This window comes from Pristiophorus japonicus, chromosome 1 (assembly GCF_044704955.1).
Source record: "Pristiophorus japonicus isolate sPriJap1 chromosome 1, sPriJap1.hap1, whole genome shotgun sequence".
NCBI classification, from domain to species: Eukaryota; Metazoa; Chordata; class Chondrichthyes; family Pristiophoridae; genus Pristiophorus; species Pristiophorus japonicus.
In genome coordinates, this window is record NC_091977.1 from 59,894,372 (window position 1) to 60,038,550 (window position 144,179).

The 144,179-nt window shown below is 45.6% G+C and overlaps 1 protein-coding gene across 3 annotated transcripts; it reads left to right on the forward strand.

The window, feature by feature from the left end:
* The first annotated feature begins 17,828 nt into the window (after nucleotides 1–17,828).
* cxxc4 (CXXC finger 4) lies at nucleotides 17,829–120,976 on the forward strand. 3 transcript variants are annotated; one of them, XM_070880136.1, is made up of 4 exons: nucleotides 17,829–17,961; nucleotides 24,290–25,276; nucleotides 92,747–92,906; nucleotides 93,053–94,025. In XM_070880136.1, exons 2-4 carry the CDS (start codon nucleotides 24,449–24,451, stop codon nucleotides 93,508–93,510), a joined length of 1,446 nt encoding a protein of 481 aa, XP_070736237.1. In that variant the 5' UTR covers nucleotides 17,829–17,961; nucleotides 24,290–24,448; the 3' UTR covers nucleotides 93,511–94,025. The 3 variants fall into 3 exon arrangements, with proteins under 3 accessions (XP_070736237.1, XP_070736244.1, XP_070736250.1); XM_070880143.1 differs by lacking the exons at nucleotides 92,747–92,906; nucleotides 93,053–94,025 and adding an exon at nucleotides 118,793–120,976; XM_070880149.1 differs by lacking the exons at nucleotides 92,747–92,906; nucleotides 93,053–94,025 and adding an exon at nucleotides 30,669–30,809.
* The last annotated feature ends 23,203 nt before the right edge of the window (nucleotides 120,977–144,179 follow it).

The window sequence follows — 144,179 nt, forward strand, 5'->3', positions numbered from 1 at the left end:
ACTTTTCCCCACAAATGGAAACACATTCTCTCTGTTTACTCTGTCAAATCCTTTCATAATTGTAAAAACATCTATTAAGTCACTTCTCAGCATTCTCTTTTCAAGAGAAAAGAGATCCAGCAAGTTCATGCTTTCCTTGCATTTCTGGTATCATCCTTGTAAATCTTTTTTGCACACTCTCCAGTGCCCCTAAATCCTTTATATAATATAGTGACCAGAACTGTACACAGTATTCGAAGTGTAGTCGAACTACAATTCGATATTAATTTAACATAACTTCTCTACTTTTCAATTCCATCCCTCTCAAAATAAACGCTAATGCTTGGTTTCCTTTAATATGGCCTTATTAAACTGTGTCTCAACCTTTAGTGATTTGTGTATTTGTACTCCCAGATCACTTTGCTCCTCTAACCCATTTAAATCTTCAGGGGGGAAAATTCAGGTCATTTGCGCCTCCCACCAGCACCCCTGGGGGTGCTAATTGGGGCACAAATGAATTTTCGCTTGGGCATGGCACTGCTATTAACCCCCGCAAAATTCTGCGGGAGTTTAGTGGTGGTGCTAACCAGTAGCACCCTGGGCTGCTGCGCCGGCGACGACATCATCACCATGCGCAGCGACCCGTTTTCACCCCAGAATGAAATTTCAGTAGCGTCCCGTGAAGCTTCCGCAGGCAATGCCCATGACAGATTCATGGGGCATGTACCGGGCTGTAGGTCACTTGTGGGGCGAAAATTAACGGGTTGGTGCGGCAGTAAAAAAATAAAAAAATGGTCGACTTATCGGTCGCGGCCTTCGTGATTGTAGATCACGGGGGCCGTGCGGTGATCTTGCAGCCCGGCACTCTGCTTGTGTACTGAGCTGCTGTCACGGCACCCTGCTCCCTGGTGGTCTACTGATGGCCCTGCTTCCCTTCCACAGAGTCGGCAGCTTGGACCTCTCCTTTGATGGAAGGGGAAGGTCCTATCTTTTCACCAGCACTTCATGTCCCACCTCATTGTGCTAGAAACTTCACGTCCCTTTAGCGCCCGGGGTTCAGCACCTGTGTCCAGCTGAGCAGAGCTTGGAGTGGTTTGCCCCCACTCACGTGGACTCTCCACAACTGTCCCTGCCGCCAGTGTCTACTCGGCGAACTTGTGAGGTGCGAATCACCAGGTGAAAGCCCAACTAACTGTCTAAGTCGACCCATCAAAGGGTATGGCTGTATGTACTGTGATGGTGCACGCTCAGAAGGAGTGAAGTTCTCTGAGGAATCGTCCTCATGGATGTCATGAGACACTTGCTGTGTACTTGAAGGCCTTGGAAGTCTAAAGAAAGGTGCACTGGGTGAGGGTGTCTATGAGACAGATGCATCACATTGCATAAGGATTGGGGTGAGTGGCAAAGGTGGATGGATAAATCATCATCATCATAGGCAGTCCCTCGAAATCGAAAAAGACTTGCTTCCACTCTAAAAGTGAGTTCTTAGGTGACTGAACAATCCAATACGGGAATTACAGACTCTGTCACAGGTGGGACAGACAGTTATTGAAGGAAGGGGTGGGTGGGATTGGTTTGCCGCACGCTCCTTCCGCTGCCTGCGCTTGGTTTCTGCATGCTCTCGGCGACGAGACTTGAGGTTCTCAGCGCCCTCCCGGATGCACTTCCTCCACCTAGGGTGGTCGTTGGCCAGGGACTCCCAGGTGTCAGTGGGGATGTTGTATTTTATCAGGGAGGCTTTGAGGGTGTCCTTGAAACGATTCCTCTGCCCACCTGGGGCTCGCTTGCCGCGCAGGAATTCTGAGTAGAGTGCTTGCTTTGGGAGTTTTGTGTCCGGCATGTGGACAATGTGGCCCGCTCAACGGAGCTGTTTGAGTGTGGTCAGTGCTTCGATGCTGGGGATGTTGGCCTGATTGAGAACACTAAAGTTGGTGCGTCTGTCCTCTCAGGGGATTTGCAGGATCTTGCGGAGACATCATTGGTGGTATTTCTCCAGCGATATGAGGTGTCTATTGTATATGGTCCATGTTTCTGAGCCATACAGGAGGGCGGGTATCACTACACGGATAAATGGGGAGGTGATGATGTGCACACAAAGTGAAGGCTAGGTGCTGAGGAAAGTTGAGTGGGTGTAAGGATGGTTGTAACAGAAAACATTTTGCAAGATAGATTAAAAGGGGATAGGCTTAAAACACAGGATGTAGTTTAATCAGCAAATGTATTCACTTTTCCTGGCCTGCTTAGGTCATTAAATCTCTTTCTATATTGCATCTATGACCAGGGCATAATGCTCCTGCTGTTCACCTCCTTCATGCCTTCTTGGTGAAAGCAGTAGGTTTCTTCCTCTCATTGCAGGTGAAAGGTATCTCCCTCATCCTCCTGACCGCACCCAGCAGTAATTCCAGTGAGGCATCATTAATTTAGGTGCTGTCTTTGGTCTATGTCCACAACCTGCATGTTCCCCTCCAAGTTGCACACCATCCTAACTTGGAAATATATTGCCGTTCCTTCATCATCGCTGGGTCAAAATCCTGGAACTCCCTCCATAACATCACTGTGGGAGTACCTTCACTACAAGGACGGCAGCAGTTCAAGAAAGCGGGTCACCACCACCTTCTCAAGGACAATTATGGATGGGCAATAAATGCTGGCTTTGTCTACAATGCCCATATCCTAGGAATGAATTTTTTAAAAATCCATCCAAACCACATTCGGCTAAAAATTCTAAAATGGGTGCAGGGAGCATGATGCGCGATCAACCCGCGCCCGTTCAAAGTAATGTGACAGCACTCTAATTTCATGCTGTCTGCTTGTTAACATGATTGTGACATTCAGCCCAGCATTGTACGCGCTGCTGAGTGGCTGAATGCTTAGAAAGGGACCGAAATTTGTTGGGTTAGAGAATGAGAGCAGCAAAAAAACAATTTTTTTGCAGATAGCCGTTATGGTAAATGCCACCAGTCGACCCAGAGGACCTGGACGTGGATTAATCTTCAAACGCAGTACCCCACCATCTCCACCATTATCCTCAAACACTGCTCGATGCACCACACCCGCATCATTCACCTAGCAACAATCTGTAACAAACACAACTCACACCTCACATTCATAACTTCACCTCATCCTCACATACTTACCACAGCTGCAAGCCGCACATTCGCATCTCACAGCTTGCACACACTGTCTGCTATTCAACCATTGCACCACACTCATTGAAACACCTCCCTTTCTCTTGCAGGACAAAGTGGCTCACAATCGGCGCCAGCGGGACCTAACTGGTGGGGCCAGGCATGCCAGTATAACCTGACCCCAATAGAGGAGACAATGCTGGCCATTATTGGAAGGGTCATGGCTGAGCCCGTGGCCAGTGGCAGGGCTGAAGGAATAGGGGATAAGAACATAAGAACATAAGAATTAGGAGCAGGAGTAGGCCATTTGCCCCCTCGAGCCTGCTCCACCATTCAGTGAGATCACGGCTGATCTTGTACCTCAACTCCACTTTCCTGCACTATCCCCATATCCCTTGATTCGCTTAATATCCAAAATTCTATTGATCTCTGTCTTGAATATAATCAAAAACTGGGCCTCCACAACCCTCTGGGGTAGAGAATTCCAAATATTCACCACCCTCTGAGTGAAGAAGTTTCTCTTCATCTCAGTCCTAAATGGCTGACCCCTTATTGTGAGACTGTGACCCCCTGAGTCTAGACTCCCCAGCCAGAGGAAACATCCTCCCTGCATCTATCCTGTCAAGTCTTGTATGAATTTTGTATGTTTCAATGAGATCACCTCTCATTCTTCTAAACTCGAGAGAACATAGGCGCAGTTTACTCAATCTCTCCTCATAGGACAATCCCCACATCCCAGGAATCAGTCTGGTGAACCTTTGTTGCACTCCCTCTATGGCAAGTATATCCTTCCTTAGGTAAGGAGACTAAGGGCTGGATTTGGGACTTTTTGCATTTTGGGGCGCTCTTCGTGGCGAGGCAAAAACGTTAGCGCCGGATAATAGTTGCCCTCATCGGGTATTTTCGGCAAAAAAGTGATCTGAAGGAGCATTGGCGTTAATCAGGCATTGCACACCTGACTTTGTGTGCCCAAGGTGAATTTATAATGGGGAACAAAGAAATGGCAGACCAATTGAACAAATACTTCGGTTCTGTCTTCACGAAGGAAGACACAAATAACTTTCCGAATGTACTAGGGGACAGTGGGTCTAGTGAGAAGGAGGAACTAAAGAATATCCTTATTAGGCGGGAAATTGTGTTAGGGAAATTGATGGGATTGAAGCCCGATAAATCCCTGGGGCCTGATTGTCTGCATCCCAGTGTATTTAAGGAAGTGGCCCTAGAAATAGTGGATGCATTGGTGATCATTTTCCAACAGTCTATCGACTCTGGATCAGTTCCTATGGATTGGAGGGTAGCTAATGTAACACCACTTTTTAAAAAAGGAGGGAGAGAGAAAACAGGTAATTATAGACTGGTTAGCCTGACATCAGTAGTGGGGAAAATGTTGGAATCAATCATTAAGGATGAAATAACAGCGCATTTGGAAAGCAGTAACAGGATCGGACCAAATTTATGAAAGGGAAATCATGCTTGATGAATCTTCTGGAATTTTTTGAGGATGTAACTAGCAGAGTGGACTAGGGGGAACCAGTGGATGTGGTGTATTTGGACTTTCAAAAGACTTTTGACAAGATCCCGCACAAGAGATTGGTGTGCAAAATCAAAGCACATGGTATTGGGGGTAATGTACTGACATGGATAGAGAACTGGTTGGCAGACAGGAAGCAGAGAGTCGGGATAAACGGGTCCTTTTCAGAATGGCAGGCAGTGACTATTGGAGTGCCGTAGGGCTCAGTGCTGGGACCCCAGCTCTTTACAATATACATTAAAGATTTAGATGAAGGAATTAAGTGTAATGTCTCCAAGTTTGCGGATAACACTAAACTGGGTGGCGGTGTGAGCTGTGAGGATGACGTTAAGAGGCTGCAGGATGACTTGGACAGGGTAGGTGAGTGGGCAAATGCATGGTAGATGCAGTATAATGTGGATAAATGTGAGGTTATCCACTTTGGGGGCAAAAACACGAAGGCAGAATATTATCTGAAAGGGGGCAGATTAGGAAAAGAGGAGGTGCAACGAGACCTGGGGCTCATGGTTCATCAGTCACTGAAAGTGGGCATGCAGGTACAGCAGGCGGTGAAGAAGGCAAATGGTATGTTAGCCTTCATAGCTAGGGGTTTTGAGTATAGGAGCAGGGAGGTCTTACTGCAGTTGTACAGGGCCTTAGAGAGGCCTCACCTGGAATATTGTGTTCAGTTTTGGTCTAATCTGAGGAAGGACGTTCTTGCTATTGAGGGAGTGCAACGAAGGTTCATCAGACTGATTCCAGGGATGGCTGGACTGTCATATGAGGAGAGACTGGATCAACTGGGCCTTTATTCACTGGAGTTTAGAAGATGAGAGGGGATCTCATAGAAACGTATAAAATTCTGACGGGACTGGACAGGTTAGATGCAGGAAGAATGTTCCCGATGTTGGGGAAGTCCAGAACCAGGGGACACAGTCTTAGGATAAGGGGTAGGCCATTTACGACTGAGATGAGGAAAAACTTCTTCACTCAGAGAGTTGTTAACCTATGGAATTGCCTGCCATAGAGAGTTGTTGATGCCAGTTCATTGGATATATTCAAGAGGGAGTTAGATATGGCCCTTACGGCTAAGGGGATCAAGGGGTAGGAGAGAAAGCAGGAAAGGGGTACTGAGGGAATAATCAGCCATGATCTTATTGAATGGTGGTGCAGGCTTGAAGGGCCGAATGGCCTACTCCTGCACCTATTTTCTATGTTTCTATGTTTCAATCCAAAGCTTTCAGCTTTGAAGGTGACGGTCATTTTGCGCAAGCGTATTGCCATTTTTTTTTTCTTCTTGGTTTCGTTTCCAGCCACAAATGCAAATGCAGGGTTTGCCAGCTTCCTGCACGCATGCATATTTAAACTGCCCCACTTCAGCCACTTCTGCTGAGATGGAGGAGCAGGAAGGAAGACAGCATGCCAGGTGCTTCAGCCAGGAGGCTAGTGAAGTGTTGGTGAGCACGGTGGCAAGGATGTGGGCCTCATTCCATCTTTCTGGGGGAACAAGACCACTCCCTTCTGTGTTTAAACTCATATGTAGGGACATTGCACAGGAGGTGTCTGCTGCAGACACTGTGCCCAGGACTGGCACACAGTGCCGAAAAAAGTTCAAAATCCTCATGAGGGTCATCAGGGTGAGTACCATTTGCATTTTTGCATGCCTCCATGACTTCTAACATTAATCTCACACACTATGTGAAGTTTGCCGTGCATCTGGTCCCTCTCAACACTCTGTGGGATGGGTTTCACCATGCATAACAAAGAACATAAGAACGTAAGAAATAGGAGCAGGAGTAGGCCATATGGCCCCTCGAGCCTGCTCCGCCATTCAATAAGATCATGGCTGATGTGATCATGGACTCAGCTCCACTTCCCCGCCCGCTCCCCATAACCTCTTATTCCCTTATCGTTTAAGAAACTGTCTATTTCTGTCTTAAATTTATTCAATGTCCCAGCTTCCACAGCTCTCTGAGGCAGCGAATTCCACAGATTTACAACCCTCTGAGAGAAGAAATTTCTCCTCATCCCAGTTTTAAATGGGCGGCCCTTTATTCTAAGATCATGCCCTCTAGTTCTAGTTTCCCCCATCAGTGGAAACATCCTCTCTGCATCCACCTTGTCAAGCCCCTCATAATCTTATACGTTTCGATAAGTTCACCTCTCATTCTTCTGAATTCCAATGAGTAGAGGCCCAACCTATGCAACCTTTCCTCATAAGTCAACCCCTCATCCCCGGAATCAACCTAGTGAACCTTCTCTGAACTGCCTCCAAAGCAAGTATATCCTTTCATATATATGAAAACCAAAACTGCACGCAGTATTCCAGGTGTGGCCTCACCAATACCTTATATAGCTGTAGCAAGACTTCCCTGCTTTTATACTCCATCCCCTTTGCAATAAAAGCCAAGATTCCATTGGCCTTCCTGATCACTTGCTGTACCTGCATACTAGTCTTTTGTGTTTCATGCGCAAGTAACCCCAGGTCTCTTTGCTGCGGCACTTTGCAATCTTTCTCCATTTAAATAATAACTTGTTCTTTGATTTTTTTTTCTGCCAAAGTGCATGACCTCACACTTTCAGACATTGTACTCCATTTGCCAAATTTTTGCCCATTCACTTAGCCTGTCTATGTCCATTTGCAGATTTATTGTGTCCTCCTCACACATTGCTTTTCCTCCCATCTTTGTATCATCAGCAAACTTGGCTACATTATACTCAGTCCCTTCTTCCAAATCGTTAATATAGATTAAATAGTTGGGGTCCCAGCACTGATCCCTGCAGCACCCCACTAGTTACTGGCTGCCAACCAGAGAATGAACCATTTATCCCAACTCTCTGTTCTTTGATAGTTAGATGAAGGCTTACTTCAGCAGTCATTGGCTTTTAATGATCTATACATATTATTTGTGTCATCAATATTGTATCCCACAACACACTCCAACTGCTCCTATCGCTTTCTGAAAGATCACTTACAGCCGCCATGTTAGATGCCTCTAACCCGCGAATACATACTGATGAAGCACTTGCAAGGTCCAAACTGATTGATTGGAGGCCACTAGACATCCACACAGTATCACCTATTCTACTGTGGTAGGCATATTTGGCACAACTTCAGCGAAACCCTTATTGAACCCTTCCTATTTTTCTCTTTTCAGTCGAAGCGCTCCCATAATCAAAGGGAGCAGCTGCGGACATGCGGGGGTCCGTCTCAAACAATCCCACTGACGGATGTGAAAGAGAGGGTCTCTGCCCTCATTGGAGTCCCAGCTTGGAAAGTTGCCGGGGGCGATGCTGAGCCCCCTTCGGGTAGTGAGGGCATGTAAATGGATGGCACGATTCAAGGCACTGCATTGAGAGATATTGTGGCGTTGCGGCGGCCCTTCAAATGAACCTGTGCAATGCCACCTTCCCCGTGTCACTCTGCCCCCTCCCCTGCTGCTAACCACTTGTCTGTTGTTTGATGACCAGTCAGAGGCGTAGCAACCCTTGAGGGATGCCTCCATTTCAGGCCATAATGCAGACAATGAGGGACTGGAGGAGACTTCTCCGGCGGAGCAACGCAGCCCGCCAGTTGCCCCATCGGGGCTAAGTTTATCTGCTGACGATGCTGATTTCCCAGGGTTTGAGGATTTGGAGGCTCCTGGCCCCAGCAGCGTACAGCAATGCAATGCTGGGGTGGAATCTCACAGACCAGCTCTCCGGAGGGTGAGTCGGCAAAGTCGGTCTGCTCACAGACAGTCAGACATTGAACTGGACATGGTGGCAATGTCCATGGAAACGCAGTGATGCACCGTAACCTTATTTATGCATTGGAACGGATCCCAGTGAGCATTGCCAAGCTCACTGCGACTGTTGTGGAGGCAGCATCACAAGGTTGTCAGTGTGATTCAGGAGTCCAGCGAGGCCACCATTGCCCACACACAGAGGCTGGTGGCCTCAAACAGCGACAGTGGAGTTCCAGAGTGTGTGGCCCGTGCCCTTGATCATGCCACAGACTCGGGCGCATCACAGGCACAAGCTTTGCTTCAGCTTAGGCAAATGATGCAGTCCATGTCTGATTCCACACTCTCTGCGTTCCCCATTGTCCCACGGGGAAGTGACGGTGCCAAAGCAGGCCAGCAAGTTGTGCATAGACATCGTGCTCGAATTGCTGAGGCTCAACCCTGTGGGAGAGTCTGTTGTTCCAGGGAAATGGCAAGTGGTCTCATCCCTCAGGATGACAACATTCCAGTTCCCACCACTCACTCGCCAACCATGCACCTTACACGGTTGATACTCCAGCCACCTGTGACTGGAAACACCGAGGAAGAGGCACCCCAGTTGAAAGTCGAGCCTTCCAGGCCAGGAGCTGGTCCAGTGAGTCCTCAAATGGCGTCTGCATGGCCCCCCAACACAGCAGCCTTCTAGCAGCCTCGCTGTACGCCCTGAGGCCTCATTGAGGTGGAGCAGCAGGCATGGGAGGGGGTTGAAGAGCAGGAGGTTGCGGGGGGGTGGGGAGGGGGGAAGCTCGCCAAGACCCACTAAGGGCTGACAAAACTTCATTGTCAGGAATGTCTGTACCATTGTCCACATTGTACATAGTTGTGTGATAACAATGCGCTCCTGTTCAATGGTGTTGCTGCATGAAGCAGCGTACTGTAACTTTACATTTTGTTCACTGCATGAAGCAGTCTTGTGTTACTTTAACTGCAAGGAGCAGATTTATACTAATTTAAATGTTGTAGACTGCAGGGAGCAGATTTATGTTAATCTACATGTTGTTGACTGCAAGGATCAGTTCAGTGTTATGAACACATTGTATAGTGTTGGGTTTTGGGGGAGGGGGGATTGAAACTGGTGCATTTTGATAAAAGTTGTTGTTTGACCTTTGACATTGCTGTCTTGTGTCTCATCTGCAGAATCAGGTGTAGAATAGCCAGCATGGTGGCATATAGTGAAGCAGCACTCAAACCTCCCCTTCCCCATTCAAGCAAACCAGTCAATGGTGAGCTGCCGACATAAGGCTCTTGCAGCAACCACATCCCCACGCTGCCTCCCCTGTGGTTGTGGTGGATGCAGTATCCGTTCCTCAGCAGGCTCCTCTTCATCATCCTCCTCCTCCTGAGGTGATCTTGCAATCCACACTGGCAATGCCTGTCCCTTCATGATGGCTAAGTTGTGTAGCATGCAGCACACGGCAATGAACTCGGAGACTTATTGAACAACAACAAGTACTTTTACTTATAGAGAAAAAAAAGCATCCCTGCTGAGGGAAGTATTGAAGATTGCCTCCAGAGCAATCCAGGCATTGGAAGCACTGCTTCAGCATGCCAATTGTCTGTTCAATTATGTTGCAGGTGGCTGCATGGCTGGCATTATAGCACTGTCCGGCTTCTGTGGCAAGGTTCCAGAGTGGGGTAAGCCAGGTGGCCAGGCCGTATCCTTTGTCCCTGATCAGCCAGGTCTGACCTTGTCTTTGTCACTGAAACATTCATGAGACACTGCTCTCATGCAAGATGAAAGCATGAAATGCCTGGATAGTGGGCATTGACTGTGAGGATCTCTGAGTGTGGTCACAAACCAGCTGAACGTTTAGGGAGTGGCATTACTTTCAGTTTTGGAAGACCTCTGCATTCTTTGTTGGTGCTCGCAAGGCGATGTGTGCACAGTCAATGGCACCTTGAACCTTGGGGAAGCATGCAAATCATCCAAAACCTAGAGCCCTCTCATTCTGTCTGTCCCTGCTCATTGGGAACTTTATGAAGTCCATTCTATGTGCATACAATGTCCTTGTCATCTGACGAATGCAGCAATGTGCAGCGTGCTGCGAGATGCTGTATATGTCCCCTGTTGCTGCCTGGGAGGAGCCGGAGGCATAGAAGGCCATCGTGACTGCAACCTACACCTCGAAGGGCAGCGCAGTCCTGTTGGTGCTGATAGTCTGTAGGTCTGCCTGTAGAAGCTGGCATATCACTTTTCTAAAGTGCAGCCTTTGAATGCACTGCGCATCATAAATGTGGAGGTATGTGCGATGTTCATTGTAAACCCGTGGGGGGAAAGGCCTTCTCCCCAAACGTCTGCGACTTCTTCGAATCCATTGCCCACCATGGACAAGAACCCTTCTTCTAGCTTGAAGCTGCCTACCAATAGCAACCAGCATGATTTGCTGGCGAACTAGCATTGTCCCCATTGAAATCTCTTATTGACCTTGAAAACAAAGGATTAAGTCACATAAAAGTGCCGTTTTAAACTGTAGACTCACACAGCGTTCTGCACGCATCATCATAGGCAATCCCTTGGAATCGAGGAAGACTTGTTTCCGCTCCTGAAATGAGTTCTTTGGTGGCTGAACAGTCCAATACGAGAGCCACAGACCCTGTCACAGGTGGGACAGACATTCGTTGAGGGAAGGGATGGGTGGGACTGGTTTTCCGCACGCTCTTTCCGCTGCCTGTGCTTGACCTCTTCACGCTCTCGGTGTTGAGATTCGAAGAGCTTAACGCCCTCCCGGATGCATTTTCTCCACCTCGGGCGGTCTGCGGCCAGGCACTCCCAGGTGTCAGTGGTGATGTTGCACTTTATCAGGGAGGCTTTAAGGGTGTCCTTGTAACGTTTCCACTGCCCACCTTTGGCTCGGTTGCCGTGAAGGAGCTCCGCATAGAGCACTTGCTTTGGGAGTCTTATGTCTGGCATGCAGACTATGTGGCCTGTCCAGCGTAGCTGATCGAGTGTAGTCAGTGCTTCAATGCTGGGGATGTTAGCCTGGACGAGGACACTGATCTTGGTGCATCTGTCCTCCCAGGGGATTTGCAGGATCTTGCGGAGACATCGTTAGTGATATATCCCCAGCGACTTGAGGTGTCTTCTGTACATAGTCCTTGCCTCTGATCCATACAGGAGGGTGGGTATTACTACAGCCCTGTAGACCATGAGCTTGGTGGTAGATTTGAGGGCCTGGTCTTTGAACACTCTTTTCCTCAGGCGGCCGAAGGCTGCACTGGCGCACTGGAGGCGATGTTGAATCTCCGCATCAATGTCTGCTTTTGCTGACAAGAGGCTCCCGAGGTATGGGAAATGGTCCACGTTGTCGAGGGCCGCGCCATGAATCTTGATGAATGGGGAGCAGTGCTGTGCGGCGAGGACAGACTTGTGGAGGACCTTTGTCTTATGGATGTTAAGCATAAGGCCCATGCTTTCATATGCCTCGGTGAATACATTGACTATATCCTGGAGTTCAGTCTCTGAATGAGCGCAGACGCAGGCATCATCCGCATACTGTAGCTCAACAACAGAGGTTGGGATGATCTTGGACCTGGCCTGGAGGCGGCGTAGGTTAAACAGTTTCCCACTGGTTCTGTAGTTTAGTTCTACTTCAGCGTGGAGCTTGTTGACTGTGAGTTGGAGCATGGCAGCGAGGAAGATTGAGAAGAGGGTTGGAGCGATGACGCAGCCCTGCTTGACCCTGGTCCAGACGTGAATTGGGTCTGTAATGGATCCATTGGTAAGGATCACGACCTGAATGTCGTCGTGGAGGAGGTGAAGGATGTTGACATACTTTTGGGGGCATCCGAAACGGAGGAGGACGCTCCATAGACCCTCACGGTTGACAGTGTCAAAGGCCTTTGTAAGATCGAAAAAGGCCATGAATAAGGGCTGGCGCTGCTCCCTGCATTTTTCCTGCAGCTGTCGAGCTGCAAAGATCATGTCCATTGTGCCTCTTAGGGGACGAAATCGCACTATGATTCTGGGAGGAGCACCTTGGCCACAGGGTGAAGACGATTGAGGAGAACTCGAGCGACAACTTTCCCAGTGGCTGATAGCAGAGAGATTCTCCTGTAGTTGCCGCAGTCGGACTTGTCCTCTTTTTCAAAGATGGTCACGATCACTGCATCTCTGAGATCTCCCGGTATGCTCTCCTCCCTCCAGATGAGATCATGTATCCACGCCAACAGTGCCGCTCCGCCATACTTTTAAACGCCTCAGCAGGGATTCCATCCGCACCCGTGTCCTTGTTATTCTTGAGCTGTTTTACGTTCTGCACGCAACCGTGGCAGTCACCGACAACTGCGATATAAGATCCTCCAGCCGCCAGTAGTGCCTGCTGCACCTGGGACCACCTAGAGTTTCCGGTCGGTTCCTGGGGTGGTCATTAAATCAGGCGATTGGGCCGAAAGTTCCACCTGGAGCGCCAATGCAGCCTTACACGATGATTTACATCATCCTGATGGTCAAAACGGAGGATGGGTGGTAAGTATTGGTGAAACGTCCAGCTGGGCGCTAAGTCCTGGATGCCCTGTTTGATGCCCAAAAACACCATTCACTGCCCCGCCGGAGCGCGAAACGAGGTGCTAAATAATGGAAAGTCCAGCCCCAAGACAGTCTCACCTATATAATTGCAATAAGGTGCCTTTACTCTTATACTCAAATCCTCTTGTAATAAAGGTCAACATACCATTTGCTTTCTTAATTGTAAGCAATTACCTACATGTTACCTACATGTTAACTTTCGTGATTCATGTACAAGGACACCCAGGTCCCTCTGAACACCAACATTTCCAAATCTCTCCGTTTAAATAATAATGTTTTTTTATTTTTCCTACCAAAGTGGATAACCTCACATTTTCCAACATTATATTCCATCTGCCGAGTGCTAGAATTGCTAGCTTTCCTAGTAATCTGTTGGAGGATAGATTGCTGGACTGCTGTGATACCCTGCAAGCCCCTTTCCACACTGGTAAATGCAGCCACAATGGTGGCAGTGGCTCAGTGAAGCACAAACCTGCTGTCCTCTCTCAGGATGACAGCCTTCATCCTCCCACCACTGCCATTCCACCAGTGTCCTTGCGGTTGCTTGACAGCCAGCCAGCCGAGACTGCTGCCATCCATGCCGAGGTGGTGCAGTCTGCAGCTGGGCCTTCTAGGCCCAGAATGTCTTGAGGTCGTTCTGCAAGGCCATCTGCAGTCTCTCCCACTAAAAGTCAGCAGCCTTCTATGAGCCATGATGTAGCTATTTGGTAGCACTTTGTAGAAGCACGAGGACAGGGAAAGGCACACAGAAGACAGACACTAATGGAATGCATATTGGATAGATTGATATATAAAGCTGGATTAGAATGTTTCTTTTGTGGTGGCTTTTATTTCAGCATTGTGGCCAAGAGGAAGCTGTGATGGTCAATAACAGAGGGAAAGAAGTGCAGCTGTCTGCCGGTCGCGCGCAGCCCGGGAACGGCTTTTCCAATGTTAAATTCTGCGCGTGCTGTGAATGGGCCACGCAGCCCTTGTCCTTCTAGGTGGTAGAGGTCGTGGGTTTGGGAGGTACTGTCGAAGAAGCCTTGGCGAGTTGCTGCAGTGCATCTTGTAGGTGGTATACACTGCAGCCACGGTACACCAGTGGTGGAGGGAGTGAATGTTTAAGGTGCTAGATGGGGTGCCATCAAAGCAGGCAGTCTGAAAGTGGCAATGATGACTTCTGTAGTGCTATCTGGTCTTGGGCAGCACCTGCTCTCAGCTGAAAAAGTAGAACAAGATAGTAGCTGAAAGACAAGCATAAAGCGATCAAATTTTAATCATGGGCTGGTACACTGATGGTAGCACAGAAATACTTTGGACTGGATTTTGCAATAATAATGGCCTGGAAATCCCGGTCTCCCCGGGACCGTGCTGAATGTGTACTGACCCGGGAAGGCATCGCAAAAGCTGGTTTTCAGCGCACAATGCGCAAGCGCTGAAAACCGGCTTTTCAGATCTGTCAAACTCCGGGTTGACAGATCCTCCATATCTCCACAGCCAGGACATTTGCATGGCCAAGATTGCACTACTTACCCATATCTTGCCCAACAAATGTCCTAAAAACTCTTGCGCCTGATAAAAGTGGGTGCTTAGCCTACTTTTACAGGTATAAGAGTTGTAAAATGTACAAAAACATAATAAAATAACATTTAAAAACCACATTTTATTGTTAAAACCTCTACTCACTATTAAGTTTTTTTTAAACCATAATTAAAAAAACTTTTTAAAAAATCGAAACTTTTTTTCTAAGACATTTATTAACTTTAATTTCAATTAATTTTAATTACGTGAAGTGTGTTTTTTATTCTTTATTATGGTGTTTAGTGTGTTTGTTTCTTTTCTCATTAATAGCAATGAGAACTCATAGACACGGAGTTCTCATTAATATTAATGAGAATGCTGTGGAATACTGTACCTGATTGGTTGTGCAGTCGCACGTGACTGCACCGTCTGCGTTGGAACCTCGAGGGTGGGAGCGCTGGAAGAGAAGACCTCCCCACTGGAATTGCAGGCTCCTCCGGGAGCACCAGATAAATTTGTAAAAATTCTCCGATCGGAGGCGTTCGTCCGAAAGAAACCTCCGACTGGAATTTCAGGGCCAATAACAGTGAGGCTAACAGCGCTCACTTTTATAACAGGACAAATCCGACAGCAACTTCTGGTGTCCGCACATGCGCAGTTAAACGTGCAAATCTGAAGGTGCTGTCAGAGATACCCCACTCCTCCACAGTGTGCACTGTTGTAGTCCTTGCCGACAGACTTAACATTGAAATGACTGTAGCGGCGTGAACTTGAGATACTTGCCCACTAGTTCTGCAGTAAAGATGGTTGAAAAAGTTAGGGCTGGTGCATTCAGGAGTAAGTGAGCTTATAACAGCGGGATAGGTGATAATTACTGACAAACAACCTCTCTGGCCCTGAAAATTAATTTTACAAGTGTGCAGTCTCATTCCCTCAAAAGAAAATTAGAGATTTAAAAATATATTTTTTTATTTTTCTGTCTATCTCTTTTAGCTCTCTCTCTCTCAATTCCATCTGCATTTCCCAATCTTTATTTTGCTTTCTGTACATCATTTAAATCAAATTTATATTTCCTACTTTACACTTCCTGGTTTAGATTCGGTGTGTCTCAGTGAGGATTCTTAAATCTAATTCGTTGAAGAGCCTTGCTGCTCCTTGCTTTGCTCACAGATGCCACAGATCCCCTGCAGAGGGCGCTGTGCTGAAATAGATGCCAGGTTAGAGCAAGTCTCTGTTCCAAAGCCTGCAAAGACCCTGTGGGCAGTTGTCAGCACAGTAAACGGCGAGTGCCGTTACTTTGCCACTGACCGCAAAATCTGGGCCATAGAAGTTACAACATGGTAACTTTACGTGTTCTTTTACGTGTTTATTTTCAATTATTATGGCCCGGAAATTGCAATTTTCTCATCTCCCCTCCCCTTACACTGTGCAAACAGGCTCATGCACCAGCCTTAACATTTTCCAGTGTAATTGATTCTCAACTTTTTGCCAGCAATGAGGATTTGAAAGTTGCAGCAGAGCATTTTTCTATTTGGAACTTGACAGATCGCATTTGGGATTTAGAGCATGTAAAAGCGCTTGCGGAAATCCCAAACTTGCGGTCAATTTCAAAGATGGTATGACGGCGTGCTCTCAAACTGACAGCAAATTCAGGGGTACTATTTCTACCACTAACCCTGGAAGTGAATTCCACAGCCTGACAACTCTCTGTGTAAAGAAGTTTCTCCTATGCTCTGTTCTAAATCTAAGAACATAACAACATAAGAATAGGAGCAGGCGTAGGCCATATGGCCCTTCGAGCCTTCTCCACCATTTAATAAGATCACGGCTGATCTCTGACCTCAACTCTACTTTCCCGCCCGATCCCTATATCCCTTGATTCCCCTAGAGACCAAAAAGCTATCTTTTTGGCAGCAATGAGGATTTGAAAGTTGCAGCTGAGTATCTTTCTTTTTGAAACTTGACAGGTCGCAAGTTTGGGATTCAGCCTTGAACATACTCAATGACTCAGCATCCACAGCCCTTTGGGGTAGAGAATTCCAAAGATTCACAACCATCTGAGTGAAGAAATTCCTCCTTATCTCAGTCTTAACTGGCCAACTCCTTATCCTGAAACTGTGCCCCCGAGTTCTGGACTCTCCAGCCAGAGGAAAACAACCTCTCAGCATCTACCCTTCAATCCTCTTCAGAATCTTGTATGTTTCAATGAAATATCCTCTCATTCTTCTGAACTCCAGAGAGTATAGGCCCAATCGACTCAATCTCTCCTCATAGGGTAACCATCTCAACCCAGGGATCAATCAAGTGAACCTTTATTGCACCACCTCTAAGGCAAGTATATCCTTCCTCAGATAAGGAGACCAAAACTGTCCACAGTACTCCAGGTGTGGTTTCACCAAAGCCCTGTACAAATGTAGTAAGAACATGCTTTTATTCTACTCTTATCCTCTAACCCCCTTGCAATAAAGGCTAACATGACGTTTGCCTTCCGAATTGCTTGCTGTAACTGCATGCTAACTTTTTGTGTTTCCTGTACGACGACACCTAAATCTCTCTGAACACTAACATTTAATAGTTTCTCACCATTTAAACAATATTCTGTTTTTATATTCTTCCTACCAAAGTGAATAACCTCACATTTCCCCACATTATACTCCATCTGCCACCTTATTGCCCACTTACATAACCTGTCTATATCCATTCAAAGACTTTTTGTGTCCTCCTCACAGCTTACTTTCCCACCCAGCTTTATATCATCAGCAAACTTGGATACATTGCATTTGGTCCCTTCATCTAAGTCATTAAAATAGATTGTAAATAGCTGAGGCCCAAGCACTGATCCTTGCGCCATCCACTAGTTACAGCCTGCCAACCTGAAGGTGACGCGTTTATCCCGACTTTCTTTTCTGTCCGTTAAACAATCCTCTCTCTACCCATGCTAATATATTACCCCCAACCCCATGAGCCCTTATCTTTAGTATCAACCTCTTACACGTGTTAAATCTCTTACATTTAATCCTATATCTACGACCCCTCGCTCTGGAGCGGGGTTGTTGGCTGCACAACTGGACGGTGCCCTTCAGTCTTTGACCTGCACTGTTCACTGTCTACAGCCCAGGGTCCTGCCAACAGCCTACACACTTGTCCACTTCCCAGTGGCCTGGCTGAGGGTGCGAGCTGACACTTCATTGTGGACATTGGGTTGAACCAACATTATAGCCAATGGGATGCTCTAAAAGCGATACAGTAAAAGCCAATGAACGCTCTCCGAATCCAAACCGGAACGATACACGCACAGTGACCAATCAGGAGCATCGCATAAGTATCAGCCAGTCCAATCAGCATGCACGAATACTTGCCGAGCACCAATGGGCAGTTCGGTCTCCGGGACAGAGCGACAGGAGACGGGATGGAGCAAAACAAAACCCGGCGGGGAGCGCGGAGCGGAGGAGGAAAGCCCGCGGAGCCGGTGCGGGGAGAAGCGGAGCAGGCAGCGGAGGAGGGGGCGAGGCGCTGACCCGTCTGCCTTCGTTTCCTGGAGTTTGGTCTCGGGTAAGTGTCCGGGGTGAGAACTGTCCCTCTGACACGGTCCAGCTCTCCCCGGTGTCCGAAGCGGGTGATGATCCTTCCAGCTGCCGCGGCTGGTGCTCGAAGCGCTGGACGGTGACAGCAGGACTTGCCCCTGGCTGTGTGTGTGTGTGTTTTCTTGTGTAGCGCGGCTTTCCTGCCCCCTGCCCCTCACTGACAGCCCCCTACCCCTCGCTGACAGCCCCGACCTCTTATTGACAGCCCCTGCCGCTTACCTCTCACTGACCAGCCCCCTGCCGCTTGCCTCTCACTGACAGCCCCTACCTCTTGTCTCTCAGTGACCGCCCCCTGCCGCCTACCTTTCACTGACAGCCCCCTTACCATCAGCACTGACCAGACTCTGGTCATGGCTACAACGATGTAATCTATTGCTATCGTCCACTTAAAATATATCATTGTTTTTAATTGGTACAACCTCGGATGCCTTTCACCACACCTGTAAAGACGCGGCTAATTTGCTTTTCCTCCCATCAGTTTTTGAAGCTCAGTGACCTTTTTAAATGGGTTTGTACTACGCGTTACTCCGTGTATTTTTCCAACAGTGCAGAAGGGGAGTGCAGCACTGTCCGATAGCCTGATCTGGCCACGTTCTGACTGGCCTCAAGCCCAGCTTCATTGCCCTAAGTTGTATGGGTCAGTTGTTGCCAGAAAGATCATGCATTATGTAACTCCGATCACTCCCTCAGAATGCTCCAAAGAGCTTCAGAGCCAAAGAAGTATTTTTGAAGTATAGTCACTTATTGTAATGTAGGGAAACTTGGCAGCCAATTTACAAACAGCAATGAGATAAATAACTTTTTTTTAAAGTGATGATGGTTGTTGAGGGATGGGTGTTGGCCAGGACACTCATAGAACTCCCTTGCTCTTTGAATAGTACCATGGGATATTTTACGTCCACCTGAGAGGGCAGACGGTACCTTGATTAAAGGTTTCATGTTTAATCATCCAAAAGACTGCACCTCTGGCTGTAAAACACTCCCTTAGTACTGCACTGAAAAGTCAGCTTAGATTTTGTGCTCAGTTCCTGGAGTGGGACTTGAACCCACAACCTTGTGATTGTTGGGGGTGCTGCACTGTCCGAGGAGCTCAGATGAGATGTTAAACAGTTGTACTGATGGCCGAGGTGGCTATGAGATTGGAAGAGATTGTGTTTTTGTGGTTTGAATGCAGTAAGTTTAAAAAAAAACATATTTTGATTCTTTCAGCAAAAAGTGACAACGCTTCCCCTTGAATTTGCTGAACGTATCGATCCTGTCCGGGGGCAGTCTGTTTCGCCTCCTCTGGGTGAAGCCAGTTCTAAATGGTTGTTCTCCTTCTCTCCTCTGGTTGTTTGAAACCTTGTGTTACATGGTTGTAGGAGTGGCCAACCTGCCAATGCTCAACATCCAGAGTAAGAAAGCATACACTGACAAAGTGGCACATGTTTTAAGTAGGATACTCACTGATATTTGCATGTAACTTCAAGTCGTCCATTGTATGGAATGCAGGAAATGTTCAAACCTAGCACATCAGCATAACTTTCACCATAGTTTGATTGCAATTATTTGCTTAAAATCTGGATTCTACACTCGGCATAGACACGATGGGCCAAATGGCCTCCTTCTGTGTCCTCCTGTCTTAAGCACTCTTTCTCTTATGTCCTTTCCCTATCATTCCAATTCTCTGTCTTAGTCTAATTTTCTGTTGGCCCCTCTCCTTGTCCTCTCTGTCCCTTGTCTCTCTCTCTTCCTCCACCTGCCCCCCCCCCCCGACCACCACCACCTTTTATCCTCTTCTCTACACCCTCTCCTATGTCCCCCCCCCCCCCCACCTCCCATCTTCCTTCTGCTGTCCCATCTCTCCATGTCAATAACATTGTTACTGTTTCCTCAGTGTTTAGATGTCATATGAGTTCTGGCAAATATTATGGAAGTTAAGGCTGGTTTTCCATGGATTGCTGATTAATTATAGACCTTGAGATAATTGAAGCTTCCTCAACTGTTGGAAGGGAAAAGTAGAAGACAAGACAGCTCCTGAAAGGCATAGAGTACCTGCTCCAATTGTGGCGGATGACACCTCTGCCAAATCCCCAGACCCCATAACGGCAAGACTATAATAGCGCAACTTCTAGTCTCTCAAAATAGTACTATTAATGTATGTTCCTCTCTAGTACAGTGTGAGCTTGTACTAAGTTGGCTAAATGAGGTATGTTGGATGCACAATATTGCCACTGAAAGCTGTGCCTGCATGAGATACAGCAAACCTGGTCTTGGGAGGAGAATGAGGTGTAACACGAGATCCCTGAAGCCAGACTGCTCTACGTGGGACAGATATACCGGGCACCGATCAAATTTCTTTCCCTTGAGGTCTTGTCTGCAATGAAGAAGAACTTCGTACGTACATTTTAACTAAAGTGGTCTGGCTGTTTTGGGCACCAGAATAAGCTGTTTGAACTATTGCACTCTCTCTCTTTTTTTCATGTAATTTTTCTGAGATGAAAGGAGTAGATATGGAGACTTTGCGGGGACCTGCTTGTGCTTCCACCCATTGTGTAACTCTACATGATACAGACCTAGAATGTTCTGTCAGCTTGCCAGGAATAACCTGTCCTATTCAGGATATGGGGGCCTGTCAGGATGTGGAGGCCTGTATGATTCAAGGTGCTTTTCCTGTCACTTGCCCAGTGACCGTTGCTGGCCTGACAGACACTTGGGACCTCCTGCGCGCAATGGACAACCAGTCTTACTTGTGACCACCGAAACTTGCAAAGCTTCCAAATCCTTCATCAATGACTGTCCCTAATGCATCAAAGTTGGCCTATAGTACCTCTTTGCCTGTGGACCTCTGCTTTGGCATCAGCAGGAGCATTTTTGTGATGCTTTTAGATGTGCTCACTGATTCCATAATTGAGGTGTCCCCTGGAGGGCCTTCGATGCTATATGCGGCTCAATGGAGAGCAGACGTATTTTGCTGCTTACATTAGCCAACTAGGTGGTAGAATCTGCGAATCTAGCCAGATCAGCTCAGTGTCTTGTGGAATTAGACAGTTGCCTTGCTCACCAGTTTCATCAGTGCCCATCTCTCCTCACCCCATAATCACAAAGCAACAAAACCTGCACAGCAGCAGCCAACTCATCTCTGCCCCTTCCTCTCACACCAATGACTTGCAATGAATTACTACTCTCAAACTGAGGGGTGTGTATGTCTGAGCTGGCATCCGCTTCAAGTGATGCAAGTGTTGCAAAATCCCAAGGTGAGTACCTCCAGCGTGCACTTCCTGCTTTTGGGTGTATGGTCTTTCTGTTTTTAAAAAAAAAAAGGAAGGCACAGGATGATCAGATAGGTTTTGTTCTACAGAATGATGGCTGTGGCTCAGTGGTAGCATTCTTGCCTCTGTCAGTTGTCTGTGGGTTCAAATCGCACACGAAGGACTTGAGCACGTAATCCAGGCTGACACTCCAGTGTGGTACAGAGGGTGGTGCTGTCTTTCAGATGAGACATTAAACTGAGAACCCATCTGCCCCCTCAGGTGCAGGGTAAAGATCCCGTGGCACTATTGGAAGAAGAGCAGGGGAGTTCTCTCCAGAGACCTGGCAAATATTTATCCCTCAACCAGCATCACTTTAACAGATTATCTGGTCATTATCACTTTACTGTTTTTGTGCCCTTGCTGTGTGCAATTTGGCTGCCCGTTTACAACAGCGACTACAATTATAAAAGTACTTAATTGGTAATGTACTTTGGGACATCTTGAGATTGTGTAAGGTGCTATATAAATGCAAGTTATTTCTTTAAAAGAAAGTAGAAATCACAAAGCAACAGAGCCCTTTGAAAGAAAGACTTGCGTTTATTTAGCACCTTACATGATCTCCGGATGTTCCAAAGCACCTCACAGCCAGTGAATTACTTTTGAAGTGTAGTCACTGTTATTATAGTAGGCAAATAAAGCACTAACAGCAAATGAGATGAATGACCAGTTAATGTATTTTGGTGAAGTTGGCTATCTTTATATTATTCTTCTGTACTGGCAGCAGCCATGGAAAATGGGTAACAGGGGCAGGTGCTTATACTTTCTTTGATAGCTGATTAGAAATTAATACAATTGGCTTGTTGCAAGCCTAAACCTGGTACTACTGGGCACGATCTAGTCCTTATGTTGTAATGAGTACAGTTTTGAAGCCTTCTATTTATTCTGAATTGGCAAATTAATATTGGTTTTTGATAAACTTTATTCCCAGAATTGCTTTATTTATTGAAGTCAACAACATTTCTTATTTGTCATTTCCCCCATTACTGCTTTGCTTCTCCTTCAGACTAGAGTAGAAGTGTGAAAGCTGTGGCTGTGAGGCCATCTACATAGCGTCAGCCATGGCTCAGTTGATAACACACTCCCCTGTCAGAAGATTGTGGGTTCAAGTCCCACTCCAGGGACTTTGAGCACATAAATCTAGGTTGACACTCCAGTGCAGTGCTGAGAGACTGCTGCACTGTCTGAGGTGCCGTCTTTCAGATGAGACGTTAAACTGAGGCCCTGTCTTCTCTCTCAAGTGGACGTAAAAGATCCCATGGCACTATTTTGATGAAGAGCAGGGGAGTTATCGATGGTATCCCTTAATTAACAAGACAAAAACAGATTATCTGGTCATTATCACATTGCTGTTTGTGGGAGCTTGCTGTGTGCAAATTGGCTGCCGCATTACAACAGTGACTACACTCCAAATGTACTTAGTTGGCTGCAAAGCACTTTGAGACGTCTGGTGGTCGTGAAAGGCACTATATAAATGCAAGTCTTTTTTATATATAACTACTGATCCATGGCAGGCTGGCCCTTGAAGCCCAGACAATTCCACCCATTTGTGTTTCTATTTCTTATTTGGTTTGTCCTATTTCAGTTTTTGCCTGCAGATTTGCAAATGGTTTATCCAAAGCTCCGCTGCCAATTTCCTAACTCGTACCAAGTCCTGTTCACCCAGTGCTTGCTGACCGATGTTGGCCCCCGGTCCACTAACTCCTTCATTTGAAACTTCTCATCCGTGTTCAAATTCCTACATGGCCTTGCCCTTCCCCATCTCTGTAACCTCTTTCAGCTCACCAACCCTTCACAAAATCTGCATTCCCCCAATTCTGGCCTCGTGTGCATCCCCCACTTGCTTCATGCCACCATTGGTAACTGTGACTTAAAGTGACAAGGCCCTAAGCTATGCAATTCTCTCCCCAAACCTCTTCACCTCTCTCTCTCTCTCTCCTCCTTAGGTTTTAAGCAGCATCTTATCTGTTTGACCACATATCCAAATGTCTCTTTGGTGACTCGGTGTCAATTTATGCCTAATTGCGTTCCTGTGAAGTGCCTTAATGTTTTACTACTTTAAATTCCCTATATAAATACAAGTTGTTATTGAACAGAACACCGTTCCTTGTAACATTGAAAATAATGCCCTGTTAGTGTGACAAATTCCCTTTAAAGATGAGCAAAATCAATTAAACTTGTCAGCTCTGGGAGATTGTCTCAAACTGACAAGGCATGCAAAGAACGCTATTTTTCCCAGATAGTTTGTGTAAATTGAATCCCTTGCAAACTGAATTTAACTGAAAATTCAGTGTATCTTAATATAAATTAACTCGAAATTCATGCCAGACTAAATAGTCCTGAAACGGTGGGTAAAACAGCAACACGATGCCTGCAAACTAATGGATTAAACTTCACGTGGGTCTCCGAGATTAAGCGACCGGCGAGGGCATTGCTGAAGTATGCCGGAAATCCTCAGGTCAGGCAGCATCTGTGGAGAGAGAAACGCAGCGTTAACGTTTCGGGTCGTTGATCTTGTCAGAGGGCTCCCCTGGTCTGGAGTGCCAACTGAAAAATCTTTCCCTGCTCACACTGTTCCCCGTTTAGCCACTGGAGACCAGTTTATGAAACACCAGATGTGAGCGCCGTGTTTGTGTACTTTGCATTGCTGTGCCACTGGTGGAAGGATGCCGTACCCACTCCCTGGAGACTGTGTGCCACGGAACGCTTCAGGGCTTCCACCAGGAGCCCCATATCCACCCCGGTGAGGGCAGGCAAGTTGAAGGCACTACCGGTCTGCTGAAAACTACTGGCCATCTTTGGCAAATCTGAAACCCACAACCTTGTGATTTTGAGAGCTGTATATCAGCAGAAACTACTCAACTCAAAGAAGGGGTTTGGGACTCCTCGGCTGGTAATGCCTTGAACTAAATCCAGTACAACACTAACAAACGTGCGCTGTCTTGCATCGTCTCAGATCTTGGCATCCAGATTTTAACGTTACCCTGTGTGTGTTTTTTGTTTCAGTGGTCCGAGCAGCTCGCTTCACTTTTTATATATTAAAAAAAAAGATGTAATCAGTCGAAAGTCTGACACGGCGACAGCACTTTGAGCCACAAGCGCTCGGCAGCGAGAGAAGTTCCCCGGGAGGTCTGTCTCGCTGCTGGTTTTCCAACAGAGCGAGCGATGTCTGGTGGCAGAGGCATTGTTTGCACCGAGAACAGTCGCGGCGAGAGGGAAAAGGATGAAGTCAACGTGGTGGTGGTGGACTCTGATTCCGAGGAGGAAAGTTGCAGGCTTTCGGCGGACGGCGGCAAAAGTCAGCGAGCGGCCGGGCGGGCTGCGGAGGGACCGTGCACGGCGGCGCCGGGCTTTGCTCACGCCCGCTCACTTTGGAGCAACGACCGCGGCGTGGTGCGGGCGGCGGGGAAAGCGGCTGCCGTCCATTGCAGCAAGAGCCATGTGCACAGGAGGGACTCTCGGCGGCCGGGGCAGGTGGACAGGCTGCTGCCCCCGCCGCCGCCGCCACCGGGGACTTTGCAGACGGTGCAGAACCGTCCCACGCCCGCCCGCGCGCCGTCTCCCGAGCCCAGCAAAACTTCAGCCGGCCGTTGCCCGGGCGACGCGGCCTGCAGCGCCGCCGACGCCGAGCTACTGGCCCTGCAGGAGCGCGCCGGGCCTTTCTCCGTCCTCCCCGCCCTGGGGGCCGTCTCGCTGCCCCCCGGCATCATCATCATGACCGCCCTGCACTCTCCCGCCGCCCTGGCCGCCATGTCGGACGGCGCGCTGCAGCTGGCCGGCCTCGGCGACTGCCCGCTGCACCGGGCGGCGGCGGCGGCGGCCGGCGGACACCCCGCCAAGAAGAAGAGGAAAAGGTGCGGGCTGTGCGCGCCCTGCCGGAGACTGCTCAACTGCGGAGAGTGCAGCAGCTGCCGGAACCGCAAAACCGGCCACCAAATCTGCAAGCTGCGGAAATGTGAAGAGTTGAAGAAAAAGCCCGGCTCTTCACCAGAGGTAGAGTAAGACGATCGGGAATTTAATATATATATAAACCCGGGCGGATCGCAGGAGTGTCCTCTTTAATTCTGTCAGCAAGTCGTTGCAATTGTTGAGAGCGTTTTACTTAGTCAAGGTGATTGATGACAATCTCTTTCCTATCTGGATAGTCCAATGCACTCGGGGAATCTAAACTGTGGTGCAGCGTCCTTGGGGGCGCAGTTGTGTCCTTTTTGGATGTGCTGTAATTATACAGGATGGAGAGGTGGCAGTGTGAAGCTCTCTCTCTCTCTCTCTCTCACACACACACACACCTGCTGGCTGGAGGGAGTGACAATTATTGATTGGTGAACGGCTGTTCAAAGTGCATCCCACAGCAGCCCTTGAAACCCTGGCAATTCTTTAAATTTGAGATGCAGTTTCCCAGCAACGGCGTATCCACTAGTTTACAGGTGCACAGACAACGCCGGGAAGTGGGAAGTGTAAATGGACACCGCTCTGCCAGCATTCTGCCTGGAATGTGTAATTTGATCCAGTCCGGCCCGAGCCAGGCAGTGCTGTCTGTATTCGAGCTCCAGGTTAACACTCTTGAGTTCAATCAACGCACTGTGTCAACTTTGTTGCTTATTGGGTTGTCCTGTTTTGAATTCTGGAGGTTTGGAAAGGGGCTGTTATTAGTGCCTCATTGGTCGATAAATTCAAAATCAGAACATTAAGATCTATTCGTATCAACAACAGCTGATAGCTGCCGGTTACTAGGATTCAGGTTTTTAAAATGTATCTCAGGCCCCGAGACTCCATGGTGCACACCTATGGGGCCCACCAACCAAGACAAAATCTTGGACGCCCCTGGTCTAGGATTGGTGTTGGCCAATATTGACAGGTGTGACAAAGTGACTAGTTCATACATCACACTTAATCCCCCCTCTAACCACCTGTTACAAGTGGAAAGACGACCCATTGGAACCAGGTTGATTTAGCATTTGAAAGGGAAACAATGGGTAATTTAGTGGTCAGCCAGTAATCCTTTCACACCAGTGGATGGAAAATCGGGCGGGGGGCGCGCATTGTGCTCACGTCTTTCCAATACATGTTGGCCGTGGGCAAGGTTCTTGGCTGCTGGATGCGTACATGGAAAATATGGTCAACATTTCGAGACCTAACTCCATATGATACTTTGTATGATTTTACACATGGAGTTATGTTTGACGCCTACTGTATATTCGGGACCTTAATACAGGCTGAGTGTGCTGTGGGGGAGAGCAACCAGTAGTCGTTTGTTTCAAATCTAATGTGATGCCTCGATGGAGAAATCAGACAGAGACAACTATTGATTGGCTGCCCGTGTCCTAGCTCGCACCAAGTCCTGCTCACCCATCACCCCTGTGCTCGCTGACCTACATTGGCTTCCGGTTAAGCAACGTCTCAATTTAAAAATTCTCATCCTTATTTTCAAATCCCTCCATGGCCTCGCCCCCTCCCTTTCTCTGTAATCTCTTCTAATACCCTGAGATGTTGGCGCTGTTCTAATTCTGCCCTCCTGAGCATCCCTGATTATAATCGCTCAACCATTGGTGGTTGTACCTTCTGTTGCCTAGCTCTGGAACACCTTCCTAAACCTCTCCGCCCTTCTAAACCTCTCCGCCCTCTTCAAGACGCTCCTTAAAACCTACCTCTTTGACCAAGCTTTTGGACATCTGCACTAATTTCTACTTATGTGGCTTGGCGTCAAATTGTTATCTCATAATACTCCTGTGAAACACCTTGGGATGTTTCACTACATTAAAGGCGCTATATAATTACAAGTTGTTGTTGAACCATTAATCTTGAATCCTGGGTAAAATTATGAAATTGTTTACCAGGTGTAAACTTGGTTACAGATAATCATCTAGTAAACAGCAGTTGCCATGGATTCAGAATGGAAAATCTTGCCTGATAATCCTTCTCAATTTTTTTAATGGAATTGACAACCCATGTGGACGATGGTTAAACCCTATGGCATGGTGTTCCTAGACTTCCAGAAGGATTTTTAACAAAGTTCCACTTGAAAGGCTATTGGTCAAACTAAAAGCACTGGGGATTCATCTTTGGATTGGATAAGAAATTGGCTGAAGGGTAAAAAATGATGGGTAGATGTTCAATGAGCTTTGGGGGTGGCCGTGGCGAGGGTGTGAATTTCAGCATGGGGTGCCCTGGTGATCTGTATTGGGATCACTATGGTTTCTACTTTGCATCAGTAAATTGAACCCTGATTCTGACTTGGGACTGGAATCATGGGGTGTGGGGTCGAAGTGGAGGGTGATCCGTTCGGCCCTCTAAAGCATAAGACCTGGGAGATTTTAACTCCCGGGCCTCATCTGAATGCCCTGACACTGACCGCTGCCTGAACCAGGAAGAGATGATGTCAGAGCTGATGCGTGGGAGTGGAAGGTCGTCGTTCTCATTGGTTTCGTCTCCTGACATTAAATTTAAAATCTTCAAACCTCTCCCTGGGCTCACTCCACCCTCCACCTGCAAACTCTCCCGGCTCTCTATTTCCTCCAGCACCTATTGGTCCTGAGATTCTGGCCTTTTGAGCATTTCCCCTTGAAGTCAGTCTGCCATTAGTGGCAGAGCCTTCAGCTGTATCAGTCCTATACTCTGCAACGCCCTCACTGAACTACTTCTCTCCTCCATTTCTTTCTCGCTCTCTCCCTTTTCTCTCGCTCTCTCCATCATTTCTGTCAAACACCCAGTGATCTCTCCAAACACTCCCGCTATGATTTGATATCTGGGTTTATTTTCTTCTCCCCCCACAGAAGCTCCTTGTCTACTTTAGTGCAAGACAAATGGTTGGTAATGGTGTAGTTACTCTTTTTTTCTCTTCCCACTCTCATCCTTTTCTTCTTCCTCTTCCCGTGCCCCTCCTCCCCCCTCAACCTCTTGTTCCCCCTGTCATCCTCTCAGCCCCAGGAGTTCCTCCGTGCAATTTTCAGCAATGAGCTTCCCTCCATCATAGTCAGAAATGGGGATGTTCCCTGATGATTAGTGTTCAGTTCCATTTGCAACACCTCAGATAATGAAGCAATCCAAGACCTAGATGACATTCAGGCTTGGGCTGATAAGTGGCAAGTAACATTCTTGCTACACAAGTGCCAGGCAATGATGATCTCCAAAAAGAGAGAGTCTAACCACCACCCCTTAACATTCAACAGCATTACCATTGCCAAATCTGTCACTATCAACATCCTGGGGGGTTACCATTGACCAGAAACTTAACTGGACCAGCCACATAAATACCGTGGTTACAAGAGCAGGTCAGAGGCTGGGTATTCTGCGGTGAGTGTCTCACCTCCTGACTCCCCAAAGCTTTTTCACCATGTACAAGGCACAAGTCGGGAGTGTGATGGAATACTCTCCACTTGCCTGGATGAGTGCAGCTCCAAAACACTCAACTCAATACCATCCAGGACAAAGCAGTCTGCTTATTTGGCATCCCATCCACCACCTTAAACATTCACTCCCTCCACCACCGGTGCACCGTGGTTGCATTGTGTACCATCTACAAGATGCACTGCAGCAACTCGCCAAGGCTTCTTCGATAGCACCTCCCAAACCTCCCTTTACCACCTAGAAGGACAAAGGCAGCAGGCGCATGGGAACACCACCACTTCCAAATTTCCCTCCAAGCCACAAACCATCCTGACTTGGAAATATATCGCCGTTCCTTCATCATCGCTGGGACAAAATCTTGGAACTCCCTGTAACAGTACAGAGAGTACCTTCATTGCATGGACTGCAATGGTTCAAGAAGGTGGCTCACCACCATCTTCTCAAGGGCACATATGGATTTCTCATGAACGAATAGAAAAAAACTAAACTTTCTCATGCTCGTATTTTCTGCCCCCCCCCCCCCCACATCCTCCTCTTCCTCTTCCCAGCCCCATGTTCGCCTCTTCGCCGCCGCCCCCTCCCCTCCGTCCTCTTCTCTCCCACCCTCCTCTTTCTTCTTTTTCTCCTCACTCTCTTCCATTGGGAAATATTCAAATTAGGGGGCAGCCTGAAAAGCAAGCGTGAAGTTCAAATGATGCGTACTCTCTGCAGAGCCTGTAATTGTATCACAGGCCAGTAATCTAATCCTAGGGCCAATTTTACAAAGACGTGCCCCTGGCAAAGCATCTTACCTGCTGAGAGTGCGCATTGGCAAAACTGCAGACATGCTTCTCACCATTTAGCTTCCATTAAAATGAATGGATGGAGAATCCCTCTCTGCACTCCAGCTTTGGCAAGGGTCTGTGCTGGTGGTGGATGTGTAGTTCGTGTTTGAAATATCATTGCGATGCTGTATTATACCTGCAGCTTCTCGCTTGTGACCTTTCACCAATGTCATGCCACTATCGCCACTTCAGCACTTTTGGTGCAAGACATCTTTTTATATATATTTTTATTTTATAAAGTGGCCAAAACAGTCAGCGCATAAAATAATATTAAATAGCTGTCTCTAAATTGAAACTAATTCAGTCAACTTGTTAGGGACTTGGATTTTGCAATGTATGGTATAATCACAGCCGCCTCATTTGAATTTTGACACTTCTGTATCACGACCAACATATCTTCTATGTAACCTGTGCTAGAGTTTCAGCCGTTAACCAGCATCTATCGTTCATGCTGTAACTTCTGTTCCTGCCAATATGTTGCACAGTTTGAGCCCAAATCACGTGACAGGAAAAAATTGACGAACAAGCAGAGTCATGTGATAGGAAATGGCACTGATTGAGGAATTGTCATGTAGCATATTGCAAGGATGCTTGACTTATATTATGCAGTTGAATCCAGTTCTGATGAACACAAAGCCAGTTTCTGAGGAAAGGATATCCTCAGATCAGGAATTTTATAGCTTCTGTTTTTTTTAAAAAAAAAGTAACTAATTTGCAATTTTTTAATATACTTTATTCATGATACAGAGATATCTTTGGAACTATTTGACCTGGTCAGTGAATGAAGACTATAGGATGTTCAATAAGACATGGGATTTTAAAGAGATTTGTTCCATTAATTAAGTGGAATGGACTCCCACTTTAAAGTAGTCAGTCTGTTGATCAGAGCCATAGGGCCCGAGTTTGGTGAAAGCTACGATCCTGACGGTACTTTGGGTGGAAATTTCATGAAAAATGTGGGAAAGACCACCTGGCGGCAAAAATGGGCCTTGTACGCCGATTCTGGGTGCTAGCTCCCATTCTGGGCGGCAAATGCAATCCTCGGCAAAGTACTGCCGAGGATTGAGTCTGGCCCAGGGAGGGGGGGAACTTATAAAATAAAATACAAACATTTTCAAAACAAAAAATAACCACCAGAAATCCTTCAGGGGACACCATTGACCTAAATCCCTGCAAAAGAAACTGAAAAGAAGTGGACTAACCTTTTTTTGCAGATCTTCATACTTAACCGTTGAGTTAAGACTTGCCTCCACTTGGCGGTCTTTTCCCCTGCTGGAGTGGAGAACCGCCCGGACCAAACTGGCAGCTCAGCGGGAGGGAGGACACTTGTGTGTGTGTTTCACATCAGCGGACAGTACCCAGCAGTCTTCGCTCCTCGCGGTGGGAAGACTCCACCAAACTCACTCGGCGGGGAGAGCGCCCAGAAACGGGAGACTGCCGAAAAAACTCAGCGGCAGCACACAGTAAGTCCACCAATTTCGGGCCCATAGAATGTTCCAGCACAAACAGGCAATTTGGCCCATCAAGTCTGCACCAGTGTTTTTCTCAACATGAGCCTACTAGTCTAATCCAAGGGAAGTTAAGGAGGAAAGTTAAGGGGGCAATCGCAGAGGTACTGGCCATATTCTTCCAATCCTCCTGAGATACGGGAGTGGTGGACTGGAGAATTGCTACACCCTTGTTCAAAAAAAGGAGTAAGGATAAACCCAGCAACTACAGACCAGTCAGTTTAACCTCGGTAGTGGGGATGCTTTTAGAAATTATAATCGGGGACAAAGTTAACAGTCACTTGGACAAGACTGGATTACCGGTAATTAAAGAAAGCCAGTACAGATTTGTTAAAGGCAAATCGTGTTTAACTAACATAATCGAGTTTTTTTTGACGAGGTAACAGAGAGGGTTGATGAGGGCAATGCAGTTGACTTGTACATAGACTTCCAAAAGGCATTTGATAAAGTGCCAAATAATAGGCTTGCCAGCAAAGTTCAAGCCCATGGAATAAAAGGGACAGTGGCAGCATAGATATGAAATTGGCTAAGTGGCTGGTTATTTTTCAGAATGGAGGAAGGTATACAATGGTGTTTCCCAGGGGTTGGTATTAGGACCACTGCTTTTCTTGTTATATATTTCTGACTTGGGAGGACAGGGCACAAATTCAAAATTTGCAGATGAGACCAAACTTGGAAGTATAGTGAACAGTGAGGAGGACAGTGATAGACTTCAAGAAGAGATAGACAGGCTGGTGAAATGGGCGGACACGTGGCAGATGACATTTAATGCATAAAAGTGCGAAGTGATACATTTTGGAAGAAAGAACGAGGAGCAATATAAACTAAAGGGTATCATCATCATAGGATGTCCCTCGAAATCGAGGAAGACTTGCTTCCACTCTAAAAGTGAGTTCTCAGGTGACTGTACAGTCGAATACAGGAATTAGAGTCTCTGTCACAGGTGATACAGACTGTCGTTGAAGGAAAGGGTGGTTGGGGAGTCTGGTTTGCCACACTCTCCTTCCGCTGCCTGCACTTGTTTTCTGCATGCTCTTGGCGACGAGATTCAAGGTGCTCAGCGCCCTCCCAGATGCTCTTCCTCCACTTAGGGCGGTCTTGGGCCAAAAATTCCCAGGTGCCAGTGGAGATGTTGCACTTTAACAAGGAGGCTTTGCGGGTGTCCTTGAAATGTTTCCTCTGCTCACCTGGGGCTCACTTGCTGTGTCAGAGTTCCAAGTAGAGCGCTTGCTTTCGGAGTCCCATATCGGGCATGCAGACGATGTGGCCCACCCAACGGAGCTGTCGAGTGTGGTCAGTGCTTTGATGTTGGCCTGATCGTGAACACTGACGTTGGTGCATCTATCCTCCCAGTGGATTTGCAGGATCTTGCAGAGGCAGCGCTGGTGGTACTTTACCAGAGTTTTGACGTGTCTATTGTATATGTTCCATGTCTCTCAGCCATATAGGAGGGCAGGTATACCACTGCCCTGTAGACCATAAGCTTGGTATAATCCTAAAGGGGTTGCAGGAACAGAGGGACCGGTGGTGTATATGTGTACAAATCATTGAAGATGGCAGGGCAGATTGAGAAAACGGTTAAAAATGAATATGGGTTCCAGGGCTTCATAAATACAGGCAGAGTACAAAAGCAAGGAAGTTATGATGAACCTTTATAAAACACTGGTTCGGCTTCAACTGGAGTATTATGCCCAATTCTGGGCACTGCACTTTAGGAAGGATGTGAAGGCCAAAAAGGGTGCACAAAACATTTACGAGAATGATTCCAGGGATGAGGGACTTTTGTTACGTGGATAGACTGGAGAAGCTGGGGTTGTTCTCCTTGGAGCAGAGAAAATTGAGAGGAGATTTGATAGAGATGCTCAAAATCATGAGGGGTCTAGACAGAGTAGATAGCGAGAAACCGTTCCCATTGTCGGAAGGGTCGAGAACCCGAGGGCACAGATTTAAGGTGATTGGCAAAAGAACCAAAGGCGATAAGAGGAAAAACCTTTTTACACAGTGAGTGGTTAGGATCTGGAATGCACTGCCTGAAAGGGTGGTGGAGGCAGACTCAATCATGGCTTTCAAAAAGGAATTGGCTAAGTACCTGAAGGAAAAAAAATTGCAGGGCGACAGGGAAGTGGGATTGGCTGAAGTGTTCTTGCAGAGAGCTGGCATAGGATCGATGGGCCGAATGGCATCCTTCTGTGCTGTAATCATTCTATGATTTTAATCTGAATCTCCTGTTTGAGGGAAATACTTCTTAATATTCCTCTTTTACAAATATTTAAATTCCTTTTTTAATAAAAATCTATTTTTAGGTTGTGCCAGAGGAATCCACATTCTAATCACCTACTGCGGGTGTTGCAAACGTATTTGGAGACCAGATGGAATAAGTGAGCAAAGTTTGGAAGGGCACTAACCAAAATTGGAGACTAAAGAGGAGAGGAGTAACTTCTATTGGATCGCAAACTTTTTCTTGTCTTGTGTTTAATACTAAGGGGAGTTAGAAGTATTATTGGAGGAGATTCAAATCTTGGTTGGAGAGTTAGAGTTGTTGAGGGAATAGGGGGAGGCAACTTTAGTGATGGAGGAAGATGCGGGTGTTCTACTTGAGGTCAAAGGAGATAATAGGATATGAATATCATTGGATGAAGAAGGGCAAAGGTGGACCCATCAAAGGTTAGAGAAGATTGCTGTTTGCTGGACTAGGTAGAGACAGGAAACAAAACTAGATTTGCAAAATCGGAAGAAACATAAATTCATTGCCCAATTGAAGGGTGGGAGATCAAGGTTTAGTGCAGTGCACTGTGATTGGTTCTGGAGGTTGAGTGTCAAAGTAATGTCATACGTAATGAGTAGAATTGGCAGCAAAAGAGTGGATAGGGTTGGTTGCTGAGGAGGTCACTGATGTGAAATTGGTACATAGTGGAAGAGGGGGGAAGAGCCCTGGGTTCAAGACAAATCAAACGTTAACAGCACATTTTGATGCAAAACAGAGTTGTGAACATAGGCTTTAGTGAGGGGTCATATAACAGCAGAATTGCACCGCCAATTCCTCACACACTGGGACAGATTTTCATTGTTGGGTGGAAAATGGTCACAGCAAATTGGTCTCTCGTTAAACACCATTCGGTAGATTAGCGCCTCCCATTAGCACCTGGCACGAAGGGGTTAGCGCCTGGGCGCAGCAAACTTCAGTGCCGGTTTAGTGTTGGCACTAACTTACTGCCTGAGCCTCTAATGCTTCGCAGATCGGGATGTCATAGAGTGTGCAGCATCCCGTTATCGCCCCAGATGGAAAATTGACCCGCCCCCCTTTTCACTTCGTGCTGACAACGCCAGCAAGAGGAGGTGTTGTGAACTCGTTTGGCTGCTTTGGGAGTGGTAATTAAAGGGAATGTTTTTCAGCTAGTGCTACCTTTTTTATTACTTGCACCAGTCTGGTGCCTGTGCAAAGTTTTTAATGTTTCATTGGTGCAAGATGTCCAAGCCCTCCGCTTTGTGAGTGTATGGGCTGCAATGACAGTCGCCCAGGTCGCATTGCAAAACAGAACCGCCGACAACTAGCTTGTGCAGCATCATTGGCCCTTCCTTTATGAGGGGGAAGCAGCCTCTGTGATGAAAGAGTGCCGTTACCAATGCGTTCAAAGTTGTTTTGCGTACTGCCGTTACCGCCCCACTCTTGGATTTTAGCGCCTTAAGAGAAGTGGTTAGCGATTGATTTAGCGCTCCACTTCCCTCTTGGAGCACTAAAATTTAATTTTGCATGAGGCAAGAATGATTAGTGACTAGCGCTAATATTTCAATCTTTTGGGCTAGTATTTCAACAACTTTGGGTTTTTGCCGCGATTTGACCCTCCGCGGCAAAAACCCAGTCGGCGGGATCTTTGTCACCTTTTTGCGGCGGCAGTTCCACGTACCGCCGGGGAGAGGTGTGCCGACGTGCAACACCTGAATTAGCATTTGCGATCGATTTTTGGCTCTCCTGGGACCTTTATTCTGCGCTCAAAATACCGACTGGGTAAAACCTGTGGTGCACCTGTGGTATGAAGACCTGCAAAAAAGTGAAGTTAAAGATTTTATTTAATTTTTCAGCGATTTAGTCGGTAAGTGATTTGTGAATGTTTTTTGCACATTTTTTGTTTTCCCCCCCCCACCTCCCAAGGTCTCTCGCTCAGTGCTATCGGCTCCGAACTAAAGTTGTCAAAATTCGTGGTTTGCGCCGCGAATGCTCGTGCAATGCCGATTTTTACTGCTGTGCAAATTAAAGGCTGAAAAGTAGGTCTAAAAATGGTAGCAAAGCGAAAAAGGTACTTTTGGTGTAAAACTACCTGAAAACTGAAATTCAAGCCCACAAAGTTTTAGCACCCCAAACAGGACTATACTGAATTTCTCCCCCATGTCTATTGGGATGTATAACGGATGATAATCCACAACTGCCAGTTTTCTGTCTGGAGGTGACCATTAAAATCCATCCCAGTGAGTTGTTGAGCTGGACTTCTGGTAGAATAGAAACACTGGATGTGGCCTGAGTGGGATAAGACAGTAGACTGATTGCCCTGGGACATCCTGCAGCACCCACAGCTTCTTGTTGCAGAGTAAGTACTACGATGTCTGGAAGTAGTTCAGTCCATCACTCTTAATTTGGAATAGTGTGGTGGGGACGGGGAGCAACAGGCAGGAGGAATGAAATGGGGGGGAAATGAGGCCAGTGTGCTGTTTCTTTGACAAGGCACTTGATTTATCTGCATCAGAGAAACAAATTCAAATGGACAACCTATTTCAAGTTTCATTACAGTTTGATGTGGAGAGTGAGGGACGCGTTTTAAGATAGCACAGACAGTTGGGAAATCACTGACTAGTTTTTCACTAATTAGTAACAGAGTTCATAGTTCAACTGAGGCCATTCACAGTGGGAGAGTTTCTCGGTGCAAAACTACACAGTTGGAAATCAATGCAGATTATAATGAAAGCACTTAGAACAAAAATGTGATTTCTACTTTACATTTACCCATACTTTAGCAAAAGAATTTGCATTTCGTGACCTCCGGATGTTCTAAAGCACTTTGCAGCCAATGAAGTACTTTTGAAGTGTAGCCACTGCTGTAATGTTGGCAACGCAGCAGCCAATTCGTGCACTGCAGCAATGAGATAATGATCAAATAATCTGTTTTGGTGATGCTAATGAGAGCAAGGAATGTTGGCTAGTACATTGAGAGAACTCCCTGCTTTTCTTTGAAATAATGCCTGAACAGGCAAAAGAGGCCTCGGTTTAACATCTTGTGTAAAATGCGGTTTTACTGCAGTGACGAGTAAGCTTTAGATTATGTGCTGAAGTCCTGATGTGAGGGTTGAACCCATGACCTACTGATTTGAAGATGAGGAGCTCTGGTGCCTGACATTCGAGCCCCTGACACACACTCATCGACACACGCTAAGCACTGGGAGTGACACTAAAATATTCAAAGGAGCTAAGCTCACGTTACCCTGCAAGGGCCTCTCATTTGGATGTATGGCACATACACCATCAGCCCCGCTGACCTCACCTTATTGCCATGGCTTCCCATGTAGACCATCATGCAAATGTGTCAGCTGTGATTCAGTGGGTAGCACACTCGTATCTGAGTTAAAAGGTTGTGGGTTCATAGTCCCACTCCAGAAACTTAAGCATATAAATCTAGTCTGACACTCCAGCGCAGTACTGAGGGAGTACTGCACTGTCGGAGGTGACGTCTTTCGGATGAGGCGTTAAACTGAGGCCCCGTCTGCTCTCTGGGAGCTTGCTGTGTGCAAATTGGCTGTCGCGTTTCCCACATTACAACAGTGATTACACTCCCAAAGTATTTCATTGAGACATCCGGTGGTCATGAAAGGCGCTATATAAATGTAAGTATTTCAAATAAATTGTTCGAGCGCAGATTAGTTTTAATATCTTTTTTTGTTTTGTTTCCTGTCTCATGCTATTGCCTTTTCAATAAAAAATTTTTTTTTTTTTTCAAATTCAATGCTGATGGTCTTGTTGGAGTCCTGGTTTGCAGGGGCTAATGGGTATAGTGTGGAAATGGTGATTGGAGAGCGAACTTGGGCAAAATATTTTATTTACTGATTTTAGTCAGTTCAGAATTGGTAACTTGTCACAACTACCATGATGAACTGTAAGAACAATATCCTCCAGCAAGTAACAGGAGGAAACAATGTGGGGGTGGGGGGGGGGTGCGGAGGAGGAGAATTAAAAACCTCATTATCTGAGCTAGATTTTGTAAGTGTTCGAGGTTCCATTTAAACACCACTATTAAAATGATTATGCAGACCCGAGTTGGATAGAGTGACGTTGCTCTGTTAACATTCAGGAGCTTAAGCTCTATTAACCCTGTGCTGTTGAAAACCATGACATATCATCATCTGTGGTGGGTATGTAGATAACACTTGGCCTCCCACTCCTTGCCAGGGATGTTGAGTAATTGAGTCGGAAGCTGTAATGAATGTGTAGGGAGAGGGGTGGGGGGCGGAATTCCAAAGTTCTGGCATGTGGACCCTTAGCAGAGGCTCATCAAAAGCTGCAGAGACTGAGGAAATTGGCTGCCTGCCAGGCCACGCTCCATCAGTGTCATCTGAAAGGAGGATAATTCCTTTCCCTTAAGGAGATCAGATAATTGGAAAAATCTGGGCTGATTTCCATTCCGTCAGATTAACTGGGCATTTAACAGCTCCAAATGCAGAGGTGTTGCAGATAAACAGCAGCAGGGGTGTGTGTGTGTGGTGGGGAGAGGGGTGGGGGGGGTGTGGGGAGAGGGGTGGGGGGGGTGTGGGGAGAGGGGTGGGGGGGGGTGTGGGGAGAGGGGTGGGGGGGGTGTGGGGAGAGGGGTGGGGAGGGGAGGTGTGGGGGTGGGGGGGGTGTGGGGAGAGGGGTGGGGAGGGGAGGTGTGGGGGTGGGGGGGGTGTGGGGAGAGGGGTGGGGGGGGTGTGGGGAGAGGGGTGGGGGGGTGTGGGGAGGGGAGGGGTGGGGGGGTGTGGGGAGGGGAGGTGTGGGGGGGGGGGGGGGGCTGTAGTGTAGTGTAGTGTAGTGTAGAGGGAACTCGGCTGTCTGCTTTATGGAGCCCTTGAAAAATCTTCCACAAAGGAATGGGACCCAATTGGGGAGGCCTGAATATCCAGGCAGCTGGAGTCGGGGACAAGGAAAGTCAATGCTTCCCAATGATTCCTAAATGAATAAATGAAAAATTTGCTTATAATGGATTGATATTATTACTTGCATGTGAGAGCAGTTTTGAAGCAAGCATATACTGAAAAATATATAACCACCCTCCTTGAGAATCGTGGTCTTGAGGATCAGAATCCCCATTCCCACCACCCACTGTGCCCACCCATCATTCTCCACCTACCGCCCCCAACACTCAGCAGGTAATTGGCCTCTGCCAGTTTGATGTCCTATTGGCCAGCAAATCCCTTCGCTGCACATGTTTACCAGACCCACCCCACCTTCCTATTTATTACCTGATGCCCCATTCCTTCCCCATGCCCCCAGAAACAGCAGCCAAATGGCCTCCCAGTAAAACTCTGTTGCAACAAAGAGTGGGGAGCAAAATCCTGACCAGAAGTAAGTGGAAGTTTCAGGCTGCAGCTCAACAACAAGGAAAAATGAGACCGGGTGCGATCTGACACCACTCCTGTGTCACGGGTACTCTAGTTAAATGAAACAGACAAGAGCTTCGTGTCTGTGCCCTCGGAAATGTGCATTGTATGCACCGAGGGCGAAGAGCCGGAGCTGTGGGTCCTCGCTCTTGTTTTTCCTATCTAATGCCCTAGAGAATGCACACAGGATATTAGTCGGAGAGAAATTTACCCCAAATTAAATGGGATACTGATCTGTTGCGTGCAGAAAAAGGTTCAATCTTCATATCATATTAGGAACTTTGCTTTTTGGGTATTATTGCGATAAATAACTTGACAGATGTTTTATTTTCTGGGTTTATAGCTCTGACTTTACCTTGTTCCCTCCAGTTCTATACTTACCTAAAGTGCAGACTATTGCTCCACTTGCAGATACTGCCTTTTACTGGACTTGACATAATCCCACATGGCCGCTCCAAGCTCTCTTCCAAATGTGTCAATGATCAGAGGGATTGGATGTTTATAGACTCGGCCTGTCAAGCGATTTAAAATGATTAATCACAATTAATCTCACGATTAAAAATTTTAATCTGTTAATCTTGGTTTTAATCACTTATTTAATAGTTGCTAACTATTGACAAATAAATCAGAAGAGAGATGAGAATTTTTTTTACACTGTGATTTATAATCTGGAATGCACTGTCTGAAAGGATGGTTGAAGCAGATTCAGTAGTAACTTTCAAAAGGGAATTGTGTATAATATATATATATATTATACTTGAAAAGGGAAAGAGCAGGGGAGTGGAACTAATTGGATAAAGCTTTCAAAGAGCCGGCACAGGCACAATGGGCTGAATGGCCTCCTTGTGTGCTGTATCATTTTATGATTCTATTTACGCTTCAGCCTTAGTTTTATATGTTGTTGGCTGTCATGTTGGTTATATTGGTGTCAGTTTTGGCCTGTGAATTTTTCAGCATTTTTGATGTTGGAACACAACATAAGAAATAGGAACAGGAGTAGGCCTCGCGCCTGCTCCGCCATTCATAAAGATCATGGTTGATCTGATCATGGACTCAGCTCCACTTCCCCGCCCGCTCCCCATAACCCTTTATCCCCTTATCGTTTAAGAAACTGTCTATTTCTGTTTTAAATTTATTCAATGTCCCAGCTTCCACCGCTCTCTGAGGCAGTGAATTCCACAGATTTACAACCCTCAGAAGAAAATTCTCCTCACCTCTGTTTTAAATGGGCGGTCCCTTATTCTAAGATCATGCCCTCTAGTTCTAGTCTCCCCTATCAGTGGAAACATCCTCTCTGCATCCACCTTGTCAAGCCCCCTCATAATCTTATACGTTTCGATAAGATCACCTCTCATTCTTCTGAATTCCGATGAGTAGAGGCCCAACCTACTTGACCATTCCTCATAAGTCAACCCCCTCATCCCCGGAATCAACCTAGTGAACCTTCTCTGAATGCCTCCAAAGCAAGTATATCCTTTCGTAAATATGGAAACCAAAACTGCACGCAGTATTCCAGGTGTGGCCTCCCCAATACCTTTATATAACTGTAGCAAGACTTCCCTGCTTTTATACTCCATCCCCTTTGCAATAAAGACCAAGATATCATTGGCCTTCCTGATCACTTGCTGTATCTGTATACTATCCTTTTGTGTTTCATGCACAAGTACCCCCAGCAGGGAGGTTGATTGGTTTTCCAGCCAAAGCTGGTGGATTGTTGATTATATATGTTAGAATTAACAGTCGGGTAGTAAAAAAAATCTGAAAACTAAGGGAAAACTAAGAGTTATTTTTTAATCATTCCCAGACTTTGGTCCAGGTAATGGGCAAATTCTTGTTGAAGCGGGGCATCTCACAACATGTGACGTGAGTTAGATGTTTTCCTGCACCCTTGCACTCGAATATAATTTGCGTCGTAACTTGCTGGAAGTGCGAGCTGATATCTGCATGGAGAGGGCAATGGGGCATCTGGGACCTTAGTAAATAACTGGACCATGAGAGTTGCTGTTTGTGCGAGGCAAATGGCGGAGTGACAAAAATTGACCAGCAAATCCTGCAGATTCACAACTCTCTGCGTACCCCTGAACTTGCTTGGTGATTTTTACATTATTAATGGTTTGAACGCACCGTTATTTTTCCAGGCAGATTTGGCCAATATATTCCTGCGTAGAATATTTGGTGTAATTAAGTGGACCCTGAACTCTGCTTACAAATGACTCTTGCTTTTCTGTTCCTGCTCTCGCCCCGCTCCCTCTTCTCTCTGGCTTCACCTCCTCGTAACCCATTCCCACTCTCTCCCTTCTCCCCACTCAGCCTTTCCCTTCGTGTATCCTGTTCACACTTTTCCCCTGCTCTCTACTCTCAGGCATTCCCGCCCCATATCCCATTCCTACCCTCGCCCTGGTTCCCCTTCTCAGGCTTTCCCTTCCAGTATCCTGCTCCCACCCTCATCTAGCGCCCTCCTCCCTGCATCACTTCCACGATTAACACATGCTAAATGATTCGGCCAAAAAATTCACCGTGTTAATTGCAGAACTTAACTGCCATTAATTGATGGTCTTATTATAAATTAAAACAAATAGACCCCAAAATACATGAGTCGAGTTCCTGGCGTTTGTGGGATTAGTGGGAGGGCACCTCATTAGCATAAGGCCAGAGGGCATCTGTATCACTACAGCCAACCCCTGGGGACCCCACTTGGCCCATACTGCCCCTCGCCATCCCGGGCTTCCTTTATAAGGGGCCATTAGTAAAACTTTTTTTAAATGACTCATTTGCAGGGATTCAGGCCACTTCCCTGGACCAGACCCTCCAATGGAGCCCACTTCCTAGAGCCTGGTACCAATGAAGGGTGGGGGTGGCGGGAGGATTCAGGAAAGGGTAAATTCAAAAGCAGTAAAAAGAAATGTCCAGTTCTGGACGAGCAGAAATTTTCTCCAATTGAATATTGGGAAGACCGAAGCCATTGTTTTCAGTCCCCGCCACAAACTCTGTTCCCTAGCCACTGACTCCATCCCTTTCCCCAACTTCTGTCTGAGGCTGAACCACACTGTTTGCAATCTAGGTGTCACATTTGACCCTGAAGTGACCTTTCGACCACATCCGCAGCATAACTAAGACCACCTATTTCCACCTCCGTAACATCGCCCGTCTCCGCAATTGCCTCAGCTCATTCGCTGCTGAAACCCTCATCCATGCGTTTGTTACCTCTAGACTTGACTATTCCAACGCACCCCTGGCTGGTTTCCCACATTCTACCCTACATAAACTAGAGGTGATCCAAAACTCGGCTGCCCATGTCCTAACTCGCACCAAGACCCGCTCACCCATCACCCCTGTGCTCGCTGACCTACATTGGCTTCCGGTTGAGCAATGCCTGGATTTCAAAATTCTCATCCTCATTTTCAAATCGCTCCATGGCCTCGCCCCTTCCTATCTCTGTAATCTCCTCCAGCCCCACAACCCCCCTCCCCCTGTTGAGATGTCTGCGCTCCTCTAATTCTGCCCTCTTGAGCATCCCTGATTTTATAATTGCTTAACCATTGTTGGCCATGCTTTATATTGTCTAGGCCCCAAGCTCTGGAACTCCCTGTCTAAACCAATTCTCTACCTCTTTCCTCCTTCAAGACATTCCTTTAAAACATACCCTTTTGACCAAACTTTTGGTCACCTGCGCTAATTACTACTTGTGCGGCTCGGTGCCAAATTGTTTTTATCTCTTAATGTGCCTTGGGACGTTTCACTACATTAAAGGCGCTATATAAATACAAGTTGTTGTTATTGTAGAATAGCAATTTGGGTGGTAATAAGCAGAATGGGTCAAGAAGGGACAGAGGGCTTAACTGAGGTAAAAGGGCATTAGAGACTAAAGTGACATCGGGGGGGGAAAAATAGAAAAAAGTTAAAGCTAAAGGCACGACATTTGAATGCGCAACAAAATAGATGAATTAATAGCAGAGAAATAAATAGGTTTGATTTAATAACCTTTACAGAGATGTGGTTGCAGAGTGACCAAGGTTGGGAACTAAATATTCCAGGATACTTGACTTTTAGAAGAGACAGGCAAAATGGAAAAGGTGGGGGCACTGGGGTTGGAGATGGGGTTAGTCCTGATAATACAGGATGAGATAAGGACATTGGAGAGAAAGTATCTTGGATCAGAAAATCAAGAAGTAGAAAGGGGCAGAAAACCACTGATGGGAATAGTTTATAGGCCCCCTGACAATAGTTGTTGTGTCAGGCAGAGTAAAAGTCAGGAAATTGGGGGCCAAAATTGCCCCTCCCGATAAGGCCTCCGGCTGCCTGAAAGCGACGGCCACGGGGCGGTGCGGAATGGCCGCGGAGGAGCCGCCATTTTATAAATTGCCTTACCTCGGGTTTGGAGCGGTGTCTGGGACCGTTTCACCCGTTTTCCCGCCGCAATGTGCACATGCCAACACTTTTCCGACTGGCGGGGACCCCTTCCCGAAACTGCCCCTTTTCAAAATTGCCCTATGGGAGCGGCCCTGCTGCCGGTCGGTGCCCCCGACAGCTTTTCCTGTTGGTACACTCTCTGTGCCACGGCGGCGCAGCTGTCCTTAAATGGGAGGGCGCACTACCGCGGCCGTCATGTTAACTTTTTTTTTGTCGGCCGACTGCCAGGTCGGGCTGACAATTATGGCCGCTGGTTTAGCCAGGCTGCCTGGCACCCGCTGGCCTAGCTGAAACACTCCCTAGTGGCCCAGTGTTTGCTACTACAGTGGCTGCAGAATCGCAGCGGCTCCCCCCTTTAACTGAAGGGGAGGGGAGGTCATCGGCGCGGCGCTGATGACCGACAGCCTCGGCTACTCCATCCCGCCCCCACTTCCGCCTCGCTATTGATGACCACTCTGCCCTGCCCCCACTTCTGCACCTATGATGGGACCACTTCTGCCCCGCACTCAAAATCCCCAAAGAGCTGAATTTCGACGGCAAAACAGCCCCAGTGCATGGGGCGGCCAGAACACATCGAAACCAGTAGATGCGCCTCGTTACCAGTGGTGGGCAATTTCGGCCCTCACAGGTGCATGTAGCAAGGGTAATACAATAGTCATGAGGTATTTTAATCTTCATCTAGACTGGGGAAACCAAATATGCATTAATAGTGTGGCAGACAAGTTCATGGAATTTATTCAAGATAGTTTTTTAGATCAGTATGTCGTGGAACAGGCTATTTTAGATCTAGTATTGTGCAATGAGAAAGGGTTAATTAATAACTTTGTATTAAAGGAGCCTCTGTGGAACAATGATCATAATATGATAGAATTTTATATTGCATTTGAAAGTGATTTACTAAAGTCTGAAACTAAACTAAATTAAATCTGAACAAAGCAAACTGCATAGGTATTTGGTGGGGGGGGTGGGGGGTGGGGGGGGCGGTTTGGCTAAGGTAGATTGTGAAACTAGATTAAAAGATATGACAGCAGTGGCAAACATTTAAATAATTAATTCGCAACGAATATACATTCCCTTAAGGAATTAAAACCCCATGGGAAAACTGGTCCAAAGTTGACTAATGAGAAGTTAAAGATAATGGATTAAAGGAAAAGGCTTATGTTGCCAAAAAGAGTACTAAGCCTGAGGATTGGGAGGATTTTAGAACTCAGCAAAAGATGACCAAAAAATTGGTTAAGAAAGAGAAAAGAAAATATGAAAGTAAACTAGCGAGAGATAAAAAGAGATAGTAAAAGCTTCTATAGGTATGTAAAAAGGAAGAGATCAGCGAAAGTAAATGTGGGTCTCTTAGAGGAAGAGACAGGGGAAATTATAATGGGGAATAAGGAAATGGCAGACATTAAACAAGTACATTGGCCGGAAGTTTCCAGGGGAAGGGGTCAGCAGGTGCGATCGGTGGTGAGTCGGCTGGGAAAATGTTTTTTTTGACAGTTGGTCAGGAACCCGCTGTCAACCTGCCGCCACACGCCTTTCCCAATGTCTGGTCTGTCAGCACTGAGCAGACCCGACCGGCAATGGCGGTGACCTAATTAAAATCATTAGCATCCAGTTGCTAGATGCTTAACAGACTTTTTTCACTTACATTTCGTCTTTAACTTTATGACCACAAGATCCCCGCTGTGCGCAGACCACAGTTGTCAAGCTGAGGCGGGAGTTCAGTGGCTATTGATTTCTTGACGGCTTCAAATGTACAGTAAAGGCTCCCACCTGACTGATAATTCACTTTCCTCCGGCAGAGCTTTTTCTCAGTCCATTTCCAGCACATATCCTGCAGGCTTTCCACTTTCCACTCTTGCCTCATTGGAAGAACTCTCTCACCATTGACACAATGCTTCGGTCATATCTACTTCACCTGCCATCTATTAAATCAGCATGGATGCCCTTTATATTCTCTCACCTTGGTCCTCAGAATCCCACCACGATGAGCCTGAACACCAGCAGCACCAGGCACACCAGCAGCACCAACAACAACACCAACCTTCTCTGCAATCAACTGCTGCTGCACAGGGCATCATCTGACCACATTGGGCCCAAGTTTGCCCCCGCGACTTTGTAGAAGAAAAACCGCGGCGAAAACTTATCTCTCTATTCTCCCTGCTCCTGGAATGTCGCAGGCCCTTGGCATGGCGCAGCAGAAGCAGTGGGGGCGGAGCCAGATCCCGGCGCTGATAGCAGTGCCGGGACCTCTGCACAGGCACGCTAAAGTGTGCGCGCATGTGCAGTAGCTCCTCCCATAATTGTAATGATGATGCCTGCAGAACGCATCACGCTCCTATCCCAGGCCGAATGGCCTGCCGCACAGGCCGGCTGCTGAGGGCTGTAAGAAACCGGTTGGTGTGGGGAGACTGAGTTTTGATCAGGGTGGAGGAGTATTGTGAATGGTAACTTTTATGTGTAGGAAGAGAAGGAGAAATCCCATTAATTTGAAGTGATGAACCAGAAAATGTTGAAGTTGCAAGCCTGTGTTTTCTTTGCATCTAAAATTTTAGTCATTAAATCATGTCAATATATGCTTGTATTTTAATATTAAGGTAGTTAAAGCAGTTGTATATTAACACTTAAATAATTTGAACAACCTGTCGGGTTTTTTCCCCCCCCCGCTTTTCTCCTTCACCCTCTCCATCCCAAAGCGGGAAACCTTCAACCGCAGGCCCGGTAAGGCGGCCGAATCAGACTTCCAGAAACGGGGATTTTGACTCTCCCGGCTATGGCTGGCCTCAACCTTCAGCCCTGGTCGCCTCGCTCTCTCCAGTGACTTCTGGTTAATGATTTATCTAGCCTGGCACTTAGTTTCTCCAGCGACCAATTCTCAACTTTTGGTGAATGATTTTACCCTCCCCTAGGGCTGAACACTGGCGCGTCGGCCGAACTCCTTTCGGGACTAAATAGAGTCGTCTGCGGTCCCTCACGTGAGGGAGCCGAAGCCCCATGCCTCTGCCAGGTTTCAGGCTGCTGTTTTTAAAGCTCGACCAAAAACCCGAAAAAACTGAAAAAATTCCCGCCCGAAAAGGGTTGAAAGTTGGTGGGGTGGCAGCCCTGGTCGGTCTCTGCAGACCTTAGTTTCTGCTGCTCTTTCGTAAGGAAAGGAGGGAACAATTTAAAACTTATCGCTAACAAATCTCTCAGTTGGTGCTTTAGGTGCAGGGTTCCTTCTATTTTTTATTTGTTAATTAATTGCTTATTACTTTTTGTGCTTTGTAAGTCTTGATGCTTTCCTTGTATTTTTTTATTATTGAATGCTTATTTTTGTGCTTTGTTTAGTGCGTTAAATGTACTGCTTTTAGTGCTTGGTGCTTTAAATGTACTTACCTGCATTGATTTCTTAGCTCACCGCAAGGTTTTTCTGTGCAGCCACAAGTGGTCACATACACTGGGCTAAGTTAGTTTGGAGTAACTTTTAGCTGTCTAAACTTGCTTAAATGGCCAAAACAGGGGTAAGTGGCTGGTAATGCCTCCTTTTGGGAAAATAAAATTAAACTTAAAATAAAAACCTAACTAACTCCCTTACACTAGAGCAAATTAAATGGGCAGAATTGCAATAAAAAAAAATAAAATAAAGATATTCCCAAAAAATCTAGTTGCTCCAAAAAAAACAGAGCAACTCCTGGGCAAACTTGGGCCCATAGTTGCCAGGGATGGCCTCATAATGGCCAGATTTACTTCTCTTGACCCTGTACACCCTGGTTGCCAGGTTGGCACCACCCAACACCAACACCAAAAAGCATCCCTACAATGCCCGAGCCATTCCTTTCACACTTGTGACCAGTGTCTCACCATTCACTGATATTCACTAAAACACTTCCAAAGGTGTGCACAAATCTGTCCAAGAATGCAAAGTGTTGAAAATAAAAGTTTCAATGTTTGACACCACATTAACGGAAATTTTACCTGGACATTGGATAAAACACCCAAGTCACTACCCTTGTGTGTTGTTAGTTGGTATGATTGCACTAGGGTGAGTGTGAGGGCGGCTAATGAGATGGGGATGTGATAATATAGATAGAGGGGGATGGGTGGAGGTGCAAGGTAAGTAAGGATGTGAGTAAGGATGTGCAGGAGTAGGGAGAGAAAGGCAGAGTGATGGGGATGTGATGAGAGGCACAGCAGGATGAGTTTGAGTGTGGCTTTGTACTAATGTTTCGTGATCGGCCGAGATCACTGCACTGCACCCAGGTGCTCCTGACCACATCCCTTCTTGTGACCTCCTCTGCAATGTGCAACCAGGCTGTGTTGGTCTACTGGGTAGGTCTCTTCCGCCCATGGGAAGGATAGAGCTCCTCCCTGCATGCTGTGACTCCCTCCATAAACATATGGAGGGAGAGCCTGGGTGCAGTCATTGTCAGTGTTTGCAGCACCTCAGCGGTAACAGGGCACTTAGAAAATCATGATATGATTGGGTAGAGTGGACACAAATTTATAAAAGGGAAATAACATTTGACAAATCTGTTCGAGTTTTTTGAGGTTGTAACTAACAGGGAACCAGTGGATGTGATGTATTTGGATTTTCAGAAGGCATTCGATAAGGTTCCGCGCAAGAGGTTATTACACAAAATTAGGGCTTATGGGATTTGGCGTAATATATTCGCATGGATTGAGGATTAGTTAACGGACAGAAAAAAGAGAGTTGGAATAAGTGGGTCATTTTCAGGTTGGCAGGCTGTAACTAATAAGGTACTGCTTGGGCCTCAGCTATTTACAATCTTTATCAATGACTTCGATGAAGGGACCAAGTGCAATGTATCCAAGTTTGCTGCTGATACAAAGTTAGGTGGGAAAATAAGCTTTGAGGACTCCATTTGTGAATGAGAAGAGGAGAAATCTCTTCACTCAAAAAGGATTGTGAATCTTTGGAATTCCCCACCCAAGAGAGCTGTGGATGTTCAGTCATTATATTCAAGACAGAGATCGATACATTTTTATGTAGTTAGAAACATAGAAAATAGGAGCAGTAGTAGGCCATTTGGCCCGTCGAGTTGGCACCATCATTCAATATGATCATGGCTGATCCTCTATCTCAACGCCATATTTCCGCTTTTTCCCCATACCCCTTGATGTCTTTTGTTTCTAGAAATCTATTTATCTCCCTCTTAAATATATTCAGTGACCTTGGCCTCCACCGCCTTCTGTGGTAGTGATTTCCATAGGTTCACCACCCTCTGAGTGAGAGAATTTCTCCTCATCTCGGTCCTAAATTTCCTACCCTGTATCCTGAGACTGTGACCCCTTGTCGGGAAACATCCTCCCCGCATCCAGTCTATCCAACCCAGTCAGAATTTTATATGTTTCAATGAGGGTTAAGTCATGGCAGGAGAGCTCGGACCCATGTCATGCTCCTCCTGTGCTATGTGGGAAATCGGGGACACTGTTTATGTGCGGGAAGTGTGTCCAGCTGCAGCTCCTGACAGACTGCATGACGGCATTGGAGCTGCAGATGGACTCATTCTGGAGCATGCGCGATGCTGAGAATGTTGTCGATAGCACATTTAGTGAGTTGGTCACACCGCAGGTAAGGGTTAGGACAGATAGTGAATGGGTGACCAAGAGACAAGGCAAGAGCAGGAAGGTAGTGCAGGAGTCCCCTGCGGTCATCTCCCTCCAAAACAGATATACCGTTTTGGATACTGTTAGGGGAGATGACTTACCAGGGAAGGCACCAGCAGCCAGGTTCATGGCACCATGGGTGGCTCTGCTGCACAGAAGGGCGGGGAAAAAGAGTGGGAGAACTGCAGTGATAGGGGACTCTATTGTAAGGGGAATAGATAGGAGTTTCTGCAGTCGCAACCGAGACTCCAGGATGGTATGTTGCCTCCCTGGTGCAAGGGTCAAGGATGTCACGGAGCGGCTGCAGAGCATTCTGGAGATGAAGGTGAACAGCCAGTTGTCGTGGTACATGTAGGTACCAACGATATAGGTAAGAAGCGGGAAGAGGTCCTACAAGCTGAATTTAGGGAGCTAGGCGTTAAATTAAAAAGTAGGACCTCAAAGGTAGTAATCTCTAGATTGCTACCAGTGCCACGTGCAAATCAGAGTAGAGGGAGCAGGATAGTTAGAATAAATACGTAGCTTGAGCAGTGGTGCAAGAGGGAGGGATTCAAATTCCTGGGACATTGGAACCAGTTCTGGGGGAAGTGGGACCTGTACAAAAGGGACGGTTTGCACTTGGGCAGGACTGGAACTGATGTCCTGGGGGTAACATTTGCTAATGCAGTTCGGGAGTGTTTAAACTAATATGGCAGGGGGATGGGAACCTATGCAGCGAGATAGGGTGAAGTAATATGGAGTCAGAAACAGATGGTAGAAAGGTAAAAAACAATAGTGGAAGGCCGAGTAAACAAAGGCAAAAAACAAAAAGGGCCACACTACATCATAATTCTAAAAGGACAAAGGATGTTAAAAAAACAAACCTGAAGGCTTTGCGTCTTAATGCAAGGAGTATCCGTAATAAGGATGAATTAACTGTGCAAGTAGATGGTAACAGATATGATGTGATTGGGATTACAGAGACGTGGCTCCAGGATGATCAGGGCTGGGAACTCAACATCCAAGGGTATTCAACATTCAGGAAGGATAGAATAAAAGGAAAAGGAGGTGGGGTAGCATTGCTGGTTAAAGAGGAGATTAATGCAATAGGTAGGAAGGACATTAGCTTGGATGATGTGGAATCTATATGGGTAGAGCTGCAGAACACCAAAGGGCAAAAAATATTAGTGGGAGTTGTGTACACACCTCAACAGTAGTAGTGATGTTGGGGAGGGCATCAAACAGGAAATTAGGGGTGCATGCAATAAAGGTGCAGCAGTTATCATGGGTGACTAATATGCATATAGATTGGGCTAACCAAACTGGAAGCAATACGGTGGAGGAGGATTTCCTGGAGTGCATAAGGGATGGTTTTCTAGACCAATATGTCGAGGAACCAACTAGGGGGGAGGCCATCTTAGACTGGGTGTTGTGTAATGAGAGAGGATTAATTAGCAAGCTCGTTGTGCGAGGCCCCTTGGGGAAGAGTGACCATAATATGGTGGAATTCTACATTAGGATGGAGAATGAAACCGTTAATTCAGAGACCATAGCCCAGAACTTAAAGAAGGGTAACTTTGAAGGTATGAGGCGTGAATTGGCTTGGATAGATTGGTGAATGATACTTAAGGGGTTGACTGTGGATGGGCAATGGCAGACATTTAGAGACCGCATGGATGAACTACAACAATTGTACATCCCTGTCTGGCGTAAAAATAAAAAAGGGAAGGTGGCTCAACTGTGGCTATCAAGGGAAATCAAGGATAGTATTAAAGCCATGGAAGTGGCATACAAATTGGCCAGAAATAGCAGCGAACCCAGGGACTGGGAGAAATTTAGAACTCAGCAGAGACGACAAAGGGTTTGATTAGGGCAGGGAAAATAGAATATGAGAGGAAGCTTGCGGGGAACATTAAGACGGACTGCAAAAGCTTCTATAGATACGTAAAGAGAAAAAGGTTAGTAAAGACAAACGTAGGTCCCCTGCAGTCCGAATCAGGGGTAGTCATAACTGGGAACAAAGAAATGGCAGACCAATTGAACAAGTACTTTGGTTCGGTATTCACTAAGGAGGACACAAACAACCTTCCAGATATAAAAGGGGTCAGAGGGTCGAGGTAAGAAGGAGGAACTAAGGGAAATCCTTATTAGTCGGGAAATTGTGTTGGGGAAATTGATGGGACTGAAGGCCGATAAATCCCCAGGGCTTGATGGACTGCATCCCAGAGTACTTAAGGAGGTGGCCTTGGAAATAGCAGATGCATTGACAGTCATTTTCCAACATTCCATAGACTCTGGATCAGTTCCTATGGAGTGGAGGGTAGCCAATGTAACCCTACTTTAAAAAAAAAAAGAGGGAGAGAGAAAACAGGGAATTATAAACCAGTCAGCCTGACATCGGTCATGGGTAAAATGATGGAATCAATTATTAAGGATGTCATAGCAGCGCATTTGGAAAGAGGTGACATGATAGGTCCAAGTCAGCATGGATTTGTGAAAGGGAAATCATGCTTGACAAATCTCCTGGAATTTTTTGAGGATGTTTCCAGTAGAGTGGACAAGGGAGAACCAGTTGATGTGGTGTATTTGGACTTTCAGAAGGCTTTCGACAAGGTCCCACACAAGAGATTAATGTGCAAAGTTAAAGCACATGGGATTGGGGGTAGTGTGCTGACATGGATTGAGAACTGGTTGGCAGACAGGAAGCAAAGAGTAGGAGTAAATGGGTACTTGTCAGAATGGTAGGCAGTGACTAGTGGGTTACCGCAAGATTCTGTGCTGGGGCCCCAGCTGTTTACATTGTACATTAATGATTTAGACGAGGGGATTAAATGTAGCATCTCCAAATTTGAAGATGACACTAAGTTGGGTGGCAGTGTGAGCTGTGAGGAAGATGCTATGAGGCTGCAGAGTGACTTGGATAGGTTTGGTGAGTGGGCAAATGCATGGCAGATGAAGTATAATGTGGATAAATGTGAGGTTATCCACTTTGGTGGTAAAAACAGAGAGACAGACTATTATCTGAATGGTGACAGATTAGGAAAAGGGGAGGTGCAATGAGACATGGGTGTCATGGTACATCAGTCATTGAAGGTTGGCATGCAGGTACAGCAGGTGGTTAAGAAAGCAAATGGCATGTTGTCCTTCATAGCGAGGGGATTTGAGTACAGGGGCAGGGAGGTGTTACAGGGCCTTGGTGAGGCCACACCTGGAGTATTGTGTACAGTTTTGGTCTCCTAACCTGAGGAAGGACATTCTTGCTGTTGAGGGAGTGCGGCGAAGGTTCACCAGACTGATTCCTGGGATTGCTGGCACTGCCAAAGCTGCTGTTTTTTGGATGAGATGTTAAACCGAGGCCCTGGTTGCCCACTCGGGTGAATGTAAAACATCCCATGGCACCATTTCGAAGAAGAGCAGGGGAGTTCTACTGTGCCCTAGCCAACATTTATCACTCAAGTCGCATTACTGAAAGCAGATTCAGGTCATTTATCTCATTGTTGTTTGTAGAACCTTGTGTACAAAATGCCTGCAGCATTTGCCTATGTTACAACATTTCAAGAGTACTTAATTGGCTATGAAGAGCTTTGGGACGTTCTGTGGAGATGAAAGATGCTATTATAAATGCAAGTTCTTTATCAGGAACCAAACCATCATACCAGCCCTGAAGCCATGTATCAGGATGTGTGATTGGAGAATCAGACCTACCCCTTGCAGTCATGGCTTCTGCAGACAGAGGGGGAGAACTGATATAACCAGGCCAGTGACCCTCTCAGAAGTGAGATAATACATACAATAGGCATGCTGAAGCCTAGTTTTGGGTGTCTGGATAAATCCGATGAAGCCCTGCAGTCCATTGGAGCTTGCTGCATACTGCATAATATTGCTATAAAGAAAGGCGTGTTGCTGCTGGAGATTGATGGGGCTGATGATGAATATGGAGGGGAGTGGTAAGGGTTTCTATCTCCACAGCATGAGGAGGGTGTATAAGGAGAGCCGGATGTAAAATAGGACAGCCAGAAGCCAAAGAACAAGGGACACAATTTCTAGCCCAGGTTGATGTGAAACTAAAGTCCTCTCACATCAACTTGTTCTTCACCCACCACCAACCCTTTCACCAAGTCCCTCACTGTCAAAGACTTTTATCCATTTCCTTCATCAGATTGAGGAAATGTAGATTTCTATCATCATCCAACCCCCAAAAGTTGCAAGCATGTACAGAAATGAATTCAAAACTGCAATCATGCCATGTTTATTTTCCAAGTTTATACCAAAGTGTATTTGTCTGATCTACAACTACTTAACACCATGTCTGCCTTTTAAGCCAGTTTTTGTTCAAGCTTCTAATCTGACTTCTTTGAGGTGCTTGGTTAACAAGATGAGGTTGAGTGTTGGTTAGCTAGAATAGTTCCCCTGGGGACTCGGAGGCCTGAGGTGACTCTCGAATCAGCTAATAACAGGCTTTTTCTTGTGTCAAGGAAGGGCAGGGCAGGCTGGCCCATGTCTACAGCTCTTTCCTGTGCGGGCATTGGAGGGAACCTTAAGTAACCAATCTCATTGGCGAGACAGCAACTTCTGTGACCACTCCTTGCAATGCACTGATGCTGGGCACCGACTCACTGGTGTTACTGGTTAGCATCATGGTAGACTGAATGATCCCAATCTGGTCTTGGAGGCCATGTTTACACTAACCCTTGGGGTATCTATTGAGGCATATCTTCTGGTTCTGTACCAGTCTGTGGTATTCAAGATCAGCTTCCCAGTCGAAGTAGCAAGGCTCTCTTTGCTTGTAGTTGGTGGTTTCTTCTCTCCGTCCCAGACGGCGTGCTCAGTCCTTGTACCTCCTTGCTTCGTTCAGCGCACAAGAGGGGGGAGAGAGAGAGATGGCTGCAAACTGTTGTCTCTTATACCTGCAAAAAGCTTCTCACCCAAAAGTTCAACTGTTCTTCCCCTGAGGCTATGCAACTGAAAGAGCAAAATCAAGTCTTTGGCCTGTTCTTTTGTCAACTGGGCTGTACCTCGATGTGTGGCTCTGACCAGTCTGTGGTCGAATAGCTTTCCTTTGTGTCCTGAGCACCGACCAGCCTTGCTTGATCTCTCACTGCATGACAAAGGGCCTGTCCATCAACCATGTCAGCCATTGATTCCTTGTCCACCTGATGTGTTTTCCTGTGAGGCATGTTTGGACCTGTCCCACATCAGTGCTGTCTGCTTCTCTGCAGTAACAGAAAATGTGTCCAAGCCATGTCCAAAAGTCTGTTTTCGCTGAATTCTTACAGATGTGGCAGGAATTGTGGATCTGGAAGTATTTACGTGGCTGAGTGGTCAGTATCTTCCACCAGGGTACCCCCTATGATGTGAAACACAGAAGAGCATTTTTTTTTTAATTTGCACACAGCGATATTTTACCTTGACAAAACAGTGACTATGTAAGGAGATTGTAATACTTTGAGTGCACAAAACTGACACTGCCTATGATGAGCCTTGTCCAGCCTTTACCAACCTTCTGTAGCGACCTTGCCTCCAATCTCTCCTCTCCTGTTATCTGAAGTGCTTCCTCCTTGTGTGAACTCCGGTTGGGGCCGAAATTGCTTCCTGCCAAAAATGGATCGCACCTACCATGTGCACATGAGTCTTGTATGCTCTGATGACACATTTAGGACGGATCGGCAACAGCGAAGCAGTAATGGGTGGAGCGGGTCACCGCCGGGATACCACAGGAGCAGAATTTTCAAAATGACGGCCATTCCACAAAAAATCGCCGGCCATTCCACCCCGATTTCCGGCGGTAACAGGCCTTAAGGGAAGGGGCAATTTTGGCCCCAGGGTTTCCAGTAGTGGTGTTCCTCCCTTACAGTTTTCTGTCGATAGTTGTATGCAACCTTTTTTCTTATGAGCGCATACATCTCATGATGAAATCTGCAGATGCACTGTCCCTTTAAATCAACTGGCCTTGAAGATTATCAGAATTCCTTGTGACAGGCAATGTGAATTTAGAGTGGTTGTGAGATAAACTGGTGCTTCAATTTCCCTGACATCCAGGCAATGACACGAGTATGAGAGGCAAGGAGATGAGTGAAGCCTCTATAGTTGGTAACAGGATGTATAATTTGATCAGTGCCTTGACTTACCTTCGCTAGCCTTGAGGTAATTAAACCTCTTGCACTGTATGACAGTTCTTGGCAGTTGGAGGTTGTAAAGACTGCTTCAGCAACCCCCTCCATAGAGCCTGAACCAGCCTCTTATGGGGTTTCCTGCTCTTGGTGCCCAACAGTTGTTTTCTTGTAGCCCTTGCTTCAGTCAGTAAAAATTCTACGGATGTATCTAAGAATTTGGGATCCTTTCCTGCTGCTGGTATTAGGCCCAGCCACTTCTGCCTTGCCTCCCTCCACCCCCTGGAAACTGTTGCTTGTTCAGATTTGCTTCTACATGTGGATCTAGCTGCCCAAAAAGTCATGTCCCGCTTTAATTAGCTGTATCATTTTAAATGCAAAAGCACTCAACTTCCTTGTGGTTCTCGTATTGGACTGTTCAGCCACCTAAGGACTCATGTTTAGAGTGGAAGCAAGTCATCTTCGATTCCGAGGGACTGCCTATGATGGTAGCATTTCTGACACTACAACTATGACTACATTTCAAAAGTACTTCATTGGTTAGAAAGCACTTTGGGACATCCTGATGTGGTGAAAGATGCTTTTATAAATGCAAGACTTTCTTTCTTTCAGTAGCCCAATGAGCAGCAGCATTACTAATCCTAACCCACCTTGTGTGTATATATAATTAAGGCCCTCGCAAGAAAAAGCAGTAGGTTAGCAGGGGAGTCACATGGGCGGGGATGTCCTGCCCAGCTACTAGCCCGCCAATAGGAAGTGAATCCAGCCCTTAATGTTCTAATGTCATAATCCGGCTAATTACCCGTTGCAAGGCTGAGTTTGAGTTTGTAAATTTGATGAATGAAGTTCTGGATTAAGAGGAGTGTATTCAACCTGTTTTACCTTTTTTGAAAACCTTCTGCAGCTATCTGTCGCATGAGCAGGGACAGGAACTGAGCTTCTTGTGATCAAATGTCAGGTTTTGGAAAAACCGATGCACTCTTTGTATTAGGGTAGATGTTTGTCCTCACAATAATGTGGGTGGATTGCCCACCTTTATAGATTCCAATGGACAGATGATTCACTCTGCCAGATTACCACTCAGGCTGGTGAAGATGAAAATCTATCCCGTCGTTTCAGATTGCTGTTAACTACTTTAGCGTCGCTATTAAGTATTTGTTGTATAGATTCTGAAACAAAGTCATAAATACTTCATATAATTATACAGTTAGCCATTGACAGCAGATACAACATACAGTGGTAAATATCTAGAAAGTTAAGAACACTTCGCAAATTTGCGTTGAGCTTTGGCTCAATGATAGCCCTCTCGTCTGAGTCAGAAGGTCGTTGGTTCAAGTCCCCTCCAGAGACTTGAGCACATAATCCAGGCTGACGCTTCTGCGCAGTGCCGTTGGAGGTGGTGTCTTTCAGATAAGACATTAAATTGAGGTCCCGTCTGTTCTCTCAGGTGGACATAAATGATCCCACAGCACTATTTGAAGAACAACAGGGCAGTTCTCCCGGTGTCTTGACCAACATTTATTTATCAACTGACACCTGAAATAAATGATTTGTTTGTGGGACCTTGCTGTGCACATATTGTCTGTTGTGTTTCCTATATTGCAACAGTGACTACACTTCAAGAATACTTAATTGGCTGTAAAGTATTTTTGGGACCTGCTGAGGTCGTGAAAGACACCATATAAATGCAAGGGGTACTGAGCTGAATGATCAACCATGATCTTATTGAATGGTGGTGCAGGCTCGAAGGGCCGAATGGCCTACTCCTACACCTATTTTCAATGTTTCACAATGGAACAAACCAGTTTTCCTTTCAAAAGAATAATGCTGCCAATTAAACCAAACAAACAAACCACTTTGATCTTTTGATCAAAGACACAATTTGATCTTAAACAAAACAAGCAGTTTAAGCTTTTCTGCTACAGCACCAAAGACCAACCAGACCTGAGATGCCCATTGTTACAGTTTGTGTACTGGTGTTCCCCACCTTCATTGTGGGTCCAACTAATCAATTATATGCTGAAGCTTCCACTATTGCTTTTTGGCAAGATTGCTGCACATGCCCACACATTGTTCCAATGATGGATGGGGTAAAAGATTACACTGACAACACTGAAAAATGACTCATGCTCCATTAGTATGGATACCACAGAGAGGCACCAGCACAGCGTAATATGATTTATAAACCCTCACTTGACATGTAATGCACCAGGTAAGAGTATCATTCACCTGTTATCCCCAACAGGCAGGTAGGTGTATTTCAACCTGTTCCCTGACACAAAGTTAGCCTTGTTTCTCCGTTTGCGAGACATAATGCCATTGCAGTCTCAAATGAGACTGGATTTTCTAATTATCGGTGGGAATCCCACCGCATCAACACTGTTACACCTGCCCGTGTTCCTGTCCCTGACCCTGGGCAATCTTATGGGGTCTGGATAATTTAAATCTTTGCGGTGGGCCCCTGGCAGTACTTCAGATCTACTGGTTTGCCCACCATGGGTGGCGAGGAGGATAATCCCTGTTATACTTGGTGTAACATAGCACGGTTTTTCAGATGAGGTGTTAAACCGAGACCCCACCTGCCCTGTCAAGTGGACGTAAAAGATTCTACGGCACTATTCGAAGAAGAACAGGGGAGTTATGCCCCGTGTCCTGGCCAATATCTTTCCCTCAACCAACCACTTTTAGAAAAAATACTTTCTAATCATTTATTTCATTGATGTTTGTGGGACCTTGCTGTGTGCAAATTGGTTGACACACAAAATGTTATTCAAATTTCCAACACTGCCTACTCCCATTGATTGCTCTGTGATCGATTTATATTAGCCAAGTTAAATTTTAATCCCCTATTCCCTCCTCGCCTCCCAGCTGCCATAACCATGTTGGATGCCGGGACTGCAGCACCAATCCTGATGCCCTTAAATACCCTAAGGCATTTAAGGGTCAGCCAAGGCTCAGTGGTAGCACTCTCTCCTCTGAGTAAGAAGGCTGAGGGTTCAAGTCCCACTCCAGAGACTTGAGCACATAATCTAGGCTGACACTTCAGTGCAGTACTGAGAGGGTGCTGCACTGTCAGAAGTGCCGTTTTTCAGATGAGGTGTTAAACCGAGACCCCACCTGCCCTGTCAAGTGGACGTAAAAGATTCTACGGCACTATTCGAAGAAGAACAGGGGAGTTATGCCCCGTGTCCTGGCCAATATCTTTCCCTCAACCAACCACTTTTAGAAAAAATACTTTCTAATCATTTATTTCATTGCTGTTTGTGGGACCTTGCTGTGTGCAAATTGGTTGTTGCATTTCCTACATTACAACAGTGATTACACTTTAAAACAAAAGTTATTCATTGGCAGTAAAGCATTTGGACACCGAGGCCTGAAAGGCACTATCTAAACGCAAGCTCTTGCTTAATGATGGGGGCATACATTGGATGACAAATTACTGTTATAATTCCATAATTTGCAACCGGTCAAATGTGGTGTACTCAACCTGTTGCATCACCTTTGGTGGATATTGAATTAAGTGGCATGGATGCCGATAAAGCAAGCTGCATGGTGATGAGCTTCTTGAGTGTTGTGGAGGCTGTTCCCCTCCTGACAAGTGGTGAGTATTTTATCGCACTCTTCATCTGAGCCTTGTAGATGGTGGAGTGGCTTTGAGAGGTCAGGAGATGAGCCTCCAGTCGCAGAGTATCCAGCCTCTTTTAGCCACCGTATTGATATGGCTGAATCCAGTTAAGCTTCTGGTCAATGGTGACCCCCAGAATGTTGATGGTGAGGACCTTGGCAATAGTGGTACCATTAAAGGGCATGGCAAAATGATTTGGGACTTCGATTGTTGGAGATGATCCTTATTAGTCTTAGCCTGGATATTGTCAAGGTCCCACTGTAGACTAGTATTTATTACTCATTATTGGAGGAATTGTGATTGGAGCTGAATGCTATAGAATCATCAGCAGACAGCCTCATTCCTAACCTTCCAACAGAGGGAAGGTCATTGATGAAGCAGCTGAAGATGGCTGAGCTGAGGATGCCTGCTACAAGGAGCTCCTGCGGCGATGTCCTTGGGCTATGATGATTAACCTCCAACAATCATGACTATCTGCCTGTGTCAGGTATAACTCCAGCCACCTTGTCAAAAACCTTTTGAAAGTTCAAATACACCACATCCAGTTAAAACCAGTTCTCCCTTGTCCACTCTACCAGTTACATCCTCAAAAAATTCTAGAAGATTTGTCAAGCGGGATTTCCCTTTCATAAATCCATGCTGACTTGGACTGATCCCGTCACTGCTTTCCAAATGTGCTGCTATTTCATCTTTAATAATTGATGCCAACATTTTCCTCACTACCCATGTCAGGCTAACCGGTCTATAATTACCCGTTTTCTCTCTCCCTCCTTTCTAAAAAGTGGTGTTACATTAGCTACCCTCCAGTCCATAGGAACTGATCCAGAGTCGATAGATAGATGAGTGGGCAAATGCATGGCAGATGCAGTATAATGTGGATAAATGTGAGGTTATCCACTTTGGTGGGAAAAACATGAAGGCAGAATATTATAGTAATGGCAGCAGATTAGGAAAAGGAGAGGTGCAACGAGACCTGGGTGTCATGGTATATCAGTTATTGAAAATTGACATGCAGGTGAAGAAGGCAAATGGCATGTTGACCTTCATAGCTAGGAGATTTGAGTATAGGAGCAGGGAGGCCTTAATGCAGTGGTACAGGGTCTTAGTGAGGCCTCATCTGGAATATTGTGTTCAGTTTTGGTCTCCTAATCTGAGGAAGGATGTTCTTGCTATTGAGGGAGTGCAGCGAAGGTTCACCAGACTTATTCCAGGGATGGCAGGACTGACATATGAGGAGAGACTGGATCGACTGGGCCTATATTCACTGGAGTTAAGAATAAGAGGGGATCTCATAGAAACATATAAAATTCTGACGGGACTGGACAGGTTAGATGCAGGAAGAATGTTCCCGATGTTGGGGAAGTCCAGAACCAGGGGTCACAGTCTAAGGATAAGGGGTAAGCCATTTAGGACCGAGATGAGGAGAACCTTCTTCACTCAGAGAGTTGTTAACCTGTGGAATTCTCTACCACAGAGAGTTGTTGATGCCAGTTTGTTAGATATATTCAAGAGGGAGTTAGATATGGCTCTGATGGCTAAAGGGATCAAGGGGTATGGAGAGAAAGCAGGAAAGGGGTACTGAGGTGAATGATCAGCCATGATCTTATTGAATGGTGGTGCAGGCTCGAAGGGCCGAATGGCCTACTCCTGCACCTATTTTCTATGTTTCTATTTCTAAGATGCAGGTCTATGGGGAGAGAGTCAGGCAGTCGGATAAGTTTTGAATTGTTTTAGTAAGGAGCCATCTCCTGTGATGTATCAATATATTGTTCGTTGGTCCTATTTATTTGAACATCTAGATAGAGAGGATTTTATTATTTGACCATTTATTTGTAGCATCAACATTGCACATCTCATGCAGAGACAATACTTTAACCCCATAATTTTTAAGGGGTTAACGACTGCAAAATGAAAGCATATGGAATTGGAGGCAACCTATTGGAATTGATTTGGAGCTAGGAGACAGACTGTAGGGATAATGGGTATGTACTTCATTTGGCAGGATGTGACTAGTGGTGTCCCCCAGGGATCTGTACTGGGCATTAGCTTTTCACTATATTTATCAATGACTTACATGAAGGAATAGAGAGCCGTATATCCAAATTCTCTGACAACACTAAATTAGGTGGCACAGTAAGTAAGGTTGATGAAAGCAGACGATTGCAAAGGGACATTGATCGATTAAGTGAGTGGGTAAAACTGTGGCAGATGGACTTCAATGGGGGCAGTGAGTGACCATAACATGGTTGAAGTTCAAATTCAGTTGGAGGGTGAGAAAGTTGGATCTCAAACCAGTGTCTTAAGCTTAAATAAAGGAAACTACAAAGGTATGAAGGAAGAGTTAGCTAAATTGGGCTTGGAAAATAGACTAAAATAGGGGACAGTTGATGAGCAGTGGCAGACATTTTAAGGAGATATTTCATAACTCGCTACAAAAATATATCCCAATGAGAAGGATAGACTGTAAGAGCAGGGATAACCATCCGTGGCTAATTAAGAAAAAAAGGAATGGTATCAAATTAAAAACCAGGGTATACAATGTGGCCAAGACTAGTGGGAGGCCAGAGGATTGGGAAACTTTTAAAAGAACAACTAAAAAGTAATAGAGAGGGAAGATAGATTGCGAAAGTAAACTAGCACAAAATATAAAAAGATAGTAAGAGTTTCTACAGGTACATAAAAAGGAAAAGAGTGGCTAAATTAAATATTGGTCCCCTAGAGGATGAGAGTGGGGAATTAATGATGGGGAACAGGGATATGGCAGAGACTTTGAACAAATATTTTGTATCGGTCTTCACGATAGAAGATAGCTAAAAAGATCCCAATAGTGGATAATCAAGGGGCTATAGGAAGGGAGGAACTTAATATTATCACTAAAGAAGTAGTACTCGGTAAAATAATGGGACTAAAGGCGGACCTGATGGCTTGCATCCTAGGGTCCTAAAAGAAGTGGCTTCAGAGATAGTGGATGCATTGGTTATAATCTACCAAAATTCTCTACATTCTGGGGAGATCCCAGCGGATTGGAAAACCGCAAATGTAATGCCCCTATTTTAAACCAAGGAGGCAAACAGAAAGCAGAAAACTATGGACTGGTTAGCACAACATCTGTTGTTGGGAAAATGCTGGAATCCATTATTAAGGAAGCAGTAGCGGGACATTTGGAAAAGCATAATTCAATCAAGCAAGTCAGCATGGTTTTATGAAGGGGAAATCGTGTTTGACAAATTTGCTGCAGGTCCTTGAGGATGTAACGAGCAGGGTGGATAAGGGGGAACTAGTGGATGTGGTGTATTTGGATTTCCAGAAGGCATTCGATAAGATGCCACATAAAAGATTACTGCACAAGATAAAAGTTCACTGGGTTGGGGGTAATATATTAGCATGGATGGAGGATTGGCTAACTGTTTTCTGTTAGAGAGTCGAGATAAACGGGTCATTTTCCAGTTGGCAAACAGTAACTAGTGGGGTGCTGCAGGGATTGGTGCTGGGGCCTCAACTATTTACAATCAATATTAATGACTTGGATGAAGGGACCGAGTGTAATGTAGCTAAGTTTGCTGATGATACAAAGATGGGTGGGAAAGCAAATTGTGAGGAGGACACACAAAATCTGCAAAGGGATATAGACAGGCTAAGTGAGTGGGCAAAAACTTGGCAGATGGAGTACAATGTTGGAAAATGTGAGGTTATCCACTTGGCAGAAATAATAGAAAAGCAAATTATAATTTAAATGGAGAAAAATTGCAAAGTGCTGCAGTACAGAGAGACCTGGGAGTACTTGTGCATGAAACACAAAAAGTTAGTCTGCAGGTACAACAAGTAATCAGGAAGGCAAATGGAATGTTGGCCTTTATTGCAAGGGGGATAGAGTATAAAAGCAGAGAAGTCCTGCTACAACTTAACTGTACAGGGTATTGGTGAGGCCACACCTAGAGTACTGCATACAGTTTTGGTCTCCGTATTTAAGGAAGGATTACTTGCATTGGAGGTAGAGAAGGTTCACTAGGTTGATTCCGGAGATAAGGGGGTTGACTTATGAAGATAGGTTGGGTCTATACTCATTGGAGTTCAGAAGAATGCAAGGTGATCTTGTCGAAACACATAAGATAATGAGGGGGCTCGACAAGGTGGATGCAGAGAGGATATTTCCACTCCTAGGGGGAACTAAAACTAGGGGACATTGGCTCAGAATAAGGGACTGTCCATTTAAAACTGAGCTGAGGAGGAATTTCTTCCCTCAGAGGATTGTGAATCTGTGGAATTCTCTACCCCAGAGTGCTGTTGAGGCTGGGTCATTGAATATATTTAAGGCGGAGATAGAGAGAATTTTGAGCGATAATGGAATAAAGGGTTATGGGGAGCGGGCAGGGAACTGGAGCTGAGTCCATAATCAGATCAGCCATTATCTTATTAAATGGCTGAGCAGGCTTGAGGGGTGAAATGGCCTATTCCTGCTCCTATTTCTTCTGTTCTTATGTGTGAGCTCACTTTGGACTTAAGAAAGATAGATCAGAGTAGTACGAAGCTTGGAACCATGGAGGATCAGAGATTTAGGGGTCCATGTACAGAAATCACTAAAAGCTAGTGGACAGGTATAAGAAATTATTAAAACGGCTAATTCAATGGGTCTGAAATCCAAAGGGGTGAAAGTTATGCTGCAGTTATATAAATCTGTGGTGAGACCCCATCTGGAGTACAAGTTGAGCGTCCAAAATCCAGAGTTTCGGAATGTTCCGGAATGGACACCAGACCGATCTGTGGCGGGGTCGCCCGGAAATCGGAAAATGTTCTGAAATCTGGCCCCCTTACCTCGGCCGCCCGACCTCACCCCGGCTCTCGGCAGCTCGACCTCGCCCCCTTACCTCAGTGGCCCGACCCCACCTACCTCGGACCAGGTAAAGACATTCCGGAAATATCTGGAACGGCCTCGGTCCCGAGGTTTCCAGATTTCGGACGTCATACTGTACTGCATTCAGTTCTGGGCACTGCACCTCAGGATGGATATATTGGCCTTGGAGTGGGTGCAGCGCAGATTCACCAGAATGATACAAGGCCTAAAAGTGTTAAATTATGAGGACAGATTGCAAAGACTAGGCTTGTATTTGCTTGAGTATAGAAGATTAAGAGGTGATCTAATTGGAAATTGATTTAAAGGATTTGATAGGTTGGATGGAGAGAAATATTTCCTCTGGTGGGATAGGCCAGAAAAAGGGGACATAACCATAAAATTAGAGCTACGCCATTCAGGGATGGTGTAAGGAAACACTTCTTCACACAAAGGGTAATGGAAATCTGGAATTCCCCCAAAATGTGTTGAGGCTAGGTGAATTGAAATTTCAAAACTGAGATTGGCTGATTTTTGTTCGGTAAGGGTATTAATGGAGATGGAGCAAAGGCTGGTAAATGGAGCTGAGGTGCAGAGGAGCCATGATTCAGTTTAATGACCGAACAGGCTCGATGGGGCTGAATGGCCAAATATTGTTCCTATGTTCAAATGTATTAATGGTTCAAATTTTCTTTTTAGATTCTGTCTCACTTAGCTAATTAGTTTTTATTGGACTAAATTGATTTTTGATTGTCTTTATTTATTTGTGTATAGGACATGTATTCCTGCTCTTGATGGAAAGCGGTCCTATATTTTATGGGGGTTAAATTGGATAACCCCCGGAAATGGGTGTGGGGATTGTGATATGTGATTATTCTGCAGGTTAAATTCGTGCCTTCTGCTGTTTTAAACGATAGCTGTGTGCAGCCAGTGCTGTTCATTGTCTGCACGAACCAGCAGAGGCCCCGATAACATGGGTGGCTAACACTACTTAAAGGAAGCCTGTACTGCTTAAAGGTGAGGTGCATTGTGACAGCAAAAGGTGGTGGGAGTCCTTTTGTGAACTGAATCTTTGCTGTAATATATTGAAGAATAGCTGAATATGAAAGAGAGCCAAGTATAGGACATCTCTATAATCGCGTACAATTGTACCAGCAACTAACCTGTAAATAGAATCATACAGCACAGAAAGAGATCATTCGACCCATAGTGCCAGTGTCGGCTCTTTTAAAGCTATTCAATTAGTCCCACTTCCCTCCAGTCATTTTTTCCCTTCAAGTATTTATCTAATTCTTTTGAATGTTAATACAGGGTATTTGAATCTGCTTCCAGCACCCTTCCAGAACCTCGAGGGTAATAATTATTGGTTATTGCCTGAGCCACATGCAAATTGGCATAGAGACAGGTTGATTAGGTGAGTTAACATGTGGCTAAAGGGCTGGTGTGGGAAAGAGGGGTTCCTTTTCATTGAGCACGGGCACCAGTACTGTAACAGGAAGGAGCTGTACCAATGGGGCAGGCTTCACCTGAATCGGAATGGAACCAGTGTCTTAGCGGAAAGGGTAACTAAGGAGGCCACAAAGGCTTTAAACTAGTTAGACTCTGGGCGGGATCTATAAGAAATGGAACAAGCTTAAATATAAACAAAACAGGACAGACTAAACTAAGGGAGGAGATAATTGGCCAGGGACTAACTAGAGTTATAGAACAGGAGTGTAAAAAGATGATTAAAAATGAAAGGAACTGCTATTACAAAATTGTTATACTATCGTACAGCAATGCACACAGTCTCCATAATAAAACGGGGGAACTGGAGGCAATAATATGTTGTGAGGAACCAGATAATATTATTTGAATGGGGAGAAATTACAACATGCTGCGGTGCAGAGGGACCTGGGGGTCCTTGTGCATGAAACTCTTTTAGAGCCTTGTGCATGAATCCCAAAAAAAGTTAGTTTGCAGGTGCAGCAGTTAATCAGGAAGGCGAATGGAATGTTGGCCTTCATTGCGAGAGGGATGGAGTACAAAAGCAGGGAGGTCCTGCTGCAACTATATAGGGTATTGGTGAGGCCGCACCTGGAGTACTGTGTGCAGTTTTGGTCACCTTACTTAAGGAAGAATATACTAGCTTTGGAAGGGGTACAGAGACGATTCACTAGGCTGATTCCAGAAATGAGGGGGTTACCTTATGATGATAGATTGAGTAGACTGGGTCTTTACTCGTTGGAGTTCAGAAGGATGAGGGGTGATCTTATAGAAACATTTAAAATCATGAAGAAGATAGACAAGATAGAGGCAGAGAGGTTGTTTCCACTGGTAGGGGAGACTAGAACTAGGGGGCACAGCCTCAAAATACGGGGGAGCCAATTTAAAACCGAGTTGAGAAGGAATTTCTTCTCCCAGAGGGTTGTGAATCTGTGGAATTCTCTGCCCAAGGAAGCAGTTGAGGCTAGCTCATTGAATGTATTCAAATCACAGATAGATAGATTTTTAACCAATAAGGGAATTAAGGGTTATGGGGAGCAGGCGGATAAGTGGAGCTGAGTCCACGGCCAGATCAGCCATGATCTTTTTGAATGGCGGAGCAGGTTCGAGGAGCTAGATGGCCTACTCCTGTTCCTAATTCTTATGTTCTTATATAGTTGGGATTACAGAGACATCGCTACAGAAAAATAAAGATTGGGAATTAAACATTGTAAGGTATAATATATTTAGAAAAGATAGAGTGGGGAAAAAGGGGACGTGTAGCTGTAGATGTTGGAGAAAACAAAGGTTGTAGAAAAAGTGATGTAGCCATCAGTAAGACAGTAAAAGAATCCACGAGGATAGAGATAAAAGATAATAAAGGATCAATCGCACGAATAGGGGTAGTCTACAGACCACCTAATAGTGGAAGGGAGGTGGAGGAAGAAATATGCAGCAAATTAGATAAATGACTAACAAATATAGAGTAATAATCATGGGGGATTTCAACTACCCCAAAATTAATTGACCAGAAGAGGTAGGTCGTCATCATCATCATAGGCAGTTCCTTGAATCGAGGATGACTTGCTTCCACATCAAAAAGTTCACAGGTGTTTCAATAAAGGACCTAATATTCCAGGTCACGAATTAAATCTTGAAGGGTGGAAGATGCCTGTGCTTGGATTTTTTTAATGTGTGGTGACCGTTGCACACCAGCCACCACACAGGCTTGACAGAGTTAGGTCTTGGTCCAGTGGAAAGGATTAACCAAGACGACTGGAGACCAGCTTTGTTGCACGGACCTAGTGCACACACATATCACAGTGTGGGCTGGCCTGTGCTGCCCCTGGGCCCTCACCTCTTCCGGGCCCCGAACTCACGCCTCTCCTGGGCCCCGATCACGTCCCTCTACAATTTCTCTCCGTTCCTTCGCCCCGATCTCGCCGCTCCTGCAGTACCTGCCCACACTCCAATCACCGACCTGGATCTTGGTGACGTCCCTCTTCACTGCCGTTGCTCCCTGGAGTGGTATACCACCATGCTGCTCCTTCTGCTCCCAGCCTGCTCTGATGGTGCTCGCAGGCCGAGGGCCGCTCAGTCTGCTGGGCGAGGCCACCACGCTGCTCCTAAAGGGGATAAGGGAATGGATTTCCTACAATGTGTACAGGATTCTTTTGTAACCCAGTATGTAAGAATCCCAACAAGAGAGGATTTGCAACTGGATCTGGTAATGAGGAATGAACCAGAGCAGATAAGAGATGTAAAAGTAGGGTAACATCGAGGCAACAGTGACCATAATATAATGGTCCGTAATTTGGGCTCAGTAGAGAAGCAAAATGCTAGCCACTAGCGCCAAAGAAAACTGCCCACAGCGATCTATTTTCTATTTTCTCCTTTAGTAGGGATTCCATTATTTTTCCTACCACCGGTGTTATATAGACATAAGCTATGTCCAGGTCTATAGTTCCCTGGACATTTTCTGTCTCCCTTCCTATGCTAGTCCTCTGGCACTACACCTTATTCTAATGAATTATTACATATGTGTAATAGTACCTCTGCTATCTCTTCTCTAGATTCTTTTAGAATGCATGGATGCAATCTGTTTGGAAAGAGGGTTTTATCCTCTTTGAGTTTGATTAGTTTATTTAATAGTTTTTCTTTTTACTTTAAATGCAGTTATATCATTTCTAATCTTATCTTCCAATGTCATGTCCACTTGATCCATTTCCTTGTTAAATACTGAAGCAAATAATTATTTAATATTCCTGTCATTTTGTCATCGTTGCCTGTGATTTTAACCTGACAGTCCCTGAATGGCCCTATTCCCATCCCAACTTTCCTTCTTTTAGTTATGTTCCCATAGAATATTTTACTATCTTGTTTCTTCGTACTCTCCCTTGTCCTTCTCTCCTGTTGCTATTACATCTCTGAAACTGACCGCAACTTCAGGATTTAGCACATGTGCATCAAAACGTGGAATTCCTAAAGTTGCGGTCAGTCATTCACTGCTCCGACACTGGCTGTGCTGTGGAAACATAGAAAATAGGTGCAGGAGCAGGCCATTCAGCCCTTCTAGCCTGCACCGCCATTCAATGAGTTCATGGCTGAACATGAAACTTCAGTACCCCCTTCCTGCTTTCTCGCCATAACCCTTGATCCCCCGAGTAGTAAGGACTTCATCTAACTCTCTTTTGAATATATTTAGTGAATTGGCGTCAACTATTTTCTGTGGTAGAGAATTCCACAGGTTCACCACTCTCTGGGTGAAGAAGTTTCTCCTCATCTCGGTCCTAAATAGCTTACCCCTTATCCTCAGACTGTGACCCCTGGTTCTGGACTTCCCCAACATTGGGAACATTCTTCCTGCATCTAACCTGTCTAAACCCCTCAGAATTTTAAACGTTTCCATGAGATCCCCTCTCATTCTTCTGAACTCCAGTGAATACAAGTCCAGTTGATCCAGTCTTTCTTGATAGGTCAGTCCCGCCATCCCGGGAATCAGTCTGGTGAATCTTCGCTGCACTCCCTCAATAGCAAGAATGTCCTTCCTCAAGTGAGGAGACCAAAACTGTACACAATACTCCAGGTGTGGCCTCACCAAGGCCCTGTACAACTGTAGCAACACCTCCCTGCCCCTGTATTCAAATCCCCTCGCTATGAAGGCCAACATGCCATTTGCTTTCTTAACCGCCTGCTGTACCTGCATGCTAACCTTCAATGACTGATGTACCATGACACCCAGGTCTCGTTGCACCTCCCCTTTTCCTAATCTGTCACCATTCAGATAATAGTCTGTCTCTCTGTTTTTACCACCAAAGTGGATAACCTCACATTTATGCACATTATACTTCATCTGCCATGCATTTGCCCACTCACCTAACCTATCCAAGTCACTCTGCAGCCTAATAGCATCCTCCTCGCAGCTCACACTGCCACCCAACTTAGTGTCATCCGCAAATTTGGAGATACTGCATTTAATCCCCTCGTCTAAATCATTAATGTACAATGTAAACAGCTGGGGCCCCAGCACAGAACCTTGCGGCACCCCACTAGTCACTGCCTGCCATTCTGAAAAGTACCCGTTTACTCCTACTCTTTGCTTCCTGTCTGACAACCAGTTCTCAATCCACGTCAGCACACTACCCCCAATCCCATGTGCTTTAACTTTGCACATAAATCTCTTGTGTGGGACCTTGTCGAAAGCCTTCTGAAAGTCCAAATATACCACATCAACTGGTTCTCCTTTGTCCACTTTACTGGAAACATCCTCAAAAAATTCCAGAAGATTTGTCAAGCATGATTTCCCTTTCACAAATCCATGCTGACTTGGACCTATCATGTCACCATTTTCCAGATGCACTGCTATGACATCCTTAATAATTGATTCCATCATTTTACCCACTACTGAGGTCAGGCTGACCGGTCTATAATTCCCTCTTTTCTCTCTCCCTCCTTTTTTAAAAAGTGGGGTTACATTGGCTACCCTCCACTCCATAGGAACTGATCCAGAGTCAATGGAATGTTGGAAAATGACTGTCAATGCATCCGCTATTTCCAAGGCCACCTCCTTAAGTACTCTGGGATGCAGTCCATCAGGCCCTGGGGATTTATCGGCCTTCAATCCCATCAATTTCCCCAACACAATTTCCCGACTAATAAAGATTTCCCTCAGTTCCCCCTCCTTACTAGACCCTCTGACCCCTTTTATATCCGGAAGGTTGTTTGTATCCTCCTCAGTGAATACCGAACCAAAGTACTTGTTCAATTGGTCTGCCATTTCTTTGTTCCCCGTTATGACTTCCCCTGATTCTGACTGCAGGGGACCTACGTTTGTCTTTACTAACCTTTTTCTCTTTACATACCTATAGAAACTTTTGCAATCCGCCTTAATGTTCCCTGCAAGCTTCTTCTCGTACTCCATTTTCCCTGCCCTAATCAAACCCTTTGTCCTCCTCTGCTGAGTTCTAAATTTCTCCCAGTCCCCAGGTTCGCTGCTATTTCTGGCCAATTTGTATGCCACTTCCTTGGCTTTAATACTATCCCTGATTTCCCTAGATAGTCACGGTTGAGCCACCTTCCCTTTTTTATTTTTACGCCAGACAGGAATGTACAATTGTTGTAATTCATCCATGCGGTCTCTAAATGTCTGCCATTGCCCATCCACAGTCAACCCCCTAAGTATCATTCGCCAATCTATCTTAGCCAATTCATGCCTCATACCTTCAAAGTTACCCTTCTTTAAGTTCTGGACCATGGTCTCTGAATTTACTGTTTCATTCTCCATCCTAATGCAGAATTCCACCATATTATGGTCACTCTTCCCCAAGAGGCCTCGCACAATGAGATTGCTAATTAATCCTCTCTCATTACACAACACCCAGTCTAAGATGGCCTCCCCCCTAGTTGGTTCCTCAACATATTGGTCTAGAAAACCATCCCTTATGCACTCCAGGAAATCCTCCTCCACCGTATTGCTTCCAGTTTGGCTAGCCCAATCTATGTGCATATTAAAGTCACCCATTATAACTGCTACACCTTCCGTAGCTGGCAATCATTGAAACTGACACAAACTTGAGCTTTTCTGCTGTAATATTACTGTTAAATACCCAATTAAATGTTAAGCCTTGTTGGAATTGGTTTAACTGGGATTTTAACAGCATATTGACTGGTAAACACATGTTCTAGCATTGAAAAATGATTTTTCTTTATTTGTGGAATGTCAAATTTCTCCATTTATGATAAAAATTACAATTTTTTTTCAAATTTAAAAAAAACATTTTGAAAGTTTGTTCATGATATTTCAGCTTCTACTTTATCTCCATGTGAAAGTCCCAATTTTAATTTCACTGTGATACTTTTTCAATATGATTGGCTGCTTATTGACATCACTGCAGCATCACCATCGTAATACCCTATTCACAGCGCTGCAATCAATTGAATGTTGACAGAGGCACATTTCTCGCCACAGAATGGATAGCTGTCTGGCTGAAAGACAGAGAGTAGGGGTAAAGGGTAGCTATTCATAGTGGCAGAAGGTAGGAAGTGGGGTCCCACAAGGATCTGTGCTGGGACCACTGCTGTTCACAATTTATACTTGCGATTTAGACTTTGGAATCAAAAACATAATTTCTAAATTTGTGGAGGACAGCAAATTGGAAGGGATAGTCAATACTGAGGAAGACTGCAACAAATTACAAGAAGTTATTGGGGCAGAAATTCCTCTCTCTCTTCCCGCGGTCAAAGCACTAAATGGACATAAAATGCGCACTTACCTTAAGCTGCTAGGCCCGCTCGAGGTCCCGGTCCGGAGGCCTCTCGTGACTGTGTGTCAAAGCGCTTTCACGTTGGGACGTCCGCAGGAGTTACGTGGGCCTGGACACCCAATCACAGGTAAGTATTTTCTCATTCATAGTAATAGGAGATTCGTAAGTTACAAATCTCCTATTACTATGAATGAGAAAAATCCCAAAACTCACAAACACCACATAAAACATTAAAAAAAACACCTCCCATAAATACACTAATAGAAATTGAAGTTGTGTTAAATGTTTTTTTAAAGAAAAAAAATTTGCCGATTTAAAAAAAAAAGTTAGGGTTAGGGTTTAAAATAACATTACCTGAGTGGGAAGGGTTTTAACATTGAAATAAAATTTTAAAAAACATACTTTATCATGTTTTTATGTTTTTAAACTCTTAAGCCTGTAAAAGTAGGCTATGTGCCTACTTCTATCAGGCGCAAGAGTTTTGAGGACAGTTGCTGGGCAAGATATGGGTAAATACCGCAATCTTGCCCATGCAAATCTCCTCGCTCTCGATCTGTCTAGGATCTGCCAAGCTCCAGCTTGACAGATTGGAAAAATGGCTTTTCCCATGCCTTCCCAGACCCGTAGAAACTTTGTACGGGCCCGGGACATCGGAATTTCCACGCCATTAATAAACTTGCAGAATGGGCATGTAATTGGAAAATGAATTTCAACATGTGGCGTAGTACATTTTGCTAAGAAAAATGAGGAGGTCATTTATTACTTAGAAAATAAGAATCTAGGTGGGGTAGAGGAACAAAGGGATCTCGAAGTACAAATACACAAATCACTAAAAGTTGCGACGCAGGAAACTAAGGCAAAAACAAACCAAGCACTGGGGTTTATTTCAAGAGGGATGGAATTGTAAAGTAGAGAAGTTAGACTAAACTTGTATCGAACCTTGGTTAGACCACCTTTGGAGGACTGTGTACAGTTCTGATCATCATATTATAAAAAGGATATAGAGGCACTGGAGAGGGTGCAAGAAAGATTTACAAGGTGATACCAGAACTGCGAGGTTATACCAATCAGGAAAGGATGAACAGGCTGGGTCTCTTTTCTTTTGAAAAGAGAAAGCTGACTAATGACCTAATAGAGGTCTTTAAAGTTATGAATGGTTTGAATTACTGCCCCATCCGTCTACTCTCAATTATCAGCAAAGTGATGGAAGGTGTCGTCGACAGTGTTATCAAGCAACACTTACCAATAACCTGCTCACTGATGCTCAGCTTGGGTTCCACCAGGATCACTGAGCTCCAGACCTCATTACAGCCTTGGTCCAAACATGTGGTATCAAGGAGCCCTAATAAAATTGAAGTCAATGGGAATCAGGGGGAAAACTCTCCACTGGCTGGAGTCGTACCTAGCACAAAGGGAAAGTTTGTGGTTGTTGGAGATCAATCAACACAGTCCCAGGACATCGCTTCAGCAGTTCCCAGGGCAGTGTCCCAGGCTCAACCATCTTCAGCTGCTTCATCAATGACCTTTCCTCCATCATAAGGTCAGAGGTGGGGATGTTTGCTGATGATTGCACAGTGTTTCGTTCCATTCGCATCTCGTCAGATAATGAAGCCATCCATGTCCGCATGCAGCAAGACCTGGACACCATTCAGGCTTGGGCTGATAAATGGTAAGTAACACAAGTGTCAGGCAATAACTATCTCCAACAAGAGATTGTCTAACCACTGCCCCTTGACATTCAACAGCATTACCGTCGCCGCATCCCCCATCACCAACATCCTGGGGGGTTACTATTGACCAGAAACTTAACTGGACCAGCCACACAAATATTGTGACTACAAGAGCAGGGCAAAGGCTGAGTATTCAGCAACCAGTGTCTCACCTCCTGACTCCCCAAAGCCTTTCCACCATCTGCATGGCACAAGTCAAGAGTGTGATGGAATACTCTCCACTTGCCTGGATGAGTGCAGCTCCAACAACACTCAAGAAGTTCGACACCATCTAGGACAAAGCAGCCTGCTTGATTGGCACCCCATCCATCACCTTAAAAACACTCAGTCCCTGCACCACCAGAGCACCATGGCTGCAGTATGTACCATCTACAAGATGCACTGCAGGAATTCGCCAAGGCTTCTTTGACAGCACCTCCCAAACCCGCGACCACTATCACCTAGAAGGACGAGAGCTGCAGGCCCATGGGAACACCATTACTTGCAAGCTCCCCTCCAACTTACACAACATCCTGACTTGGAAATATATCGCCGTTCTTTTATCGTCGCCTGGTCAAAATCCTGGAACTCCCACCCTAACAGCACTATTGGGAGTACCTTCACCACACGGACTACCGGTTCAAGAAGGCGGCTCACCACCACCTTCTCAAGGACAATTAGGGATGGGCAATAAATGCTGGCCTTGCCAGCGACGCCCACATCCCAGGAACAAATACACAAAATCAACATTGCACACTAATTTACATCATCTTGCTGCTCTGCATTCTACCAGTGGTCGTTAGGTGTGCGCAAACTCCTTTACCAGGACGGTGCCTGCACTCTTCCTGTCTGAACTGTGCACGCATATCTTGGACCTTATTTTCGAGTCTTAGCTGGTTGCGTAGTGCCTAAAAAAAGTGTCGCTACACGGCCCAAGTTAACCTCCAATAACACTTCCTACCTACTGCTCGCAGAACAACTCAGCAAGAACCTAAATATAGCTCCTACCTCAGGATACTAAAACCTACATCTGCTTTGCCTGGGCTCCAAAATGATACACAAGGGTTCGAAGTGGCAAACAGTGCATTTGTACTTATATTTTGAAATGACTTCCTCAGAATTCAGAAGGAGGCAACTCCCTGTACTCACCCATTATTTATCTGTGTCTAATGTAATTTTGGTGTTTTATCATTAACTCAGTGCTGCGTTGATCCCAAAATAGAACAACAATGCTGTAATCACTCAGTAGGCCAGGCAGCATCTGTGGAGAAAGGGGGTAAAATGTGAACGTTCCAGGTATAACGCTTTGTCAGAACCCATGACCCTCTGACTTGAGGCTGTCACTAAGCCATGGCTGACACCAAATGACTACTTCATGTAATCATAGGAAATTAAGAAAAGAAGTACATTCAGAAACTCTTCTCTATGTTTTCTAATTCTGACGAAGAGTTATACCTGAAACATTAACTGTTTTCCTTCTCGCCGCAGATGCTGACTGACCTGCTAAGTGTTTCCAGCAATTTCTGTCTTTTTTTTGTTTCTGATTTCCAGCGTCTGCAGTATTTTGCTTTCTGTATTGATCCCATGTCTCGCAAGTCCCAAGCAATGCACGAAAGCGATGTGACTGCTGTCCTGTGCTGTGTGTTACAGATTGATGAGACTGGTACTATTGCAGATTCACTCAGCTGTACTGTAGCTATCCAGCGAGCAAGCCTGTCCCACAAAATACCCTTCTTAGGTTCAAATCACAAAGCACCTAAGATTAGGTATTCAGTTGTGCTCGTCACCTCAGTTCCTAAGAGTGTCAAGAATTGATAGTTTAGCAGCTGACACAGATAAATAATGGGTGAGTACAGGGAGTTGCCTCCTTCTGAATTCTGAGGAAGTCATTTCAAAATATAAGTGCAAATGCACTGTTTGCCACTTCGAACCCTTGTGTATCATTTTGGAGCCCAGGCAAAGCAGATGTAGGTTTTAGTATCCTGAGGTAGGAGCTATATTTAGGTTCTTGCTGCAGTTGTTCTGCGAGCAGTGGGGAGTTCAGATGCAGCTAGGATTCCATATTGCAGGGACAAGAAAGCTGCAGCTTGCAATATGCCACCAGTGTATCAAGGGAGGCAAAGCAGCTTGATAGATGGGCTGGCAGATGGCGAGGTGGGCGGAAAGAAAGGAGGATTCGGAACAGTGCAGCCAGCTCGAATACCCAATTTCCCTGCCAAATTTCTGACATTAAGCTTCGATTTCAAACATTTATTTCATGAATAAATAAGTGTCGAAAAGAAACTCAAAAAAAATCATGCCGGTTAAATAAGAAGGAAAGGTCACAGACCTTTTTGCAAAATTGTAGAGATCCGGGGGTTTGATTTACAATTGTGATGGTGTTAAACGCCAGCACATTTTGGGATGCATTGTTTAATGGAGGGTAGCAGTGCCTACTTTTTTTGTTAAGATTATCAAACCGCAGAGAAACCCATTTGTGTTGAAACGCTGATGTCTTGGTTTCTGAGAAACTCGTTTCCAGCTGAGCAGTACAAGAGAAGATAAGGGACAGGGCAATTATTGAAATATGTCTTTCTCCAAGCTCGACCTGACTTCAGCCGACATGATGCAGGAGCTGGAGGAGTCTTCGAAGGGCCTCACCTGCATCAACACGCATAATGGACTGTTCATCTACAACAGATGCCCGTTTGGAATTCGGTCGGCTGCAGCGATCTTCCAGAGAAACATGGAGAGCCTACTCAAGTCGGTACCACGCTCGGTGGTTTTTCAGGACGACATATTGGTCACGGGTCGGGACACCATTGAGCACCTACAAAACCTGGAGGAGGTACTCCAGTGACTGGATCGCGTAGGGCTGCGGCTGAAGAGGTTGAAATGCGTCTTCATGGCAACAGAAGTGGAGTTTTTGGGGAGAAAATCGCGGCGGACGGCATTCGGCCCACAGACGCCAAGACAGAGGTATCAGGAATGTGCCCAGGCCACAGAACGTCACGGAGCTGCGGTCGTTCCTGGGACTCCTCAACTATTTTGGTAACTTCCTACCAGAGTTAAGCACCCTCTTAGAGCCCCTACATGTGTTATTGCGTAAAGGTGAGAACTGGGTATGGGGAAAAAAAACAAGTAATTGCTTTTGACAAAGCCAGAAACATTTTATGCTCCAACAAGCTGCTTGTATTGTATAACCCGTGTAAAAGACTTGTGCTAGCATGTGATGTGTCGTCGTATGGTGTTGGGTGTGTATTACAACAAGCTAACGTTACGGGGAAGTTGCAACCTGTCTCCTATGCCTCCAGGAGCTTGTCTAAGGCCTAGAGGACCGACAGCATGATTGAGAAAGAGGCATTAACGTGTGTGTTCGGGGTAAAGAAAATGCATCAGTACTTGTTTGGCCTCAAATTTGAGCTGGAAACCGATCATAAGCCCCTCATATCCCTGTTCTTTGCAAACAAGGGGATAAATACTCAATCCTCAGCCCGCATACAAAGGTGGGCACTCGCGCTATCAGCATATAACTATACCATCCGCCACAGGCCAGGCACCGAGAACTGTGCGGATGCTCTCAGTCGGCTACCATTGCCCACCACGGGGGTGGAAATGGCGCAGCCCGCAGACTTGTTGATGGTCATGGAAATGTTTGAAAATGATAAATTACCTGTCACGGCCCGCCAGATTAGGACTTGGACCAGCCAAGATCCTCTGCTGTCCCTGGTAAAAAAACTGTGTACTGCATGGGAGCTGGGCCAGCATCCCCATTGAAATGCAAGAGCCAATCAAGCTGTTCCAGCGGCGAAAGGACGAGCTGTCCATTCAGGCAGACTGCCTGTTGTGGGGTAACCACGTAGTGCTACCCAAAAAGGACAGGGAGGCGTTCATCTCGGATCTCCACAGCACACACCCGGGTATAGTAATGATGAAAGCGATAGCCAGATCCCATGTGTGGTGGCCCGGTATCGACTCTGACTTAGAGTCCTGTGTACGGCAATGCAGCGTGTGTGATCAGTTGAGCAAGGCACGCAGAGAGGCACCACTAAGTTTGTGGTCCTGGCCCTCCAGACCATGGTCGAGCATCCATGTCGACTATGCGGGCCCGTTTCTCGGTAAAATGTTCCTGGTGGTGGTGGATGCTTTTCCAAAATGGATTGAATGTGAAATAATGTCGGGAACCACTGCCACCATTGAAAGCCTGAGGGCCATGTTTGCCACCCACGGCCTGCCTGACATACTGATCAGTGACAACGGAACATGTTTCACCAGTGCCGAATTTAAAGAATTCATGACCCGCAATGGGATCAAACATGTCACCTCGGCCCCGTTTAAACCAGCCTCCAATGGGCAGGCAGAGCGGGCAGTACAAACAATCAAACAGAGCCTTAAACGAGTCACGGATGGCTCACTCCAAACTCGCCTGTCCCGTGTACCCCTCAGCTACCGCACAGGGGTGCCCCTGGTTGAGCTACTCATGAAAAGGACACTTAAAACCAGACTCTCGCTGGTTCACCCCAACCTGCATGATCAGGTAGAGAGCAGGCGGCAGCAACAAAATGTAAACGATGGTCACGCCACTGTGTCACGGGAAATTGATCTGAATGACCTATGTGCTAAACTATGGACATAGTCCCAAGTGGATTGCGAGCACGGTGATAGCTAAAGAAGGGAGTAGGATGTTTGTAGTCAAGCTAGACAATGGACAAATTTGCAGAAAGCACCTGGACCAAACGAGGCTACGGTTCACAGACTGCCCTGAACAACCCACAGCAGACACCACCTTTTTCGAGCCCACAACACACACCCAAAGGATCAACGACACCACGCCGGACCAGGAAATTGAACCCATCATCCCCAACAGCCCAGCAAGGCCAGGCTCACCCAGCAGCCCTGCAGGGCCAACAACACGCCAGCCCAGCGAGGGCACAGCCAACACACCAGAACAGACATTTGTACCGAGGCGGTCCACCAGGGAAAGAAAGGCTCCCAACTGCCTCACCTTGTAAATAGTTTTCACTTTGACTTTTGGCGGGGGGGTGGGTGCGCGGGGAGTGATGTTGTGCATCTGTAAAGCATGCACTCCCATGTTCCGCCACCAGGGAGCGCATCCCCTGAAGTCCCAAGGGATCCCAGCATCCCTTGGGAGCATTGTATATAAGCCGGTGCCTAAGGCCTGTTCTCCACTCTGGAGTGTCTTAATAAAGACTGAGGTCATTGTTACTTTAACCTCCCTGTGTGCAGCCTCATCTGTGTTCGGAACACAACAGAAGCTTTTTGAGAAAAGGGCCACCTACACATGTGAGAAGCAGCACAATGGCCAAACTATGGTGGTTACCTGTTTACATACAGTTGGTTTGATGCTGTTCATCAAAGTTCAAACCTTTTGCACCTTCTGTACCTGTTCTGTTGGAAGTTAGAAATTCCAAATATGGCTGTTCAACAGTGAGCTGAAAGGGTGGAATTTGTACCTTGATGGTCTGAAAATTGCTGCAGATTGAGTGCACTGACCCCTGCTTCCAAATTCCCGATATGCAATCATGTTGCACGAAGCTGTGTGCTGGAAGCATGGAATCCAACAGTGTAACCCTTTGTGCTCCAGTTAAAGGCCTCTTATGTACAAGCCTGCAGAGTGATGCTAGCAATTTTGCCGGGTAATGGCCCTTGTCCAGGGAGGTGGAAAAGAAAGTAATTCACAGTTTTGGATTGTCACATAACATTTGACACTGTGCCAGGAAAGTATTTAAACTAGAATCCAAGATTAACAAAGAATATTTTTTTGCCATGGAATAGGAACATACAAAAAAGGAAAGAAGACAACAAACTGGTTTATCAGGCCTGTCTCATCTTTGTCTCGGTGTCCACCTTTGTTCGATCACACTCCTGTGAAGCACCATGGGGCATTCTTCTACATTAAAGGCGCTATGCAAATGCAAGTTATTATTGTTGTGACAATGGTTCTTATGAATTCGATATCCTTCATACCAGTGAAAGACTACCAGTATTTCGCTGTTAACTGCTGCCTCATCCTCTCGTTTGCAGATGGCATTTCAACTCTTAACATGCTGAGATTTTTCTAGCACAACATTTTGGGAACATCCATTCTTTTTAAATGAAAATTAATTTCTCTTTTTATTTTCTTTGGGTGGGAGCATGGTTTAAAATGAGGTGTACTCCTACATTAAAATACTTATTCTTTCTGCGAGAGTTTACTCGTGCTCAAATGAGCTGAACTCTAATCTCGACCCCTCCACGGTCTCTAAATTGTCCTGATTCTCATGTCAGTGAAAGATTTATTTCCACTGCAGCCAGTGCTCCAAGACACCATCAGCTGTGGCTTGTGTGCCAGCCTGTTAGAGGCCTCCTGATGTTCAAAGAATCAGAAATTTACAGCATGGAAGGAGGCCATTTCGGCACATTGTGTCCTCTTGGCTCCTTGGAACTTCAACTGTCCTGTGTGGGCGAGAGTCCTACCCCTGCCTGAATTAGCATTCCCAACTCTGGATGGACCTATTCGTAGAGGTTCCATCACATGATCTCCCACCTCCAATCACCCTGTCAGGTCAAATTACCACCCCCCGCCCCATTTCCAATATTTTTATAACTAATAAACTAAAGTGTTCCAAGAAAATGGGGAAAAAAAACATTTATTTTTAATGCCCATATGATTTTTCTCTTAGGTTACTTGCAGCTGTGTCCAGGAGATTCATTCCTGGAGACTCGAGGGCAGTCTTGGAGTCTTTACAACCCTAAATGCACCCATTGGCAGAGCTCCCTCAACAGTTAAATGCTTAAATGTTTAAGAAAATAGGGAGGATATAATCTGTGGATATTTAAACTGAGGTTGTGTAGGTTTGAAATGCACCCGGGAAGTTTGACGGATACCCGAAATTGTTTGACAATTTTTGTCATCATAATGTATTGCTTAAATGATGGGACGCTGTGTTTTGGCACAATGTATGTAATCATATGTGTTTAACAAACACTTTTTCATGAAGGCGATGGCTTTTTAATGGATGCATTCATTCACATTGTAAATCAGCTTTGACACGCCAGCTGGCGTGAAACCAAAGTGGTATGAGACCACCACCTCCAGGGAGTCTCACACTACATCACTCCGTAGTCAGGTCAGGTACCTCACTCTAGGTGTACCCTGCAGGTTTGACGTTATGAATTGAAGATCACTTCACACCAATACTAAACTTGCAGGGTCCATGCAGTCTTGGTGTACTGCTACATGGAGGGTGTGTCTACTCAACAACTTTCATTTATATAGTGCTTCTAATGTACTAAAATGTCCCAAGGTGCTTCGCAGGAGCATTAGCAAACAAAAGTTGACACTTTAATATGTGACCTGAATTATGCTTTTGGAATCTGGTACAGACTCCTCGAAATTCCAGCACAAAACGAGGCCATTCAGCCCACTGTGCCTGTGTCACTGTTAGCTCTTCAACTGGGGCTATCGATACACACTGATCATCCTCACTCAACTACTAAATTCTCTGGACTCTGGGGAGGTACCAGCGGATTGGAAAGCAGCTAACGTAACGCCTATTTTTAAAAAAAAAAGGGGGGCAGACAAAAGGCAGGTAACTATAGGCCGGTTAGTTTAACATCTGTAGTGGGGAAAATGCTTGAAACTATCATTAAGGAAGAAATAGCGGGACATCTAGATAGGAATAGTGCAATCAAGCAGACGCAACATGGATTCATGAAGGGGAAATCATGTTTAACTAACTTACTGGAATTCTTTGAGGATATAACGAGCACGGTGGATAGAGGTGTACCGATGGATGTGGTGTATTTAGATTTCCAAAAGGCATTCGATAAGGTGCCACACAAAAGGTTACTGCAGAAGATAAAGGTACGCGGAGTCAGAGGAAATGTATTAGCATGGATAGAGAATTGGCTGGCTGGCAGAAAGCAGAGAGTCGGGATAAATGGGTCCTTTTCGGGTTGAAAATCGGTGGTTAGTGGTGTGCCACAGGGATCGGTGCTGGGACCACAACTGTTTACAATATACATAGAAGACCTGGAAGAGGGGACAGAGTGCAGTGTAACAAAATTTGCAGATGACACAAAGATTAGTGGGAAAGCGGGTTGTGTAGAGGACACAGAGAGGCTGCAAAGAGATTTAGATCGGTTAAGCGAATGGGCTAAGGTTTGGCAGATGGAATACAATATTGGAAAATATGAGGTCATCCACCTTGGAAAAAAAAACAGTAAAGAGGAATATTATTTGAATGGGGAGAAATTACAACATGCTGCGGTGCAGAGGGACCTGGGGGTCCTTGTGCATGAATCCCAAAAAGTTAGTTTGCAGGTGCAGCAGGTAATCAGGAAGGCAAATGGAATGTTGGCCTTCATTGCGAAAGGGATGGAGTACAAAAGCAGGGAGGTCCTGCTGCAACTGTACAGGGTATTGGTGAGGCCGCACCTGGAGTACTGTGTGCAGTTTTGGTCACCTTACTTAAGGAAGGATATACTAGCTTTGGAGGGGGTACAGAGACAATTCACTAGGCTGATACCGAAGATGAGGGAGTTACCTTATGATGATTAGATTGAGTAGACTGGGTCTTTACTCGTTGGAGTTCAGGATGAGGGGTGATCTTATAGAAACATTTAAAATAATGAAAGGGATAGACAAGATAGAGGCAGAGAGGTTGTTTCCATTGGTCGGGGAGACTGGAACTAGGGGGCACAGCCTCAACATAAGGGGGAGCCAATTTAAAACCGAGTTGAGAAGGAATTTCTTCTCCCAGAGGGTTGTGAATCTGTGGAATTCTCTGCCCAAGGAAGCAGTTGAGGCTAGCTCATTGAATGTATTCAAATCATAGATAGATAGATTTTTAACCATTAAGGGTTATGGGGAGCGGGCGGGTAAGTGGAGCTGAGTCCACGGCCAGATTAGCCATGATCTTTTTGAATGGCGGAGCAGGCTTGAGGGGCTAGATGGCCTACTCCTGTTCCTAATTCTTATGTTCTTATGTTCAAATGGTGTAAGCATTGGAGGCCTGACACTCAGTGTATCTGATTTTAACTGGGGACCTGTTTTCAGCAGGTAAATTATGATGGCAGTTTCAAACTCATCCACTCTTAGGGTGGGGGTTAGGGGAGAGAGGACTGGTGTATTTTAACTCCCGGGCCTCATTTAAATGCCATCGGCAAACTTCTCACCAATTCCTAGAATACCAGAAGAGACAGATTTTCATTCTAGCACGTTGGCAGACTTTCTGCCAACGCCATACATGTGACCACCTGCCTTCAATAAAGGAATAGCTTTGGCATTCAGACCATAGCTTTCGTTATCTATCAAAGGGAATGATTTCCTCTCTGCATTTTAGGATGGATTATCTGAAACCTCACCCACCTCTACACATTATCTGAATATTACAGACGCATTGCCTGGAATTCTCCAATACACAATGGTAGGCGAGGTCTCCGATAATCTACCCATATATGTAATAAAATCATGATATCCATTTAGTTATAAAGAGCGGGTTTATAACTTTTCACCGACCGCACCAAGGAAATCTTCCCTGATGTTTCTAAACAAATATTGCACAGTAGCTACAGACAACAAAATACACATCCAGGTTAATGTCAGATGTATTGGGCAACTGCTATTCAGTTCTCTTCTGACAACCACCCTAACCAGTCCAGAATTTGTGAGGTTGAATAAGTCGTGACTGCCATTCAAAGTTAGGCACCCATCTCAAAGTATTGGAGAAGTCAGTAAAGGTATCCTTTTTAGCACACTGTTGCTGCTGGGGTATGTTGAGAAACTGATAGAGTGAGATGGGTCCTGGGCATCACTGTATTGAGAAATAGTTCCACTGGACAGTACTGACTGACCACCATGATTCATCCTGCTGAAGGAGGTCAGTAGTAGAGAAAGTGTGTGTGCAACAGTAAGTGTAATTCTGGCTCTGTTGGTAGCTCTCTTGCCTCTGAGTCCAAGGTGTCATGTATGTAACCTTCATAACAACACTGCATACTGTATACACCTAAGAAATGCACAACTTGACCACAGGGGATGAACTTGTGGGAGACACTCCTCACCTGGTCATCCAGGTACATAAAGGGAGGTCCCACGTAGGGTTATCACTTCTTAGTCCTGTGAATAAAGGATCAGGTCACAGAATGACCTTATCTGCAGAATGTGCCTCGTGTGAATTTATAGTAGTGTGTAAGGACATTACATTTGGTGACGAGAAAGGGGAATCAACGACTCAGGAGAATGGACACCAGTAGCACAGAGGAATGGTACTGTGTTGGTAAGGACTGGGACGATTTCGTTGAGTGACTCCAGCAGAGCTTTGTCACGAAGGACTGGCTGGGAGATGCAGCGGCTGACAAGCGAAGGGCGCATCTACTGACCACCTGTGGACCTAAGACGTGCGCACTAATGAAAGACCTGCTCGCACCCGAGAAGCCGGCAGACAAAATCTTTGAAGAGCTCAGCAAACTGATCGGTGAGCACCTCAAACCGGCGTGCAGTATACACATGGCCCGACACCGATTCTATACACACCGACGTCGGGAAGGACAGAGCATACCGGACTTCGTTGCGGACCTTCGGCTCTTGGCCAGCCTCTGTAAGCTCACAGACGCCTGCAGGGGGGAGATGTAAAGGGATTTCTTTATTGAGGGTATTGGTCATGCCGGGATTTTCAGAAAGCTTATTGAGACCAAGGACTTGACCTTGGAAGCGGCGGCATTGATGGCTCAGACCTTTATGGCGGGGGAGGAGGAAACCAAGATAATATATGCGCGCAACTCTGCTTCCAACGTGGCGATGGATCAGGGAGTTAACATTGTAAACGCGACTCAGAACCCCGCAGGCAGGCAAGGGCAATTCGACACCACCCAGGCAGCAACAGACTTCGGAGTGGGTCCTCAACAGAGACAATGGCAGGTTGAACGGACATTTACGCCATCACGGTGGACAATGCATCCCGGGATGGGGCTATTGACACCCATTAACAGAGTACTCAGGAGTAATCAAAGAGACAATCAGAGAGGAATGCCTGGTAACAGCCCTTTTGTTCACAACGATCTCAGCTCATGCTGGAGGTGTGGGGGCAGACATGCTGCAAAAACCTGTAGGTTTCAACAATTTATCTGTAAAAATTGTAACTTCAGTGGACATTTAGCCAGAATGTGCAGGAAGCCCGCAGCGAGGCTAATTTATGAGGCAGATGAACCAGAAGAGGTGTCTGCAAGGCAGGTTGATGCTTGGGACAAAGCAATGGATGCTGAAGTTCAGCGGGTTCATGTGACAAACATCCACAGCTCATATACCAAAACGCCACCTATGATGATGAAAGTCCTATTAAACGGCATCCCGGTACGCATGGAGCTGGACACGGGCCAGCCAGTCACTTGAGTGTCCAACAATTTGAGAAACTATGGCCACTCAGAGCTAGCAGACCCAAACTAGAACGCATTGACACGCAATTACGGACGTACACCAAAGAGATCATCCCAGTGCTAGGCAGTGCAATATTGGTGGTCACACATAATGGATCAGAGAACCGGCTGCTACTCTGGATTGTCCCGGGAAATGGTCCCACACTTTTGTGGAGGAGCTGGCTAGCCGAGATGAACTGGAAATGGGAGGATGTGCACGCCATTTCATCTGTGGAGCGAAGTTCATGCTCACAGGTCCTACAGAAATTTGAGTCACTATTTCAACCTGGTGTCGGGACTTTCAAAGGTACCAAAGTAGTGATACGCATCACCCCGGACGCCAGACCCGTGCACCACAAAGCCAGAGCTGTGCCGTATGTGATGCGGGAGAAAATTGAGAGTGAGTTGGACAGGTTGCTAAGAGAGGGCATAATTTTGCCCATTGAATTCAGCGACTGGGCAAGCCTCATCGTCCCTGTCCTAAAAATGGATGGCTCGGTCAGGATCTGTGGTGACTACAAGTCCACTATCAACCGAGTGTCACTACCCACTTCCGAGAGCAGAGGATCTTTTTGCCACGCTGGCAGGCGGCAAGCTGTTCACCAAGTTGGACCTCACTTCAGCCTACATGATCCAGGAACTAGCTGAAGAATCCAAGTTACTGACCACCATCACCACGCACAAGGGGCTGTTTGTCGACAACAGGTGTCCGTTTGGCATTCGATCAGCAGTCGCTATCTTTCAAAGGAATTGGAAAGCCTGCTCAAATCCATCCCTGGAACAATCATATTTCAGGACGACATCCTTATCACGGGTCGAAACACCGAGGAACACCTCCACAACCTGGAGGAGGTGCTACGCCGACTGGACTGGGTAGGCCTGCGACTAAAGAAGTCCAAGTGTGTGTTTTTGGTCCCAGAGGTCGAGTTTTTGGGCAGGAGGGTTGCCGCAGATGGGATCCGGCCTACCGAATCCAAAACGGAGGCGATTCGTCGTGCACCCAGGCCTGACAACACATCGGAGTTGCGTTCATTTCTGGGACTCTTGAACTATTTCGGGAGCTTTATGCCGAACTTAAGCACATTGTTGGAGCCACTACACGTGCTCCTGCGTAAAGGTTGTGATTGGTTTTGGGGGGACTGTCAGGAACAGGCTTTCAATCGGGCGCGGAACCTGCTTTGTTCTAATAAGCTGTTGACTCTGTACAACCCTTGTAAGAAATTGGTTTTGACATGTGATGCATCATCCTATGGGGTTGGGTGCGTGTTGCAGCAGAGTAATGATGAGGGCCAACTCCAACCTGTGGCTTATACCTCCAGATCGCTCTCCGAAGCAGAACGGGGATATGGGATGGTTGAAAAGGAAGCACTTGCATGCGTCTACGGGGTGAAAAAGATGCACCAGTACCTTTTTGGCAGAAGGTTCGCGTTAGAAACGGACCACAAGCCATTAACATCCCTGTTATCAGACAGCAAAGCAGTCAATGCCAATTCGTCAGCTCGCATACAGCGATGGGCTCTCACGCTGGCTGCGTATGACTACACCATACGGCACCGGCCAGGCACCGAAAATTGCGCTGACGCGCTCAGCAGGCTTCCACTGGCCACCACTGAGGGGGCAACGGAGCAAAGCGCTGAGATGGTTATGGCCGTTGAAGCCTTTGACAGCGCAGGCTCCCTCATCACAGCCCGCCAGATCAAAATCTGGACCGACAGAGATCACCTCCTATCCTTGATTAAGAAATGTATCCTGACTGGGGATTGGGCGCCCACACACGGAGCATGCCCCGAGGAGGTCAGACCGTTTCACAGATGGATGGATGAGCTCTCCATCCAAGCCGACTGCCTACTATGGGGCAGCCGGGTAGCCATGCCCCAGAAGGGAAAGGAAGCATTCATCAGGGAACTCCACAGCGAGCACCCAGGCATCGTGCTAATGAAGGCCATTGCCCGGTCACATGTATGGTGGTCGGGAATTGACTCAGACCTGGAACACTGTGTTCGCAGGTGCAGGACGTGTGCCCAGCTGGGCAATGCCCCCAGGGAGGCCCCACTCAGCCCGTGGCCCTGGCCCACCAGGCCATGGTCACGTATTCACGTAGACTACGTGGGCCTGTTCATGGGAAAAATGTTCCTCATTGTTGTTGATGCGTACTCAATGGATCGAGTGCATCATATTGAATTCGTGCATGACATCCACCACTGTGGAAAGTCTGCGTGCGGTCTTTGCGACCCACTGCTTGCCGGACATCCTGGTTAGCGACAACGGCCCGTGTTTCACTAGCTATAAATTCAGGGAGTTCATGTCGGGTAATGGCATCAAACATGTCAGGACTGCACCGTTCAAGCTGGCTTCCAATGGCCAGGCGGAACGTGCGGTCCAAATCATAAAACAGGGCATGCTCCGGATTCAAGGACCCTCCCTTCAATGCCGCCTATCGCACCTCCTGCTGGCCTATAGGTCCCGACCGCATTCGCTCACGGGAGTCCCGTCCGCGGAACTACTCATGAAACGTACACTTAAAACTTGGCTTTGCCTCATTCATCCAGTCCTGTCAGACATTGTTGAGGGCAAACGCCAGTCCCAAAATGAGTGCCATGACCGTAACTCAAAGGGGAGATGTATAGAAATCGATGACCCTGTATTTGTTCTTAATCACTCTTTGGGGCCCAAGTGGTTTGAGGGTACTGTAATTGGCAAAGAGGGGAATAGGGTCATAGTGGACAGGACCGGAACCAATGTCCTCGGGGGAGTGTTTGCTAGTGCTGTTGGGGAGGAGTTAAACTAATATGGCAGGGGGTTGGGAACCAATGCAGGGAGACAGAGGGAAACAAAAAGGAGACAAAAGCAAAAGACAGAAAGGAGATGAGTAAAAGTGGAGGGCAGAGAAACCCAAGGCAAAAAACAAAAAGGACCACTGAATATAAAGGAGTTGCAGGAGGGGTCAAAACTAAAAATCATGGTTTAAAAACTAGTATTAAAACACTCTACCTAAACGCACGCAGCATTCGAAATAAAGTAAATGAGTTGACGGCACAAATCATTACAAATGGGTATGATTTGGTGGCCATTACAGAAACGTGGTTGTAGGGTGGCCAAGACTGGGAATTAAACATACAGGGGTACCTGACGATTCGGAAAGATAGACGAGAAGGGAAAGGAGGTGGGGTAGCTCTTTTAATAAAGGATGATATCAGGGCAGTCGTGAGAGACGATATTGGCTCTAATTAACAAAATGTTGAATCATTGTGGGTGGAGATTAGAGATAGTAAGAGGAAAAAGTCACTGGTGGGTGTAGTTTATAGGCCCCCAAATAATAACTTCATGGTGGGCGGGCAATAATCAAGGGAATAATGGAGGCATGTGAAAAAGGAATGGCAGTAATCATGGGGGATTTTAACCTACATATCGATTGGACAAATCAAATCGCACGGGGTACCTGGAGGAGGAATTCATAGAATGCATACGGGATTGTTTCTTAGACCAGTATGTTACAGAACCTACAAGGGAGCAAGCTATTTTCGATCTGGTCCTGTGTAATGAGACAGGAATAATAAACGATCTCCTAGTAAAAGATCCTCTCGGAATGAGTGATCACAGTATGGTTGAATTTGTAATACAAATTGAGGGTGAGGAAGTAGTGTCTGAAACGAGTGTACTATGCTTAAACAAAGGGGACTACACTGGGATGAGGGCAGAGTTGGCTAAAGTAGACTGGAAACACAGACTAAACGGTGGCACAATTGAGGAACAGTGGAGGACTTTTAAGGAGCTTTTTCATAGTGCTCAACAAAAATATATTCCAGTGAAAAAGAAGGCGGTAAGAGAAGGGATAGCCAGCCGTGGATAACCAAGGAAATAAAGGAGAGTATCAAATTAAAAACCAATGCGTATAAGATGGCCAAGGTTAGTGGGAAGATTGGGAAAATTTTAAACTACAGCAAAGAATGACGAAGAAAGCAATAAAGAAAGGAAAGATAGATTTTGAAGGTAAACTTGCGCAAAACATAAAAACGGATGGTAAAAGCTTTTACAGATATATAAAACGGAAAAGAGTGACTAAAGTAAATGTTGGTCCCTTAGAAGATGAGAAGAGGGATTTAATAATGGGAAATGTGGAAATGGCTGAGACCTTAAACAATTATTTTGCTTTGGTCTTCACAGTGGAAGACACAAAAACCATGCCAGAAATTGCTGGTCACAGGAATGTGGGAAGGGAGGACCTGGAGACAATCACTATCACTAGGGGGGTAGTACTGGACAGGCTGATGGGACTCAAGGTAGACAAGTCACCTGGTCCTGATGAAATGCATCCCAGGGTATTAAAAGAGATGGCGGAAGTTATAGCAGATGCATTTGTTATAATCTACCAAAATTCTCTGGACTCTGGGGAGGTACCAGCGGATTGGAAAGCAGCTAATGTAATGCCTCTGTTTAAAAAAGGGGGCAGACAAAAGGCAGGTAACTATAGGCCGGTTAGTTTAACATCTGTAGTGGGGAAAATGCTTGTAACTATAATTAAGGAAGAAATAGCGGGACATCTAGATAGGAATAGTGCAATCAAGCAGACGCAGCATGGATTCATGAAGGGGAAATCATGTTTAACTAATTTCCTGGAATTCTTTGCGGATATAACGAGCATGGTGGATAGAGGTGTACCGATGGATGTGGTGTATTTAGATTTCCAAAAGGCATTCGATAAGGTGCCACACAAAAGGTTACTGCAGAAGATAAAGGTACGCGGAGTCAGAGGAAATGTATTAGCATGGATAGAGAATTGGCTGGCTAACAGAAAGCAGAGAGTCGGGATAAATGGGTCCTTTTCCGGTTGGAAATCGGTGGTTAGTGGTGTGCCACAGGGATCGGTGCTGGAACCATAACTGTTTACAATATACATAGATGACCTGGAAGAGGGGACGGAGTGTAGTGTAACAAAATTTGCAGGTGACACAAAGATTAGTGGGAAAGCGGGTTGTGTAGAGGACACAGAGAGGCTGCAAAGAGATTTAGGTCGGTTAAGCGAATGGGCTCAGGTTTGGCAGATGGAATACAATGTCGGAAAGTGTGAGGTCATCCACCTTGGGGAAAAAAACAGTAAAAGGGAATATTATTTGAATGGGGAGAAATTACAACATGCTGAGGTGCAGAGGGACCTGGGGGTCTTTGTGCATGAATCCCAAAAAGTTAGTTTGCAGGTGCAGCAGGTAATCAGGAAGGCGAATGGAATGTTGGCCTTCATTGCGAGAGGGATGGAGTACAAAAGCAGGGAGGTCCTTCTGCAATTGTATAGGGTATTGGTGAGGCCGCACCTGGAGTACTGCGTGCAGTTTTGGTCACCTTACTTAAGGAAGGATATACTAGCTTTGGAGGGGGTACAGAGATGATTCACTAGGCTGATTCCAGAGATGAGGGGGTTACCTTATGATGAGAGATTGAGTAGATTGGGTCTTTACTCATTGGAGTTCAGAAGGATGAGGGGTGATCTTCTAGAAACTTTTAAAATAATGAAAGGGATAGACAAGATAGAGGCAGAGAGGTTGTTTCCACTGGTCGGGGAGACTAGAACTCGGGGGCACAGTCTCAAAATACGGGGGAGCCCATTTCAAACCGAGTTGAGAAGGAATTTCTTCTCCCAGAGGGTTGTGAATCTGTGGAATTCTCTGCCCAAGGAAGCAGTTGAGGCTAGCTCATTGAATGTATTCAAGTCACAGATCGATAGATTTTTAACCAATAAGGGAATTAAGGGTTATGGGGAGCGGGCGGGTAAGTAGAGCTGAGTCCATGGCCAGATCAGCCATGATCTTGTTGAATGGTGGAGCAGGCTCGAGGGGCTAGATGGCCTACTCCTGTTCCTAATTCTTATGTTCTTATGTACTTAACAATGGACAGATATGCCGCAAGCATCTGGACCAAGTTTAAAAAAAAAGGTTCAGCATGGACACTGAGGAACCTGAGGAAGATCATGAGATGCTGCCCACACCACCACCAGTGAACGAGCAACAAGAACATTCAGCAGCATGCACAGTCCCTGCGGCCAGGCCGGACAAGCCGGAATCACCACAGGTGACAGAGACGCATGCCAAGGCTCAACAACCAGAGCTCCAACTGCGGCGCTCCATGAGAGAGCGTCGACCGCCTGAAAGACTTAATCTTTGACCCCATAAGATGTTGGGGGGGGGGGTGGGCAGGTGATGTCATGTATGTAACCTTCATGTAACTGTAACCTTCATAACAACACTGCATACTGTATATACCTAAGAAATGCACACCTTGACCACAGGGGGTGAACTTGTGGGAGACACTTCTCACCTGGTCATCCAGGTATATAAAGGGACGTCCCACGCAGGGTCATCACTTCTTGGTCCTGTGAATAAAGGTTCAGGTCACAGAGTGACCTTGTCTGCAGAATGTGCCTCGTGTGTATTTATAATAGTGTGTAAGGACATTACAGTGAGTTCAAGCCCCACTGAAAATTTGAACACGTAACCTCGTCTGACATTTCAGTAGTTGAGGGATGCTGTGTTTTTGGAGATGCTGTCTTTCAGATGAGATATTAAACTGAGGCCAATTCTGCCAGCTCAGATGGATGTGAAACATCAAAGTTTAGGACTGGATTTTGGGCTTTTGCGATGTGGCGGTAAAGTCCTGCTACAACTGTACAGGGTATTGGTGAAGCCACACCTGGAGTACTGCGTACAGTTTTGGTCTCCTTATTTAAGGAAAGATATACTTGAATTGGAGGCAGTTTAGAGAATGTTCACTAGGTTGATTCCGGAGATGAAGGGGTTGATTTATGAGGAAAGGTTGAGCAAGTTGGGCCTATACTCATTGGAGTTTAGAAGAATGAGAGGTGATCTTATTGAAACATGTAAGATACTGAAGGGGCTCGATAAGAACGTAAGAAATAGGAGCAGGAGTAGACCATAAGGCCCCTCGAGCCTGCTCTACCATTCAATAAGATCATGGCTGATCTGATCATGGACTCAGCTCCACTTTCCTGCCCACTCCCCATGACCACTGATTGTTTAAGAAACTGTCTATTTCTGTTAAATTTATTTAATGTCCCAGCTTCCACAGCTCTCTGAGGCAGCGAATTCCACAGATTCACAACCCCCTGAGAGAAGAAATTTCTCCTCATCTCAGTTCTAAATGGGCAGCCCCTTATTTTAAGATCATGCCCTCTAGTTCTATCCTCCCCCACCAGTGGAAACATACTCTCTGCATCCACCTTGTCAAGTCCCCTCATAAACTTATACCTTTCTGTAAGATCACCTCTCATTCTTCTGAATTCCAATGAGTAGAGGCCCAACCTTCTCAACCTTTCCTCATAAATCAACCCCTTCATCCCAGGGATTAACCTTGTGAACCTTCTCTGAACTACCTCCACAGCAAGTATGTCCTTTCGTAAATATGGAAACTAAAACTGCACGCAGTATTCCAGATGTGGCCTCACCAATACCCTGTACAGCTGTAACAAGACTTCCCTGCTTTTATACTCCATTCCCTTTGCAATAAAGGCCAAGGTGGATGCAGAGAGGATGTTTCCCCTCGTGGAGGAATCTAGAACTAGGGGGCATAGTTTCAGAATAACGGATCGCCCATTTAGAACTGAGATGAGGAGGAATTTATTTTCTCAGAGGGTCGCAAAGCTGTGGAATTCTCTGCCCCAAAGAGCTGTGGAGGCTGGGTTATTGAATATAGTTAAGGTGGGGATGGATAGATTTTTGAGCGATAAGGGAGTGAAGGGTTATGGGGAGCGGGCGGGGAAGTGGAGCTGAGCTCAAGATCAGATCAGCCATGATCTTATTAAATGATGGAGTAGGCTCGAGGTGCCAAATGGCCTACTCCTGCTCCTAATTCTTATATGTTATATTCTAAATATACCGCCTGAAAATAGTTTGCGCCCTCAACTGCAAGATTCGGCAAAAATTAAGATGAAAGAGTGTTGCACAATAGACTTTGGGCGCCGGAGCCGAAACTCGCGACGGTAAAGGAGGAGGCCACTTTGCACTTGTGCAGTTTTTTTTTCCCGGGCGCAAACACTAATTCAGGGCGCGGCAGATTCCTGCACGCATGCGCATATGAACCACCCACTTCAGCAGAAATGGAGCAGCAGGAGGGAATGCAGTGTGCCAGGTGCTTCTCACATGAGGCCACTGAGATATTAGTGCACTCTGTCGAGAGGAGGTGGTCCTCACTCCATCTTGCTGGGGGAGCCAGACCGCTGCCACCAATCTTAAAGGCTGTGGAAGGAGATTGCCCAGGAGGGAGGTCGCAGCAGCAGACACTGTGCCCAGAACTGGGACACAAGATAGGAAAAAGTTCAATGAGCTTACCAGAATCGTCAGGGTGACTACAATTCACATTTATGTATGCCTCCTACCTTTCATCATGAATCTCAGACATTTTGTGAAGTCTTTCATGCATATAGTCCCTCTCAAAAGTCTTGCAGTCTGTGGGGTGGGTTTCACAATGCATAAGAAAGATAAAGGATGACTTCTCTACCCATTACCTCCTAATGATCGATGCACATAAACTTGATCCTTAATCATTGAGAACCTTCCTCGCAATACATTCCCACTGCTGCTATGGGTTTCATAAATATTACCTGCAGCCACTATGTTACTTCCCTCTCACCTCCAAACAATCACTCACAAAGCTCATGCAACATCCACACAGATTGAAGTGAAGTCATTAGAACATCCACTCAGTCTCACCTAATGAAGTATGTGGCACAACAGGAGAGGAACCCTTTTTGAACCCCTACTATTTTTCTCTTTGCAGTCAAAACTCTCTCACAACAGGAGTGAGCAGCTGCGCACAGGCAGGGGTCCGCCTCAAATTCTGCCACTCACTGAAGTTGAGGAACGGGTGTCGGCACTTATAGGAGCACCAGCTCGGACAGTTGCCAAGGAGGAAGCTGAGCCTCCTTCGGGTAGTGAGGGTATGTAAATGACTGAAGAGACTGCATTGAGACGTATAATGAAGTGGTGCCGGGCCTTCAAATGAACATGTGCAATGCCACTTTCCTCCTATCACCCGGCCCCCTCCCCTGCTGCTAACCACAAGTATGTTTTTTTGTGCTTGCAGAACAGCCACAATCGCACCAGCCTTCCTATGACTCATCGATATCTGGCCATGGTGGTGATGACGAGGCTGCTGGGACAACTCAAATGACTGAGCCGCAGAGCCCAGTCCAGCTCTCCGAAGGGCGAGTCGGCAAAGTCGGTCTGCTCAACGGCAGGCACACATGGAACTGGACATGGTGGAAATGTTCAGGGACAGCACAGGCATGCACCGTGAGCTCATGGCTGCATCAGGACGGATCCCAGAGAGCATCGACAAGCTTACAGCGATTGTTGCGGAGGCAGCGTTATGAATTGTCGGTGCGACTCGGGAGTCCAGCAAGGCCATCATTGCCCACACACAGAGGCTGGTGGCCTCCAGAAGCAACAGTGGCATTCCAGAGTGTGTGGCGCGTGTCCTTGATCACGTCGCAGCCTCGAACGCATCGCAGACATAAACTACGCTGCAGCTTGGTGATGTGATGCAGTCGATGACTGCTGCCATTCTCTCTGTGTTCCCCACTGTTCAATGGAGAAGGGACGGTGCAGGAGCAGACCAGCAAGTTGTGCTCCAGATGCTGAGGCCCAGCCCCGTCGGAGTGTCACTGGCTCCCAGGAAATGGAAGGTGCTGTCCTTCCTCAGGATGACAAAATTCCGGCTCCCACCACTGACTTGCCAACAAGGCACCATATACAGTACACACCCCAGTCACCAGTGACTGCTTCCGCCAAGGATGCAGCGCAGCAGTCCGCAGTTAGGCCTTCCAGGCCAAAATCTGATCCAGGGTGTCCTCATACGCCGTCTGCATTGTCTGCCCCCCCAACACAGCAACCCTCTAGCAGCCTTGCTGTAGGCACTGAGGCCTCATTGAGGAGGAGTGTGGGAGGGGAAGAAAAGTCTGTCAAAGAGCAATTAAGGGGTGGCACGATGCACAGCTGTACAATGAGTAGATGTGTAAATAGTTGTCTCTTAACAATTTACTTCTTTTGGATTGACTTGCCGCAGAACGTGGTTTATTGTTTAGTTACGTTTTATTTGATTGTATCGTTTGGGGGGCATTGCTTCTCACTAATTTTTATAAAAATGTTTCTTTAACCTTTGCCATTGGTGTTGTGTGTCTCATTCCAGAATTCAGTGTATATGAGCCTTTATGGTGGCACAGAGTCGCAAATTTTAGCTGCATCCCCACCTTCCCCATTCAAGCAAAGCGGTCCATTATGAGCTGGAGACGTGTGGCTCTTGCTGCGGCAGCATCTCCACGCTGCCTCCTTCGTGGATGTGGTGGCTCTGTAATTGGATCCTCACCAGGGTCATCTTCATCATCCTCCTCCTCCTGAGGTGGGCCTGCAATCCCCACTGACAATGCCTGGCCCCTCATGATGGCAAAGTTGTGTAGCATGCAGCACACAGCAATGAATTTGGAGACCTGTTCAGGGGAGCGGTTCAGGCATCAGAAGTGCTGCTTGAGCACCCCAATTGTCTGTTCAATGATGTTGCGGGTGGCTGTATGGCTGTCATTGTAGCGCTGCTCTGCTTCTATAGCGAGGTTGCGGAGGGAGGGGGTGTCGTGAGCCAGGTGGCTAGGCCGTATTTTTTGTCCCCGATCAGCCAGCCCTGTCCTTGACTTTGTCGCTGAAACATTCGTGTGACACGAATGCAAGATGAAAGCTCCCTGAATAGTGGGCATTGACTGTGAGGATGCACTGAGTGTGGTTGTAAACCAGCTGTATGTTTAGACTGTGGTATCCCTTTCGGTTTCTGAATACCTCTGCATTGTCCATTGATGCTTGCAAGGCTACGTGTGTACAGTCAATGGCTCCTTGAACATTCTGGAAGCCTGTAATTCTTCCAAACCCTAAAGCCCTCTCATTTTGGCTGTCTCTACTCATTGGGAACTTTATGAAGTCCATTCTGCGGGTGTACAGAGCCCTTGTAACCTGGTGGAAGCAGCTATGTGCAGCGTATTGAGAGATGCTGCGTATGTCCCCTGCTGCTGCCTGGAAGGAGCCAGGGGCATGGAAGGCCATCTCCACAATCGCCTTCACTTCGACGGGCAGCACAGTCCTGTTGGCGCTGGTAGGCTGTAGGTTTGCGTGTAGAAGCTCTCTGTCAGTACTTCCTTTCGGAAGAGCAGGCTTCCAACGCACTGTGCCTTAGAGAGCTGGAAGTATGAACGATGGTCCCTGTAAACAATGGTCCCTGTGGGGGTAAGGCCTACTCCCAAGAAGTCTGTGACCTACATAAGAACATAAGAATTAGGAACAGGAGTAGGCCATCTAGCCCCTCGAGCCTGCTCCGCCATTCAACAAGATCATGGCTGATCTGGCCGTGGACTCAGCTCCACTTACCCGCCCGCTCCCCATAACCCTTAATTCCCTTGTTGGTTAAAAATCTATCTGTGACTTGAATAGATAGACCTCTTCTAATCCGTGGCCCAACATGGCCAAGAACCCCTCTTCCAGCTTGAAACCACCTGCCAATAGCAACCAGCATGATACGCTGGTGAACTAGTATTGCCCCCATTCAAATCTCTCATTGACCTTGTAAGGAAATTGTCGTGGCACATAAAAGTGCCGTTTGCAATTCGGAGCCTCACGCGGCATGCTGTGCGCAACCGTAGCAGTCACTGACAACTGTCTGATCCTCCAGCCTCCATTTAAATATGCTGCTGCACCCTGGGAATGCCTGTTTTTTTCAGGCATTTTCTGGGGCAAGCGTTAAATGAGGCGTTAAGGCTGAACGTTCCATCCGGGGCACTAGCACAGTGTTGCACAACGATTGATGTCATCATCAGACTAAAAATGGACGGCGTGGCGGTAAGCTTTTGCGCCGGCGCTAACCAATAGCCGAATCTACTGGCTGGGTGGTAAATCCTTGATGCCCGGCACTACGCCCAGAAATAGCATTTACCGCCCTGCTGGGCACAAACAGAAGCACAAAAGAGCCGAAAATCCAGCCTTAAAAGTAAGCTGGGGAGTTCTCCTATTATCTGATCCACATTTCTCTCAACCTAGCTGTGCACAAATGGCTGCCATGTTTGCCTACACAACTTCAAAAATAATCCATTGGATTGTAAAGAACTGTGGGATATCATGGGGACACAATAAGGTGCTATATCAATGGAAGTTGTTTCTTTAAGTGAGATTTTCTTTTCTCTGAGGTTTAAATGTGTGTTTAAGAGTACCAAAAATTCTTCTTTCTAATAAAAGTACAAGGTAAAAATTTACTGCTTTATATATATATATTGCTTATCCGGAACATACGAAGGTTTTATGAAACTTGTTCGTCCTTTGTGACATTATGAGTATGCTAATTACCTAATAATATTATCTCACCGCTCTCGGGTACATCTGTCTCCTAAACAGTGCCCCTCTAAACAATCGTTGGGTACCCTTGCTCACTAACCTCGCTGACCGGCCCAGCAACGCCTTGATTTTAAAATTCTCATCCTTGTTTTCAAACCCCTCCATGGCCTCACCCCTCCCTATCTCTGTATCCTCCTCTAGCCCCACAACCCTTCGAGATATATGCACTCCTCCAAATCTGGCTTCTTGCGCATTCCTGATTTTAATTGCTCCACCATTGGTGGCCGTGCCTTCAGCTGCCTTGGTCCAAAGCTCTGGAATTCCCTTCTTAAGCCTGTCCACCTCTCTTTCCTCCTTCAAGACGCTCCTTAAAATCTCTCTCCTGTCCTAAAATCTCCTTATGTGGCTTGGTGTTAAATTTGGTTTGATAGGGTTCCTGTGAAGTGCCTTGGGACATTTTATTATGTTGAAGGCGATATATAAATGCATGTTATTATTATACCATTGGAATGGGCATATTATTTTCACCAAAATGGAACAAAAGGTGCAAATTTTCCAGTTCAGGAGCTGGTGGGATGATGGACGGTTCGGGGAGATACGTGGTTCTAGGCAATGGTGGTTGCTTGTATTTGCCAACATCACGTGAGATAAAAATAAACATTTTATCCTCCCTTTAATGAACATGTCTTTGTTTCGCTCACTCGGTGAGCTCCTGCGATGCAGGAAACCTTTTTCATTGCCCAAAGTTGTGACCTGTCTGTATTTCACCATCTGGTTTGATGAACCAATAATAGGGTAAGACATATAAATGCGTTTAAATTCCTCTGATATTTCCAACAAAATGGAATCCAAATGAATTCCAGCAAAATTCAAAGAAAACTTGCCTCCAGTCTTACTGGAAATATCAAACCAAGCAACTTTCACAAACTCATTAGCAGTGTCAGTATATACATTGACTAGAGGAATTCTTACCCTGTATTCCTTAATTCATCTTCATTGTGTATTACGAACATACAAAACAATGGTAAGAAAAGACAATTAGACCCATCAAGCCTATTCTATCCAGTCAACAGTGCCATCTTGCACACTGTCCATCCATCCCATAATAATGCTGAGGCAAAATTTTTAAAAACAGCCAATTCAGGAACAACCTGGAGAATTTCCCTCTGACTCCCAAAGGCAATCAAGCAAAGTTCCAGGAGATCACAGTTGACTTCAACTCATCATAATCACAACTAATGAGCAACTTACCCCTATAACTGGACATGTCCTTTTCTTCTCGGAACTTGCCAAGTTCCCATACTCACCATGTCATGGTAAGACAAGCAGAAATACTTCCAGGGTAATAACCTCACAGTGTCGACAGGTGATCTCCAGTTCTACCATTCCTATCCATTTCAGTTGCCTTGGATTGTCCACAGGCTGCAGGAGTCTAACCCCCTAGTGCAATTAGATCGAGGAATCACCTGGGTGACTTGCAGAATATGATACCATTAAGCTGTTTATATATGATTGGCTGTTCACGTTTTTCTTGGCTTTGTACTCATCTTTCCTGATCTAATGAGATAATTGAAATGTTTCTGGAACTGCACCCAGGTCCTCCTGACCACATCCCTGATGTTCACCTCCTCTGCAATCTCCAACCAGGCTCCTTTGGTCTGCTAGGGTGGTCTCTTCCACCCATCCAAAGGGAAGAGGACTGCCCTGCGTGCTCTCATTCCCTCCACAAGCATATGGAGGGAATCATCTGAGAACCTGGATGCAGCCCTCTGTCTCTGTGCAGTCATGTTTCCAAGTCTTTACAACTCTTCACTGCTACAATACAGTTACTGCACAATCCTAGATGAACCTTCAAATGCTATGTGGCCATGGCTTCTTTAAATATCCCGGCTGAAAACGCGTCATTGATGACATCATCAATCCCGCACCATTTAATAGGGCCAGGTAACGCGCTGGACTACCTTAATAGGCCCTATTGAGGGAAAGTCAATCTCAGGAGCAGAATGGAATGAGGAACGTGGTTACGCGACTGCCCTCGCCCGCTCTGCCCAGGTACAGAAAGTTCTGGCCATAGTCATTCTTTTTCTTAAATTTCTTACCACTGTTGGAGCCTAGTTAATCTAAACTGATTCTGGGAAATGCATTGTTAGGATTTTCAAACCAATCAATTCTTTTCAAATGGACTTTCAAACAGACTCTGACATACACTGAACAGCTCTTATTTTAAATTCTAGAAAAGAGCTACCAGGACTTTCTGGATTTTGAATATCCTACCACAGATCTAGAAAGGGACTAACATTCATCTATAAACTGAACCAGCATTTTCTGTTTTTATTTCAGGAAGACATGGATTAGTGGAATGGGCTGATAGATGGACTTATAATTTAATATGGATAAGTATGAGGCAAGAAAAATAGGGACTTGGAGTATACACTCAATGGAAAGACACTGAAGGATGTGGATCAACAGAGAGACCTAGGGATTTTAATATATAATTCCCTGAAGTGCAAGTGTAGGTAGATAAAGCCATAAAAAAGGCCAACAGTATTTTGGGTTTATAAACAGGGATGTGAAGCAAGGGAAAGCTGTAGGGGGCCGTTACCGTGGGCAATTTACCATGCAGGTCGGAAAGGGATCGCCACCGGTCAGTGGGTGGGATGGCGCTTACCCGACGGGGCGGCAACATGGGTGGCGCGGTGACAATCACTGCTGGAAAATAAATAGAGGGCAATTGCATAAATGTTGATGACTCCGCGCCAACTAGGCGGTGAGTCCTTACCTCTTTCAGACGGTCACGGCTCTTAAAGAAAGGGGCAATTTCGGCCCAGCACCTCCAACAGTGCAGCACTGAAGAATCAGGCTAGATTTTATGCTCAAGTCTCTGGAGTGGGAAAATCCACAAGTTACTGACTCAGAGGCAAGAGTGCTACCTCTGAACCTCTGAAAACGGGCGGTGCCACCGGAGGCCAAGGCACCCGTAAAAAGAGTGCAAGCAGCACTGTTATTTTGGTGCAGCCTGCTGATTTAAATGAATGCACCGCAGAATCTCCCGTGCACCGTGCGCTTTCAGGCAGTAAGATCAGCAGGAGGCCAAAGATTGGGTCTAATCTATCTGCGACGTTATTAGGAAATCGCGAGTTATCAGAGGCAGCAGCGGCGGTGGGATATAGAGCGAGAAACAGCGTGTACCTAACTAGAGGCAATAGTGGCGGTGGAACATAAAGGAGAGAGCGGAGGAACACCACGGACCTAATCGGAGGCAGCACTGGCGATGGGATATAAAGGAGAGAGCGGAGGAACGACGCGGACCCAATCAGAGGCAGCGCGGGGCGGCAGGATATAAAGGAGAGAGCGGCGGAACATCGCAGACCTGATCGGAGACAGCAACGGTGGTGTACCTTCCACGGCATGATTCCAAAAAAAACAAGGAGGGACATGACAGGACAGCAGGTAGGTGATTGGTTGGTGAGTTTCATTGTTGTCTTTTCTTCTCTCTAAGTTAGGGCAGAGGGGTTCACTTTAGTTAATCTAATAACTAGAGGCATGGCAGGGCAGCTCAGTCCTGTGCAATCCACATCCTGTGCCATGTGGGAAGTCCTGGACGCTTATCATGGCCTGAACGACCACCTGTGCGGGAAACGTCGCCAGATAAAGCAGCTCGGGCTCTACATTTCGGAGCTTGAGCGGTGGCTGGTATCACCGCAGTAATTCCGCGAGGCTGAGAACTTCGGGGATAGCACGTTTCAGGAGGTGGTCACCACACAGCTTAAGAGTGTACAGGCAGAGGGAATGGGTGACCGCCAGACAAACTAGGAGGACCGGCTGGGTAGGGCAGGAGTCCCCTGAGTGCATCTCGCTCGCTAACCGGTTTTCAGTTCTGGACACTGGTAAAGGCGATGGTTCCTCTGGGGAGTGCAGCTAGAGCCAAGACCACGGCATCATGGGTGGCTCAGCTGCACGGGGGTGGGCAGAGGAAGAAAAGTGGAAGAGCAGTAGAGGTAGGGGATTCGATTAGTTAGGGAACAGACACAGCTTCTGCGGCCGCAGACGTGACTTCAGGATGGTATGTTGCCTCCCTGGTGCCAGGGTCAAGGATATTACTGAACAGCTGCAGGACATTCTGAGGGGAGAGGATGAACTGCCAGAGGTTGTGGTCCATATCGGCACCAATGACATAGGTAGAAAGAGGGATGAAGCCCTGCTGGCAAGTTTTAGGGAGCTAGGAAAGAGATTAAAAAGCAGGACCTCAAAAGTAGTAATCTCCGGATTATTCCTGGTGCCACATGCCAGTGAGTACAGAAATAGGAGGATAAAGCAGATGAATGCATGGCTGGAGAGATGGTGCAGGAGGGAGGGCTTTAGATTCCTGAGGCATGTGGACCATTTCTGGGGGAGGTGGAACCTGTACAAGCCGGACGGGTTACACCTCAACAGAGCCGGGACCAATTTCCTCACGGTGGGGGTTACTAGTGTTGTTAGGGAGGGTTTAAACTAACTTGGTGGGGGGATGGGAACCTGAGAATAGATTCAGAAGGGAGAGAAGAAAAGCTGGAAATGGAAGGCAGAAAGTTAGTAAACAATTTTGGAAGGCAGAGGAAACAAAGGCTAGAAAATAGACAACAAGGGAGTTTGGCAGTGCTAAATGGTACATACTTCATTGCAAGGAATCTAGGGAATAAGACAGATGGGAGTATGATATTATAGCTATTACTGAGACATGGCTGAAAGAAGGGCAGGAATGGCAGCTCAACATTCCGGGTTACAGAGTTTTCAAATGAGATAGAGAGGGGGTTTTGCAATATTGATTAAAGAAACAATTACAGCTGTGAGGAGTGATGATATGCTTGAAGGATCATCAAATGAGGCCATATGGGTTGAAATGAAAAAGAAAAAAGAGGCAACCATACTACTGGGAGTGTGCTATATGTAGACAAATTTCTGAGAAGTGGAAAAACTATAGGGCAGTAATAGTAGGGGATTTCAACTACACTAATATTGACTGGGATAGAATTAGTGTGAAAGGTATAGAGGGAGCAAAATTCTTAAAATGCTTTCAGGAGAACTTTTTTAGCCAGTGCGTAGCAAGCCCAACAAGAGAGGGTAGGTCCTGGACATAGTTTTTGGGAATGAAGCTGGGCAGGTAGAAGGGGTATCAGTGGGAGAGCATTCTGCTGGTAGTGATCATAATTCAGTTAGATTTAGGGTAGTTATTGGAAAAGGACAAATATAGACCAGGAATAAAAGTTTTTAATTGGGGAAAAACTAATTTTACTAAGCTGAGATGTGATTTAGCCAAAGTGGACTGGAAAGAGCTACAGTACTTGAATGTTAATCAGTGTCAGAGCAGTGGGAGGCATTCAAGGAGGAGATAGTGAGGGTTCAGAGCAAGTATGTTCCCTTAAAGAAAAAGGATGGGACTAACAAATCTAGAGCCCGCTGGATGTCAAGGGGCATACAGGGTATGATAAAGAAAAAAAGGGAAGCTTATGACAGATACCGAGGGCTCAATACTGCAGAAACCCTAGAGGAGTATAGAAAGTGCAGGCATGAAATTAAAAAGGAAATTAGGAAAGAAAAGAGAGGACATGAAAATATATTGGCAAGTAAAATCAAGGAAAACCCAAAGAGTTTTATAAATACATTAAGAGCAAAGGGATACCAAAAGAAAGAGTAGGGCTGATTAGAGACCATCAAGGTAACCTGTGTGTGGTGGCGGAAGACGTGGGTATGGTTCTTAATGAATACTTTGCATCCGTTTTCACAAAAGAGAGGGGCAATACAGACATTGCTATCGGGGAGGAGGAGTGTGAAATATTAGATGAAATAAACATAATGAGAGAGGAAGTATTAAGGGGTGTAGCATCTTTGAAAGTGGATAAATCCCCAGGCCTGGATGAAATGTATCTCAGGTTGTTAAGAGAAGCAAGAGAGGAAATAGCAGAAGCTCTGACCATTATTTTCCAATCCTCTCTCACTACAGGTGTGGTGCTGGAGGACTGCTCGTATTGTACTGGTACTATTGTTTAAAAAAGGAGGAAGGAATAGACCGCGTAATTACAGCCCAGTCAACCTAACCTTGGTGGTGGGAAAATTATTGGAAAAAATTCTGAGCGTCAGGATAAATCCTCATACGGATTAATCAAGGACAGTCAGCGTGGATTTGTTAAGGCAAGGTCGTGTCTGATTAACTTCAGTGAATTTTTTGAGGAGGTAACAAGGAGGGTCGATGAGGGTATTGCATTTGATGTAGTCCATGTGGATTTTAGCAAGGCTAAGGTCCTCCATGGCAGACTGGTCACAAAAGTAAAAGCTCATAGGATCCAATGCAAAGTGGCAAGTTTCTGATGAAGGGTCATCAACCCAAAACGTTAACTCTGCTTCCTCTCCACAGATGCTGCCTGACCTGCTGAGATTTCCAGCATTCTCTGTTTTTATTCCAGTGAGGTTCCACAGGGCTCTGTTCTTGATCCGTTGCTTTTTGTGGAATATATCAATGATTTGGACTTGAATGTAGGGGGCATGATTAAGAAGTTTGCAGACGATACAAAAATTGGATGTGTGGTTGATAATGAAGAAGAAAGCTATAGACTGCAGGAAGAAATCAATGACCTGGTCAGGTGGGCAGAACAGTGGCAAATGGAATTCAATCCGAAGAAGTGTGAGGTAATGCATTTGGGGAGGGCTAACAAGAAAATTGAATACACAATAAACAGAAGGACACTGAGAAGTGTAGAGGAACAAAGGGATCTTGGAGTGCATGTTCACAGATCCCTGAATGTAGATAAGGTGGTTAAGAAGGCATATAGGATAGAAACATAGAAAATAGGTGCAGGAGTAGGCCATTCGGCCCTTCGAGCCTGCACCACCATTCAATCAGATCATGGCTGATCGTTCACCTCAGTACCTTTTTCCTGCTTTCTCTCCATACCCCTTGACCCCTTTAGCTGTAAGGGCCATATCTAACTCTCTCTTGAATATATCCAATGAACTGGCATCAACAACTCTCTGCGATAGGGAATTCCACATGTTAACAACCCTCTGAGTGAAGAAGTTTCTCCTCATCTCAGTCCTAAATGGCTTACCCCTTATCCTTAGACTATGTCTCCTGGTTCTGGACTTCCCTAACATTAGGAACATTCTTCCTGCATCTAACCTGTCCAGTCCCATCAGAATTTTATATGTTTCTATGAGATCCCCTTTCAGCCTTCTAAATTCTAGTGAATACAGGCCCAGTCGATCCAGTCTCTCCTCATATGTCAGTCCTGCCATCCCTGGAATCAGTGTGGTGAACCTTCGCTGCACTCCCTCAATAGCAAGAACATCCTTCCTCAGATTAGGAGACCAAAACTGAACACAATATTCCAGGTGAGGCCTCACCAAGGCCCTGTACAACTACAGTAAGACCTCCCTGCTCCTATACTCAAATCCCCTAGCTATGAAGGCCAACATACCATTGGCCTTCTTTACCGCCTGCTGTACCTGCATGCCAACTTTCAATGACTGATGAACCATGACACCCAAGTCTCGTTGCACCTCCCCTTTTCCTAATCTGCCGCCATTCAGATAATATTCTGCCTTCGTGTTTTTGCCACCAAAGTGGATAACCTCACATTTATCCACATTATACTGCATCTGCCATGCATTTGCCCACTCACCTAACCTGTCCAAGTCACCCTGCAGCCTCTTAGCATCCTCCTCACAGCTCACACCGTCACCCAGCTTAGTGTCATCTGCGAACTTGGATATATTACACTCAATTCCTTCAACTAAATCATTAATGTATTTTGTAAATAGCTGGGGTCCCAGCACTGAGCCCTGCAGCACCCCACTAGTCATTGCCTGCCATTCTGAAAATAACCCGTTTATCCCGACTCTCTGCTTCCTGTCTGCGAACCAGTTCTCTATCCACGTCAGTACATTACCCCCAATACCATGTGCTTTAATTTTGCACAGCAATCTCTTGTGTGGGACCTTGTCAAAAGCCTTTTGAAAGTCCAAATACACCACATCCACTGGTTCTCCCTTGTCCACTCTACTAGTTACATCCTCAAAAAATTCCAGAAGATTTTCAAGCATGATTTCCCTTTCATAAATCCATGCTGACTTGGACCGATCCTGTCAATGCTTTCCAAATGCGCTGCTTTTCATCTTTAATAATTGATTCCAACATTTTCACCACTACTGATGTCAGGCTAACTGGTCTATAATTTCCCGTTTTCGCTCTCTCTCCTTTTTCTAAAAAGTGGTGTTACATTAGCTATCCTCCAGTCCATAGGAACTGATCCAGAGTCGATAGACTGTTGGAAAATGATCACCAATGCATCCACTATTTCTAGGGCTACTTCCTTCAGTACTCTGGGATGCAGACTATCAGGCCTCGGGGATTTATCGGTCTTCAATCCCATCAATTTCCCCAACACAATTTCCTGCCTAATAAGGATTTCCTTCAGTTCCTCCTTCTCACTCGACCCTCGGTCCCCTAGTATTTCCAGAAGGTTATTTGTATCTTCCTTCGTGAAGACAGAACCAAAGTATTTGTTCAACTGGTCTGCCATTTCTTTGTTCCCCATTATAAATTCACCTGAATCTGACTGCAAGGGACCTATGTTTGTCTTCACTAATCTTTTTCTCTTCACATATCTATAGAAGCTTTTGCAGTTTTTATGTTCCCAGCAAGCTTCCTCTCATACTCTTATTTCCACCCGCCTAATTAAATTCTTTGTCCTCCTCTGCTGAATTATAAAATTCTCCCAGTCCTCAGGTTTGCTGCTTTTTCTGGCCAATTTATATGCCTCTTCCTTGGATTTAACACTATCCTTAATTTCCCTTGTTAGCCACGGTTGAGCCACCTTCCCCGTTTTATTTTTACTCCAGACAGGGATGTACAATTGTTGAAGTTCATCTATGTGATCTTTAAATATATGCCTTTATTAGCCGAGGCATAGAATATAAGTGCAGGGAGGTTATGCTAGAACTGTATAAAACACTAGTTCGACCACAGCTAGAGTACTGCGTGCAGTTCTGGTCTCCACATTACAGGAAAGATGCGATTGCACTAGAGAAGCTACAGAGCAGATTTACAAGGATGTTGCCTGGATTTGAGAATTTTAGCTATGAGTAAAGATTGGACAGGCCGGGTTGTTTTCTTTGGAACAGAGGAGGCTGAGTGGAGACCTAATTGAGGTGTGTAAAATTAGGAGGTGCGAACTGAACTTACCACAGACAGTTAATTCTTGTGCATTTCAGTCTAAGTACATTTTTAATGATGTGATAAATGTTAATTATTGCCAATCAAACTCTGGCACTGATAATTAACGATTACTAATGTGGTCTCTCATTCCTTCAGGTATTAGTTGTTGGAGATTTTAAAAATGCAAAATTAAAAAAATATTTACTTTTCTTTTCTCTTTTTCTCACAATCTAATCTTGATTTGTCTCTCTTTATTTCTCTTACTCTACCTGATTTGATACTGAATTCACCCACTCTAATTTACACTTTCTTTTCAGTCCTTGTGCTAGTCATTTCAGAATCCATTAATCTGATTGGTTAAGGAGAAACACCATTGTTTGCCCTTAGGTCCCTGATGCCGTTTCCTGCGCTGCGATGTTGTCAGCTCGCATTTTTAGCAAATTGTTACGCAAATATTTAAAAACCTAAACATGCAAAGGTAAATCTAACTAACAGCAGATGCTTTTAGATACCCCACCAGAGTAAATTATGGCCCATTATAGATTCATAGAATCAGAATGGTTACAGCACAGAAGGAGGCCATTCGGCCCGTCGAGCCTGTGCCGGCTCTCTGCAAGAGCACTTCAGCTAGTCCCACTCCCCCGCCCTTTCCTGTAGCCTTGCAAATATTTTTCCTTCAGGTACTTATCCAGTTCCCTTTAGAAAGCCACGATTGAGTCTGCCTCCACCACCCTGTCAGGCAGTGCATTCCAGATCCTAACCACTTGCTGCGTAAAAATGTTTTCCTTCATGTCGCCTTTGGTTCTTCTGCCTATCACCTTAAATCTATGTCCTCTGCTTCTCAACCCTTCTGTCAATGGGAACAGTTGCTTTCTATCTACTCTGTCTGGACCCCTGAAGATTTTGAACACCTCTATCAAATCTCCTCTCAGCTTTCTCTGCTCTCAGACAAACAACCCCAGCTTCTCCAGTCTATCCACATAACTAAAGTCCATCATCCCTGGAACCATTCTTGTAAATCTTTTCTGCACCCTCTCTAAGGCCTTCACATCTTTGCTAAAGTACGGTGCCCAGAATTGGACACAATACTCCAGTTGAGGTCGAACTTGTGTTTTATAAAGCTTCATCATAACTTACTTGCTTTTGAACTCTATGCCTTTGTTTATGAAGCCCAGGATCCTGTATGCTTTTTTAAGATGCTTTGAAACTGACCGTGTTGAGAACTTCAGCAAAGATGCAACAATTATCCCAAAACAATTGAGCAATTTGTGTTATTTCATCAATGTATATTTAGCAGTGTTGAACTTTGCAACTGAAAGTGTTGATGTACAGTATAATATTCCTTGGGGGACAGTATCACTACTCTTTATAGGACACTATCCATAGCCCTTATAGAACAGTACAAATACTCCTACAGTGCTAATACTCCTTAGAAGATGATAGTAATACTCCTTACAGGACAGCTAAATACGCTTTACACTACTTATATTCCTGATAGGATAGTTGTAATATTCCTTACAGCACTGATGGTCCTTATAAGATTGTGCCAATACTCTCTGGGGGCAGTACAATACCATAGATGTTTACAGCACAAAAAGGAGGCCATTCAGCCCATTGTGTCTATGCTGGCTTTTTGCTAGAGCAAACCAAAAACGAAGCCAACTACCCTGTACACTCACTATAACCCTGTATCATCCTCTGCTTCAAATATTTAGCCAATTTTCACTTAATCAAGGAATGGTTTCTGTCTCAACCATCCATGTGGCAAAGCATTCCATGCTCCAAGAGTGCACTGGGTAAAGAAATTTCTCCTAACTTCTGTCCTTTCTTGTTAACGGCATTTTAAATTGATGATTCCCATCACTGATTCTCCAACCAATACTCCTTATAGGACAGCATCAATACTCTTTAAATACCAATACTCATTACAGTACGAATACTCAGTATCGTGCCATACTCCTTATGTTGTGGTACCAGTACTCTTTACAGAACTGTCCTGAGACTACACACAGTACCAAAACTGTTTATCGGACTGTACTGATACTCCTTACAACATCAATACACCATATAGGACTGTAATGCTACTACGTACAGTACCAATGCTCCTTATGGAACTGTACTAATACTACATACAGCGCCACTATTATTTATAGGACTGTACTAATACTCCTTACACCACCGATACTCCTTATAGAATTGTACTGATACTCCATATGGTACCAATACACTTTATAGGACTGTAACAATACTATGTACATTACCAATACTTATAGGACTGTATTGACATTCCATACAGTACCAATACTCCTTTATAGGACAGTATATAACTTGTGATTCAGATGCTCCCTATTCTATATATGTTTTTTTTAAGTTAAAACAATATGCTTTGTCAATTTAAGTTTTTCATTTTTGAACTGAGCTATTATAGAGTGAAACTTTAAGCCTATATGGTTATGATCATCAATAAATGACAGTGCTAGCAATATGTGAATGATATGCAACTTGTGCATTCAAAACACCTGATGGGTCTGGACCATAGAACTCACTGAATGGGGGACTGGTTGGTGCAGTTATTCAGACTCTGGCCCTTCACTGGGTTTGAATCCAGCTGTGGTAATTGTCTCCTCTGATAGCTGTAAGTGATCTATGTGCCGCTTCAGTCAGTTCCCAATAAGCATGTACCCACAGCACAAAGATGCTCCTTATTTAACACTAATTTATACTTACACTGGCAGAATCACTGAGAAATGGCTGTGTTACATCAGTGCAGTTGGGAGTGCTCTTCTGAGGCTAGAGCTGAGGCATATTATTTCTGCTATTCCTGATTTGGGACTGCCAGTGTTGAGCAGAGACCAAGTATTTCTCTTTCTCCCCTATGGCAGAAAACTGGAGACAGAATTGCCTGGGGCCACTTGTGCTCACCTCCCATTGAATGATTTCAGAACAGAATCCTCAATCTCTTGGCCAGATATGACATTCACCTGAAGAAAGACCTATAATATCGCGCATAGATTCCTAACAATTACAGCACTAAAAGAAGCCATTTAGGCTGTGCCAGTGTGGAATCTTTAACTTGAGCTATCTAATTGAATCATATTTCCTTGCCTAGAAGAGCAAAGGGCCCAGGGGCAGCATTGTGATATGTGCGCGCACTAGGTCCGTGCAGCAGAGCAGGTCTCCAGTTGTCCTGGTTAATCCTTGCCACTGGATAAAGGCCTAGCTCTGATAAGTCCGTATGGTGGCTGATGTGCAACGGTCACCTCACATTAAAAAAATCCACGCACAGGCATCTTCCACCCTTCAATTGGAGTTCAGGACTGGAACATCGGGTCCTTCATTGAAACATCTGTGAACTTTTGTGGAAGCAAGTCATTCTCGTTCGAGGGACCGCCTATGATATGATAGTATCTATACTCATGGGACTGTATCGATAAACCTTACAATACCAATATTCCTCACAGGACCACATATAAATGGAAATTTTATAAACTTGTCTTAGAACAAGGCAGATGATAATATATTAACATGGATAGAAGATTGGCTAACTAACAGAGAACAGAGAGTCAGGATAAATGGTTCATAGTCTGGTTGGCAACCAGTAACTAGTGGGGTGCCACAGGGATCAGTGCTGGGACCCCAACTATTTACAATCTATATTAACGACTTGGAAGAAGAGACTGAGTGTAATGTAGCCAAGTTTGCTGATGATACAAAGATGGGAAGAAAAGCAATGTATGAGGAGGACACAAAAAATCTGCAAAAGGACATAGACAGGCTAAGTGAGTGGGCAAAAATTGGGCAGATGGAGTATAATGTCGGAAAATGTGAGGTCATGCACTTTGGCAGAAAAAAATCAAAGAGCAAGTTATTATTTAAATGGAGACAGATTGCAAAGTGCTGCAGTACAGCGGGACTTGGGGGTACTTGTGTATGAAACACAAAAGGATAGTATGCAGGTACAGCAAGTGATCAGGAAGGCCAATGGTATCTTGACCTTTATTGCAAAGGGGATGGAGTATAAAAGCAGGGAAGTCTTGCTACAGCTATATAAGGTATTGGTGAGGCCACACCTGGAATACTGCATGCAGTTTTGGTTTCCATATTTACGAAAGGATATACTTGCTTTGGAGGCAGTTCAGAGAAGGTTCACTAGGTTAATTCTGGGGATGAGGGGGTTGACTTATGAGGAAAGGTTGAGTAGGTTGGGCCTCTACTCATTGGAATTCAGAAGAATGAGAGGTGATCTTATCGAAACATATAAGATTATGAGGGGCTTGACAAGGTGGATACAGAGAGGCTGTTTCCACTGATGGGGGAGACTAGAACTAGAGGGCATGATCTTAGAATAAGGGGCCGCCTATTTAAAATAGAGGAGAAATTTCTTCTCTCAGAGGGTTGTAAATCTGTGGAATTCGCTGCCTCAGAGAGCTGTGGTAGCTGGGACATTGAATAAATTTAAGACAGAAATAGACAGTTTCTTAAACAATAAAGGGATAAGGGGTTATGGGGAGCGGGCAGGGAAGTGGAGCTGAGTCCATGATCAGATCAGCCATGATCGTATTGAATGGCAGAGCAGGCTCGAGGGGCCGTATGGCCTACTCCTGTTCTTATTTCTTATGTTCTTCTGGGGTAAACATAGTTTAAGAATGGGCCTGAAGGGGTGTTGCCATGAAATGTTTATATCTAATGATGAATTGTAAATGTACTGCATTTTACCTAGTTTGTAGACTATAACATAACACATTAAACAGGAATCTATTGTCAGTTTCCTTACTGACCAGACTTTTGAGGTCACATTGGTTGGGATGGCAACACTGATCAACAGAAGTTTGAGATTATGGAGCAAACATGTTGCACATTTTGTATTTTACTTCATACTTGCCAGTTCAATTCAGGAATTACTATGATGGGTTCAGTACATCAAAACAGTATTGAAAAGATTGAAATCTGATAATCACTTGGGAAAATCCCTGTTGGCTCAGTCCTCCGTGAACAACATCATCCTGGAGAAACGGTGTTAATTTTAGGCTGTTCCATAAATCGTGACTTATTCATAACTACCCGCTTTGGATTCAATTATTCTCTAATTACCTAGGAACTCACCCATGGGTTCACAGTTTGTCTAACTCATCGCTAATCCTGTTTATTTCCTCATTAGCTTTTCTAAGCTTCTTATCCTCAGTCCCATAATTCATAATTATTTTACACTAGTCACTCTCCTGTGAGATTGCTCAGGGTAGGTTGGTGATTATGGCCATTCTGTTGCCTCTTTCTGATGATTTTTTTGGTTGACTCTCTGCCTCCTGCTTTTTTCTCTCTCTCGCTCCTGTGCTGTTTCCCTCTCAATTTTTTTTCTTCTGGTCTTTCTGTCCCCTTCTGTTGCTTTCCTTTTTGGACAGGAGGTGGCGTGGCAGGAAATGGAGCTACCAATGGCTGCAGACTGCATTTGGGATGAGGGGAAAATGTAGCCCTCAGCGACTCCCTTCCTATCCCCTCCCCCAATCACACATGTCTTCCTCTACCCTCGTTCCATCACGTCCCTGACCCCATCATCTTCACACTATCCATTCCCCTCAATGTCATTACCACCTGTGCCTCTTGCACTTTGAATAACTCACTCAATCCCGGTAGCCTCCTGTCCCACTCTTATTGTTGCCTCACTTATAGCCTTCCATCTGATCTTCCTCCACAACCACTCGCTCCTAGAAAGGTGGATGTGGGTAAGCCCTACTCCTAGAGGTTCCCTCTCTTCAACCATTTCCCCTTCCCTTCTCCCACCCTTTTTTCCCCTCTCCTTTCACTTTTCCCTCCCCTTCTCACTCCTGTTTTTCCCTCTCCCTCCTATTTTTCCCTTCCCTTCCCCCTCCCAAAGAAATCAAATTAGAATCATAGAAATCATAGAATCATAGAAAAATTACGACATAGGAGGAGGCTATTTGGCCCATTGTGTCCGTGCCGGTTGAAAAAGAGCTACCCAGCCTAATTCCACCTTCCCACACTAGGTCCGTAGCCCTGTAGACTGGAAACAAGGACTAAACGGTGGCACAATTGAGGAACAGTGGAGGACTTTTAAGGAGCTCTTTCATAATGCGCAACAAAAATATATTCCAGTGAAAAAGAAGGGCGGCAAGAGAAGAGATAACCAGCCGTGGATAACCAAGGAAATAAAGGAAAGTATCAAATCAAAGACCAATGCGTATAAGGTGGCCAAGGTTAGTGGGAAACTAGAGGATTGGGAAAATTTTAAGCAACAGCAAAGAATGACTAAAAAAGCAATAAAGAAAGGGAAGATAGATTACGAAGGTAAACTTGCGCAAAACATAAAAACAGATAGTAAAAGCTTTTACAGACATATAAAATGGAAAAGAGTGACTAAAGTAAATGTTGGTCCCTTAGAAGATGAAAAGGGGGATTTAATAATGGGAAATGTGGAGATGGCTGAGACCTTAAACAATTATTTTGTTTCCGTCTTCACAGTGGAAGACACAAAAACCATGCCAAAAATTGCTGGTCATAGGAATGTGGGAAGGGAGGACCTTGAGATGATCACTATCGCTAGGGAGGTAGTGCTGGACAGACTAATGGGACTGAAGGTAGACAAGTCCCCTGGCCCTGATGAAATGCATCCCAGGGTATTAAAAGAGATGGCGGAAGTTATAGCAGATGCATTTGTTATAATCTACCAAAATTCTCTGGACTCTGGGGAGGTACCAGCGGATTGGAGAGCAGCTAATGTAACGCCTCTGTTTAAAAAAGGGGGCAGACAAAAGGCAGGTAACTATAGGCCGGTTAGTTTAACATCTGTAGTGGGGAAAATGCTTGAAACTATCATTAAGGAAGAAATAGCGGGACATCTGGATAGGAATAGTGCAATCAAGCAGACGCAGCATGGATTCATGAAAGGGAAATCATGTTTAACTAACTTACTGGAATTCTTTGAGGATATAACGAGCATGGTGGATAGAGGTGTACCGATGGATGTGGTGTATTTAGATTTCCAAAAGGCATTCTATAAGGTGCCACACAAAAGGTTACTGCAGAAGATAAAGGTACGTGGAGTGAGAGGAAATGTATTAGCATGGATAGAGAATTGGCTGGCGAACAGAAAGCAGAGAGTCGGGATAAATGGGTCCTTTTCCGGTTGGAAATCAGTGGTTAGTGGTGTGCCACAGGGATCAGTACTGGGACCACAACTGTTTACAATATACATAGATGACCTAGAAGAGGGGACAGAGTGTAGTGCAACAAAATTTGCAGATGACACTAAGATTAGTGGGAAAGCGGGTTATGTAGAGGACTCAGAGAGGCTGCAAGGAGATTTGGATAGGTTAAGCGAATGGGCTAAGGTTTGGCAGATGGAATACAATGTCGGAAAGTGTGAGGTCATCCACCTTGGGAAAAAAAACAGTAGAAGGGAATATTATTTGAATGGGGAGAAATTACAACATGCTGAGGTGCAGAGGGACCTGGGGGTCCTTGTGCATGAATCCCAAAAGGTTAGTTTGCAGGTGCAGCAGGTAATCAGGAAGGCAAATGGAATGTTGGCCTTCATTGCGAAAGGGATGGAGTACAAAAGCAGGGAGGTCCTGCTGCAACTGTATAAGGTATTGGTAAGGCCGCACCTGGAGTACTGCGTGCAGTTTTGGTCACCTTACTTAAGGAAGGATATACTAGCTTTGGAAGGGGTACAGAGACGATTTACTAGACTGATCCGAGAAATTAGGGGGTTACCTTATGATGATAGATTGAGTAGACTGGGTCTTTACTCCTTGGAGTTCAGAAGGATGAGGGGTGATCTTATAGAAACATTTAAAATAATGAAAGGGATAGACAAGATAGAGGCAGAGAGGTTGTTTCCATTGGTGGGGAGACTAGAACTAGGGGGCACAGCCTCAAAATACGGAGGAGCCAATTTAAAACCGAGTTGAGAAAGAATTTCTTCTCCCAGAGGGTTGTGAATCTGTGGAATTCTCTGCCCAAGGAAGCAGTTGAGGCTGGCTCATTGAATGTTTTCAAGTCAAAGATAGATTTTTAAGCAATAAGGGAATTAAGGGTTACGGGGAGAGGGCGGGTAAGTGGAGCTGAGTCCACGACCAGATCAGCCATGATCTTATTGAATGGCAGAGCAGGCTCGAGGGACTAGATGGCCTACTCCTGTTCCTAATTCTTATGTTCTTATAGATTATGGCTCTTTAAATGCATATTCAAGTACTTTTTAAATGTGAGGAGGGTTTCTGCCTCTACCATCCTTTTCGACAGTGAGTTCCAGACTCCCACCACCCTCTGGGTGAAGAAATGCTTCTTTATCTTTCCTCTATTACTTCTACCAACTACTTTAAATATATGCCCCCTGAGTGTTGACCCTCTGCTAAGGGAAATAGGTTCTTCCTATCCACTCTATGTAGGCCCCTCATAATTTTATACACCTCAATTAAATCTCCCCTCAGCCTCCTCTGTTCCAAGGAAAACAATCCTAGCCTATCCAATCTTTCCTCAGAACTAAAGTTTTCCAGCCCTAGCCACATCCTCGTAAATCTCCTCTGCACCCTTTCTCACCCTTCCTGTAATGTGGTGACCAGAACTGCACATAGTACTCAAGCTGTGGCCTAACTAATGTTATATACTGTTCTGGCACAACATCCCTTCTCTTGTATTCTATGCCTCGGATAATAAAGAAAAGCATTCCGTATGCATTTTTAACTACCTTATCGACCTGTCCTGCTACCTTTACGGATCTGTGGACATATACACCAAGGTCCCTCTGTTTCTCCACATCTCTAAGTATCCTCCCGTTTATTGTATATTCCCTTGCCTTGTTGCACCTCCCCAAATGCATTACCTCACACCTTTCTGGATTGAATTCCATTTGCCACTTTTCTGCCCAACTGACCAACAGTTCATCAATATCTTCCTGCAGTCTAGAGCTTTCCTCCTTACTGTCAACCACATGGCTAATGTTTGTATCATCTGCAAATTTCTTTATCATGCCCCCTACATTTAAGTTTAGATCATTAATATATATACACTACAAAAAGTAAGGGACCCAGTACTGAGCCCTGTGGAACCGCACTGGAAACAGCTTTCCAGTCACAAAAACTCCCCTCAACCATTACCCTTCGCTTCCTGCCACTGAGCCAATGTTGGATCCAATTTGCCACTCTCCCTTGGTCCCATGGGCTTTTACTTTATTGATCAACCTACCATGTGGAACCTTGTCAAAAGTCTTGCTCAAATCCATGTAAACTACATCAAACGTACTGCCTTCATCGACCCTCCTTGTTACCTCCTCAAATGAGCTTCCCTTAACAAATCCATCATGACTGTCCTTGATTAATCTGTGTCTTTCTAAATGAAGGTTTATACTGTCCCTCAGAATTGATTGCAGTAATTTACCCACCACCGAGGTTAAACTAACTAGCCTATAATTGCTCGGTTAATCCCTTTCTCCCTTTTTAAACAATGGTACAATGTTGTGAATGTGGAAAGAAACTATTTGGTTGTCTTTCCCTCGGTTTGTCTTTTTACTGCCTGTCTCTAGATCTCTTGGTCCCTCCCCACCTCTCGTGTTAGAACTTTTAAATCAAATACAGGGTACTCCCTTTTTTTTATGGGCACTAGAACACACAAATTCCAAATTAACTGGGAAGTTTACCAAATTGAATTAAAATTCTGTTCCGGGGTGATGATGCACTCCAGTCCCTCCGGTGCCCACCTCTTGCAGAAGGCCATGCGCGTATCGGTGGGCACCATGTGCTCCATCACCTGGTGCGAACGTAACCGTGGAAGAGAAGCAGCCTCTCGTGTTAGATAGATCTGTCTCACAGATGTATGCAATTAGCATTGGCCTTACCTGTCAACAAACCACAGGTGGAGATAATTAGTTGACTTCTAAATTAAAACCGATTTATTTTTGAAAGTAGTGAAACAAGAATCACTCTCCCCAGTCAATCCCACTCTTACTTTCTCTCTCTTCCTCACTCCCTCAGCTTAGGATGTTTACAGTCCAGTCACTGTGTTTCGACACCACAAAACAAACGCAGCAATAGCTGTGTAATCAGACCACTGTCGCGTTTCTCTCTTTTGTCACACACACACACATACACCCCCCTCTTTAAAAAAAAATACACTCAATATAAATCTTACCTTCGTAAGGCTTCTGAAATATGCCTTATTGTTTTTCAAAATTAGTTGAAGAAAAACTACTGGGGAGAAAGTTTAAGAAAAATATTGCAACACTACAGCTGACAGAAGGGTACTGATGCACTCTGCACATGCTCAGACTGCTCAATCCAAATCCAGTCGCAACCCTGCGCAAAGATTTCAACTCCAAGCCCAGGCTTTTGGAAGAGGCTTTGCCCTTCAAGTAAAAACTTTAATGAAGACATTAAAAACACCTTTGATAGCAAAGTTCAATGATGTTGTGAAATATGTATTAGATTTTTTAAATTTTTGTTGAAACCCATGCCACATATTATAAATTTCATTTACTAAGAAAATGCTGAGTGAAATAAAATTTCAGATAACATTTTAATCGATTTAATACGGACCCAGTGGCTAGATTGCACAATCTCAGGGTAATATACTCTCACTATAAAATAGCAGCTTTTGAATGTCACATAGTATGGCACCTTTAACATTGGAATAACAGGCACTGCAGGTAATTATGATGGTGGTAATTTTAACTGTTACGACCAGGTGGAAAACGAGTGATAGCGAATCGGCAGTTCATTTTACACCTCGCCCAATTTTCTTTTCGTCAAATGATAAAAATCAAAATTACTCCCGATTAATTGTCAGTGAAGGAAGCAGTGCACATCCACTACTGAACCCAAAAGGTATTGTAAAATGAGAGCAAATCAAACTCCAGAACAGGAACCATAAAGGCCATAAAACAGCACCCCAAGCTCTAGGTTTTATTTCTAGAGGGATAGAATTGAAAAGTAAAGATGTTATACTAAACCTGTATCGAACCTTGGATTGACCACACTTAGAGAACTGTGTACAGTTCTGGTCACCATATTATAAAAAAATATAGAGGCACTGGAGAGGGTGCAGAGAAGATTTACAAGGGTGATACCAGAAATGCGAGGGTACACCTATCAGGAAAGGATGAACAGGCTGCGTCTCTTTTTTTCTTGAAAAGAGAATGCTAAGTGGTGACCTAATAGAGGTCTTTAACATTCTGAAAGGTTTTGATAGAGTAGACACAGAGAGAGTATTTCCATTTGTGGAGAAGAGCAAAACTTGAGGCCATCAATATAAGATAGCCACCAAGAAATCAAATAGGGAATTCAGAAGAAACCTCTTTAGCCAGTGGTTGAAGCGAATACTGTAGAGGTGGGAGAAGGGAATATCATCATCATCATAGGCAGTCCCTCGGAATCGAAGAAGACTTGCTTCCACTCTTAAAATGAGTCCTTAGGTGGCTGAACAGTCCACTACGAGAACCACAGTCCCTGTCACAGGTAGGACAGGTAGTCGTTGAGGGAAGGGGTGGGTGGAACAGGTTTGCCGCACACTCTTTCCGCTGCCTGCGCTTGCTTTCTGCATGCTCTCGGTGATGAGACTCGAGGTGCTCAGCGCCCTCCCGAATGCACTTCCTCCACTTAGGGCGGTCATCGGCTAGGGGCTCCCAGGTGTCAGTGGGGATGTTGCACTTTATCAGGCAGGCTTTGAGGGTGTCCTTGTAATGTTTCCTCTGCTCACCTTTGGCTCGTTTGCCGTGAAGGAGTTCCGAGTAGAGCGCTTGCTTTGGGAGTCTTGTGTCTGGCATGCGAACAATGTGGCCTGCCCAGCAGAGCTGATCAAGTGTGGTCAGTGCTTCAATGTTGGAGATGTTGGCCTGGACGAAAACACTGTCCTCGCTGCACAGCACTGCCCCCCAGTTATCAAGATCCACGGCGCGGCCCTGGACAACATGGACCATTGCCCATACCTCGGGAACCTCTTATCAACAAGAGCAGACATTGATGACGAGATTCAACACCGCCTCCAGTGCAGCCTTTGGCTGCCTGAGGAAAAGACTGTTTGAGGACCAGGCCCTCAAATCTGCCACCAAGCTCATGGTCTACAGGGCTGTAGTAATACCCGCCCTCCTGTATGGCTCAGAGAGTAGACACCTCAAGTCGCTGGAGAAATACCACCAACGATGTCGCCGCAAGATCGTACAAATCCCCTGGGAGGACAAACGCACCAACATTAGAAGGGAATATATGCTGATAGAGTTAGATGAGGAAGGATGGGAGGAGGCATGATCTGGTTGGGCCAAATGGCCTGTTTCTGTGGTGCATATTCTATGCAATTCTATGAACCATAGAAAAGGAATATGAAACAGCAAATCCCACACTGAGTAATGAATTGGACAATTTTTGAGGTTAGGTCAATCATTCTATTATATATTAAATTCAGTGCATGGGCCTCATCCAATTTTCTTTTTGCCTGATGGTGAAATCAAAATGACCCCCAATGAATTTTCAATGCAACACAACCCCCATGTCTTGAGGGCATTTGGAGTTAACCACATTGTATGGGACTGGAGTCACATGTCGGCCAGACTGGGTAGGGCTGGCAGGTTCCATTTCCTAAAGGGCATGAGTGAGCATTTTTACAAAAGTCCCGCAGCTTTCGTGGTCATTTTCTGTTGCTAGCCCAGATGTATTGAATTTAATTTCAAAATGTGCCTCGGTGGGATTTGAACTTCTAATCTCTGGGTTGCTCTTCCTCTACCGTAACTGTATCCCGTTATTCTTCATCAAGATTCACTCAGGTATACACGCAAAACATTAACCTGTCTGTACAGGCTCTGACTTGACTGACCAGCACTTTCTGCTTTTTACTTCAGACTTCATCATTCAAAGTGAGTCTTTGGCTTAGTGGTAGTATTCCTGCCTCTGAGTCAGAAGGTGCAGGGTTCGAACCGCGTGCCACAGAGTTCTGGCTAGTGGAATTCTCGATTGACATACAGCGGGATTCCCACATCTGGTGGTGTGGGTAATCCGCCCCCGCCCACCCCCCCCCCCCACCGCTCGTCTTATAGGTGCGGGTGCCCATAAAACCATCCCGCTAACCACCCTATCACTGGTATAAAATGGTTACAGCCATGGAAGGCGTGTTCATGTCACGGTCTATCAGCCTGTGAATCCTTCCACTATCTCACACTATTAATCAAGAGAAGTGTGTGAAGATACGAAAATAACAATTCCAGTATTGGCAGTTTTTTTTTCTATTTTTAGTTATTAATCTAACGTTTCCTTCCTTTTCATTTTGCAGAAGGTAATCGTTCCTGGTGGAGGAGAAGCTTTCAGATGGTTCTTCTGAGAATAATTGAAGAGTTCCTCGCGACCTCACAAAACGTGATTTGCCTCACGAGCGGAGAACGTGTTCTGCATGTGTTCCTGACGCAAGGCACAAGTTCTATGCCAATGGTTCCTTTTTGTTATCGTAGTGGATGTTGTATTTTTTTGAGCATCTTTGGATTTATGTCAAAACTACGTGCTGGTATTATTAGGGGTGAAGTGTATGAAAATGCAGCTTGCATTGTGTGGTGGGGAGAACTGGACAATCATTATACTGTATTAAGCATTTGTGGCCAGTGCTATTGTTTATTAAAAAAAAAAATTGTTCTAAAAGATGGGGATTAAGCAATAACCTACAGTGCAATTGTATAGATGATGAGCATGATTTGTAGGGTAGTGAAGAATATAACTGTTTTGCTAAGAGTCAAATTTTTTTTCTCTGGGTTTAGCAACATGTTTGTATTTCTTAGCATGCTCCCAGCTCCTGCTTACCCAACCTGTTCTCAACTTCTTCTTTACAGCAGCTGACCGAAGAAGCCAACGGGGCTGCTGTAAGGCCATTTGGTTTTCAAAATTAGTGAACCGATTGAATAACACCTGAATAATATAGGCCATTCTGTCGAACATAGAAGGAGGCAGAAGGGGGATGGAGGAGGTCGCTGGTTGTGAAGAAATCCCCTTGCCCTGATAGCCATCAATTACATTAGTTACACACCGTTAGCACAAAGCCATATATATTTAAAAGGGTCTTTTTCCCTTTTTTTCAATTTTGATGACAGTGCGGACTGAAAACCCTTGCAGAATCTGCCATTTTGAGCACTGTGGCGTAATGGGGAGTTAGTGACTGACCTCATGAGACACTTGGGTATATTTTCACCCAGTCGCTGATGTCAGCAAAACCTTTTCCTTTGAGTTCGTGACAGGAGGAGGATGTGTCATGCCAGTTACCTGGGCCACTTTCAATGTGTAAATGTTACCTCCATAAGTAAGATGGAATGTTCCTTGTGACTTCTTTGATAAAAGAATCTATTGTGCTTGTTTAATCACTCATTTCCCTGCCAGAAAGTACAAAGGGACGCAGGCAGTTTAGTGGGTTACCGCACTGACCTCTCAACTCTGAAATCTGGGGCTGCAGTCCAGCTTCCATGAATAGAATGAAAACCCCTTCTCTTTATCAGCAGTAAGAGTCATGTATGCAACGAGTTTGAACAGTCTCAACCCACTCACTTCTTGCTGATGCGAGTCCAAGGGAAAAATTGCCCATAATTGGGCACTATGGAATCTCACTTAAAGAGACCACTGCCGTGCTTGGTGTAGGAAAGAGAAATTTCACACTCATTTAGTTGGGCACGCTTTTCTGATTTTGGGGTTTGGGCACCTTGTTGAGGTGGAGTCAAGGGAGCTTCACGTTGCATCTGGTATTGTTATAGCTCCCTGGGGATCCCCTTGTTGGTGCCTTTGGGTGACAATAGTTCAGTTTCCCAGCCATGATATCGCTCTCACTTTTAATAACTATTAAAATATTCGCCAAAGTCAAAAGAAAACAACCTTGATTTGCATGAGACATTTCTTATACAGGGGGACATTGTGATTGTGCGATGGATTATCACACATAGTTTTATTTGTGCAATCTGCTTGATTTAAATCAAAATGCTGTTTTAATATAAATTACACTGTGCATTCATTCAGTTGAAGGTTCTGATCAGTATTTTTCATTAACTGGTCATAAAACAAAATAAAGCTATAAATCTGAATTAAAATGAGTGCCGACGCAGGGTCGACACTGAAACATTAGCCTGTCTTTTTTCTTTACAGGGTTACTGACGGGCCTGCTCTGTATTTCTAGCATTTCCTGTTTTTATTTTTCAGTTCCTTTATGTCTCAGTGTCTGGGGACCTTCACAGTAACTGCCTGCGGATGCACGTTGGCAGCCCGAGTTGCATGTTGTGTTCGTACTTTCCTGAGTTTTTTTTTAACGACCTTGTAGCTAAAATCAATCGTTGCTAAATGTGGATTAGTAGCCTGTCGCTGGCCAATTCAGTTCTGGTCAAAATGTTTGTGTGGTATAGTTTTATCAAACTAAAACTATTTTTGTAACTGATTTTGTGAGTAGTTTTAATATGCACCCAAATAAAGTGTGGTACTATGATCAGCTCAAAAGATGAAATCAGGAGCTTGCATCCATGTAAATCTTTTCTTTCATTCTTGATGCTAACAAGAAAAAATACTTGCATTTATATAGCACCTTTTGCGACCTCAGGACATCCCAAAGCCCTTCGCAGCCAATGAAGTACTTTTGAAGTGTAGTCACTGTTGTAATGTAGGGAAATAGAGCAGCCAATTTGTGCACAGCAAGGTCCCACAAACAGTAATGTGATAATGGCCAGATAATCTGTTTTAGTGATGTTGGTTGAGGGATAAATATTGGCCTGGGCATCAGGGAGAACTCCCCTATTCATCTTCGAATACTGCTGTGGGATCTTTTACGTCCACCTGAGGGGTTTAACTTCTCATTCGAAAGATGGCACTTGCGACAGTGCAACACACTCTCAGTATTGCACTGAAGTGTCAGCCTTGATTATGTGATCAAGTCTCTGGAGTTGGGCTTCTACCCACAATCTTCTGACTCAGAGGCAAGAGCCAGGGTTATTAATGTGCAACTTGTAGATGAACAAGGAACATGAATATGGATAGGTAGATAGTGTGGGAATAGAACGAGATTTGTCTATGAGGATTATGATTTTAATTCAAGGTAAGACAGAAAAAATTGTATGGTGTTACTCAATGTGCCATGCAACCCAACTGTTCAGGTCAGTAGGAGCATGGGGCCCACAGCATCATGCATCCATAGTCCTATACACCCATAGCACCGTTCATCCAACGCATCGTACACCCAGTGCACTGTCTACCCCCAGCACTGTACATCCAGAGCATCATACACACACTACACTTTAACCCACTGTATCATACATGCAGAGCATGGTACACCCTCTGCACCATACACACTGCACCGTACACCCACTGCAGTGTACACACTCTGCACTGTATACCCTCTGCACTGTACGCACTCTGCACTGTACGCACTCTGCACTGTACGCACTCTGCATTGTACACGCTGCATCTTACACCCTCTGCACTGTTCACACACTGCACTGTACACCCTCTGCACTATACACACTGCACTGTACACGCTGCACCTTACACCCTCTACACTGTACACCCTCTGCACTGTTCACACACTGCACTGTTCACACACTGCACTGTACATCCTGTACACTGCACTGTACACACACCACTGTGCACCCTTTGCACTGTACACTCTGCACTATACACCCTCTGCACTGTACACTGCACTGTAGAGCCTCTGCACTGTAGAGCCTCTGCACCATACACCCTCTGCACTGTACACCCTCTGCACTGTACATCCAAAGCATTGTACAGCAATGTACCTCCTAATTCTTTTTGGGTGCATGGCCTCTTTAAATGGCTGCACGGGTCCATTCACAGTTAAATGCTCGCGTGAAATTTAATATTGAAAAAGAATGTCCGGGGCTGTGTGGGACCGGAAGAGAGCTGCACAGCCACGTGGGCGTGCAGCTTAGAGGGAACATTGTTGTACACCCTCTAGTCTACAGGGCTGTAGTAATACCCGCCCTCCTGTATGGCTCAGAGACATGGACCATGTACAGTAGACATCTCAAATCGCTGGAGAAATACCACCAATGATGTCTCCGCAAGATCCTACAAATCCCCTGGGAGGACAGACGTACCAACGTTAGCGTCCTCGACCAGGCCAACATCCCCAGCATTGTAACACTGACCACATGATCAGCTCCGCTGGGCAGGCCACATAGTTTGCATGCCAGACATGAGACTCCCAAAGCAAGCGCTCTACACAGAACTCGTTCATGGCAAACGAGCCAAAGGTGGGCAGAGGAAACGTTACAAGGACACCCTCAAAACCTCCCTGATAAACTGCAACATCCCCACTGACACCTGGGAGTCCCTGGCCAAAGACCACTCTAAATGGAGGAAGTGCATCCGGGAGGGCGCTGAGCACCTCGAGTCTCAACGGCGAGAGCATGCAGAAATCAAGCGCAGGCAGCGGAAAGAGCGTGCGACAAACCTGTCCCACTTACCCTTTCCCTCAACGACTATCTGCCCCACCTGTGACAGGGACTGTGATTCTTGTATTCGACTGTTCAACCACTTAAGGACTCATTTTTAGAGTGGAAGCAGGTCTTCCTCGATTCCGAGGGACTGCCGATGAAGATGAGACCGTACACCTACTACACAGGTTAACAGCTGGTACGAGGAATGCTGATTCGCTGAATTCCTTCAAACGAGAGCTGGGATACCTCATACAAGAGGTAATGTGAATCACGACCGGGACTAGTTTTTGATTGCCTAAAGGGGTCGGAGAGGAATTTTCCATAATTTCCACCGCCTAATTAGTTTGGTTTTTAGCTGTTGTTTGCCTGCCCAGGAGATTACTTGGTTCCGGGTGGGGTGGGGTGTATCTATGTAAAGTCTTCGCAACTGTATGGGACAGGCTGGATGCACAAGTAGGCCATTTCCTGTCCGGCATTTTTCGTATGTTCATAGAGAAGAAGCAACAGGTTTTCCAATCAGAGAAAGTAAGGGGAAGGGAAGAAACAAAATATCCTCCAATGGATTGATGCAATGAATTACATTAATGAGTTCAACAACCTAGAATTTAAAGTTTATATTTACCCTGATAACCTTTGCTTTGTTGCTATTGAAAATAGCTTCAAAATCCTTCATAACTCATACTGCCATCTATTTCACGAGACACCTACCTCCCCAAAACCAATCTTCCTTTCTTCTCCAAAGTCCTTGAATGTGTTGTCATGTCCCAAATTCATCTTTCCCACAACTCCTAGTTTGAATCTCTCCAATAAGATTTTTGGCCCTGCCACGAACCGAAATGGTCCGAACCAAAGTCGCAAATGTTATCTTCTGTGACTGGTATCGTGGAGTATTATTATTCCTCGAACTCTGCAGCCTTTGACACAGTTTACCCCACCATCCACCTCCAAAGCCCCTGCACTATTGTCCAGCTGAGTGGGATTGTTTCCATTCTAACCTATCCGATCGTAGCCAGAGACCATGCAGAAATCTTCCTGCACCGTTACCTCTGGAGTTCCCTCCTCATCTTCATCTACATGCTTGATTATATCATTTGCAGACATGGGATTAGCTACCATATGTATGTTGATGGCTCCAAGCTCTACCTCTCCTCCACATCTCTCGATCCCTTCACTGTGTTGTCAAACTACTTATCCAACATCCAGTCTTGGAGGAGTTGCAGTTTCCTCCAGTTAAACATTGGGAAGGCTGAATATAATTGTTAGACACCGCCACAAACACTGCTTTTCGCTACTGATCCCATCACCCTCTCTGGTTGCCGCCCCAGGCTAAACCAGACTGTTTGCAACCTCAATGTCCTATGCAACTCTGGGCTGAACTTCCAACTCATGTCACCTCCATTCGGAAGACCATCTGCTTCCACCTCCATCACATTGCCCACCTCTGCCCCTTCCTTAGACCATCTGCTGCTAAAACCCTCATCTATACCTTTGTCTCTATTCCAATGCTCTTCCAGCTGGCCCCTTACCCTCCACCCTCAATAAACTTCAGCTCATCCATAACTCTGCTACCCTTACCCAAATTCGCACCAAATCCCATCACCCCCGGTACTCACTGACCTACATTGACTTCCGGTACACCCATTGACTCCAATTTAAAATTCTCATCCCCATATTTAAATTCCTTCATGTACTTGCCTCTCCCTATCTTTGTAACCTCCTCCAGCCCTACAACCCGCCTGCTCCCCACCTCAGCCCGGACTTTCTGTTTCTTCAAATCTGACCTTCTGTGCATCTGACTTCCCTTGGCTTCACCAGTGGCAGCTGTAGTTTCAGCCGACTAGGCCCCAAGCCCTGGAATTCCCTCCCTAAACCTCTCTGCCTCTCCTCCTTTAAGACGCTCCTTTGAATCCATCTCTTTGACCAAACTTTTGGTCACCCGTCCTAATATCTCCTTCAATTGGTTCGGCATCGATTTACTTCTGATTATGCATCTGTGAGGTGCCTAGGGCATTTTTATTTATGTCTGTTTTTGTATTTTATTTTCAAATGAGAATTTCCAGCCTATTCAGAAACTGAACAATTTGGATCCAAAGCACATGGGCAGCAATACTGTCTAAGGCGGATAATATTAAAATTTTTCTTAATTTGTACATATTATTTCAATTCAGAATTTTTTGGTATTTATTTATTTCAAAGCTTTGTTGCTCACCTACCTTCCTGCTCTGATGGATTGGGCCCCTAGCCTGGGTACAGTTCAAGGGGTTCCAGTCACCTTTCCAAGTGGCCATAATTTATGTACGAGTCTTGAGAGTGAACGTTACTGGGCTATTCGAGCAATGGGGCCTCGCAGCCGCACTCAATCCTCACCCAATATTCTCAAATGTAGACTTCAAGCAGAAATTACTGGACAGCAATCAAGAGTGGGAACCCGGGCCAATTTACCCTCACCCCGTGCTCACAGGCTCTGAGGCTAATTGTACGGCTGCTACTGCCACTCTGGCTGAGATCAGCACAGACCGGGCCTTGAATCTGACACATTCTTGGCTCCGCTGGATAAGGTTTCTGAGCAATCCAAGATGCTTCAATTCATCATTTTTGTGTTAATTACTGTGAACTTATCCCTACCTGAGCCATCATTATATAAGAGGGAGTTTATCAGTGTTCTACCTTAAGAACGGAGCCTGCGTGTTTGATTGGCAGTGAGTTGGCATTAACTGAAGAGGAATGGGTGCAGAGACCCATTAGTAATTCTAGACCACGAACCACATACATATTGATTCTTGACACGAAACCGCAGTGAAACCCCCTGGGAATGATTTAATTTAGCAGGGTTCAGCGTGACGAGGTCATGGAGTGAATGAAGATTAGCTTTGGACCTCTCCAGCATCAAATGCATAAGCACGTTTCAGCACAGTTAATGCTTGAGAGAGAGAGAGAAGGGCAGAAAGAGAGAGGGGGGAAGAGAGTCCAAGAGAGACAGAAGGGGAGAGATACAGACAGACTGAAGGGGAGACAGGGTATGAGTGAGAGAGAGAGGTGGGGGGTAGGGGGGGGGGGGTGCGAGAGAGAGAGAGCAACAGAGAGAGAGGCAGAGAGAGACCCAGGGAGGAAGAGAGACACAGAGACAGAGGCTGACAGGCAGACAGAGACCAAAGACAGAAGGGAGAGAGAAAGGCAGAGAGAAACAGACAGACAGGGGCAGAGATGAAGACAGAGACAGGCAGAAGAAAACAGAGACAGGAGGGCAGAGAGAGACAAAAGAGAAAGACAGACAGGTACACAGAGGAGCAGAGAGACACAGAGAGGGAGAGAGGTTGAGAGAGAAAGACATGCACACCCCTCCCCCGAATCTATTCCTATTACTCCTGTAGATTTGAACAATACTGTGCATCTGCTGGTCACTTTCCTTTTCCAATTTCCTTTGATCAAACGTTCAATTTCATTCTTATTTCAGCAATCTACAATCGAGTCTTTAACTACAAATTGTCTCAGGGGTTTTGTCACTGAATTTTTAAAAAACTTTCTTGCAATGAGTTAAGAGGGCCAAGTTAATTACTAGCTTTGATCCCCGGCCTGAAATTTGCCCAACAGTCTGACAAAGGAGAGCAAATAGCGGAAATATATCACAAACCTATCAGCACCTGTAAAGACGCAAGACATGCCAAGTGTAAACCTTTCGTCAAAAATCAGTTGTGTTTGTGTACAGATGTTGCTAGGATAGCTGTGTGTTTTTAGCTTTCCCTGATTATCACAACTTACAAATTTTCATGCCTATTTTTGAGGAATTTTATATCTCGTGTTATGTTTCTATAACCATCTAGTAATGGTAGCCTTATGGTAAATAAAAAGCTAAAGGAGTAGAAATTAATATGCATTGTACCCTTTTCCTGGTGTAAAACGGACTCAAAGCAGTGGGATAGCCTGCACCCATTCTGCGCAGGAGTTGGTTGCACTGCTAAATTTGTACTGCCCTTTTTTAGGTGCCTAATATAGGTGTTTGGGTCCTTAAATATGTAAATTAGGGGCCTAACAACTGTTGAAGGACCACATCCATGTGAACACGTTTCCTTATTAAAACTCTGATTTTCTTACTGCCAGGTAACTTTCTTTAAAGTCATGGTCCGATTAGTAATTCATTTAACCTGGTGACTTGAGACCTTTCAGAAATCTCAGCTCTTCCAGCGCCAAACATGTCATAACGCTTGCTCTCCTGCCTGTAATGACGGGGATGATTTCAAGGCAACATGGGCGGGAACAAAGTGACTGTACAATGGACCCCGAAAACTTACCTCTGTATTTAGGGTTAGGGTTAGGGTTAATTGGCCACTTTTTTTTAAGTGGCCGAGAAGCCCGCCTGACTCAGGCAGGCGCCTCATTATGACGTGCAAGTCATGGTCTTAAGATGTCATCTGTGCCTTAGCTGCCATCTGTGCAAGTGTCAGCTGGGGACCACCCTGCTCAGTAAAACCTGTTGGGAAAGTTTGGGCCTCTCTGGCCCCAGGCTCCCACCCACCAGATACTACCGCCCCACCCATCCCTATGGCTTACCTGAATACCTGTGGATGACCTATGGCTGACGATCTTCCCCTCCCGGCAGCCAATCAACACATTTATGTCTATTTCGGGTGGAAAGATGGGAAGTAAATGGGGCCTGGGAGTTAAATAGCCTGGTCTCAAATTGGTGCTGTCGGGGAGTTTTACTCGCTCAGCACCTTGCCTGCCTGAAACCTGCTCCCAGATAAAATCCCCTCAGGTTTCCTTCATCCAAGCCACTGTTAGCTAACGGAGTGTCTTTGCTCCTTCTGGTACACTCACTGGAAGATGAACTGTGCTGATGTCCCTCTGCTGCAGTTAGATGACTGTATTGTATTGTAGTATTTTGTTATCTCCTTAGCAGTGTTTTTTACTGTTTCATCAGAATGCAGCCTATTCATTTAACCGGCTATTCCAGTACCTTCTGGGCCATCTTTCTCACAAAGGAGCCCATTTTAAGCTGTCTCGACTGAAAATGAGGCAAAAGTGCATGTGTCCTGGTTAATATTTAACCCTCATTTAACATCACTAAAAACAGATTATCTGGTCATTATCACATTGCTGTTTGTGGGAGCTTGCTGTGCACAAATTAGCTGCTGTTTTTCCTACATTACAACAGTGACTACACTTCAAAGAAAAAGTACTTCATTGGCTGTAAAGCACTTTGGGGTGTCCGGTGATTTGTGAAAGGCACTATATAAATACAAGTCGTTTTTTACAAAAATGGCAGCTCAGTACTTACTGCCCTGTTCTCACATAGAAACATGGAAACATAGAAATTTACAGCGCAGAAGGAGGCCATTTCAGCCTATCGTGACCACGCCGGCCAACAAAGAGCTGCACGGCCCTTGGTCAGCAACCCTAAAGGTTACAGACAAACCTATGAACAATGATGGAAAGGCAAAGAGCACCCAGCCCACCTCCTTGCAACTGCAGTAATTTTGAATCATGAAAGAGGCAGCGGAAGCACCCTCCTATTTCAGGTTATAGCCCCTTTTTAATATTCAAATGAGTTCCTGTGACACCTATTTCCACCTCCGTAACATTGGCCGTCTCCGATATTGCCTCAGCTCATCCGCTGCTGAAGCCCTCATCTATGCCTTTGTTATCTCTAGACTTGACTAGTCCAACGCACTCCTGGCTGGCCTCTCACATTCTACCCTACATAAACTAGGGGTGATCCAAAACTCGACTGCCCATGTCCTAACTCGCACCATGCCCCACCCACCCATCATCATCATAGGCAGTCCCTTGAGATCGAGGAAGACTTGCTTCCACTCTAAAAGTGAGTTCTTAGGTGACTGTACAGTCTAAAGCGGGAATTACAATCTCTGTCACAGGTAGGGCAGACAGTGGTTGAAGAAAAGGGTGGGTGGGGAGTCTGGTTTGCCGCACACTCCTTCTGCTGTCTGCGCTTGATTTCTGCATGCTCTCGGCAAAAGACTCGAGATGCTCAGTGCCCTTCCGGATGCACTTCCTCCACTTTGGGCAGTCTAGGGCCAGGGATTCCCAGGTGCCAGTGGGAATGTTGCACTTTATCAAGGAGATATTGAGGGTGTCCTTGAAATGCTTCCTCTGTCAACCTGGGGCTCACTTGTTGTGTAGGAGTTCTGAGGAGAGCGCTTGCTTAGGGAGTCTCATGTCGGGTTTGCAGACAATGTGGCCCGCCCAACAAAGCTGGTTGAGTGTGGTCAGTGCTTCGATGCTGGGGATGTTGGCCTGAGCGAGAACATTGACGTTGGTGCGTCTATCCTCCCAGTGGATTTGCAGGATCTTGCGGAGGCGACGCTGGTGGTACTTCTCCATGCTTTGAGCTGCCTGCTGTATATAGTCCACGTCTCTGAGCCATACAGGAGGGCAGGATCATTACTGCCCTGTAGATCATAAACTTGGTGCCAGATTTGAGGTCTTGGTCTTCAAACACTCTGTTCCCCCTGTGCTCACTGACCTACTTTGGTTTCCGGTTAAGCGATCTCGAAACCAGCATTCTAGTTAAACAACGCCTCGATTTCAAAATTCTCATCCTTATTTTCAAAGCCCTCCATGGTCTCGCCCCTCCCTATCTCTGTAATCTCCTCCAGCCCCACAATTCCCCTGAGATGTCTGCGCTCCTCTAATTCTGCCTTCTTGAACATCCCTGATTATAATCACTCAACCATTGGTGGCCGTGGCTTCTGTTGTCTAGGCCCCAAGCTCTTGAACTCCCTGCCTAAACCTCTCCGCCTCTCTACCTGGATTTCCTCCTTCAAGGCGCTCCTTAAAACCTACCTCTTTGACCAACCAGCACTAATTTCTATTTATGCAGTTCGGTGTCAAATTTTTATCTCATAATACCTGTGCTCATGTGAAGCGCCTTGGGATGTTTCACTATTTTAAAGGCGCTATATAAATATAAAAGTTGTTGTTGACATACATAGGACCTTGATTGCCATTTTAGGATAGACCAGTCTAGAGTGTGTCCTGTGCACTCTTCATTCAGTTCCATGGGCAATGGAGCTGCAGAGATCCAGCCAAAATATGTTTGAAATTATTCTTGTGGGGCCAGAAAGAGGAGTTCTTCTTTGGGATCCCCCATAAATAATATGGGCCATTGGCACCCTCTCCCCTCCGCAATCACAAAACCAGCATTAACCACACTTACCTTGCTGGCGGCCAGAGCAGCCGACAGTAGGCCTTGGGACAGCCATTAGGAGCCAAGCCCTGGGCCTCAAATTCGTAGCCGTCTCTTCACCATTTGGACAGGTGCGCTCCGCCAGTTGAATGCCCAAAAATCAAAATCTACCCTAATGTGTGGTCATAGGTTGGCAGACTCTAGATATACTGATTAACAATGGGTTACCTGATAGATTGTCTCCTGTTTTGAAACTTCATTTTCTCTAGAATAATGCTCCATTGTCTCAGTTAATTTATTTAAAAAAAATTGTTATACCTCCCACAATCGATTTCTGTATTTCCTCAAGATTTTTTAACTTAATTGTTTATTCTATCCTCCTCGCACACCATTTTTTTCTCAGTTATGATTAAAAACGATTTCTCTTTAATTGAGTCTATCGTCGTGATTTCACCATGCACCAAATCTGGGCATTTCTTTGTTCCTTCATTCAATATCCTGCAGTGAAACCAAATCATTAGTAGGAGTAAGAAGGAGCCTGCATTTAAATAGCACCTTACCGCATCTTCAAGACATCCTAAAGCATTTCATTGAATTACTTTTGTAATTCAGTGACTGTTATGTAGGGAAATTTGCCAATTTGTACATAGCAAGATGCCACAACCAGCAATGAGATGACTGATAGAATATAAGAACGTACATTTATATAGCACCTTTCACGATCCCGGACATCCCAAAACGCTTTACAGCCAATGAAGTACTTTTGAAGTGTAGTCACTGTTGTAATGTAGGGAAACATGGCAGCCAATTTGGGCATAGCAAGGTTTCGCAAACAGGAATGAGATAAATGCCCAAACAATCTGTTTTAATGTGTTGGTTGATGGATAAATATTAGCTGGGACAATATGGAGAACTCCCCTGTTCCTCTTCAAATAGTGCCATGGGATCTTTTATGTTCACCTAGGTTTAGTGTCTCATCCAAAAGACAGCATCTCCGACAGTACAGAGCTCCCTCACGACTGCACTGAAGTGTGAGCAGTTACACTGTGTGCGTGGGTGCTGGTTGAAGGACGAAAGGGCTTTAAACTAAATAGAGGGTTCAGGTGAACAGAAATTTTTAAAAGTCAAAGAGCAAGGAGAAGGCAATAGAGCAGGGTAGCGGTGGGGAAATGATAACCAGAGTTTGACGGGAAGGGACAGAATGTATAAAAATAAGAGTATATCAGAGTATCCCGGTCAAAACAGGGAAAAATGGTAAAATGACAAAATTAAAGGCTCTTTATCTGAATGCATGCAGCATTCATAACAAGATAGATGAGTTGACAGCACAAATAGATATAAGTGGGTATGATCTGATAGCCATTACAGAGATGTGGTTGCAAGGCTGGGAACTGAATATTTAGGAGTATTTGACAATTCGGAAGGACAGACAGAAAGGAAAAGGAGGTGGGGTAGCTCTGTTAATAAAAGATGAGATCAGTGCAGTATTGAGAAATGATATGCTGAGAAATGATACAGTGAGAAATGCTCAGAAGATCAAGATGTAGAAACACTTTGGGTGGAGATAAGAAATAATAAGGGAAAAAGTCTCTGGTGGGCGTAGTCTATAGGCTCCCTAACAGTAGCTACACTGTTCAAAGGAATATAAATCAGGAAATAATGGAGGCTTGTAGGAAAGGTACGGCAATAATCATGAGCGATTTTAATCTTCATACTGATTGGACAAATCAAATTGGCCAAGGTAGCCTTGAGGAAGAAGTCATAGAGTGTATCCGGGATGGCTTCCTTGAACAGTACGTTGCGGAACCAACCAGGGATCAGGCTATCCTGGATTTGGTACTGTGTACCAACTGTGGCAGAGTTGGCTAAAGTGGACTGGGAAAATAGATTAAAGTGTAAGACGGTTGATAAACAGTGGCAGGCATTTAAGGAGATATTTCATAATTCTCCACAAAAATATTCCAGTGAGAAGGAAATACTTTAAGAGAAGGGAGTCCATTCATCATCTGTGGTGAATTAAGGAAGTAAAGGATGGTATCAAATTGAAAACAACGGCATATAAAGTGGCCAAGATTAGCGGGAGGCCAGAGGTTGGGAAATTTTTAAAAATCAGCAAAGGACGACTAAAAAAATAATAAAGGGAGGGAAGATAGTAAACTATCAAGAAATATAAAAACAGTTGGTAAGAGCTTCTACAGGTATATAACAAGGAAAAGACTAGCTAAAGAAAACATTGGTCCCTTAGAGGATGAGACTGGGGAATTAATAATGAGGAACAGGGAAATGGCAGAGACTGTGAACAAATATTTTGTATCGGTCTTCATGGTAGAAGACACGAAATACATCCCAATAATGGATAATCAAGAGCCTATAGAGAGGGAGAAACTTAAAATAATCATGATCACTAAAGAAAAAGTACTCAGTAAAATAATGGGACTAAAGGGGGACAGTCCCCGGGACCTGGTGGCTTGCATCCTAGGGTTTTAAAAGAAGCGGCTACAGAGATAGTAGATGCATTGGTTGTAATCTACCAAAATTCCCTGGATTCTGGAGACGTCCCTGCGGATTGGAAAACCGCTAATGTAACGTCCCTATTTAAAAAAGGAAGCAGACAGAAAGCAGCAAACGATAGACCATTTAGCCTGACATCTGTCGTTGGGAAAATGCTGGAGTCCATTCATCATCATTATCATCATCATTGGTAGTCCCTCGAAACGAGGATGACTTGCTTCCACGCCGAAAAGGGATGAGTTCACACGTGTTTCAATGAAGGACCTAATATTCTGGATCCCGAACTACATCTTGAAGGGTGGACGATTTCCTTGCTTTCCCCCTAATCCACCCTGCTCGTTACATCCTCAAAGAACTCCAACAAATTTGCCAAACATGATTTCTCTTTCATAAAGCCACGCTGACTCTGCTTGACCATATTATGCTTTTCCAAATATCCTGCTACTGCTTCCTTAATAATGGAAGCAGTATTCGGGGCCCAGACGAGGCGAGGGTTTCTTTAACGTGTGGTGGCCATTGCACCCCAGCCACCACACGGGCTTGACAGAGCTAGGTCTTGGTCCAGTGGCAAGGATTAACCAGGACGATTGGAGACCAGCTCTCCTGCATGGACCTAGCGCGCACACATATCGAAGTTTGTGCGGGCCCCTGGGCCTTCACCTTGTCTGGGCCCTGAACTCTCGCCTCTCCTGGGCCCGATCACATCCCTCTATGAACTCTTGCCGCTCCTTCGCCTCGACCTAATTTCTCCTGCTGTACCTGCCCACACTGCAGTCAGCTGTCGCCCTCCTGCAGCAGCACGTGCTGCTCCCTGCAGTGGTATGCCGCCGCATGCTGCTACCTCTAATGGCCCCGACCTGCTGATGGTCTTGCAGACTGGGACTCCGCCGATTTCATAATGGAGTCCATTATTAAGGAAGCAGTAGCAGGATATTTGGAAAAGCATAATATGGTCAAGCAGAGTCAGCATGGCTTTATGAAAGGGAAATCATGTTTGGCAAATTTGCTGGAGTTCTTTGAGGATGTAACGAACAGGGTGGATAAGGGGGAACCAGTCGATGTGGTGTATTTGGATTTCCAGAAGGCATTCGATAAGGTGCCACATAAAAGATTACTGCACAAGAAAAAAGCTCACGGTGTCGGGGTAATATATTAGCATGGATAGCGGATTGGCTAATTAACAGAAAACAGAGTCAGGATAAATGGATCATAACTAGTGGGGTGCCACAGTGATCGGTGCTGGGGCCTCAACTATTTACAATTATATTAATGACTTGGTTGAAGGGACCGAGTGTAATGCAGCCAAGTTTTCTGATGATACAAAGATGGGTGAGAAAGCAAGTTGTGAGGACACAAAAAAATCTGCAAAGGGATATAGACAGGCTAAGTGAGTGGGGCAAACATTTGGCAGATAGAGTATAATGCGGGAAAGTGTGAGGTTATCAACTTTGGCAGGAAAAATAAAAAAGCAAATTATTATTTAAATGGAGAGAAACGACAAAATGCTGCAGTACAGAGTGATCTGGGGTCCTTGTGCATGAAACACAAAACGTTTGTATGCAGATACAGCAAGTAATCAGGAAGGCAAATTGAATGTTGGCCTTTATTGCAAGACGGATAGAGTATAAAAGCAGAGAAGTCCTGCTACAACTGTACAGGGTAATGGTGAGGCCACAGCTGGAGTATTGCGTACAGTTTTGGGCTCCTTATTTCAGGAGGGATATACTTGCATTGGAGGCAGTTCAGAGAAGGTTCACTAGGTTGACTCCTGAGATGAAAGGGTTGACTTATGAAGAAAGGTTGAGCAGGTTGGGCCTATACTCATTGGAGTTTAGAAGAATGAGAGGTGATCTTATTGAAACATACAAGATACTGAGGGGGCTCGACAAGGGAGATGCAGAGAGGATGTTTCCCCTCATGGGGAAATCTAGAACTAGGGGCATAGTTTTAGAATAAGGGGTCGCCCATTTAGAACTGAGATGAGGAGAAATTTCTTCTCTCAGAGGGTCATAAATCTGTGGAATTCTCTATCCCAGAGAGCTGTGGAGGCTGGATCATTGAATATATTTAAGGTGGAGATAGACAGATTTTTGAGTGATAAGGGAATCATCATCATAGGCAGTCCCTCGAAACAAGGATAACTTGCTTCCACGCCGAAAAGGGATGAGTTCGCAGGTGTTTCAATGAAGGACCTAATATTATGGATCCCAAACTACATCTTGAAGGGTGGAAGATGCCTGTGCGTGGATTTTTTTAACATGTGGTGGCCATTGTACCCCAGCCACCACACGGGCTTGACAGAGCTAAGTCTTGGTCTAGTGGCAAGGATTAACCAGGACGACAGGAGACCAGCTCTGCTGCACGGACCTAGTGCGCACACACATCGCGGTATGGGCTGACCCGTGCTGCCCCTGGACCCTCACCTTTTCTGGGATTCGAACTCTCGCCTCTCCTGGGCCCCGACCACATCCATCTACGAACTCTTGCCGTTCCTTCACCCCGACCTCCCCGCTCCTGCTGTACTTGCTCGCAGTACAGTCAGCCATTGCCCTCCTGCAACAGCACATGCTGCTCCCTGCAGTGGTATGCCGCCGCATGCTGCTACCTCTAATGGCCCCGGCCTGCTGATGGTCTTGCAGGCTGGGACCGTGCCACGGGCAGCAGAATTTTGGATGACCAAGTTTACAGAGGGTTAAACATGGGAAGCCACCCAGGAGTGCGTTAGAATAGCCCAATCTAAAGGTATAGATGAGGATTTCAAGTAAAGGGTTATGGGGAGCGGGCAGGGAAGTGGAGCTGAGCCCAAGATCAGATCAGCCATGATCTTATTGAATGGCGGAGCAGGCTCGAGGGGCTAAATGGCCTACTCCTGCTCCTATTTCTTATGTTCTTATGAATGTTGGCAAGGACACTGGGAGGATTCACTGCTCTTCTTCAAATAGTGACATGGGATCTTTTATATCCACCTGATTTGGGAGACGAAGGCCTCGGCTTAGCATCTTATCTGAAAGATGACACCTTCGACAGTTCAGCGCTGAAGTGTCAGCTGCGATTATGTGCTCAAGTCCTGGAGTGTGGCTTGAACCCTCACCAATTTAACTCACTGACGTGAGTGCTACTCACTAAGCCAAGGCAACACCACTTTGAGAAATTGATATGCTGCGAGCTGGACCAGGAGTCACCAGTTTTGCCATTTTACCCAGAAAATAAATATTAAATTAGTAATGTCAAAGAAAATCTAAATTAATTAAATAAAAGATGTTTACATTTGACACAAAATTGTTTCTTTCACAGTGGAGCTACCTCTTCCACACCATTTGTTTTTTTCTTGGTTAAACTACTGAGTTGGAAGGGTTATAAATTATCTTTCATTTCATTGCAGGGTCACACTCGTACGCATTTCATTCCGCTCCTGTTGGTACCCAACTGAGGGCACTGGCTCATGTGAGAAGCAATTCAAGTCATTGATAATTTAAAGTTCCATTTAAATCAGGTGGGGGTGTAGATGGGGGTGGTGGAAACCGAAGGATTGGGCAGTTAAAATTGTCCAGGCCACTTACCCACCCTGAGCCGTTGGGAAAAGACCAGCAGCTATTTTATACCTGCTCCACAGAGCAGGCGGCCACAGCCAGAGGTCCTTTATAGCATATGCACGATGGGTCCCAATGACATCATCTGGTCCTGACTGCAATTTCTCCCAAGTGGCCTGAGCAGGGGAGATGGCAGATCAGGACCAGAAGAGGCCCCATAAAAGGTAAGTTTAAGCTTTGGTTTATTTTACTTTCACGTGGGGCTCCACCAGGGAATTTTAGCCTTCCCATTCCACGATTTTGACCCTTGTGGTATGGCCATGCAGCCAATTCCGCCACTTATCTGGCTCCTAGGCCGCACAAATTTCTGCTGTTTTCTGCTTTTGGGGGCGCTAACACGGTGCAAAACAGCTTTTCGGGGCGCTACCGTCTCCTGTGAAATTGCACGGGTGTAAGCGGAGGTGCTGACACAGTAGCATCGTGCCCCACCAGTAATGCCCTGGGCTGCCACGCAACTGCCGATGACATCATTGCTGTGTGCAGCAACCCCGAACCTGCCTTAACAGGATGTTGAACGCACCACATTGCGCTGCACTTCCTGTGAGGAGTGGTAACTGCAATTTTTCGGCCGGGGCAGGCCTTTCTCGCCGGGCGCAGGATGTCCCCCCCCGAGTCGGTTACCACCCCCAAATGGTGCGTTGGGGAATTTCACCCCCTAGGTTTCTATTTTAATGGCAGAGAAAAAGAAAAGAAGACAGAATTTGAACAGAAGAGACTTAGACCTCAATATTAATTGGGAGGTGGGGAGGCCATGGGAAGCCTAGATCACAGGCGACGAATCCGGCAAGACCAGGGATGTGTCGGCCCTGCCCATCTTAATGGCAGTGCCTGATTTAAATAACTCCCTGGCCAAAGGACAGAACCCAGCTTTTGAATCTTAACTTAGCCATCACCTGCCTTTTACGGGAGCCTTGTTGATGACCTGATTTGGGTTTGTAAAACTATAATTGGTTGGGAATGTGGCGGGTTGGAGACGAGAGTTGTAAATTTTAATTTTAACCCCTCCCACGCACCATTCCGCTGGATTATTGGCAAAGGCAGGGTTACTGTACAGAGATATACATGAAAAGGATTAGCTGAGTGTGAGCAGGAGTGTGCCTTATTCTGTCAATGCAAGCAAGTCTGGATAAACATATGTGGTCCAAGCATAATTCTAGGAAAAGCATAATGCTAACTCACTCCCTAATTATATAGAGGTCGTCATCTCAGCAACGTGTTCTGATGAAAAGGTCAGCTTTCTGCTCGCAAATGGTCAGACTCAACTAGTTGTACTCAATTGGCAGAATCTGACTCACAGACTCCAAAGCTGTTTCATGCGTAGCAGGCTAGCGATGTGACAGGAATCCCAAATCTAAAACTCAGCAGAGATTTGACCTCAATTGAGCTGGCTCCAAATTGCCAGCCCTGGTTGCTGCATTAAATCGTCCGACTGCCTCCAGCCAGGGAGGGGGTTAGGGGAAATGGGCTTGTCTGAATATGTAGCCTTTCATTGAAGGAACGTGAGAGGGGGCAGGGCTGGCCTGCAGTCAGCTTAATGGATGTAAAACAAAGTATAAAGATCATAAGTGTCAACTGAGACTCCCATTATATCATCTATTGCAAAGGGAATTTTAATTCTATAGGTAACAACTGCTGATCCTGTCAAGACTTGGTTTAATTTTTTCAACATGTGCCTTTCATTTTCAGCAGCTGTTTATGTGCTATCTCAAGATGAGGCATCTGTTAAGTAAACAGGACAATCGATTTTTCCCATTAGAACTTAACGTGCCATCAAAGGCCGTATTTTGCTAAATATGTCCGATTTTGCTGGAAATATTTTGAAATTTTCATGAACTCATTCTCACTGTCACTCGACATAACCACTTCTCCGATGAAGGCTCCACAGTTCTTAAAGCAATCACTTAACATATCTGTTAACACTGCAACAGAGACGGCTAAAGGGGCCCAATAGAAGTTTTTGAAGATTACGAAAAATTTTGCGAGGGTCAAATGGTGAAAGATTGTTTCCACTGGTTGTTGAATCAGTAACAAGGGGCACAGACTGAGGATTATCACTAAAAGGGCAAAGGGAAAGACTTTGTTTCCACACAGAGGGTGAATATTACATGGAGCTGTTTATCACAAGGGGCTATTGAGGCAGAGACTGTAACATCAATTAAAAGGAAATTGGATAAGGATTTGTGAAGCTTGAATATGAAAGGATATGGGGCAAGTGTAGGGGAGTGGGATTAGAGCCAGATGGATTCATTGAAGAGCTAGCTCAGGCACAGACACAATGGGGTGAATGGCCTCCTTCTGTGCTGTAATTCTTTAGAGGTGGATGATGCTGTTCTGAGGCAGCTCACCTAGGGGACAGGAGACCAACTTTGTGTTGTAATGTGTAGGATTTGTGAATCTCTCTGGGCTTACATTTGACAGTGAGACGATTCTTTCAGAACAATTGGCACAGTTTATTAAAAACACACACATGCATTTAACAGCAGTCGTCAAATATCCTATAGATCTACCTTAGTTACAACAGAGATACAATGAGGTTGTAATAAAAAGCGATATACCTTACGCCCCTTTTGCTGTCTGGTTTGAACACATGGCATGCTGATTTGGCTGGTCTTCAACAGGAGGTCTTTTGCCGTGTGTCCAGCAGGGAGAGAAGAGAGAGAAAAGCTCCTGGCTTGCGTTTTTTATATTCGTCAAGGCCATTGTCCTCAGAAAGCATCCCGATTGGACTTTGGTTCCAGGGCAGCTTCTTATTGGCTCTCCTCACACATGTGGCTGTCTGGTCTGGCTCAGCCATCTCTGATTAGTTTAAATGGCTTTCCAATACACAAAACCTATGCGGCAGCTCTGGGGGCTTTAAGTTTGTTTCTTACAAAACTTAGCTCATACTGGTAATCTGTGGGCTTCCATTTTATCTCAACACAAACAGGCCTTTCCATTAATCTACACTTTTAACATTTATACTTGCACATAATCAATTTTAATCAATAATAAACACTTTTATTCTTACAAACTCCCCACCTTGAGGGGGAAATATCCCTATTGACCCCTGATATGGCTTATCTCCTCAAGGATCACATATTATAGACATTGGGAGGCAGAGAGAGAAAGGTGGATGGCCTGACTTGGTCCCCACCTCGTAAGGTGTAGGGGATTTAATAACAGTCTGATAACATCTCCAGTGGAGACTCTCCCCTTCCCGTATCTTCAGTGCACCATCGCTTCTCGAAGCACATTGATGATTGATGATGTTCGTGAGTCATGCTGCAACTCCCGCTTCTCCATCTTCCCTCGGCTTCGGTCTTGGCCAGTGTCATCCTGACAATCGTGAGGATCCATAACATGGTCTGTGGGAAACAAGATCAGTGCAGTATTTACTCTTTGGCAGTTTTTCACTGATTAATGTGAAACCACTTTTTGTACTTAACATCTTTCTTCCCCGGTAATGGAACCAAATAAACCGCGGGGTTCAATCGGTCTATAATCTTATGCGGTCCCCACCACCTGGGCTCAAAGGCGTGCTTCTTCTTCCCATAATTTGGTATCATTACTGAGTCCCTCACCTTGTATTCAAAGGGACATACTTCCTTGTCAAAGTACTTTTTAGTTTGCCTTTTTGACTTCCCCAATTTGGTGCCCACAAATCGATTGATCTGATCGGTGTGATCTACCACTTGTTCCAGCCATTTGGAACGACATGTTTTCATTGTGAGGGGACTCATCCCTGTTAGTGTTAGCTGGCCTGGTGTTCTCATGAGCCTCCCGTCATGGCCTGATATGGGGAGACCCCTGTTGTTCTATGAGGTGTGGACCTCATTGCCATTAAGCACATTGACAGCATGTTAGCCCATTGGGTGGGGTGGTCCACGCACAATTCTTTTAACATTAACTTGAGGGTCCTGTTCCTCCTTTCGACCCCTCCAGATGACTGGGGGTGGTGAGCAATATGTAATTTGTGTTTTATCCCCAACATTTCCCGCAGGTGGGTAAAAATTTTATCGGTAAAGTGTGAACCTTGATCGCTGTCCACTTGTACTGGTACTCCTCACCTAAAAAGCACATGATTCAATAGTGTTTTGGCTCCTGTGATTGCGGTGTTGGAGTGGCAGGGGAATGCTTCGATCCATTTAGTGAATTGATCCACCACCACTAGTGCATGCTGAAAATTGCCTGGCGCCTGTGGAAGTGGCCCAATGAAGTCTATCTGGAGGTGAGTCCATGGCCCTTGAGATGGGGGTGCGCTTTGAAGCAAGGCTCGGTTAGTGCATGTGGGAGGATTGTGTTGCAGGCACGGTAGGCATCGTGCCACGTATTGGTCGATTGTTTCCCTCATGGAAGGCCACCAAGCTGTGGATGTTACCTTGTGGAAGGTTACCAGGGCCGAATCGTGCCCTGCTGTGGGATGGGAGTGAAAGAGGGAGAGCAGTTCCTGACCCACCTCTGGTGGAACACACACCACCGGGCAGGCGTTTGGCTTTCTTTTGAACATCAGCAGCTGCTCATCTAAGTCAGGGGCAGTGGCTAGTATGGTTTTGGGAGCCATGGTGTTGGTTGAGGAAGGGGTCAGCCTTCCTCGTGCCAGGGGCTTACAACAGCATATGACCAGTATTGCTGCTGCAGGGATTTTAAATCTAGGTTAGGGAGGATATAGTTGTTGAGCATTGCAGGGCTCAACAACTATATCCTCTATCTCCCCATCGATCGCAGCGTCCTTGGCTGCTCTGTCTGCTCTGGAATTTCCCTCACTATGTGGTACTCCCCACCTACAAAACACATCATTCAATAGTGTTTAGAAGGATGAGAAGGATAGAAACATATACAATTCTGACGGGACTGGACAGGTTAGATGCAGGAAGAATGTTCCCGATGTTGGGGAAGTCCAGAACCAGGGGACGTAGTCTAAGGATAAGGGGTAAGCCATTTAGGACTGAGATGAGGAGAAACTGCTTCACTCAGAGAGTTGTTAACCTGTGGAATTCTCTACCGCAGAGGGTTGTTGATGCCAGTTCATTGGATATATTCAAGAGGGAGTTAGATATGGCCCTTACGGCTAAAGGGATCAAGGGGTATGGAGAGAAAGCAGGAAAGGGGTACTGATGTGAATGATCAACCATGATCTTATTGAATGGTGGTGCAGGCTCGAAGGGCCGAATGGCCTACTCCTGCACCTATTTTCTATGTTTCTATGACCCCCCTTTCTATGGGCTGCTACCTTTCCTATGAAGCAGGGCTGGGATCGCTGTTTAAGAAATGACCAGAGCAGGCATAATCAGGGCCCATGGACCAGGGCCTTACTGTCTATCATACAATAGTCATTTTTGTGGTATAGGGGCAAGGAGAGCATGGTGTTTATAGCATAGGCACTATCGGACCAAATATTCAAGGGTCTATCTGAGGTTTCCTTTACAGCGGTTAGAAGTGCGGAGGTTTCTGCATATTGTGAAGACTGTCTGTTTCATCTTCGCTGGATCGTTCTTTCTGGCAATACCACAGCATATCCGGTGTGAGGGGGTCCTCAATGTGATATGAGGACCCATCGATGTAGACATCTGGGGCACCCTGTATTGGCTCTTTCTGCACAGGATGGATCTCAAAGTTAATCAGGGGTAACAGACATTCATGTGGGTCCCCCTCATAGATCAGAAATTGTGGCAGCAATGTGGTGGATTTGGAAATGGTATCAATGTGCGGACGATGCCTGCGTCTGCGCACATTCAGAGACTGAACTCCAGGATATAGTCAATGTATTCACTGAGACATATGAAAGCATGGGCCTTACGCTTAACATCCGTAAGACAAAGGTCCTCCACCAGCCTGTCACCGCCGCACAGCACTGCCCTCCAATCATCAAGATCCACGGCGCGGCCCTGGACAACGTGGACCACTTCCCATATCTCGGGAGCCTCTTATCAACAAAGGCAGACATTGATGCGGAGATTCAGCATCGCCTCCAGTGCGCCAGCTGAGGAAAAGAGTGATTGCAGACCAGGCCCTCAAATCTACCACCAAGCTCATGGTCTACAGGGTTGTAGTAATACCTGTCCTCCTGTATGGATCTGAGGCATGGACGATGTATAGAAGGCACCTCAAGTTGTTGGAGATATATCACCAATGATGTCTCCGCAAGATTCTGCAAATCCCCTGGGAGGACAGGCGCACCAACATCAGCGTCCTCGACCAAGCTAACATCCCAGTATTGAAGCACTGACCACACTCGATCAGCTTTGCTGGGCAGGCCACATAGTTCGCATGCCAGATACAAGACTCCATAAGCAAATGCTTTTTGTGGAGCTCCTTCATGGTAAACAAGCCAAAGGAGGACAGCGGAAACGTTATAAGGGCACCCTCAAAGCTTCCCTGGTAAAGTGCGGCATCACCACTAACACCTGGGAGACCCTGGCCGCAGACCACCTGAGGTGGAGAAAGTCCATCCGGGAGGACGTTGAGCTCTACGAGTCTCAACGCAAAGAGCATGAAGAGACCAAGCGCAGGCAGCGGAAGGAGCGTACGGCAAACCAGCCCCACCGACCCCTGACCCTCGATGAATGTCTGTCCCACCTGTAACAGGGTCTGTGGCTCTCGTATCGGACTGTTCAGCCATCAAAGAACTCACTTTGGGAGTGGAAGCAAGTCCTCCTCGATTCCGAGGGACTGCCTATGTTGATGGTATCAATGTCTCCTTCCATAAATTCCAATATCCATTTGCTGAGGCGCTGCGAGGAAACTAGCGAATCTCCAGGTTTCATCAGTAGTTTCAGAGGTGTGTGTCCGCTGTGCAGGATTGTAGCCTGTAACCCAATAATAAAAGTAAAGTGATGTACTGACCAGGAGACGGCCAGTAGGTTGCGCTCACATGCGGTATATGTCTTTTCTGCCCCTGCAGGATTCGAGATGCATATGCAATGGGCTGTAGTCGATCAGCTCGCATTTGGCACAGGACTGCAGTGAGGCTTTGCTCTGTGGCCCTGACCTCCAAATGGAAGGGCTGCGTGAGGTCAGGAGGGATCAGACATGCAGCCTGTATCACTGCAGTTTTTAATTTAGCCACAGACTGGGTGTGGGTATCGGTCCATGCTGGGCATATGTCATCACCCAGTTTTATTAAATCATACAGGGGCTTTGCACACTCTGCAAAACCTGGGATAAATTTCCTTTGGTACCCCACCAAACCCAAGATGATCGTAGGGCTGTTTTCGAAGTGGGTAATGTTTTTACTCACAAGTTAAAAAAAAATTAATAAACACACAACAAAATATTCAATCAGTATTATCTCCACCTTGTGAGAGTCGGGGCATGATCCCTCTGGACAAATGGACACTCCAAGAAAGGTGACCCGTTCTTTCACTAATTGAGCCTTACGGGGATTCACCTTTAGTCTCGCCTGAGCCAACGATGTCAAATGTTCGTGCAAAAGGGACAGATGCTCCTCCATGCTACCGGTTGCCAGCAGTAGGCAGGTAGGGCAGGAAAAGTCTTTTAAAATTTCAGCCATTCTTTTGTGGAATATCATGGGGGCATTGTGGAACCCCTGAGGCAAGCATGTCCAGGTATTGCTCTGGTCCTCAAATGTGAATACAAATTTGTACTGGTCTTCCCCTTTAAAGGGATACTCCAGAATCCATTGGCGATGTCGAGGGTCAAGAAATAATTGGAACCAGCAGGAATTTGAGATAATATGGTGGGAGTTTCTCTTACTACTGGTGAGCAGGCTGGTGTTACAGAATTTAACTTTCTGTAATCAATAGTCAGTCGCCAGCTACGATCAGGTTTTTTAACCGGCTATGCTGGTGAATTGGTCGTGAAAGTGCCTGTCCTAAGAACACCCTGCTCGATTAGGGAGTTTATGGTGTCTCGGATGTAAGGGTGACTCTACCTTGGGATGGGGTACTGTTTAGTGATGAGTGGGGGGAGGGGGGGTCCATTTTTCCACAGTCATGCTTGCATGTGGCAAACACCGCTAGGTGTTCCCGAATTAATTTCACCACAGCTTCATTTTCGCTCCCCGGA

Coding starts and splice junctions, on each gene's coding strand:
- cxxc4 (XM_070880136.1), top strand. CDS start 24,449: ATGTCTGGTGGCAGAGGCATTGTTTGCACCGAGAACAGTCGCGGCGAG. Junction 25,277..92,746: donor AGCCCGGCTCTTCACCAGAG/GTAGAGTAAGAC, acceptor TTCTCTTTGCAG/TCAAAACTCTCTCACAACAG. Junction 92,907..93,052: donor GCCTCCTTCGGGTAGTGAGG/GTATGTAAATGA, acceptor TTGTGCTTGCAG/AACAGCCACAATCGCACCAG.